This window comes from Chlamydotis macqueenii, chromosome Z, assembly GCF_036417535.1.
Source record: "Chlamydotis macqueenii isolate bChlMac1 chromosome Z, bChlMac1.mat, whole genome shotgun sequence".
Taxonomy (NCBI): domain Eukaryota; kingdom Metazoa; phylum Chordata; class Aves; order Otidiformes; family Otididae; genus Chlamydotis; species Chlamydotis macqueenii.
The window spans coordinates 25,522,379-25,666,557 of NC_141593.1; the positions used below are offsets into that span (position 1 = coordinate 25,522,379).

General features: G+C 40.3%; 3 protein-coding genes across 6 annotated transcripts; 2 read left to right on the forward strand and 1 right to left on the reverse strand.

Annotated features, from left to right (window-relative positions):
• Window positions 1-1,823: 1,823 nt before the first annotated feature.
• HMGCR (3-hydroxy-3-methylglutaryl-CoA reductase) lies at window positions 1,824-22,277 on the reverse strand. 3 transcript variants are annotated; one of them, XM_086769993.1, is made up of 20 exons: window positions 22,153-22,277; window positions 18,815-19,010; window positions 18,303-18,414; window positions 17,664-17,751; window positions 17,487-17,571; window positions 15,913-16,018; window positions 14,540-14,646; window positions 14,016-14,132; window positions 13,356-13,507; window positions 11,102-11,346; window positions 10,793-10,962; window positions 10,131-10,325; window positions 9,386-9,544; window positions 9,086-9,243; window positions 7,950-8,055; window positions 6,871-7,041; window positions 4,663-4,803; window positions 4,400-4,558; window positions 3,938-4,092; window positions 1,824-3,786 (listed from the first exon to the last, which is right to left on the reverse strand). In XM_086769993.1, exons 2-20 carry the CDS (start codon window positions 18,977-18,979, stop codon window positions 3,732-3,734), a joined length of 2,646 nt encoding a protein of 881 aa, XP_086626119.1. In that variant the 5' UTR covers window positions 18,980-19,010; window positions 22,153-22,277; the 3' UTR covers window positions 1,824-3,731. The 3 variants fall into 3 exon arrangements, with proteins under 3 accessions (XP_086626119.1, XP_086626120.1, XP_086626121.1); XM_086769994.1 differs by lacking the exon at window positions 22,153-22,277 and adding an exon at window positions 19,793-19,855; XM_086769995.1 differs by lacking the exons at window positions 1,824-3,786; window positions 3,938-4,092; window positions 4,400-4,558; window positions 4,663-4,803 and adding an exon at window positions 4,822-5,081.
• Window positions 22,278-24,355: 2,078 nt separating this feature from the next.
• ANKRD31 (ankyrin repeat domain 31) lies at window positions 24,356-95,545 on the forward strand. The gene is given in 25 exon segments (XM_086770618.1): window positions 24,356-24,564; window positions 25,463-25,518; window positions 27,244-27,323; window positions 30,395-30,441; window positions 31,096-31,190; window positions 32,190-32,230; window positions 40,678-41,340; window positions 43,395-43,546; window positions 43,966-44,108; window positions 46,741-46,920; window positions 50,038-50,180; window positions 52,586-52,730; window positions 56,640-56,701; window positions 59,006-59,522; window positions 60,083-60,328; window positions 65,158-65,352; window positions 66,205-66,347; window positions 68,317-68,476; window positions 68,928-69,031; window positions 69,792-69,873; window positions 73,967-74,063; window positions 76,570-77,623; window positions 79,796-79,936; window positions 81,782-81,878; window positions 94,044-95,545. Coding segments are annotated over 25 exon segments (5,007 nt in total). The 3' UTR covers window positions 94,199-95,545.
• Window positions 95,546-98,393: 2,848 nt separating this feature from the next.
• GCNT4 (glucosaminyl (N-acetyl) transferase 4) lies at window positions 98,394-119,488 on the forward strand. Of its 2 annotated transcripts, XM_086770473.1 has the most exons (4): window positions 98,394-98,487; window positions 99,125-99,308; window positions 102,573-102,780; window positions 116,313-119,488. In XM_086770473.1, exon 4 carries the CDS (start codon window positions 116,314-116,316, stop codon window positions 117,679-117,681), a length of 1,368 nt encoding a protein of 455 aa, XP_086626599.1. In that variant the 5' UTR covers window positions 98,394-98,487; window positions 99,125-99,308; window positions 102,573-102,780; window position 116,313; the 3' UTR covers window positions 117,682-119,488. The 2 variants fall into 2 exon arrangements, with proteins under 2 accessions (XP_086626599.1, XP_086626600.1); XM_086770474.1 differs by lacking the exon at window positions 102,573-102,780.
• Window positions 119,489-144,179: the final 24,691 nt, after the last annotated feature.

A 144,179-nucleotide genomic window follows, 5' to 3' on the forward strand; every position in this document is an offset into this window, starting at 1 on the left:
ACAGGAGCTTCCCCTGAGACAACAGAAAGGATCTATGGAGCAGAGAAACTGTTGCTGTAACACAGACACCACCTGAAGACCAAAGCATTGTCTCCTTGTTTCAGCAGGTGTCATCATGCATTGTAAACTTTCACTAATGAAAGCCAAACGGAGAGCAGGAAGAGGACACAACCTCAGAAATGGTAAGCCGTATCTCAAAAGCGATGGAGATGATGTTATATCTTTAAAGCATCGTGAGTAGTAAGAGCTCACTCCACCCCAAAAGGCAACTGAAAGGAGTGGGAGGATGGACCATCTACCACAGCTTTTCTCAGAGCTGTATTCGACTTAGGAGCAGGGTTGATGCCAAGGATGAAAATCGTCCAAACAGTGCTGTGTATAGACATACTCAGAGCCCAGATACACTTGAATGCTCCTCTGAGAAAGCAAGTGGGCTTACAGCTGTGCTTCTTTAGTGGGTACTGGTGCGCCTGCTCAGCAACACCAGTGCGGGGCCCTTGCTGACACACCCCTGTCCCATCACCAAGGAGCATCCACTACAGCCTGCTGGTGTAACTACGTTTGGCATGAACATGGTTTGCATCCCTGCACTGCATCAGTGAAAACTGCTGCTCCCAGGAGGAAGATTGGGTGAGGCACACTGCACTGATAATGTCTTATGCTGGCTGAGAGAAATCAAAGTGGACAGCAATTCAGTAATTAGAGAGAGCTGGAGGTGCAGAGCTCTCCAGGTCTCACAACTCTGAAACTTTCACGTCACACAGACTGGTGTGTGGCTGGTGTAAAGTAGATTCAGGACACAGGTAAGAAAGGAAGTAATCTAGGCAAAGAGAGAAGCAAACTAGTTACCAGAGTCAAATACTTTTTTTTTTTTTTTGGTAGGGTTTAAAAATATCTGGAAAACTGTATCAGTTGCAGTAGTATAGCATTTAAGTTGCACAGCTTTAGAAACTTTATTACAGAGAGGTAGTTGGGTTTTGCTAAGGACTCAAAACAAACAAGCAATCTTGCTACACTATATTTTCAGTGTGTATGCAGCGAAACAAGAGCCCTTCAGTTCTCTAAATGTTCTAACACATATGAAATGGTACCCTCTGCTTCTGGTATAAAACCTGTGTTTCTGAGGAGACTGAGACAGAATGCAGATGGCATTGTATGTCCGATTATGGACTGATGAACATTATCAAGACCAAACATGGGAGCTGGACTACAAGGGGGGAGAGGGAAATTTTTAATAACTTTCCAGGATCTGCGGTGGTGTACTGACTAAAACATAACCACTTTGCTGTTAACATGGACTACGATAGTAAAAGCTCTGATAAGAATTTCAGATAGTTCTTGATGGGGTAGTGATGGGTTCTTTCACTCTTCCAGCCTAACCTGTCTTGCAAAAAAATATATAGTACTGTATATTTTGATAAAATTACATTTTCCTGATGAAAGTAGTGTTTAAAATTCAGGTGACAAATTAACAGATTAAAAAGCACCTTTAAAACTTTGGTTTTGGTGGGCATGTGGGAAACTGCCACAAGTATAATTCAACAGTTTTCTGGAAGATAGAAGAAATGCCTAATTAGGCCCCAGCAGAAGGTATTGCTGCAGCGGATTAGTTCTCCCCACATGGGCAAATGGTGTAGTTCAGCTTCGAGGAGAATAAATGAGTACAGGCTTCTGCTAAAAAGGTGAGAAGTTCCAGTGTCATAGCCCAACCGTGTTTAGTACTGTATGCCAGTTTTATTTTCATTAACCCTCTCAGTTTATGTTGTCTACTAAGGTAGGTGACTAAGTCATGAAGTAAGCTTAAAATATCACAATTAAGCCAGTAGGTTTTCCATTCTTTTACTGAAACTGAAAAAGTAGTTCTGTACCAAAATGTACACAATTTAGTAATAATACAAAATGTTAATTCTGCAAGACAGAATGTCAGGTAAATCCACCAAAATGAACACTGAACCACCATTTATTGCCAGAACAGTGTTACTTTAAATAAGATCACTGAATGAACACAGAAACAAAGTAGTTCCAACCTTCCTTAAATAAAATGGTAGCTATTAGCAACAATACTGCAGGAAGAAAAACATTTGTGGTATTTACATGCTATCATAACATATCTAGCATGTAGTATGTCTTCATGCTTGCACATTAGCTTTATGAGCTCATTACAATGGTGTTAATGTGTTGGTGTACTACAAAACAAACCATCACGATTTATATCAAATTTGCACATCAGAAGAGCACCTCTGCTAGTTACCCCTTTAGGAATGCCACTGTGTTGCTGCAAGAAACTCAGTCCAATCCACTGATTCGCACCCCCCGTGCCCCCAACAAACAAAAACCCCAAACCAAACAAAAAAATCCCCATCATCAAGCATATTAACAAATTTCCTCCTGTGATTTACTAGACAGGGCGATATGTTTTGCAGTATTCCCAAAGGTGAATCAAACCGGAACAAACCTGGGTTTTCTGTATTACATGAAGAACACCTGAGACTGCTTCACTGGTCCAAGTACAGTATTTTAATACAAAAACTGCTTGTTGCATTAACATGTCATTTCACTGAATCCCCTTAATTAGTACTTCTCATTGGAAAAAGGGTAAGATTTCTTCTTAAAATAAATACTCCCCCCTCAGAAAGAAAGTCTTAAAGAAATTAAAACATAAAAAACCCTAGTGTTAAAGAACAGTGTGATTTTCTGGCTTCATTTTATCTCAGCTTAAGCAGTGGATGCACACCTATTCCTGGGGAATAAGTGTCAAACCCCTAAAAAAATAAAATAATAATTAGGAATATACAAACACACTGTACCTCAAGAGACTTCCTTTAGAAGAAGTGTAAACATCTGTTCTTGACTCCTGTTGTTTGAATGCACCCCTGTCAAAGAAAGTTTTGAGAAACTGCATTTGCTTAAATTACTAACCTGTCTTGACACGTTAACCGTTTTTGGATTTTACCAGTTTCAAAATCTATTTTTTCTACCTGAATAAAATAACAAAACAGTTGAAGACACTGTTTTTCTCTACTTCAGTACAGATTACATTTAACAGTTCAGAACTTTATAGATTCCAAGTTTTCCATAAAGAAATAGCCTAAATTGTGGAGCTAAAACATTGAATGCTGCTTAGCTGAGGGAGCAGCAAATTAAGTACTATACAGAGATGAAGGTTTCTATAAAACTAATATGATTCAATGAAATTGTCTTATCCCCTAGTACCTAAGTTTTACACGTGAACAAAATTAAAACTGGGAGTCCAGTTCTAGGACTGCTTGCCATCACTTTAAAAAAGCATGCTTGTCTAACCAGAAGGTAAAGATGGCAAGGACCAGTGCATTCAAGCCAAGTTTAGACCAACTATTATTTTTTTTTAAATGTACAAAGTACATTACATCACTTTTCAGCTTGGTATTTACCAGGAGTTTACTAGTAAATATAATCTCAGCCTGTAAAAACATAAGACTGACCCTTTAGAACATGATGTGTAAGAGTAAGAATTCCAAAGCCATTTTCCAGACGCCTGACAAGACTTCTTTCATGAAGTCATCTCTAACCACTGAAGAAGGTCAAAGGTGTAAGAAGTCTTTCAGAAGTCCATTGATCTCTCAGTTTATCTTACACAGACGTCATTGAGTTGAAGGTGAATTTTCATTCTAAAATTCAGTTTTTTTGTTTTTTTCCCCTGTGCATCTGGTCAGTTGCTAGAACAATTCTTCATTTCAAAGCCATTGTAGTATTCAAGCTGCCTTCTTAGTGCAGGTTCCTTGAAGATCTTGTAGATTTATTTTTGACCTAATAAAACCAGTAAGATAACTACATTAGATAGTTAAAATGTTACTCTGCTATTATAAGTCGCAATTATTCAAGTAATTATTACTGAATCTTGTGTACTTAGAAGAAGGGCAAAAGAGTAGAGAAAGATAAAAAGTTTTCCATTTCTTACCTGTTGTGGATCATGTGGCTTTTCACTAGATGCCCAGCTGCAAGAGCTGCCATTAGTGATAATTCCCCTGCCATCACTGTAGCACAAACGATTTTAGCAAGCTGACGGGCATTTTCACCGGGGTTATCTTGGCTTGCACCTTGAACCCCTAACATCTGGAGAGAAAAATATGCAATATTACGCTATGAAACCTACATAAATTTATGCTAAATTTAGTATTAAAGTAAATATTTCCAAATTATATCCAAGCAACTAGCTTTAAGACTCCTTAGTATTAAACATCTTAAGCTGTAGAAACTAGTTACGTGAAAACAATTTATTAGATAATTCAAAATTTTCATGTCAAATCCACCAAGTTTCAAGAGGCTCTATTCCCACAACACTACTCAGACACAAAATGAAGAACATGAAAGCAAACTTTGATTTAAGAAGCTAAGTTGCTTTAAATATTCTGATTTATACCTGCAAACAGGCCTGCTGTGGGAGCAAGTTGGTGCCTCCACCAACAGTTCCTATTTCTATAGAAGGCATTGTGCAGCTGATGTACAGGTCTTCATTGGTGGAACCAGTTCGCTCCATCAAAGTGATGCAATTAGAGCTGCCCACATTCTGTGCAGCATCCTTCAGATCAGGAAGGAGAAAACAAAACCAAAACACTCAATTAACTGTTTTGTTATGAATTACTGAAACTGAAGAAAACCTGAACTAGTATAAAACAAACCTACCTGACCACAGGCAATGTAGATAGCTGTCACAATGTTTGCTGCATGTGCATTGTAGCCACCTATGCTACCAGCCATTGCAGAACCCACCAAGTTTTTGTTTATATTGACTTCAACTATATCTTCTGTAGTTGTCTTCAATACCTAGACAAAATGATATGCTTTTACTACATCATTCCTTAGGGAGGAGTAGAAATAGACTATTCATAATTAATAAGCCCTTGCCCGTTGTCTGCTTCCAAATGGAGTTTGACTCAATCATTGTCCTAAATACATATTTTCATTTTTGTTCAAAAGGAGCCCTTTCAAATGCAGGCTGCATTGTCCAAGTAACAATGGAAGTCAGTGCAAAGGGTCTGGACTTGCACAGGCCTTTAAGAGAGGCTCACCAGCTACCCTTTCTGTTTCAAGTTACCATTTATCTTCAGAAAGAAAAAACCAAAATCAATTTGGCAGAAATATCCCATTAATTCACTTGGACATGATAACAATATGCCTCCCAAGTTGCTCCAGACACTAAACCCCGCACCTAGTTTTTGCTGCATAAGAGTACAGAGCTAAACTGAGGAGTCCAAAGACAAATCACTGTGCTACATTGGTAAATACACATTGTGCACAGTAATAACAAATTAAGTGGCACACCTATATATACTACACTGACTATATTTTGAAACTTTCAGATAAGAGATTTACTCTGAATTTAGTATAAAAATGATCAAAGAGAATTAAAAATACAGCACTGTGAGCAAAACTTAAGATATCCCGGTGTAGCAGGAATAGCAACTGATGACAGATCTGCACAAAGTCTACAACACCGACAAAAATACACATTTTATGTATTAAGAGTTCACTGTAAGTAAATGTAGCAATGTACATGGCTGGCGATTGGGGAACAACATCCCAAATCTACCTTAAAACTATCCATGCCCATTACCAAAGGATTTGCTCCCCATTATTACTCTGGAATGAAATCTTGGGGTTACAATAGATACTGCCACTGAAACAGCTGGAAAAATGCAAAATTTGAAAATTAGGAGACTACTAGGAAGCAAGCCCAAAAGACATGAATTATGTCAATGTATAATCCAGTCTGCATACACACTTTGAATAGTGTGTACAACTCTGCACCCAGAATTTTAGATATTTTAGAACTGTAAAAGATACAGAGATAAGGATATTCAAAGACATGCCAGGATAGTCTTTTTACTCATTCCTCATAGAGAAACTAGTCCCTTCCAATCTGAAAATGACAACAGGTGGGAAGATGGAAGGGCTCTATTGGAACTATAAAATCTTGAGCAGTAAAGACATATGTGTTAAGTGTCTCTACCAGTAGGAAACTAGGGCATCATCAAGGAGGAGGTAGTTCTTATAAAAGGTGTAGCTGCACTGTGGAATTCTGTCTGGAATACTAGTGCTAAAAGTTCACATAGTTTCACGAGAGGGACTGGACAAATTATTGGGGGAAAACAAACAAACACAAAAACCATCAGATACAGAAGCACCAATTCAGACAATCTTGAACAAACTGATGGAAGACTACGCTAAGTATGGTGTAGTAAACTCCTCCCTGGATATTGTCTGTCGTGGCCAGTACTGGTGACCAGGTAAGAGGCAATGGATTTAGTCTAACACACATGGCCAGTCTTCTGAGCTCAGATGGAAGAGAATCTAAGATGGCTCTTATAATGTAGGAAAAGTTTGCCAGGGGCCAGGACTGGCACTGGGTATAAAGGTTATCCTCCATCATAAAAGATGGTAAGGCAGCTTTGCAATTAAGTGAAGCACCTGATTATCTGTTTTCATTGTAGAAGGTATATAAACTTTGACGAGAATGCCAGGTTTGTGCAAGAGACAAAAAATGAGTGAAATAGTCAAAATGACTGGGTTTAATGACAGGCAAAATCCCATGTGTAAAAACTTGTTAAACTATGGCATCATTTTTCAAAGGTAAAAAGGGAAAACCCTAATGCCTTCAAGTAGATATGCATCATTAAATATATACACATTATGTCAGAAGAGACAATGAAAGGAAAGAATGTTTATTGTCTCAGGAAAACTGGCTTATCCTACAACAGTATCTGAAAATACATGTAGCAGTTATCCTTACCTGGAAAACAACTTACAGTTCATATTTGTGATGTAAGATAGGTATCAGTTTTGTAAGATGTATGCATTTTTATAAACAAGTAAAAGAAAGCAGACACTTACTTCTCTAACAACCTTGGCTGGAATGACTGCTTCACAGACAACAGACTTCCCTCTTCCTTCTATCCAGTTTATAGCAGCAGGTTTTTTGTCTGTACAGTAGTTACCACTAATAGCTATAACCTGGAGATCAGGAAACTCTTCATTCAACCTTGCCAGTGCTTTTTCAGTACCCTGTTAGAAAAGAAACAGATAAAGGCTAGTGTATCATTATGTTTGCAAAACAAGCTACTCAAGGACAGTGGAACAGCAAGATTAGTTGAAGGAACTTGAAACAGGAAGGACAAAACCCAATTATCACTATCTTTTTTTCTAACCACTTTAGGAACTATATGGGGAATAACTGGTTCTTCCCAGTACATATGGACTCTCTGGATATATTCTAGGTGCATGGGTATATGCCTACCATTCTAAGGTAGAAGATGAACCAAGTCAAACACTACAGGCATGAAATGAATTCATTTTGGATGCAGTGGAGAGAACTTCTCTACACTAGGAAATCAGACAAAAGGTCTGCTATATGTTGTTCCAGTCTATGACCAGACCCATTTATGTAATGGTTCTGATACACAAATTTTATATAGAATAGGCAATCATTAATCTCAAACAGCACAAGGCATCTTCCCATTTATGTCTCAGGTTCTTCCACATGTTTGCATAAAACCAGAACCAAACAAACAATATTGGAGAACACCCCTCTGCTGCCATTCACCAGATTCCTAATCCTTTATTTACAAGGACGTGATAAACACAGTTAACAGATTAATTACTGCTGGATAAAATCTTTGGCCCAAAGCAACAGAGCAACCAGCTTAACTTCTATATTATCAAGAATACTTTCTTTAAATAATAAGAAAAAAATTAAAATACAAAGTTACTTTTTTTCTTTCATCATTCTCATCCTGTTCTTGTTTACATTTGACAAGGTCAAACGCTTTTATTACTTTATAGCACAGTAACAGTGCCAAGTCTTATCTTTCTGTCTTCACATGCCAGGTAGTCACAGATTGGTAGACTATAATTTATTTATTTTTAAAAGATATACAGATTTATTAAAAAGACTTAAGCGGACTGGTCCTTACTTTTGAAATCATATTCATTCCCATAGCATCCCCTGTTCCAGACTGAAAACGGACATAAAGGTTACGACCAGCCAAACTGATGAGAAGTTTTTGTAAGCGGGCAAACCTGCAAGAAAATTTAACTATTACTTAAAATACTCAAGGGAAAAGATTAAGTTATTTTTAAGTGGGAAAATGACAGTAAATCATTGCAGACAGAACTGTTACCTACACTGTGTTCCTCCTCCCTCAGTGCAGAAAAAAACCTTTAGCTACCATACAGATAATTCTCTACAGTAAATACTTAAAAAATGTTTACTGTTTTATGTTTTCTGTCCCTGGACTTTATGAAATATGATATCTCAAAGTGTTAAGATAAATTTAATTCATTTGTATTCCTTACATCTGACTACCAGGTATAAATTCCAAAGGCCTCACTTTTAGTTTCTTATGTCAGTTTTACAGCAAGGCAAAACAGTGCAAGTTCCACAAGTCAAACAAAAACCAGGAAATACTGCGTTTCAACAGCAGCATGAGTTCATTCTGGCCAAAATCCATATCTCCTTGACTGACGCTTGTAAGATTGGTAAGAAACAAAACTGGTAAGGAAATGTCTCTCTGAATCTTCCTAAAGAAAGCAGGTAATCATAAATCTTAGAAAAAATGTTAGGGCTTGAAATAGACTTATTCTTAGTACTGTTTTGCATTTTTTAGCATTTCAGTTCTAGCATTAGTTTATACTGTATTCTCTGAAATCTCTCAAAGTAATTATTAACATTAGTAATACAATCTGAAAGGCTAGATTCCAAACTTTGAATTACTTTTTGCATCGTAACTACTAAAAATCCAAGTAAGCTTTTACGTTTATTTCTAAATGCTTAGACAAAATAAATAAAGCATTAAGTATTATGCAATGTGAATGTATTCGTTGCCAAGATACAATTGTGTACCACCTATCTTTGGAAAATGTTTATTACTAGCCTTGGTACATAGCCAAAGCGACTTTTGTTCTCTTAGATGCAGACTACATGGGATAGCCAAAATGAATATGTAGTTTCCCATACTGCAGTACACACACAAAAAAAAAATTAGGAGCTTTCTACCATCCATAGAAGTCTTATGTCAGGAAATAAGGCTAGAATAGCCATTGTACTAACCTACTTGTGCTGTCAAACGCTTCCTTCATTATCTTAAAGCCTTCAGGACTTTCAAGCCAAACTTTCACTTCTGCAGCCTGGCAAGCAGTAGGCAGCCTTACAACAGGCCCTCGAGTCATCCCATCTGCCAGAATGCGGCTGCTTGCTCCTCCTCCAAGCTAAATACCAAAGCAGAAGGGAAACAAAGAAAGATTACTGAAAGTGAATTTTAATTTTTAGGAAGTAAAAAACATGCCTTATATCACCCCAAATATGTCTTATAATGTAGAAAGTTTTTCAAACTAGTCAGACAATACTTACACATATTGCTCTACATCCTCTGTTTGTGCTTGCTACAAGACATCCTTCTGTTGTTGCCATTGGCACCTGAAACTCTTTGTTATCCAAAAACAGTGGTCCTGCTACGCCTACAGGAATAGGCATATACCCAATCACATTTTCACAGCAAGCTCCCATAACCTTACAAAAATAACACAAAAGGTATCATTAAGGTTACACATACAGCAGTATAACACAACATATTACCTTCTTATAGTCACAGGCATAATAAGTATCTTAGCAGAAAACCCACAACCCTACCCACAAAACAACCCATCTCAAAAAATTAACACCTACAGCTATCAATAGTTAATACTGTTCAAGTCCAGTATTTGCCAGACGTATTTAATCTTATTAGGTCTTAAATATGATTTTTTTTAAAAAACGAATACTGCTAAATAAACTTCCATTTTCAATCGAGCTCAAAGTAATGTTATCATTCAGCTGAACTCCAGCTCAGTATTAGTAGAATTCTGCATTTCTGAGATAAGGCAGCTGCATACTTTGGTAGAAAATATTTTTGTAAGCTACAAAACTTACTGACCTCCCTAGGTTTAAAAACATCAATAGCAATAAAAGGTAGTGCCTTATGTTTGCCTTTTTTTTTTCCTTCTACATAAGTTTTGACCAAGCTCATTGTTAATTCATATACATCACTATGAAAATGTATTTAATGCATTTGAAAAATGGTTTTCCAGTGAGTTTTGCTTGTCTGCCTTTTACTTACCAAAGAATAATTATAATTCCTGTAAGGAAGATATTGCAAAGATGAAGGTTCAGGGAGTTTCTTAGATAAGATCTGTCTGCGAATGGACACGCCTCGCTCCTGAGTTTCCATCAGGGTTTCCAGTTTGTATGCAGGAATATGCTTAGCATTAACTAAGCTGATAACCTCAGCATCAGTAAGGAATTTTGCTCCTTTCTGGAAATGTAAAGGGTAGGGAGAGAAAGGGAAGATTCTCTCAATGAAAATTCTTTTAAATGTTTCCAAACGAAAAAGAGTAACAACTTTACTTTGATATTATCAGAGTACGTATAAAGTAACCACCTGCCAATATCAGGTTTTATAGTGGGCCAGGATATAATAAAAAATTTTTTACTCATGCACCCATTTATAGACAGACATGATGACGCTTCAGTAACTCTGTATGTCATGAATGATGAAGCTGCTTTCCCCTTGCCCCTACCCTGACTGACTGGAGGAGAAGTGACTTATGAAAGGGGTTTGTTTTAGTCATGACCCTTCACCCAACTTATAAAGCCATATAATTTTCTCAGGAATGACATTACAATCAACAGGATCATTTAAAAGCTGGGAAATGAACTGTAAAAATTCCTAAATCAGATGTTGCAGTAAAAGTAAAAAAAAAACAAGTTATTTTTCTGTACCTCTGCATTTCCAAGGATACGAACACATTCCTCAACAGAACGTGGTTCTTTAGGTAACTCTATTTCTTCCTCTTTTCCATTAAGAAATGAAGTTTCAACAGGATTGCAACTGCCAACTACAAATGTAGCCTTGGTGGATGACTCTGCTAATACAGGTTTTATAACTTCAGCTGCATAAAGATAATTAAAATGGACTTTGTTTTACAAAATTCTTATGTTTTGATTCCAAATACAACATGCTAACACAGATTTCACTGTTTTTTCCAAATACTCAGGAATAGGCTCAGACTTTAAAATGCTAAAAATTACCATTTCCATCTTTGGGAACTGAAGCTTCTTCTCCTCTGTTAGATTTCTGATTGTTTTTCAGAGGTCCAGATTGCTTCCTGCAACAATTCTCAGGGACCTTTTTCTGGGCCATCACTGGAGATGTTATGGGATTTTTCAGTGAGAGTGTGGATTCAGTCTCTGCTTGCTCAAAGAAAATGTATTTGACAGCAAGGAGCAGGGCTAATCCAAGAGTGATTACTTGTTCAATATCCATACTGACCATTCTAAAACAGATAAATCAAAAAGTAAATACATGGTATATACAATTTATTGTTTATAACAGCGTTCTGACATCCTTTTGCTTTAGAAAGGGTAATAGGTTCATCATAGTTTATACAGTTAGAGGCATTCCATTCAAAAGACATTTTCTATCAGGACATTCAAGTGTGCTAGGATAGAGTAGAGAAATCATTCTTTGTATTAACAATGTAAGAATTTTCATGTCATTAAGTATTTACTAAATCTTATCTAAAAAGCAATCCCAGTACAATATGTGACTCTGAAATATTCACTCACAGCTACATCAAATTGATTTAACACCCATCTCCCAACGATTAAGTAGAAAGTTTCAATTCTCATCCTCTGCCAACGACTACTAAGATGCAAGCTAAACTGTAAGGAGGGGGTAAAAAAAGCTTCTAAAATAGGTAGTTCTGAGTTCTCAGAAGTAATATGGAACCATAGGTGCTGCTAACTTCAGTTGAGCTGAAGGAAAAGCAATAGTGACATGGCGTTTGCACTTTTTGCACTAGTATGTAAATGGTCAGAAGATCTGCACAAAAAATAAAAAATACTCCAGTGCAGTCAGAAAACTTATTTTCCAGTGTGCTCTGAAAGTTGTCAGTGCTAGTGGGAAAAGGTGGTGTTTTGATGCACACAGACAGTTGGCTCTTGAAGTAATGTTCTTGATTACTTCAAGGAGATTGGACAAATGGCATAATATTGAAATATTTCTTATGAAATGTCATCTCTGGTTCCAAGAGATCCTACGTTTGTCAGATCTGCAAGCTCACAAGTTTTGTACCCTAGTACTATAGCTTAGCAGCACTGGAGAATACACCCTAATCAAGGAAATGCTATCTCCCACGACATCCTTCTCTCTAAATGGGAGAGATGTGGATTTGATGGACAGATCACTCGGTGGATAAGGAATTGGCTGCATGGCTGCACTCAAAAAAGTTGCGGTCAACAGCTCAATGTCCAAGTGGAGACTGGTGACGAGTGGCGTCCCTTAGGGGTCCGTGTTGGGACCAGCGCTGTTTAACATCTTTGTGGGCAACATGGACAGTGGGACAGAGTGCACCCTCAGCAAGTTCGCCGACAATACCAAGCTGTATGGTGCCGTCGACATGCTGGAAGGGAGGGATGCCATCCAGAGGGACCTTGACAGGCTGGAGAGGTGCGCCCATGCAAACCTCATGAAGTGCAATCAAGCCAGGTACAAGGTCCTGCACATGGGCTGTGGCAATCCCAAGCACAAATAAAGGCTGGGCAGAGAATGGATTGAGAGCAGCCCTGAGGAGGACTTTGGAGTCCTAGTGGACAAGAAGCTCAGCATAAGCCAGCAATATATGCTGGCAGCCCAGAAAGCCAACTGCATCCTGGGCTGCATCAAAAGAAGCATGGCCACGAGGTCAAGGGAGGTGAGTCTTCCCCTCTACTCTGCTCTCCTGAGGCCCCACCGGGAGTATTGCATCCAGTTCTGGAGCCCCAGCATAAGAAAGATGTGGACCAGTTGGAGCGAGTCCGGAGGAGGGCCACAAAGATGACCAGAGGGCTGCAGCACCTCTCCTATGAGGACAGGCTGAGAGAGCCGGAGCTGTTCAGCCTGGAGAAGAGAAGGCTCCAGGGAGACCTTATAGCGGCCTTCCAGTACCTCAAGTGGGCCTACAGGAAAGATGGGGAGAGACTCTTCAGCAGGGCCTGTTGTGATAGGACAAAGGGTAATGGTTTTAAAACAGAGGGATGTAGATTCAGACTAGGCATAAGGAAGAAATTTTTTTACAACAAGGGTGGTGAGACACTGGCACAGGTTGCCCAGAAAGGTGGTGGATGCCCCACCCATGGAAACATTCAAGGCCAGGTTGGGCGGGCTTCTGAGCAACCTGATCTGGTTGGAGATGTTCCTGCTTCTTGAAGGGGGGTTGAACCATATGACCTTTAAAGGTCCCTTCAAACCCAAACTATTCTATGATTCTAAGAAATACACTTCTCTTTGCCTGAAGTCACCTACCGAGAAAGGTAGAACTGCCATAATGACACATTAGGTTCAATTCTCTTTGGTGCATTCTCATCCAATCCCACTGAATTTTCTGCAGTACTGTTTTGAGCAGCTGGTTCCGCTATCCAACGACTGTGGGCGTGAACAAGAACCAAACCCAGTGACTGTATTAAAAACACAAAACAAATATTAATTTTTCAATGGTAACTAGGTATCTAACCTACTAAAATTAAAAATATTTTTGTTTGTTTGTTTGTTTGTTTGGGCTTTTTTGGGTTCTTATTTGTTTCTCATGCCTCTGAAGTCTAAAGCTAAGGGCTGATTTTCCACATCCCTCATCAACATCCTTTTTGGCCTATTGTAACACACATAGCTTTGAACCTGTCCCACCACATCCTTCCTCTTGCTCAAGTAATAAGCAAAGGAAGCTGAGCATACTGTAGGCACGAGAGGGAGGGAATTAGTACACCTGAAAAAGCCTTTAGTATCTGGCACAAAAATGCAATACATAGCAAGACTTTAGGTGTAAATATAGGGGACATTATTAAACATTACCCTGGTAAACCAGACTAATGGGATGCAGAATACAAGTCTATAGAAAACAAAAGCTTTATTAATTGCAACAAGATACCTTACTCATTGCATAACTACAGGTGAAAAAGAGCCACAAACCATAATCATTTTGACCCTCTGTGTTACAGGATTTGGTTTATTTTCTTCTTCTTCCAGAACACGAGCAAAATGGCTAAGCTGCCATATAGGGCGTCCTTCACGACTCTCTCTTGAAAGCTGCAGAAGTAACAAAATTTAAAAATAGGTGCCTATTTGTACATATTAGAAGAAAACTGTATTTTTATTTAATCATTACAAAATTTTCAACAAAGGTGTTAGCCTACAATCTACTGTTTAGCCTACATTAGACTTTAAATAGAATCCTGGACAGCCAATAATTTATGATATAATTTGTTTACTCTGTTTTAGAACGGAATTCATACTACTGAGTGAGACTCAACTGTGGCATTAACAAGTTACTGTTACTGTCAGCTAAGCCACCATACCTCTTTTTGCACATTCTCTCTGTTCACTTTCAAAGGAAGACAAACATGCTGGTGTATAACTCCATGAAGAAATGTATAGCCTACAAGAAGCACAGGGTCTGAATACTAAGCTTGATATTGTCTTGAAGTTGGTCTTACCTCTAATACCAACGACACACAAGCTGGAAAGAAGGTCATGAAGACAAAGTAATTGGCAAGAACAGACATACACCCAAAGCAGCACATAATTTCAAGTTGTCGTACACCTACATAAAAAAAAAGAAGGCATTTTTAAATTTGAATATGCAATGGGCTTTCTAATATACTTGAAGAAGTGTTGCAAAAGAAAGAAACCACTAAACTGCCACTCCAGATTATAGAAGGAATTGTCTAGATTAATTAAAAAAAAGCACGTTAAACCCCTAGTCATTGTGTATTAATTTATTCTAAGCACAATATGTATTTATGGTATAGTATTTACAGAAAACTTTTAAAGTGTAATTCTAAGTAAATACAAATAATTACAGTTCACCAAGATTTTAAAGCTTCACAATGAAAGTTTGAAAATCCTCACTTATCTAAGCAAAGAACAATTAGTGTTCAGGCAATTAGAAACAGTATATATCCCATCTACTCTTTCACAAGCCTGTTATCCAGAAAAAGTCAATTAGCCATGTTGCACATGCACAGAAATGCCTTAGTCAAGAGCTAATAGCGTAAATCATTAAAAAAATCTACTAGATGCTAGATTTAAACATGGAAACACAATACCCTGGAAAGATCTAAAACAATTTAAAAAGAAAGTGCTTTGAAAGATGCCTTTAAGGTATGCAAGATAGTTTAAAAATAACCCCACACATAAAAACCAACAGAAAAAACAAACATGCAAACAAAAACCCACTTCAGTCCTAACTATGGAACTTTAATTTCTTTGTAAAATAAATCAGTTATTTACATATGAACATCCTTTGCTTATTACTGTCATTATATTTACCTGTTCTGCTTTTAAGGGAAAATAACTGCTACTGCACACAGAACTGATGAAGATCAAAACATGAGGTGGGGAAAAATATTAAGAGACCGGATATTTTTAACTGAACTAGAATAACTTTCCTCACCTGGTGTAATTTTAAGAAATACTAGGTTTTTGCAAGAATATTAAATAGGTGTGCTTGTACTGAAAGTGTAACACATTTTTAAGAATGCCTGATAGAAAATTTTAGCAGCTACATTAAGATGTTAACAGGGATGATAAGAATGATAGAAAGTCTTCATTTTATAAAAGCAGCTGTACAGAAGTCCATTCCTACTGCACAATGCTCAAGGAAAGCTGTTACCTGTATTTCAAACTTCTCTTCAACATGTACATATTATTCCTATATCCAAGAAACTAGTAATATAAGCTAGTTAGGAAGGTAAATAAATAGGTTAAGTCACTCCACTCTCATGGAGCTGGGAAACCTCAATATCCCAATATCTTTCAAATAGTCTTTTTTAACTGGAAAGATTTAGACCCCTAAACTATCACTCACCTGACATAGTACCAACACCGATCACAAGACACTCCACAAGTGCATCCAGCGTAAACGTAGGGCCTAAAATTGCCATTCCACGTGAAATATTTTCTCTTACTTCATCCTAAAAATAAAAATTTATGTACATTAACATAAAGACAAAAATCAAATCAAGGGAGAACACATAACATAATTAGTACATTTAAGTAGTATTACTATGATAAGGCCTTATAAAACATACATTTAAAATGAACTATCATGAGAGGATACATTCTTTAATTGCTTTACTTCTCATAAGTTATTATACTTCGACAGTCTTTATTTACACCTTATTTAATTTTGATTAATTTCTCTACCTTCGGCTCATCACTATTCTAAGCTCTTACAACACTGATGAGCAGACTTTAATTAAAGTACCTTTAGAAGAACAGGACTTCTACACTGTAAGTCATAAAATAGAAGCCACTTATGTCACAGCATTTCAAAGTTCTTACAACCATGTATCTGTACCCTAACTTTTATTATTTTTTAAATTTTATTATTTAACTCTCTGGATACAGCTGACAGAGAAGAGAACATAAAAGACACTAAAACTTTACCCTAGAGGGAAATGGAGTTCCTCCAGAAGCCAGGCATGGCAAAGTCTATTTCACCTATTTGTCAAATACTTTCTTGAAAATGAATAAAAATTCTGTACTTGCAATTATTATAAAATAATAGACAACACACTATAATAATATTGCATATACAGAGAATGTGCAATATACTCTAATATGCAATATATTTAAACATAATATACAACATTTTTGTTACAGTGAGTACACTCAATTACCATGTACAGTATTTTGCAGGTATAAATTAATTTCACTAAATATACTTTTATTTCAGAACTTAGAATATTTGGAAAACACCATTACAATGTGTGACAAGCAGTATGTTCTGTCAGTGCTTCCTGTTGTTATTTGCATTGTCCTGTGTGTTATTTGCATCAGATCATGAATGTTTCTGTCCACACATATGCTATGTTTGTTCTGCTAAGATTTTGTCTAGAGATATCCTTTTTCCAGTATCAGCATTGTAACACTATATGTTTCTTTATGTATTGTTCCTGAGCTCTAAAAATTAACCTTTTCCTATCAATAACTATTCTAGGTAAGACTTTGGTCTAGGAACTCTAGCCTCCTTAACAGAGCTATACGCATTGCTGGTTTAAAGTTCTGAACCTATAAAGTACTCATACAATACAATTAACTTAGCTCACATGATTATGCAGACTCATTTTACAGTGCTGTTATTCACTTGAACAGTGATACGGATTCAAGACAAGAGAACACAGAATCTGGATACAATCTGATCATTTTTATGCATCACCAATACGGTATTCACCTGTATGTCTCTCCATCTGGATTATTCATAGAATCATGCAACAGTTTGGCTTGGAAGGGACCTTAAAGACCATGTAGTTCCAACCCCCCGCCATGGGATATTGTTCATATTTGAACATTAAAGTCAAAAGCTCAATTGAAAAACAAACAAACAAACACCAAAATCAAAAAACAATGAAACAAACAAAAAAAACCAAACCCACTAACCTGTGAGTTGGAACTGAGCGCAAATTTGGCTAATGCACTTGCTCTTGACAGATCAATCAGAAGCAGGAAGAATGGTAAGGCTTCACTGAAAAAAAGAGGCATATGTTAAACCTGAAGGTTTATTGTTCAGGAAAAAAAATTCAAGCAAGTAATCTAGAATAACAATTCCTTACTTACTTTAAACCTGTCAGTTCTTTATCCAAAAAGTGAATTACCACTGTACTAAAAACAAAACTTGAGAAGATTGTGAAGAGGCCAGCAATACCTTTTAAAAAAAAAAGAAAAAAAGAAAAAAAAAAAGAAAATTTGATTTTTTTTTAATGTATATTGTGAGAAAAAAAAAAAAGAAAAACTATACTTTTAGATCAATCCTGAAGCAAACAACTGACCACTCTCATCTCTCAGAGTACATTAACAGCAGCTGAGATACAAACTGAACTAGATGTTATTTTTATATAGATATTTAAATCTAAAATTTGTACTGCATTCAAAGTAAGACTCTAACAAATAAAATACATAAATCTTCTCATTATCAGCAAAAATGAAAAGTGGCTTAAACAGCCTTCTATTTTTAAGTGTTTCACACAAGAAACACCTATTTCAAGAATTACCTTTACAGTGTTTATAGAATTGTACACAATCTCTCTTAAAAAAAATTTGCACTTTGTATCTATGCAAAACATTTATTCTGCTATCTAGCAAACAATTAAAATAACCCTGTTCTGTACATAAGTATTAGAATTCTAGTATATATTACCAATTTATATTAAAAAAAATTTAAATGCATACAGCAAATACAAAAATCAGATACAGTACCTAAAATGTACTTTGAGCCAAGCTGCCTTAGGTTCTGAAACTGGAAATATATATAAAGGATTGCTATACAACGTGTGATTGTCAAGATGATGATGTCACTGCTCAGAACATCCTGTTTGAAATACAAAACAAATTAGTTAGCTTTTACATTAAATAGTAACTTGTTGTTAAGTTTCAGTAATAAAAAAATCCATTGTGGAGCTGCAGTAAAAATTTCACAAAATAAGTATCACTTCTAGTCTGTCTTAAAAAATTGAAATATTGCGAACAATATTAATATAAAATCCTTGTTCTGTAGATACTGTGCAACTGAAAGTTAGATTTAATGAAACCCTTCTGTAGTGCATCACTGCTTGCATACAGCTTTAATATCCACAATGAGAAAAGGAGGCAATAAGAAGTTTCTGCACAGCTACTTTCCTCCTGATACATCATGACCTGATCTTATTCTACAGAAAACCCTGGATCTACTGATTAACAGTAAGTACTAGAACATAAATTTAAATCCTTACTTCTTCAAGTTTGGGGCACTCATAATTCCAGCCACAGATCTTATCATTCCCAGTGAACATCTTCATGGACATCATACAGATGGTGAGAGTCACTGTTCCCACAATGACTTCCCATGGATGAGAGGCTACAAAAAGGCCATGCATTCGAAACAGTCTGGACAACATCTTCAAAACTGTTTTTATATACTTAGCAAACCTGTAACAAAAGAATAACTCATATAAGCAACTACAAGATTCAGGGAAAAAAAAAGATACAGCTTGATAAATTTCTGCAAGTCTGAAAAAAAGACCCCAAACAGACGAGTAAGGAAACTAATCTTCATCTTTCATCCTTCCATGTAAAACACATTTCTTTCTCATCTTCTGAAACAGAACATGATCTGCTCCTGCATTTTTTAAAATACACATCTCCCTTGTTTCTTCAAGGTCTTACTAATAAGTCTCCACCACTCTTATAACATCTTTTAGTATCTTCCTGTCACACAATTTTGATACCACTAATTCCAACTTCTTTTTACCACCTGTTTAAGTACTCACTAAATTCTGCTACTTCTTTCTACTCACTCTTCCTATTAAAAATGTTGGTTAACTTTACTGTAACTGTATAAATTACCATCTAACCCTTGTTGGTAGCACTGAACTTCACACATCTCTTTCACTAACTGAGAACGTGGATGTTCTGTATGTCCCTCAGTTACAAAAACTGCATCCTAGTCTATTTGCTCCATATTGTACCTTTAGACAAGTTCATCAAGAATGTTTACTTAAGTTTTATAGCACAGAAATAAAACGCCATGGAATTTTCTCTTAAATACACTAGTACTGGGACTTTGCTTTTCTCATTGCACAAAATCAACAGCTTAGAAAACTCTCTAATGAATGTTAACTATTTAATTTTATCATAAGGTTCAAAAAGAGGCTTAAATAGTAGCCTGGCTAACAGAGACAATCTGTAATTCAGTATTTACATGTACAAACCTAGCACCGTAATGATTTCCAAAGAAGACTAAGGGCTCTACACGTCACTTCAAAGCAGATTATAAAAACTCTTCACGTTGCTTTAAAAGTAACAATGCATCCATCAAGCTTCTGGGAAGACAGTCTTTCTAGTATTATTTCTTTTGCTTGGACATCAAAAATGAAGTTGTTGTTCAATGGAGATAATAACAGAGCAAATCTATCTGCTTAAGTGTTCCTGAAGATACTAGAATCACCTTGGCCTCCTACCAATGCCAATCTCGATCAGATAACCACCAACGGCACCAATTTGTTTTTCTTTAACCTTCAACAGTGAAAACGTGACAGGATTTTCAGGGCTTATAGAACCAAATGGTGAAAATCATTGAGAGGACTGCTTTCCTTAAGAAGAAATTATTTAATTTCCTGACAGAAAGCTTTTTTTAAAAAAAAAAGAAAAAAAATCACAAACCATAACAAAACCACTCCTTTTAAAGTCAACATTTTCCTCTGTTTTTACCTATGTAATACGAACTACATACTGTTTTGTACATTTATGTCCTTGCAGTACTGTTCCAAAGTGGTATTACAGTTTTTCCTCACCAGAATGGAAGATATCTTTTAATTAGGAAAACTAAAATAAGACATATGCAGAGGAATATCTTAGTGCCAAAGATTTTGAAATAATGAAAAAAAAAAAAAAAAAAAAACCAAAACCAGAAAAGGCATAGCAACATCCTATGAAAATATGAATGCTTTTGAATACCACACTGTTTCAGGAAAATCAGAATTAGTAATTACTACATGACTATCTAGAGTCCTACAAGTCCTTCCTAAATCTAGTAATACAACTCCTGAATTCTGACAGTTGGAATTATTATCTAGGCAATTAACAAATTGTTAGTAGAACAGAAATATTTCAAAATATTTCTTCAGACATTATTTTTCACATTTTTCAGCAAAACAAGTAAATGTAAAATGGCTTCACATAGATCAATTGGGGAAAACACATTAATTTTATTATGAAAATAATTAAACATCTATTATTAGACAATATTTTACAATTAACTGCTGCTATGAAATACAGGATGCCTCACTGCTGATCTTGAGCTTAACTGCATGGCAGTAATTCCTAACCTAAAAGGATTCTTTACAGCCTTCACGTTTATTTAACCTGCCTGAAATGCATGGGTTGTTTGCTATGCAGTTGGCATTTCTATAAAATATTGATGAAGATTTCTACACTGATTCTGCATTACTAAGTGCTGTAAAGAAATATTTCAATGCGTATGATCAGCTTATATTTCTAATTCTGTTTAAAATATTTGTATAGCTACATTGACTCATAGTTTGAAATTAGCAAGACATAAAGTTAAATATAAAGCTGACATTTATAATTTATATAAAATTATGTTAAATTTCTAAATGGTGGTTCAACAGGGATACTTTATAACTCCTATCTATCTCCTGCTCACCTTTGTTTTCAATCAAAATTTTCCAGGACACTATTAAGCAAGGCAATCCACTCTGGCAATCAAAACAAAACACAAACAACTGTAAGCCCTTCAAAAATTTAACCAGCGTGTAAAAAGCAAACTAGACTGATTGTATATAATGTTTCAGAGCATTAATCTGCCACGTAACTGCCTGACTATTCACTTTAAATACCTATGGTTTGTCACACAGCTCTCACTAACCTCAGAGCAATCATCTGCAACACCATCAGCACAAATTTCCCACCTCCTGCTGTCTGACTCAGCAACAGCTACGGCATTATAAAGGACCCGAGCGGCAGAAATCGCTGAGCGAAAACCTGTGCCAAGCTCACCTGAAAACCAGATGACACGACACAGGCCCTGTCACACTGCCAGGCGGCGTTCTCTGCTCTCAGACAGGGCACCACCCTCACACCGGCCCAGCGCTGCAGCCCCTCAAACCCCCTGCGACAGGCGGGGAGCACAGCCCTCTTCGTGACCGAGGCTGGGCCGCCCCGCAGCCCGCTGGAAGCCGGCACGGGGAAGCCCGAGTTTCTCCCTGCAGCCGCAGAGGCCCCGCGCTGCAGGTGGGGCGGGCGCGGCCTACCTACCCCACGCGGCCGCCTCCTCCGACGTCAAAGGCGGCACCGGCACAGCGGCTCTGACCTCCCCCGCCTGCCACCCGGGGCAGCGGGTAAGGCGGGCCGGGGCGCGGGCCAACCGCCGCCTCCCCAGGGGCAGCGATGGCGGCGGTGCCCTCCCCCGCGCCGCCGCGACCCGGCCTGTCTCCGAGAAACCGCTCGAGGCCCGGAGCCGCAGCCCGTTCCCCGATCCCGCCTGTACCGCGCCCCGAGGAAACGCGGCTCTCTGGCGCGGCCCTCCCATACCCTCCCAGCCCCCGCTCACCGCCCCGGCGCTGCTCTCCCGCACTGCAGGCGACACCCTCCTCCTTCTCCTCCCCACCGCTGCGGACTGCGCCGGCCGCTCCTCTCCGAGCAAGGACACCCGGGGCACGACACGCCAGCCGCCGCCATCGCCCGATCGCGCAGCCAATGGCGAGGGCCCGCCACGCCCAGCCCGCGGCACGTCAGTTGCTGCGTCGCCGGGGCAACCGCCCGGCGAACGCCGTACAGCTCAGGTCTCGATCAGGAGCGGGGAACACGCCATCTCGCCACGGGCCGCCCGCCAATCGGACGCCGCGCTCCCCTCGCTGTATTTCCTGATTGGGCAGCAGCATGCGGCTTATTTACATACACCGATGGACCGACCGGTCCGCCACTGCCCCCTCCGGCCCCCCCGCCTTTTGTGGGCAGGCAGGGCCGCGGCCTTCAGGGCAGGGCGGCAGCACCGCTGCTGACCCACGGCCTGGATGCGCTTTACCAGGGCGTGAAGGAACAGCGTGGTGATCCACAGCCCGCCTGTTTGTGGAAAGCTGTGGTGCTCCCGACATTCAGAGCAACAACAACAACAACAAAAGCGAAATATATTTAGATTTGTGGCTTTCGCCCAAAAAGGAAATCCTTTCTTTTGCTCACGAAGCATGGGAGGCTCCGTGTTTTCTTTGGCCACTGGGTCAGGTGTGACACCTTGTTCATGGCTGCATGACATCGTTCCAGCTTTGCATGGCCGTTTTTTGTTTCTGGGCCTGAGCAACTGCGGGCTAACATGTCTAAAAACAAATAGAATGCACTCTGCAAAGGTTTTGCTGGGGATGATCTACACTCTGGCTTCTCCTAAACTGCTTTTCACAGGTGCCATTTCATTTAGAAATAACTTGTAGCAGCTCCACATGGCACTGTGCTGTCAAGCGTTACTGTGATACTCAAAAAAGGATTTCCTCATGAAAAGGTTTCCTAAGAACTCCACCTCAAGTGGTTGTCGTCAGTGACGTAATCATTCATGCCAGCTCAGTCTTTTAACATGTAAATACACTTCTCTTTCTAATCTTCAATGTGATGCTTATAAGCCTTAATAACTTACTACGTATGGTGTATCCATCTGCCCTGAGTGCTTCTTTCTTAACACTCACGTTCTCTTGAGTATCTCACCTTCATTACCCGAAAACAGATTATTAGTGATATTTCTGGAATAATTTGATAATAAGCACAGCAATTGCTATAATTGCATACGGATATGACTAAGTCAAAGCAAAACAGCAATTTGTACACAGTTGTAACAATTATGTATAATTGATACATAATTTAAGATGACCTTTAGTATCTTGCTCTGGTTTCCACACTTTTCCCATAGCACTGGGTTTTTAAATATTCTGTGATGAATGTGATTTGGCAAGTAAGAAAAACGTTAATTTTAACCCCAAGTTCACTGGGAGCAGGAGTCGCTACCATGATGTGGAATTTGACACCTGTGCAAGTCCATGACCTAATGCTTTCTGCCGCCAACAGCTGTGAGACCTACTGCTGCCGGGGTGGCCGGCCCATGGCCCAGCTTCACACTGAGCAAGGGCAGGGGGAGCCATGCTGTCCCCGTTGCGGTGGAGGCAGAAGGCAAGGCTGAGGCCTTCAGGGTCTTCAGGGTCTGCCTGAAGATAAAACGTTGTTGTCATTAACAGATAGCCACCCAGTGACGCAGAGCAGTGCTACTGCAAATACTGTGAACATACTGGCAATGAATAATTTTATTATCTCAAACACATTCCTGCTCTTGAACATGTGAACATGTGAACATTGTGGTCAGGACAGACCAAATTAGCTCCTTAAATGTGGCCATGGAAGTACATAAATTAGGAAAAAGGAGCAATTTTAGATAACGCCCAGGTCTGTAGGAGTATGTTAAATGCTTTGTGGCTCTGCCAAATGTTTTGCACAGCAGGGCCAGAACCAGAAGCCTAACCCTAACAAGGAGGCACAAACCCCTCCCGAAGGTGTGGAGATGGCATTGCCATCCCAAGCAGGCTGAGGCAGGTTGTGCTGAGGGAGACTAATCTCAATGGCGCCAAAGAGCTGCCTTTAACTTCTACCACCAGCCACTCCAATCCGACTGGTGCTCGAGGGGCTGCGCTTATTGAGGCCGGGCTCTCCTCTCCCGCTTGGCCGCTCCTTAAGCCCCGAACGGGAGAGACGCGCCGCTGGGTTCAGGCCTCCACAAAATGGCCGCCGCCGCCGAGGGGAACGGAGCGGCACGCCGCGGGGAGACGCGGCCGCCGGCGGGGCTAAGGGGCGGGGAGGGGAGCGGTGGCGCCATGGAGGAGCGGGGAGGAGGCGGCGGCGGCGAAAGCAGCGATAGCGACGAGACCGTTGTGGAAGGCTCTGTGACGGAGAGTGAAGTGGAGGAAGAGGACGAGTTCCGCAGGATGAGGTGGTAAGGCGGTGTTGCTTCTCTGTACGAGCGCGGGGCAGCTGCACAGCCGCGAGAAGCCAGGGGCCGCCGGCGGCCGTCTGAGGGGCCCTCGCCCGGGCCGCCCTGAGGAGAGGCGGGCCGCTGCCCCCGGCCTGCCCAGCCGTGGGCGTCATCGCGGGAAAACACTGCCCGCTCGCAGGAGCGGTGTTATGCTGCGTCTGGCGGCTGTAGTGCCAGGCAGCTCTTCTCCATTATTTCATAAAGGAGTCTTTTTATTTTTTTTTTTTTCGTTTAAAAAAAAATCTTTTTTTTTTTTTTTTCATCTATTCAGACCGGTTTTATATGCCCTCAGACTCAGAACAGTAGTTTTCAGCTCTGCAAATGGCCCCATTGATTTTACAGACACCCCTTGGGTCTCCGAGTTTGTGCATCTGGACCCTCCTAAATAACATTTGAATCAATGGAAGTGAAAGGTCCCAGAAGCCAGCTCAGAGAAAATAAGAAAACGCTATTCAGTAGGATTGCTGGTGATGTTGTTTCTCTGCAGTTTTAACTTGATACCATTTTCATGACGTTATCGCTTATCCTTTAAGACATGGCAAATAACTGAAACTACTGAGCAGCTGCACTTCTTTGTACTGGCTTTGTGGCCCCAGATTGCTTGGAAATACGTGACACATGCCTTGCTGCCTAAGGTTTGCCATGCAGAGTATCAGATATATCCTCACAGTTTGGGGGTCCTTTACGGTTGTTGTTAGTTTTAGAGGTGCGCCCGCTCAGCTTGTAGTGTCCCAGCAGCAGAGGCCGAGATGGGTGCCCTTGGCCGCCCTCAACTGTTCCTTGAGTTTAAAGGAATGAAAAGCAGAGCATGCAACTGTTTAACAGCCTTTCATTTTTTTTTTCTAATCTTGGAAAGGTTGCCTTTTCTTACGAAGGACATCACTTTAACAACTGAAATAAGAATTAGTGAAGGTAGGACAGATTCTTTTTTCAGTCGTTTTTTTTTTTCTATGATCTGTTGCTGTGGATGTTATCTGAGGCAGTTACTTAAGTGTTGCATGAAGTTCATTCTTATAAACTTTATGTACTCTCTTATTATATCCATACTTTTAGTTCTTATTCTAGAAAAACGTTCGGCATCTTTTTAATATTTGAAAAAAAGCTATTAATTTCTCCATTTTTCCTGTGTGCTATAACTGAGAATGCGTGGCTTAGGAATTGTTTGGGCTATATATAGGGATATCTTTTTTACTTAGATACATGTATTGTGTTTGATCAGAATAAAATAAATGGAATCTAAGCACATAATAGTCATATAAATGGAAGCTGTACACTTTAATAATATGTAACTGTAGTTGCATATATTTTTAGAAACCTTTAATGTTGCTACTATATCCATTGTCTTTAACGTACAAAATTTGGGTAGGCATATTTAAGTGCATTATCTTAAGCGTTTTATTAAATTACTTAGAACATAAATGCATGCACACTCATTTAAAGCTTAAAATCTTCCTTAATAAGTCCCTTAGAGCAGGTTCTGTGAGCAAGCATGTTGTAGTCACCTAATAGTTTTACTGGTATCTCCTTGTCATTTTTATATAGTCCATTTGACTTGCATCCTGTACCTTTTATTCCAGCCATGCAGAGACTAACAATTCTTTGAGTTACACAAGGTGTTCATAGTGTTCTTCCAGACTTTTTTTTTTTTTGTTTTTGTTTCTCTTTTGGCCAATGTGAAGACCTGAGTGGATCATCATTTTTTTATCAACCTACTCTTGAGTTAATGTAAATCTTATCTACAGCCTACTGAAATTCGCATAAACTTTTCCTATAGCTGTCCTGATGCTGAACCTTTCATAGTTGCTCAGTAGTTTTGCCTGAGGAAAGAAGTGTCTTCCCATTTAGAACTTGCCTGTGGTTATCCACTGGAATTAAAACCTGGCAACATTGAACATAACATGGTTTAAGGGATGTTTATTTGGCTCATTGCTCAGTTTGTAGAGTGGTGATTTATCTGAGAGTTAGGTAGGTTTTTCTAGTCTCTGTAAATGAATAGTTATGATATTTTTAGCATTCTGCCTGCGACATTTTATATTCAGTAAGTTGGCAGTAGTATTTTATTATTCATGTATTTGTGCAATCCTGTATAGTAGCAATTTGGTGATGAGATACATAACCCAAAGATTAATTTGATGGGTATTTTATTTATGTCAGTAGGAACATTTTAGTTTTGAAACCTAAGGGTCAAACCTTGAGGGTTTCTCTCTCTCCCCCCTGCCGAGAGAAGTTCTTACTTTCTTTAAAGACCATGCAAAGGCTTCCGTACAGGAGTACAAATATTTTTAGTCAACTGGATCAGGCAGCTTAGCAAAATTGCAGTTGTTAGTTAAAAATATAAGAGGAAAGTGTTAATCTCCAGTACAAACACAGGGAGGGTTCCAGAACACTAATTGAAATAAATTTTCTCCCCAGCTGATTTTATTAATTTCTGACCTTTTCTGTGTTGTAGTTTCAAAATCTAGTTAGATAGCTTGTTCAGCCACTTAAGTCCATTGCATATCAGAAGCTCTGATGCATTTACCTCAGTTACTGACTTGTGTAGAAATTTGTGAAGTTATGGAAAGTTACGTAGAAATTAAGGCATTTGAAACTTCCTTTAATTACTATATTTTTCTTCTGTTTTTCTTTTTTTCCTAGGACCTCCCTCTCCAGAAATCCATTTTGTACAGAAATTTAATGATCACACATATAGTCGAAAGGAAAAACACATAAATCCAGTAGGTATAGAAATGATACATCTCCTGCTACATGTATCTAACTATTAATTATTAATAAACTCGCTGGGCTTCCCATTCTTTATGTGCAAAAGACTCTGCTGGCTTGCAGCAGAAATGAATTTTATGGCAAGACAGTTACCATGTGTGCAGTACATTTTCTCCAGGAATGTATCAAAGTCTCTTCCCTGGTATTTCATGAGGGTGTAACCTCTCAACTTTGAGGAACAAGCCCATGATGAACATGAAGAAATCATGGAGCGTGGACTTTTTAGTATGCTCCCTTCAGAGCTGAAGGATAACCAATCTGGGTTAACCGTGCCAGAATACACTCTTGTTTTCTCATTGTGAGATTAGCTGTGGTCCAACGACTGGACAATTGTTTCTTTAAAAAAGAAATAATAATCTGAAATTCAGAACAAAGTGTCTACTTGTGTGATGATGGGGTAATTTTTCTACTCTGTGGACAATTCTGCATTCCCTAGTCTACTGGTTAGCCTACCTGTTAATACATTTGCCACAGTTGATAGCTAGCCCATAAACTTCTGTTCTTTTGAGCAGCCAGCTTTCAACCTGCATGTGACATGCTCGTGAAACAATTAGAGACAAGCGGGTTTCTACTCTTTGACTGAGATTGTTTTAAAACCTGTGACTGTAAAATTCCTTAGTGCTGTGGACTCACCAGTCCATAGACTCTATCTGTGTTTCTTTATTCCAGTATAGAGGGTTTCTTAGAAGAATGAAACAGTTTCCTAGATGACCAAAACTAGATTGAAAAAAAGATGCTGCTTCTACTGTATCATTCTACCGGACCATTACAGGATTTCTACTAAGTCAATATTTTTACACAGTATTACAGAATTGCAAATAAATTTGTCTCAACTGATAGCATGGGAAATGGTGAACAGAACTGGAAAGTTGCTGGATTTCAAAGGCTTTTCTCTATAAGTTTATTTTCCTGCTTGCATGGCCCACGGTTGTCCTGACTGAAGTTTGTCACAGTTTTCTAAGGGCAGAGGGAATGAGGGAAGTGCCCATTTACTCTCTCCCTTTCTCCTCTGATCTGACTGTCTGCTGCCTAATCTAAGTCTTTGGCTTCCTGACCCTCACCAGAGTAGCCAGTCTGCAATCCCAGTAAGGGATTCTTCCAAGTATAAGAACAAATTCTCTGTCCACAAAAGGAAAAGTCAGAAAACCAAGGAAACCTGGTACTTTTCACCAAATGGTGTGGGTAACTCTCACTATTACCTTTTTTGTGAGACCTGTATAACATGCCACTGGCCACTTGGTCATGCACAGCATGGGGACAGTGTAAAACTTAAATCTTTACTGAATGCTGCAAGGAACACTGTTGGCCTGTCATCCTTGATACCTGCATGTGTGGATTGCACCAGTGTGGCCCTTCAGCCACTCTGAGAGCCAACACAGAATGTGCTTACATAGAAGCTTTTGTTCTCCTGTGTCCTCAGAAATTATCTTAAGTGAATACTGCATTGTGATGTGATGTGATATGAGGGACATGCAACCTGGAGTGGCTGTGAATATTTTCAGGAAATGTAACATCTGTTCCAGTTGTTCCAAAGAGTCTTGGCTTTCTTTGTACTTCAGGTGGTTTGGGGGAGGCTTTGGATACAGAGTCCTGTCTTTGATTCTATCATGTAAGAGATTTAAGTAAGAATTTTCTTCCGCCAGAGATGCAATAGATATACAGGCAGATTTTGTAGGATTCAGGTTCTTTCCAACTGACAAGTTGTTTGCATTAATACTCTATTCCATGCCTTGTTCAGCAGGCCTCAAGATTGTAAGTTTGTGCTTTCACTTTCTTCAGGCTTTTCTTTTTCTTGCCCAGTTTGGTGAAGTGCGCCTAAAGGTGTTATTCTGTAGTAGTTATTCTGCTATCCTGCTGACCTCCCTTGGTCTCTGGATGATGTTCTATGTAAATACCTAAGCTGATTCCTACAAAGAGTATATTTAGCAAAGTAAATAACTTTCTGCCAACTATCCCATTGCTGTGCTTTGGAACTGTATCAGTCAGTAATTTTTGCACAAACTGTTTCTAAGATTCTCTTCTGTTCCAGGGAGCCTTTTAGCAGTCCATGGTACTGGGTGATCTCCACCTGTTGCTTTTCAGGTCATTGCTAAAACAATTGTTCTTACTGTGTTGCTAATACCTTGTGCAAGCCAAGTAAGTAATCACATTGTGTCCACTCTAAGATATTCTTTCTTGGAGTTTTCCTAGTGCTGTGCATTTTCTCCACTGTATGCCAATGATTTGTTTAAAATTGCAGCCAGTATGCTGATTGTCCAGTAGTAATCTCCGGTCTTCAACTCCTCTGGAAGAGACCCACTCTGCAGTTCCCTTGTCTGTCTTAATAATTCTTGAGTTGCCTTAGGCTTTACCTAAAGATTCCTGTTTCCATGCTAGAGGAGATCATTCCCTTATACACAATCAGAGGCACAAAAGGTGGATCTAAGCTCCTTTTACTAAAGAATTTGAATTTGACTCCTGCTCTGACATGGGCTCTGTCGTTGTCCTCATGCTCTTTCCTGTGTCTGCATGTGGCAGCCCTGCCACGTAGAGCTTGCTGATGTGCAAGTCTTGTCAGCTAAGTTCCTTAATTCTGTCCTTTCCAGGGATATAGAGAGTTGTGTACTAAACTCCACATTCTCTGCAGCAAAACCCTGTCTTATTTAATTAAAAGAAAGAATTGTTACAAAGATTAAAACTGGGAGTTTAAATAAAAATACCTCTTGTTTTGGTCTTCTGATGTGTAAAACATCTGAAGTTTAAAGCAATCATATCTTACTTGCATAGGTATGTTTTCCTTCTGGGTGAGTGTTGTCGTTCATGGTCTTGATTTATTATTCAACATTTTTCTGAAATAGCACAAATTAAAAAAAGAAGTTTAAGTGAAATGGCTTTTGTATCTTACTAGCAATGTATGTAAAGATTTGATCTAAAAATTCCATTTCCCAACTCAGTTACAGAAGGAAGAAGATAAGCATGTAGCAAAGCTGAGAAAACAAATAATGAAGTTGTTTACTAACTTGTTCGTTCTTTTTTTTCCATTCAGGTACCTCAAGAGGCATACACATCTGACCAGTCTCAGTCTCTACTGCAGTGAGTATAATACATCACACAGGAATTCCAGTCAGACATACTGTAATTAATTCCATTACACCCCCATTTGTATATTATTTTATTCTCAGTGTTCTGTTGTGAAGCAGTTTTCTTATTTGTTTGGCGGAGAATCTAGGTTTATGTTAGAGGTAATTCTGTGTCCGGTATAGGTCAAACTGTACTTGTATTTGGTTTTATTGATGATACTACCTTTAACAGTATAAGGGCATAAGCGACAGGAATGGCAGTAAAGTATTCAGGGAAAACCATTAGACAAATAAACAAAAATATGAAATAAATATTATTAGACCTTTTGTCCTCAAACGCTATGGAAGAATTTAAGTAGAAGATGGAATTATAATAGAAATACAGAAAAAAGTACTAAAAAATAGGAAGGGCTGTTTCTTCACTTAGAGAATGAAGGTACACATATAACTAGCTCCACTTAGGAAATCTGGAAGTCTTAGTATGTCCTTAGCATGTCCTTGTAAAAAGAAGTATGTTTCTAAAGTAACTAGATGTTTTTTCCTCAAGTAATTGTAAGTACAAAACTACATATGTAAATTCAAAAGTACTGTAGACATTTTCTTAAGCTGAGCAGATTACAATTTTCTCTGCATAAAAAAAAAAATTAATTTTATTATTTAATTCTAGGGATTGGAATAACTGTCCATCACTTACTGAAAATATTTCTAAGCCTGGTTTTTCACCAAATGCTGCAGTAGAGGGACAGGAAAATAGTTCTGTAGGTATGTTATATTTTGTACAAAACTGGAAGTTTTTCTAGCTGTGGCAAATCATTTGAGAGGCTAAAGATGAGTAATCCATTTAGGTTTATTTAGAGTCTGACTATATGTGGCCTTTACAACAGTTGTTTAGTTTTTATAGTTGCTTGGACTACAAGTTATGTTTTTGTGAGTATTCTGTTAGCATTGTTTGAAGAAATAACTGCTTTCCCAAACCAGTGGTATATTTCCAGCTTAAAAAAATTTAATTGCTGTGGAATTTTCTGTTGAAAGTTACAGGCCACGTGATGCTCAAGTGCTTTTATGCATATGTAAGGTAAGCATGGATGTAACAGTCACTGAGAGTTCCTACGTAATTCTTACTAGCATATCCAAGAATCAAAGGCATCTGTAAGAAAGGAGAAATAAAAAAGCTACTAGTCATTCCCCGTATCTGTCTATCACCTGCTGGCTACATCAGTTGTACTTCCGTTCCTCTGTGCTCCCAGCAGTGCAGGACTGCCCCATCTGTTCTGCTGTCTCCCTGTTTTGAGCTATTTTTTGCTAACTCAATAGAAAACCATTCACTTTACTTCTGATTAGGAAGTTGCCAGGCAGTCACATGAATGTCAGAACACAGGGATGGGAGCAGGGGGTTTGGGACCGGCCCTTTTCAGAGACAGCAAATTATTGGGTTTTTTTAGCTGTATTGTCTAATTGCAGTATTACTACAGAGGACAGGAGATGGGTCTCATCCTGTGGAATGGGTGGCAGTTCCATCTGCTGATAGTTTTTGGAAGCGCAGGCCTGTAAACCACAATGAAGAAATATGACAAAATAGTCCTTGAGTATAATTTGGTGACTAACAGAGCCTAACTGGAACATGACTATAGTAATTTTCCAGGTTTGAAACTTCAGCCTTAATCAGAAAGTGGGACCATTTTATTAGAGATAATGGGAACATTTCGAAGTGGAGTTTGATGATAGTACAACTGAAATATGTCTTTACTCTCCTAAATTTAGATGTCAAATTGAATGGATTTCAGAAAGATTCTGAAGAAAAGGTTAGTGTATTTTTACAACTGAATGTATATTAAGTATTATTTAATTCAATTAGCATTAGAGAATATTTTACTGAAAAATACCTAGTTATTTAATTTTTAAAAGCAGGCATATAGCTATTGAAACTGACACTAAGCACATTAAGTGAAAACGGCTTAAGAGCTAACCTTTATTTTCTGCTTTTTGGGTAGGAACTGCAGTTATTAAGCTTGCAGGGAACAAGGGTAGAAGCATACCAGTGACAGTGAAGTAGGAAAGACATCACTATGACACAGAATCTATAAGGGCTGTTACTTAAGCTAAAGTAATTAAACCTTTCAGTAGCTTAGAACATGTTTTCTACTGATGAAAGTTATGGGAGGGCATTAGAAAGGTCTTTGAGGAGGAAAAGAGTATCTGTAACTCTTCTGTTTGGGAGTAAAGACTTACTTGTGGCCAAAAATAGGTGGTAATGGTCTCTTTAATACATCTCTTTGGTAATCTCAAAGCTGCTCCTGAGTGATAGGTGTCACTACTGATGAGGTAAGAATCAGAGAATAGCTTTGGAGCTAGCTTTTCCCCCATTTGTCAGGTCCTTTTTCAGTGATACTGATTTGAGGATGATTCCACTCCACTGTGAGCCTGTCTGCTTAGGTGTTGCAAGGTACTGCCCGTTTTCTTTGCCATGCGTTTCTGCTGCTTCCTTTGGGCCAACACTGATGCTTGTTTGACCCTCAACATGAAGCACGTTTGAGGAACAACTGTCAGAGGCTGTTCAGTTTTTTTTAGTTGGCTTAGTTTTCAGCCAGATAATGTTTTCAGTTCAGCTCCCCAGAAGATTAGATAAGTGCCAATGCAGCACAAAAGGACATGTGGAAGTGCACAGCTGAAGGCAAGTGAACTGTACCCATGCTGATTTAGATCAGCTTTGTGCAATCTGAATGTTACAAGTGTAACTCACAAATAATACTGATAATTTTAGTAGTTATCTGCTTGCAAGCACTGCTTTTGCACGTAAAAGAAAGAAAACCCTGGAGGGAATAAGGAATTCCCTGACAGCTTCCAGAAAATACAGTAGCAACAACTCAACAATATATCTGTGTGAACTGTCCAACCCAGAAATATCTTGAGCAAGAGTTGAAGGTTCTGCAACCACTGACGTAAACATTTAGTGGTCAAGTGCTTCCTTTTTTTCTTCTCTACTTCCTTTCTCCCCTTTCCCCTTCCTGTACTCCCTCCATTCTTGGTTTGCAGTCACTGAAGTCTGAGCAGCAGTGAAAGACTGGAACAGATTTCTCTCCAGTTAGCAGAGGAAGTGCTGGCAGCATTTAACAAAGGAGTTCTTGACCTTTGCCTCTATATCCTCTGTCTGTATGTTATCATCTGCAACCGCGATGTTACTTTTGTCTGCTCTGCTACCTCTGCCTTGCTATCTCTTTGCACCTTTGAGGCACAATTCCCTGTTTAAGCTTTTTGATTTCCAGCCTCAGTTCATCCCTGACCAGTTCATTATTTTCAAGTCAATGTATGCTGGACAAAGAAACTGTCATTGAAACTTGCTCTGTTGCTGTTTCTGCTGCTAAGAGTAACTGCTTTTACAAGCTTCTGTTGCAATGTCATGGACACTTTTGAGTATTTCTACAGCACTAGTAACCTCAACTGCAGAGGTCCTAGAGAAATGGGAGGATCTCACTGGATGCATGTAATGCTTGCTGCCCTCTGCAGCTTCTTAGTAAACCTCACATTAGCTTATAGCAAGAGACAAGTTCCAGTATTTCTTCTCTGATGTTCCAGTGTGGAGTGATGTACAGCAATATGCAGTGTAATTATCTGCTGAAATAACCTGCTAAATGTAGAGACCATGGCATTATGACTGTTCCATCTAGTGCCATAAATTTGTACCTAAAAATAAAAAGTTAGAATGCTGTATAAATCAAATTTACTTTCTTTTTTTTTTTCAGGGAACCTGATTAAGGTTAATGTTGGAGAAAAAACAGTGCTTGCTAAAATTCACCAAAGACAAATTCGAGACCAGTATGGCAAATTATTCATGTCATGTAGCAAATATGTTTGATTATATAGTGAAGTATCTCTTGTTTCAGAACAAAGGAAAAAAAAAAGAGATTCCCTAGGCTTTTCCTTTTTGAAAAATACACAACTACCAATATACGTCTGTAATACCAACTTTATTAAATGAAAGATTCTCATTGTACAGATTTAGTTAAATAGAACAAAATCAAAATACCTTGAAACAAAGATTAACTATTATTAGTAGCCTCTGGAGAAAAGGCATATTGAGTGCATTGATAATATCTCCAAGGAGGACATTTTTGCAGCCTGGAGTAAGAAGGTTGGAATTAATCACTCAGTGAATTATACTTTTTGCACGTTGGCCGATGTTGGCACTGGCAAGATCCGAGTGCTGCAAGAAGACCTCTTGTGAGAGAAACCAACAGCCATCACAGGCTTCCATGTACTGATTTTAACAAAGGACAGGACAGACATCTTAGCAACCAGCAGTGAGTCACTGGGCATGTTAGTTTTGTGTATCTGTTCCTGAAAATATGAGAAAAAGTTATTAGTTAACATAATCTCTGCATAGAAGTCCTGACACTGTAAAATGGATCTTGCTGGATTTTCTTAATTTTGACAGTGTAGCAGCTCGGATGTCTGTTATGGTTAGTCTGTCAGTAGTGGGGCCAATACTGTTCAACATCTTAATTAATGGCCTGGAAAATGGAGCAGAATGCACCCTCAGCACTTTCCGATCTGGTAACAGATGAACCACGTAGTTGTGTTGCCATTCAGAGGTATCTGAACAGGTTGGAAAACTAGGCAGGGAGGAATCTCATGAAGTTTAACAAAGGGAAATGCAGAGTCTTGCATCTGGGAAGGAATAACGTGAAGCACCAGTATATGCCTGATTTCCAACCTGGCCTTGAATGTTTCCATCCGTGGAAACATTCAAGGCCAGGTTGGATGAGGCTCTGAGCAACCTGATCTAGTCAGGGATGTCCCTGCTCCTTGCAGGGGGTTTGGACTAGATGACGCTTGAGGGTCTCTTCCAACCCCAACCATTCTATGGTTCTATGCTGGGGACCAACTGACTGGAAAATACCTCTGCAGAGAAGGACGTGGTGATCCTGGTGGACAATAAACTGGCCACAAGCCAGCAATACACCTTGTGGCAAAGAAGGCAAACAGTATCCTGGACTGCATTAGGAAGAATGTTGCCAGCAAGTTGAGGCAGGTGATTCTCTACTCAGAACTGGTAAGGCCACCTCTAGAATGCTGTGTCCAGTTCTGTGTCCTCAGTACAAGAAAGATATGGGCACATTGGGGTGAATCCAGCACAGGGCCACAAAGATTATTGAAGAACTATTGCATATGGTTCTGTAAGGCTTTTGACATGGTCCCCCATAACATCCTTCCCTCTGAATTTGAGAGATCTGAATTTGATGGATGGACTGTTTGGTGGATAAGGAATTGATTGGATGGTCATATGCGGATGGTAGTGGTCAATGGCTCAGTGTCCAGGTGGACATCAGTGATAAGTGATAAGATATGCCCCTCAGGGGTCCGTACTGGAACAAGTACTGTTTAATATCTTCCTCGGTGGCATAGACAGTGGGATCAAGTGGACTGTCAGGAAATTTGCAGATGACACCAGTCTGCATGATGTAGTGGACATGCCTGAGGGATGGAATGCTTTCCGGAAGGATCTGGACAAGCTTGAGAAGTGGGCCCATGTGAACCTCATGAGGTTCAACAAGGCCAAGTGCAAGGTTCTGCACTTGGGTTGGGGCAACCCTCACTCTCAATACAGGCTGGAGGATGAAGGGACTGAGAGCATCCCTGCAGAGAAGGACTTGGGGGTACTGATGCATGAAAAACTGGACATGAGCCAGCAATGAGCTCACAGCCCAGAAAGCCACTCCTGGTCTTCATCAAAAGAAGTGTGGCCAACAGGTTGGCGTAGGTGGTCCTTCCCCTCTACTCCACTCTGGTGAGATGCCACCTGGAGTACTGTGTCCAGCTCTGGAGTCCTCAGTACAGGAAAGATGTGTACCTGTTGGAGTGGATCCAGAGGAGGGCCACGACGATGATCGGAGGGCTGGAACACCTCTTTTATGAGGACAGGCTGAAAGAGTTGGAGTTTTTTAGCCTGGAGAATAGAAGGCTTCAGGGAGTGTTGGACTAGATGACCTTTAAAGGTCCCTCTCAACCCAAAGTATCCTATGATTATGATCTTCGTATGAGAACAGACCGAGAGACCTAGAACTGTTCAACTTGAGGAGACAGAAGAGAAGGATTGGGGTGATCTTACCAATGTGTATCAACACCTGACAGGAAAGAATGAAGATGAGAGTGGCAGACTTCTCAATAGTTCCCGCTGATATGACAGGAGGCAATGGGCACAAATTAAAAAGAAATAATTCTCATCTGAGCACAAAAAAAACCCCAACTTTTTAGTTGTGAGGATGGTCAGACACTGCAACAGATTACCCAGAGCGGTTGTGCATTCTCCACCTCTGGAGATACTCAGAACCTGAGTGGACATGGTCCTGGGCAACCTGGTGCAGGTGACACTGCTTGAGCAGCAAGGTTGGACTAGTTGGTCCCAAGAGATCCCTTCCACCCTCAACTGTTCTGTAATTCTCTGTGCATCTCTCATGTCCCAGTATATTGCAGTAATCTTCAGCTCAGCGTTCTCACAAAAGCCGGTAATGTTAATCCTTCTGAAGCCTTAACTCTTTTATAGTGATTCTCTCATATCCGTGTATTGAAAGGCTGAACTTCTCTGCTGTTGTGTGGCTTGGAGCTAGCAGATGTAGGAGTCCACTTAACATTTCCATTCCACCCTTATTATTTATGCTTCAGTATTAGTCAGTCCAGTTTTATCTTCTAACATTTGTAAGCCAGTCTGTGACACCAAATAGCCACCAATTCCTCAATAAATTTTTATTTGTTCTTGAACACATGGGAAAAATTCTTGCATGTGAAGATTCAACCAGGTGATGTGAATGCACTGCCATCTGCTGGAATTGACAGTCCAGATTTAAGCTTGCTCATGTAGTGCACAGGGAGAGGGGAACATCTAAGGCTTGGATGAGCCTGGCTTGCTCACTGGCTTTTGGTGCAGTGAGTTTATTAATGCACAGTCTTTATGTACACGGTCAAGTAAGTTGTTTTTCTTAGATGAGACCTTTGCTTGACTTCGTGGTCCACCTACTTCCTCTAGTGTGAGGTTCTGAATCAGCTGAGGCTGGAGGTGAGTCTGGTCATGCTCAGCTGTTACCCAGTGTGTGAAGGGAGACCAAGATTCTGGGCTGATATCAGAAGGTCAGCAGGATTTGTGCCTGGATTAAGGTGCACCTTGAATTTAGTTTGTACTGAGAATAGTTGAGACATGAGGATCGTAGAATCATAGAATGGTTAGGGTTGGAAGGGACCTTCAAAGATCATCTAGTCCAACCCCCCTGCAAGGAGCAGGGACATCCCCGACTAGATCAGGTTGCTCAGAGCCTCATCCAGCCTGGCCTTCAACATTTCCAGGGATGGGGCATTCTCCACCTCTCTGGGCAACCTGTTCCCGTGTTCTACCACCCTCAGTGTAAAAATTTTTTTCCTAATATCCAATCTAAATCTACCTCCCTCTGTTTTAAAACCATTACCCCTCATCCTGTCACAACAGGCCCTACTGAACAGCCTCTCCCCATCTTTCCTGTAGGCTCCCTTGAGGTACTGGAAGACCACTATAAGGTCTCCCCAGAGCCTTCTCTTCTCCAGGCTGAACAGCCCCAACTCTCTCAGCCTGTCCTCATAGGACAGGTGCTCCAGCCCTCTGATCATCTTCGTAGCCCTCCTCTGGGCTCACTCCAACTGGTCCACATCCTTCTTATCTTGGGGGCTCCAGAACTAGACACAGTACTCCAGGTGGGGTCTCACCAGGGCAGAGTAGAGAGGGAGAATCACCTCCCTTGACCTGCTGGCCATGCTCCTTTTGATGCAGCCCAGGATGTGGTTGGCCTTCTGGGCTGCAAGGACACATTGCCAGCTCATGTTGAGCTTCTCATCCACCATCACTCCCAAACGCCTCTCCTCAGGGCTGCTCTCAATCCATTCTCTGCCCAGCCTGTGTTTGTGCCTGAGGTTGCCACGACCCATGTGCAGGACCTTGCACTTGGCCTTGTTGCACTTCATGCAGTTCTCATGGGCCCACCTCTCCAGCCTGTCCCGGTCCCTCTGGATGGCATCCCTCCCTTGCAGCGTGTTGATGGCACCACACAGCTTGGTATTGTTGGTGAACTTGCTGCGGGTGCACTCTGTCCCACTGTCCATGACGCTGACAAAGATGTTGAACAGGGCTGGTCCCAACATGGACTCCTGAGGGATGTTACTTGTGACTGGTCTCCACTTGAACTTTGAGCTGTTGACCGCCACTCTTTGAGTGCAGCCATCCAGCCAATTCCTTGTCCACCGAGTGGTCCATGGATAGTGGGATTCAAATCAAGGCTTTCAAAGTAGTGTGCTTGTGCTCGGTGGGAGAGATTCACAGATGCCATGAGATGGTTGGCATTCAAACCCTAAAAAGAATTAACAGCTTTATGCCAAAGAGATACCTTTTTCTCTTTGGTATTCTTACATAGGAACCCCTTTTTTAAAATGAAGCAGCATTCTTCTGGTGGAGGATGGACCTGAACCTGCATTTACCATGGTGTAAATTTACACAGAGAATCCTACTCCTCCTCTGAGTGAAACTTAGGTGTGTTCAGACCATGTTTACCAGACTGGGGTCCACAGGAGAGAGAATTCCCTGTTTTAGTTCAATTCCCAGCTGGCTCAACCCTGCTCCCTTAACAGCTCATCTGTTCCCTTTCGACAGACAGTTGAAGGCATAGGGAAGGCCTTAGGCACTGGGGCTTTTAGTGTCTTTATGGGTAAGAGGCAGCTGAGAACGAGTTTTCGGGAGGGAAAATTTTTACTTTTATTGTGTTCTGCAGCTTTTAATTACTTATAGAGCAAGCCTCACAAGATTTTGCCAATAGAAATGAGTGCTGAAGGAATTTAGGCACCTATATTTGGATGGGGGGTTTGTGAACACCAGTCACATTTAAGTGTTGGATTTCAGTTGGCATTTGAGTTTTTCAGATCTTGCAAAATAAGTCATTTATGCCTACCTGATCCTTCTGCATTGATGTAAGTGTAAGTTTCACCTGTCCTTCAACAAATGGACCAAGCCTTTTTCTTATTAAATTTATAATATATGTGCATGCTGTTTATACCACAGTTCTTCAAGTACAGACATTTATGACAGTGGTTTTTCTTCACAATTTTTTAAAGTCTGCAGAAATAAGAGAAGTGGTCTGAAAAGAAAGTGTAATTCCATATGGCAAAGTAAAAAGTAGTCAGTACTTCAAAAGGAACAATTAGCTGCACAGGTACGAAATAGGAAGCAGCACACTGGGGAATAATTTTTCAAGAAAGAATCAGGGATTTATAATGGCTTGCAAACTGAACAAGAGTCAGTACTTTCAGATTTCTGCCCTTTTTGTTTTATTGTGTATGAGCTTGATCAAAATTATGTTACCAGTGGTTAAAGGATTCTTGCACTGCCCAGTATTGCCACTTGCTGGCAGCAAGAGTCTAAAAATGTACTGAGAGCGATTATGTTAAGGTCTTGTACTACTAAGCTACACTGATGTTGTGTACAAACACTATATAGAAAAAAAAATATGGTTTAGATCTATTGAGGCATCTGATTTTTTTTTCCTGCAGAAGCATTTGAAACAGAGATAGGAAAGAAAAAAAGAAAAAGCTATATTAGCTGGTATAAAAATTGATGTGTCTGTTAAATGTGCCTTAAAGTGATTAGAAAAACAGTAGCAGTGTTACAAGAGCAGTTATGGTTTTGTGGTTCAGGGCTCAGTGTGTAAACTCAAACGTGCAGCCTCCAGACATATTCCTAAGGTTTTGAACTGGATCTTGTGAGGCACAAATACTCCATACCTATTTGGGATCCACATAAACACATAATCAAAACTTGTATATTCTGTTTTACTAACTTATGCTTTCTGTATTACTGTGAATGTGTTCACTTTCACTGTTTCTGAGTGTCAGAAATTTTTAATGCCTTTCTTTTAGAGCCCTTTAACACCCTCAGGTCATTGTCAATGGCATAATATCTTTGACTTTATAGCAGATTCAGCCTTTCTTACTCTGAATTTTCATTGCTAGGGAAGTCAACAGCTGAAGTGCTCTACTTTTGAAACTGAGACCTTAGTCTAACCCTTATTAAGAAATTGTATGAATTCTTAGGGGAGGCTTCAAGTCTTGTAGCTTTTGCAAAAATTGCAAATAAAGAAATATATATAGATATAAATTACTTCTAAAATGAATATTAATTACGTGCTTTTGAGACAGAATTGTTCCATTCCTTTTTGTAAACATTTTTTTTTTTAATGTTTAGATTTCACAGAAATTAAGTAATGAAGATCTGTTTCCAGAAATAAGCCTCTGTCTAGATGCCCTTCTGGAGGATATAATAACAGTTCCAAAGGAACAGACACCACAAGATATATTTCCACGTATTTTAGAAGATTGTGAGAGAACCTGCATGACCGTTATTAACACAGATAACATTGTAAAAGACCAGTCCCCTAATAATGATACAGATCTTTCACTGACATCCCTAGGGAAGATTTTCAAGGAAGCATTCACTGAAAAGAGTGTGCAGACTGATGAATTTGAAATCAGTGATTTGTTGAGATCCCTCAGTGATTCTGAGAATGTTAAAATGATAAACCCATGGCCTGACAAGTTAGAGTGTAAGGGTCATGCCTTTTCCATCGATCCATCAGCAGATGAGAGCAGTGATGTCCTGCCAGTAGATCTTGTGACAGCTCTGAATGCCTTGTCAGGATCTGTAGTACAACCTGTCACTCCTGTAGTGCCAAATGAGAGACAGCTTAACACCAAGGGAGAGCAGTTAAATTCAGAACCCAGTATTCCCCACTTGGATGATGACTGTACACAAATAACAAACATGATTGAGCCTCGACTTGCTACAGTTCAGGTGGAAGAAATAAAAGCCTTAACAGGATCTAACTTGCAGAGGACAACAATTGAGCAAGTGTGTACACAGTTTAATTAATATTTGAAAATTTGTTTGTCATAAAATATTTTATACAATAGTGTAATTACTCAGAGATCTGAATCCTAGTAAGGAATAAACTGGCATAAATAATTTACATGTTTAATACATTTCCATTGTTTTTGTTTTAAAAGTCCAGTGGTGTTTTTCTGTTTTGATATATCCATACAATGAGAATGGCTGAACTTGCTGGGATGGGAAATCCTAGTAAAGTTAATTCAGCGACTGATCTGGAAATCTAGAATCAGCATGGGAGTTTCAAAAACTCCTGGTTGCCCAGCTCTCCTGGAGCTGGAAGTTAACGATCACCCACATACAAATAGCTACTTAAGATGATTTTACAGCCACTTTGCTTCCCCACAATGCCATAAGGCATCCAAAGATGATGAGTTAATTCCATCTTTTGCTGGTAGTATTAACTGAATATAACACAGTACATAGTAAAATATGCCACAAAGGTAGCTGATTTCAAGGTACTGAAAGGTCTCTAGGCTAATTGTCTCAGTACCATAGCAACTTACAATGCTCTTTCAGTGAAGTGTTGATTTCTGAAATTTGTAGCACGGCTAAGTGAAACTTAATGTATAGATTTACTCAATATTACAATTAGGATTGTGAAGCAAGGTCCTGTGGGAATGGAGATCTCTACCTCTTGTTGATTAGTAATTATTTTAGCTTTTTTTTTGTGCCTCCATCTGCTGTTCTGAAAGGCAGAAAGTAGGGAGGTGATTTAATGAGGAAAAAATCCCTGTTAATTTTCTAGTAACTGTTGCATTCTGACAGTATATTGTTCACGTTGGTCTTTTCTCATCCTTGTTTCTTTGGAGTATTGTTCTTGTGGTGAAACAAGTATCCAGAAGAGGAGAGCTTATACTGTACTGCAGATGCAATCAGGATGTTTGATAGCCCATTTATTTTAATATATTCTCCCTTATAAAACAAGTGGCTTTTTTTTCTCGTTGAAATGTCTCTCTTCTTCTCCAACCTTCCTCCAATGGCAGATGTGATGCAATGGAAAGTACTGCATAGATAGTTTTATAAACTGAAATACTTGGTTTTTCCCAACTGCCATGCCAGCATGCATCATCTGCTTACCTAGAGTGACTGCTTCTAGGAATGCACTTCACCTCTTCCATAGCCTCTCTACTGAATATCTCGATTAAAAAAATTAATCAGTGAATCCTCCATTTCCATCTATGTCACAAGAAAGGGCTAACAAGTTCTCTAACATCACTGTGAAAGAGTTTGTATGCATGTGTGGTGAGGTTGTGTCCTAAGAGCTTTTAGCATTACACAAGTGTGCAATAAACTAATGAGTACCCTGGTTTCAGCAGCTCGAGCAATAATCAGCAGCACATCACACTCACTTGACTAAAACAGTGAATAAACTCAAGTGACTCAAAATAACTGCCACGTGATGACTTATCTTTAGTATGGGATTTCTATCCCTTACTGTTAGAGATAAGCCTCCGGTATACACTAATTATTTAGGTTCCCCTTTGCCCAATTTGGAATGAGGTGCATCACCATAATCTCTGAAAGTAGCTCCTCCCCTTCACCAATGATTGGGGTAACCAGGGATGCCTAGTGTCTTCTAGATGCCTGGCTTTTAGAAGGCTGAAGGTAAGTGAAGTGAATCTCATTTGTGGTGGCTGTAGCTCAGGGGTGGTATGCCTTTAGAAATAACTTCTCAGCTGGGAGTTACTGAACCTCTGGTGAAACATGGCTCTTGATCTTGTGCACATTTCTAGGCTTGTGCAAGAGTGGGGTAAGATGGCTTACCTTAAGACAGTTTAAGCGTCACTTTATATTTCGGGACAGGAGCTCATGTCCATAGGAAACTGAAATGAGTCTGTTATATCATATATCCAACCAAACATACAGTTAGTCACTTAAGTGACGTCTCCATTGTCTGTGAGCACAGATACAATTTATTAGACAATGTTCTTGGAGCTCTTCTATGTACAGCCCTTGTTTTAACTGCATGCTTACCAGTTGCTTGTAATACTTCTTTTTTTTTTCTTTTGTCACAGCCTTTGGGTGGTCTGCAGAGAGAGAAAGAAGTAATTTCAGATTACTGGAGTGACACCTCTAGTGAAAAGCAAACTGAGCGGGGGATTTCACATTCAGTGAAGGTTGCAGCATGTGCAGAAACAGCCCAAGCAACATCAAGGAAAGCGATGCAGTTAACAGAGACCTCCTCAAGACAGAGCAGAGATCATGTTTCCAGTCATTGCCAGATAATAGAAGAGACTCAGCAGAGGATATCTCACAGTGACAGTGCAACACAAAACAAAGCTAAGGATTTTAAGTATGACAAAATAATGCATCGTATTATTAATTTTTTTTAAATGATGTAATAAGTACAATGCATACAGAGTACTAATTCTTTATGTGAATGACTTCAAAAGATAAAGATTTTACTTTTTACTGAAAGATCTGAAAGGTAGTTTCCCTCCTAGTTAACTCTTTATTTGCTACTAAGTTAGCCTGTATAATTGCATGCTATTACAGACTTCCTTTTAAAATCAAATATATTCACATTCTTAGCTCTACTATAACCATTGATTTATATAGAGAAGAGAATATTTTTTTAATTCTAAGCTAATCTCTTGTCAGTAAAATTCAGAAATCCGCTTCTGAAGACAAGCAGGATCTAGAAACCAACATATGCCAAGAAATAAATTTGAATGAGGATAGAAAAGCTGAGCAGAGAAGAAGGAGCAAGAGAATCAAAAACAAACTGAGTAAGATACTCTCTGATGTTACCAGACATTATTTTTTATTTGAACAACTGTACTGAATCAAATATAATTAATAACCCTTCCAATGTATTGTGGCATAGATTTCTTTTTAAAAGATGGTATAAACTTCATTTTAATAATTAACATTACTGATAATTTCACTTACTTGTTTAAACCTACATATTAGCAACCTAACAGTTGACTTGTTTACATAAGCTCCTTAAGAATCATCAGAATTTTTTCAGGATGCAATTTTTATCACAGTGTTCTATATGAAAAAAAATATGGGGTGTTCTGAAAAGTGGAAGAAAAATGTTTTCATGTGGAGTAAAAATGTAGATCCTGATACACATTTATATATCCTTTTATGATCTATTATTCTGTGTGCAACATCGTTCTGAGGGTGGTACCATTCCCAAGAATTGACCTACACAAAACAGTCAAACAGTCTATTCTATTTTCAATGCCTGCCGCTATTATTCTGTCTGTTTTAAATATAGAATTAAAGGGTCTTCACTACCGCAGTCACAGAGCACTCTTTGAAGTATTTTTCCTCACAGTGCTCTTTGTCAGAGAAGGATTGCTATTTTTCGTTCTTTGAAGATAGATACAGAGAAATTCTTTGCCTTACAGAGGAAGTATATAAAAGAATACAGTGCTCACTCCAGCACCTTTAAGAGGTCTTAAAAGTGTTTTTTTTTCTTTTTGTTTAAGCCCACTCAGTCTGGATTTACCTGTGCACCTACAGTCATTTAAACAGCTTACAGAATTTGGAGGTATTTGAACTCTAACAGCTACATTATAGACCTTACAAAATATGAATAATTCTACCTCCAATTAACAACCCTTCTCTTTTGAGGGGTTTTAAGTATACCCAGTGGAAGCACCGTTTTTATTAGATTTAAAATTGTGTGAGTAACTACTCATGAATTTCCAGTTAACTTACTAGTTTCCACTCAAAAAACAAGCGATTGTCTTTTTAGCGTGATTTCTGTAGGAGGATTTGTGCTGCCTATAGAATTAACTTTCTGTTAATCCGGTGTAGCAAGTTTGACTCCTTTTGCACCAGACCTAGCAATCAAGAGTCTGTGAGTCATCTTAGTTTGCTAATTCACTGAAAAAACAGCCCCACAAAAAGTTTCGGTTTGGGTCAGGAAGCATCAGTTGTTTTGCACAAGGTCAGACACCAGGAAGGCGCTAAGGGAAGGTAAAGTACAAGTGATGGGAAATAGGTCCTCTTGAAATAACAAGTTTGATTGGGTTAAGTGTAGCATAAAACTGCACCTTGTGCTGCGTGTGTCTGTTCAGTTTGATCCTTCCTGAACTGCTTGGCTAGTTTAGAGCAGCTTTGACTAGATACTGCAGTGTCTTAAATGATTAAGATCTTGCGGTGCTGGACAGGCAGAGGAGAGGGACTGCCTATGTGCTCAGCTGGGGAAAGGTCCTGGGTGAACCCGTATCTATTAGATTCTAAAAATCTACACAAAGTCAAGAACTTAAGAAGACTGGGAATTATTCTGAGCTCACAGTGTATCACCATGCACAAAACAGCAGAGACATCAGACTTTGTGAGTTACAGCTCTAGGAGAACTCTGTCATTTAAGATAATACTTGAAATGTCTATTCCTGACACCCAGGTGGAGTTGTAGCGCCAGTGAGTCACACCTGCTACAGCTTCTGAAGAAGAGCAGTGTGTGTAGCCTGCTGTTCCAAGGTTTTTCATTAGCAGATAAATTAATGGCCTAGGCCATGCATGGTGCTTTCCTACAGGCAATCCTCCTGTTCTTTCCTTCCTGCCTTCTTTCTTCCCCCCCTGTGTTTCAGAAGAGGCAGTAACTAGAATGCTCTTCTCCATAGCATGAAGGGATGCTGGGATGGCACTGCTGGTGAAGTACAGAACAGCTCATCTGTGTATTGGAAATCATTTCACCCAAGCTGAAAACTGTAATGAGCGCATAATGGGAGATAGCATTTGTTCTGTAAAATAATAAAATAAAAATTTAAAATATTACCTTTTACATTTTATTTTTTACATTTAGGCCTCGTATTCCCAAGCAACTGTTCACCTTTTGTTCCTTGCAGAAATGGCTACGCTGGTTGTGAAGCAATGTGGAAAAGTAATCTGAGGGAGCTAATCTCAATCGCTATTCTAGTGTAAATACTCTTTGCCCACAAAGCGGAGGTTTTAATACAGAAATGAGTACAAAAGAAATGCTGATAAATTTGAGTTTTAAGAAAAGAGAAATTACTGAGTAACTGAGTAGCTATTGAAATACTCATCTTGTAATGAATTGTAACCTAGAATAGCAGTTTTATCACCCAGTGGGAAATAAAGCATTTTGCAAAAATGTCATTAAAAAGGAAAAAGTCTAAACTTAACACACTTTTACAAAGTCATATTCTTATATGTTCAATTTCGATTATTGTTCTGTTCTGGAATTCACTATAGCATCTTTTATTGAATGGTATTATTATTATTTAATTGGTAATGTGTTTTTTGAGATACTAATTCCTGCTAGATTGAGTGAGCATTTTTTTCTCCAGAAAGCTTATTCATTAATTGTAATGCAAAGTGAAGTCAAAATAAGAGAGGAAAGATTTTCCTGTTCAGCAGATTTTTTACATTATTTTTCAGGACAAGAAGCCTTTGTTAGGAATTCTGTAAATCCTATTCGCTCCATTTCACTTTCAACCATCAATAGGAGAAATATTTATGGTGAAACCTTACTCCATAAAGCTGTTGCTCATCAAGATGTAAACCTTGTACGTAACATAATAAAAGCCAATGGAAGTGTAAATGTTCAGGATTATGCTGGTAAGTTTCAGTGGTATTAAAATACTATTTTCAGAACGATTATCTGCCTATAATAAAAGTGCATGTTATGAGTTTGTGCAGTGGACAGGACTGTAGGTTAGTAGATTATTCATTTTTTATTGGTTTAACTTTGTAATTGTTCATGAGAAAATGTATGGACCTATGCATAAAATTATATTAGAAAAGAATATTTTTTAAAAAATGTGAGCACTTTAAAAATTACGAAGTGATGCAATGAAGTTTACTTAGCCTTAATTCAACAATCCTGTGCATGCTTATCACAAAACAGTCCCTTAATTAAAAATTCAAGGTAACTTTTTTTTTTTTTTTTTTTTTTTGGTTCATTTCAGTGGCCAACTTGAGATGCCAAGATTTAGATTTTCCAGTTTAATTTTTCAGGGATTCTGATTTTGCCCCTTGCATCTTAAAGAAAGTTGTAGCTTCATAGTTTAGCCCTGCTTTGATTTTGTGAAGTTGTGAGTGCTTGGTATTTTGCATGTTTAATTCATCTTGGGCACCAAAAAAAAAAAAGTCTGACAAATAGTGGCCAACTATGAACTTTTTGGTTGAAGCAGTTCGTCTTATCCATCTTCATGTGTGATACTCTGTGTCAAAGACATTGCTGCACCCTGAAGTATCAATTGGTTAGTTCAAATGTAAGACTATTACCACTTATTTTGCAGTTCCCTGTCTCATCCATTAGGCTATAATAAACTTCCATAACAAAAGAAAATGGTTTCGCAGACAGCTGGCTCATTTGGTAGAAAACTTTGATTCATTCTTAAAGTGTTTCGATCCTGTGCAGTGTCTAGGATTTCACAACAGTTCTGTGGGAAGAAAAAAAAAAAGGTGTTCTGCAGTTAAAGGCTATTGCATAATGCAGGTATATAACAGACAAAAATTGCGGTAGAAATGCTCTGTCTTCTGGAATATACTGACAGTAGATTGGGTCAGCAGCACATTTCAGACTGTTACAGCATAGGACTCTGGCATTTGAGCTAACAGAGTGATTCGTAATATGTGTTAATTTGTGCTAGAGGTAGATGAGAAACTGTTTTGTTGGTGGGTTTCAAAGCCACCTGCTGACAGCAAAGCAACGTTGATAGTGTGTATTCAGCTGCAGCCTCTGTGAGCAAGTGTTCTGAAGTGCACTCGTTCCAGTTTTTGGCCTTACAGCTGCTTCCTTTTTTTGCCTTTGCATGTTTTGCCAGGCCACTGTTTCTTCATCCCCGAGACTCTGGCTGCTATTTTTTTTTTTTTTTTTGTGCAAAAGGAGCACAACTGCACAAAATATGTTTTAGTTTAACTCCTTGAAGAAATGAGAGGCCGACCTGGCCCTACTTCTTTCTTTTTTAGTGAGGGAGGTGTAATCAGAAAGAAGTCGGATTGCCAGATCTGTGCCATTTTGAAATGCACTTTCATCTCACTCTCTTTGGGAATCGTTCTGATTATTATATTCTCACTCTTTAAAGCACTCCACCAGTGATTATCCATATCTTAACCTAGTGTTTTTCCTTATTCCTGTGCTACACTACTCTGCTTCAGTACCTTGCTGAGTTCTTAGGTTCTTTTTTGTGGGGTTTTTTTTTTTCCTTTCCTTTTTATTTCCTGGATATCAGCATGTAGGATATGGACAGCATCTTAGAGATACTGTCTGTGCTCTCAATTTTAGTCTTGATTCACAGTGCCTTGAGGGTGCTGAAAAATAGTTCTCCTTGGAGAATCATGTTGCTAAACTCTAATGATTATCAATTGAACATGTTGCAAGTTTGTTTTTTGAGGGGCTTATTAGAGTATCAGATCAGGGAAAGTACCTATTTCTCCCACAGTAAAACATATCCTCTAAGTTAACCTTTTTTTAATCCCTACCTTAACAGATTTCAAGCTTTTGCTCTGCAATAAGGAGTTACTAGAGTTTCTTAATGAGATAGGCTCTATGAAATGCAAGTAAATTATTTTACAAGTGATACTGTTAAAAACCATTCATCTTGAAGCACTGTCAGCATTAGTCAATGTAGTTAAAACCTAGTTGAGTTTCAAGCATTCAGGAGCAAAGGCTAATTGCACAAAATTTTTTGACAACCTGGTTTATTCTGTCCCCATAATAAACCCAATTCTATACAAATATACAATATTCTGGGTTGAGTGGTGTATTAGAGAGGCTCAAGATTTCCTCTTTCCAATGAAGTCAAGATAATTTTGCTTAATGGCAGCAGAACAGTTTTAATAAGAGTAATTCACATATTAATTCACATATATAGTATGTGAATTACACCCAGACAACCTTATGATAAAGGGAAATAGTTGAAAAGTAAGGCTGTCCACCAAAGTGGTCTTCTGAAAGGCATGCTGGTTTGAGGGCTGGAAAATAAGAAGTGGAAGATTCTGTCTTTTTCCCTTACTTTTCTCACCCTACAAAAAACTGTCACGTTGTGAATGTTTAAGGAGCTGATGAGAGGATATGCTAAACCCAATTCAAAGATGTACCTTCCATCTTTTATTTTTCTTCAACACCACCTTCATGGAGTAGAGTTATTCTGTGGGTCATGATGCTCGTGTCTTTGTTTATAACGTATAACTGGGAATGGATATGGAATTTCAATAGGGATTTTTCGTTGCTTTCTTTGGAAACTTGAACCATTCTTGGATAGTCTTAAAAAACACTTTTGTTTTATAATAAAAACTCCAGGTCTTTATTTTGTCTCTTCTTTCTCAGTTACTCTCGTCAGCATGGTTATGTAAATAAGAGTGCTATGAAAAAATGATTTTGTTCTTAAAATAACACATATATATTTTATTCGGGGGGGAATTACTAAGATATGGGTGGGATAATTTTTATTCTCTTTTTTCATAACAGAACTATTAAATCTAAAACTAATATTGTTAGAGGAGCCCCTGGTTCTTCAGTAAGTGCAAATTTTGACAAAAGAACGCTATTTCCCCACCCTTGTGACTTTTTCATAAACGTTTTTTCATATAACTTATTGTAAAATGCATCAATTTTTACTTTTTCAGTATACTCTCTGAAATATTTATCAAATGGACAACCTGAAACTGACATAAGTCTTTCTACATTATTTCACCCAAATGTGAAATACAGGTTTTTCTTTTTTGTAGGCTGGACTCCACTACATACAGCAAGTGTGGAAGGCTTTTATGGGATAGCAAATGAACTTTTGAAAGCAGGAGCTGATGTTAATGCTAGAGGAATTGAGCAAATAACACCATTGCAAGATGCAGTTAAAGAAGGCCATTATGAGGTATATTGCAAATTGAACACAAATTGTAGTTCAGGAATAGAAATTATTGTTGTTGGGTGCAGAATGTCACATAATCTTTTTACATGTGGCTGGTCTTTTCAGATTATGGGTAAATTCAGGAGCTCGCAAGTCCTTTCTGCCCAGTTTCTGTTGAAACCATTCCATGCTTTACAAGTTTTGTCCAAAAGCAGAAATTCATTGTTTTTCTAACTGTCTGAGACAATGGCTGAAGTACTGAGGAATAGATTGCTACTGTTTAATGCTACTTGTTTCCCTTGTTTTTTGATCACCTTGCAGAATAATTTCTGACCTGAGCTGTCTTCTGGAGTTTTAATGGCCTTTAAAAATTGTTTAGTAAGCATGCATGTATGGTGTGAGCCACAGTCATGCACAAACATTTTTTGTCTATTAGCACATAACATGGAGAATTATGAAGACGTCTTTATATATTGTATGGCCTTAAGCGGAAAGTCAACTGAATAGTCAATGTGAATTCATTATAAGTTTTGTTGACAAATGCTCTTGTTTCATAAGCCTGCGTCTGAATTGCGGATCAGTCTGGAAGTGACTGCCTCCATCTGTCTATTCGAGCATGTGCCCAGGGTGGCCCAGAGTTATGTAGGAGTTCTGCATGTCCCTTTTACCTGCTTGCTGCTTCTTTCTCTAGGACACATATGCTACCTAATAATTACTGATTTCCAAGATTTTTAGTTTTTTTTTTTTTGTGGGATGTAATAAGTTTTGTACCTGAACATTTCCTCTCTTTCTGTTTCACAACTGAGATAAGACTTAATCTGTTTCTCCGCAAGTCTTTCTGAAGCAAAGAGGAAGGATGGGCTCTTGGTTAATAATTTTCTCTGAGACTTTAGAGCCCCAAGCTTGATTTTCAGCTTGTGGATCACAGACTCTTGCGTGTTCATGAAATATTTCTGACTTCTGTGAAAGTACCTAAGACACCATGTCCATGGTTACGCATGAAGGATACTGCATCTCCACAAGTAATTCTTAGGGGTCAGCAACTTGAATTATATTGGAAGAACGTGAGTCTCAGATAGGTCTCTTGGGACACACCAAAATCATTCAACACAGACCTGTGTGAGGGTTATGTGAACTATTATATCCACAGGTGTTACATAGGGGCACTGTATTGACTCAGGAGCAGTATAGTTGTATCAGTGGTCTGTCACACTTCATTTTTGTGGCTTCTGGCTAGCCACAAAATAGTGATAGTGATTCAGCAATATGACTTTTGTTAATGTTGTATTTGGAGCTGCTTCTTTCAAAGCTACCTTCTCTGCATGAAGTTATTACTGAAGGTTGGAAACACACCTTTTGACTCCTTTATGCCATTCTGCTCCTGCAATATGGCAAAATTAGCTTATTACTTCAGAAAAATAGTAAGTATATGAAAGACTGTCTACTACTACAATTAGGGGGGAGAGCATGCATGTATAATGTGTAGCTAAAGATCTCATTAAGGAAGAAAGTTCTCAACATTACTTGTTGAAAAAGTCCATAGATTTGGGACAACTTGTGAAGCCGAAGGGGTTTTTGCTGTAAATTGAAGCCTTTTTTATTTGCTTTGCTGTTAAGAGAGTGTATGAATTGAGAAAACTTCACTACCAATTTTCTCAATAGCAATCTGATTAGAAGTAATGAGAGACTTTAAACACATGGGTCAAGGATATGAGTCAAGCTCAATCTGAAATGATAACAGATGCTGAAGAGAGAAAGGCAGAGGTACAAGTAAAAACCACAGTAGTTCTGAAATAAGGTCACAGGGTTACACACAGAAAGGAGATAATCAGATTGTAGATTTCCCATGTTTTAAAAGGTATTCTGCAAAGGTAAATGGAATATTTGCTCAAGTGATAATTTCTTGAATAACAACAGAATCAGACTTTACAGAAGTCGTAATGTTGGTAAAACCATCTGCGTGGGTTTGACTAGATGTGTGTTGTACATCTGAAATAGCTGTCAAAAATTCCCTTTGCAGACACAGAAGTCACAACAGACACACCTAGAGCGCAATTTATTTTCTCCTAAAGTAGATATCCTAAATAGGTAAGCTGACCCATGCTCTAAAATCACCTGTTATTTTCCACAGGTTAAGAGCTATGAGGTGATGAATCCTACTCTGTATTTTGGGAGACCTTAGCTTAATGGCTTCAGGTTAATAACTGGAGTGAATTTATAAATATGAAAATAATAAGACTATAGGATAATTATGCGTCTAGGGGAATGCTTGGAGTATATTAACTAGCATGGAGAGGGATTGTTTGACATAGGCCTCAGGTTTAGTTTTAGTTGCTCGTGTTGTTGAGTACAAGAGAGAGAAGCCTGTATAAGGAAGGAGTATGGAAAACACTGTCAGAAAAGAAAGCCTGAAAAACTTTTTTTTCCAGATGGCAAGGTTACTACTTTGGTATGGAGCTGATCCCTTATTAAAAAATGAGATGGGAACGTGTGCATTAGAAGAAGCTTCTAACTCGACTATGAGGAAACTGCTTGAAAGCTATGTAGCAAAATCCAGAAGAGGTTCAGTATCAGGTAGGAGAGAATTATTCTGACATATCATCCCCATTAAATGAAGAAATTCAGAACATCTGTTTCACTAAGTTTCCTTAATTGTTGCTAGTAATGCCATGGGCTTTGCTGTCTGATTCCAGAGTAACAGTGAGCACTCGTTATCCAGCAGAGCTGGTGTATGTTGCCAAAGTATAAAAGAAAGTGATGTCTGGCTTTTTCTTGGGCTGGAGGTACCTTTAAATTTGAAATGAAGATGTGAAGCACAATAGTTGTTGCCTATCTAAATGTAAGATGGAGCATGGCTGGACTTGCTGATGGTTGAGGTATGGCTTAGAGCAAGGGATAAAATTTGGTTCTAAACTGGCGTAGAGGCTGAATTTTGAAGGATGGATAAGATTATGGATGGATAAGATAATGGAGGATTTAGGATTAGATCTAAATCTTAGGGATTGCCAAACCTTAACTGCCAGTGTTATGGTTGGGACTAGGGTAATATTACTGTAGATAATAGCTAGTGAATTTCAAGGGGTTGGTAGGTGAACATTTTGGCTAAGGCAAGAGTTGGATCTTGTACAGTCTTAGGAACTAAGTTGAGCAGAAGATTCAGAAAAGGTTGCTTGGCCAGGGGTAGGTACAAAGAAGTGACACAAAATAAGCCTTAGTTAGGGTTAGAATTAGGACTGTTGGACAACAATGGGCCAGTGTGGGCTGTGGCATGTTTACATCTGTAAGGAGTCCCCAGCCCCTGAACTATTACCCGTTATTGCTGTTCCATGTGGATGGCAATGAAGCCTCAATGCATAGTCTAAGGGCAATCAGAAGAGTCTTCAGGGCCTTGGGACAGTTGGTGTGGGAATCTGGCCACAGGTAATTTTTTCCTCTATCCTTCCAGTTGCAGGCAGTGACATTGGAAGAAACAGACCCAGTCTGTTAATACATGGCTCTGTGGCTGGTGTCACTGCCACAGTTTTGGGTTTTTCAATAATGAGATGGTCTGCACGGAACCAGGCCTGCTGGTGTCAGATAAGATTCACCTTTCTTAAAAGGGGAAAAGGATCTTTGCTCATGAGCTAGCGAGGGTCATTGACAGAGCTTTAAACTAGACTTGAAGAGGGAGGGGGTTAATATGAGGCTTGCCAGTGACAACCTGTGGGACAATATGCCAAGGTTAGAGGGACAGGGTGCTAGCGAGGGCCCTCAGCCTGTTACTCTGAGGTGTGCTGGGTACACTGGAGCACACTTGAAGCCTCATGGACGTGAGACGGGGGCACATGAAGTGATAGGAGCCAACAGGGAAACATCAGGGAAATACTTCAAAGGAATTAAGATGTATTCCTCAAAAAGGTGACATGGCCAACAGCCCAGCTGTAGTGCCTCTACACCAATGCACACAGCATTGGCAACAAACAAGAGGAGCTGGAAGCCCCCGTGCTGCTATAAAGCTGTGATCTAGTTGCCATGACTGAAACTTGGTGGGATTAATCCTGTGACTGGAGTGTGGTGTTGATAGCTGCAGGCTGTTCAGAAGGGACAGATGAGGAAGGAGGGGCAGAAGGGTTGCCCTCTACATTAAGATGTGGATAAATTGTTAAGAGCTGTCTCTGAAGAATAGCAATGAGCAGGTTGAAACCTGAAGGGTAAGAAATAGAGACTGAGGCAGCAAAGGGAGCCTTGTGGCTGGTGTTTACTACAGGCTGCTCAGTCAAGGGGAGCCTGTTGACAAAGACTTGTTACTCCAGCTACAGGAGGCGTCGCACTCGCAGGCTCTCGTCCTGATGGGGGACTTCAACCACCCCAAAATCTGCTGGAAAATTAGCACAGCAAGCTGTAGGCAATCCAGGAGACCCCTGGAGTACATTGAGAATAACTTTTTAGACCAGATAATAGACAACCCTACCAGAGGGGATGCAGTACTGGACCTGATGGCCACCAATGCAAGTGAGCTAATCGGTGATGTGAAGGTTGGAGGCAGCCTGGGCTGCAGCGATCATGCATTGGTGGAGTTCACAGTTCAGAGGGGTATGGTGAAGTGAAGAGTGAGTCAGGACTCTGAGTTCTAGGAAAGCAAAATTCCAGCTGTTCAAAGAGTTAGTCAGTAGGAATCCCTGGGAAACTGCCCTCAGGGGCAAGGGAGGACAACAGAGCAGGCAGATCTTTAAGGATGCTTTCCATAGAGCACAAGAGCTGTCGATCCTCAGGTGTAAGAAATCAGGAGAGGAAGGCAAGAGAAAAGCATGGACGAGTGGAGACCTGCTCATCAAACTAAAGGGCAAGAAGGAAATGCACAGGCAGTGGAAGCAGGGACAGGTATCGTGGGAAGGTCAAGGCACAACTGGAGCTGAACTTCGCAAGGGATGCAAAGAATAATAAGGGCTTCTATAGGTATGTCAGTCCTATGAATATGACTGGCAAACTCGTAACAGCAGATGAGGAGAAGGCTGAGGTACTCATCAACTTTTTTTTGCCACAGACTTCACTAACAACCTCTCTTCTCACACCTGTCAAGTGGATGGACCACTGGTGGAGCAAAGTCCCTCCCACCATGAGAGAACATCACGTTCGTGACCACCTTACTTGAACATACGTACGTCTATGAGACATGACAAGATGCGTCCCAGAGTCCTGAGGGAATTGGCTGACATAGTTGCCAAGCCACTCTTCATGATATTTGAAATGTTGTGGCAGTCAGGTGAAGTCCTGGAACACTGGAAAAAGGGAAACATCGCATTTTTAAAAAGAGTAAAAAGAAGGACTGTGGGAACTACAGAACTGTCAACCTCACCTCTGTGCCTGGGAAGATCATGGAACAGATCCTCCTAGAAGCTGTACTAAGGCACATGGAGGACAGGGAGGTGATTTAAGACAGCCAGCATAGCTTCACCAAGGGCAAGTCCTGCCTGACCAACCACTTGGCCTTCTATGGTGGAGTGACTACCTCAGTGGATGAGGGAAGAGTGACAGATACCGTCTATCTGGACTTCTGTAAGGCCTTTAACATGGTCCCCCATAACATACTTCCCTCTAAATTGGATATGCATTTGATGGATGGACTGTTCAGTGAATAAGGAATTCTTGGATGGTTGCATCCAGAGAATAGTGGGCGATCGGTGATGAGTGGTGTCCCTCAGGGGTCTGTACTGGAACCGGTACAGTTTAATATCTTCATCAATGGTATAAGTAGTGGAATCAAGTGCACTCTCAGCAAGTTTGTAGTTGGCACACCTGAGGGATGGGATGCCATCCAGAGGGATCTGGACAAGCTTGAGAAGTGGGCCCATGTGAACCTCATGAGAGCTGGGGTTGGGGTTTATGTTGCAGTAAAAAATAACAAAGGGTGATGAGATAGATTTTTTTCAATACAGTATTACTGGTCTAGGTTTAAGAACATACTGGCCAGAAATGAATCCATAGAGTTGCGTGGATTAAGTAAGTGTCTTAATATCTAGGGTAAGATCTTGTTAGCTGCTGTACTCCTTTTGTGCCATTTTGTCAAGCAGACCACCAGCAAGGCACTGAATTGGTGCTGGGAAATATTCCTGCCTGTTTTTACAGTAATGACTTGACTTTAGCTACTCCCATCTGTTTCCCTGCCTAAATAGGCTATGCAAGGAAAGATGTAAGCTAGGCTACCATCCCACCATCGCTGGCTTCAGAAAAGTCTTGTAGGGATCAAGGAAGCCTGTTAGAAATTAGGGAAATGTAGTAGCTCCCTTAAGTTTCAAAAAGAATTGCTCGGGTCACTAATCTTCAAAAAAATGCGGAAGCATAATGTACTTTGCTCTCACCTGTCCTGGTTTGTACCAGATGCCATCTGCAACAAAGATCAGACTCCAAGATTTTAATACATATTTGATATATTGATATGGTTTAGATTCTAATAATGGTCCCTTTTCAGTTCTGGTTTCTTTCAGTCTTTAATTTTCATTTCAGGTGGAGATTATTCAAAGACCATATTAAGTACTCAAAGTGTAGAGGATACAAATCTGCACCAGGTACGTCTTTGCAAAGAATCCTGATGTTAATTTTATGCTGAACTGTTAAAGGCTTGCTAGGAGTTTATGGTAAATTAAAGCAGATTACGATTTCAAAGCCCACACAGAGCGTACTAGGTGCTTCATACCCAGCAGAGACTGAAACAGAATTGTAGTCAATTCTGATCTTTACTGGTACTGCATCCTCATGAAGATGCAAGACAGAAGCAATCAGCTGCCTTTCACAGACAGTGGTTCTTGCTGAGTTTTTTTGAGTGCTGCAGATGTAATTTACAACAAGCATGGTACGTCAGTGTCTCTTTGTACTTGCAGAAACCTGATTGAAACTGCAAGATGTTACCTGGCTTGTAGCAAGTGGTAACTGCTTCTTGCCTCTAGTAGGTTATGTTGGATTTTGATAGAAAAGGGTTAGGAAGCTGCTGTCTTGCACAGGTTTTGCACAGTTGTACCATGAGACCTCAGTAAGATGCAGGAGGTAGTGCCTCACATGAAGGCAAGACACCGTAATCAGTCACTTGGGTCATAGTTTGTTTGCATATAGCACAATAGCTTTTGGCATTAAAAGCTTCACTCTCCCCCTCATTTTTTCCCCTTTCAGCAATGATAACTGATAATTTCTGGAGCGTATAATGCAGCATGCACAGACACTTTGTGCTTGCTTCCTGAAGTTCTATGTGGTTATGATAACTCTCCTTGTTACTCATAGTAGTGCAACCTATGGTGTCCTTAGAAATATTATACTATAAGAGCATCCATGGTCTGTAGTCTTAGATTACACTTAATTGAAGGATATTCTCCAAGTAGAAGATGTAAACATTTAATTGGGAAAACCTATTACTGTGGCTGTGTAACTGGTCATTTCAGTAGTGGTTTGAGTGGTTTGAGGCTGTGTTTGTGTTCTGTCTCCAGACACGAAGTAATCAACAGGATAATTCTGGTTAGTCATTGGCTTTTGGAGCAGTTTTGTTGTGAGATTGCCATGAGTTAATTCTACCTGTTTTTGCTATGTTATCTGCCTTTCTTTATAATTTTCTAGAACCATTGCAGACAGGTTTGCCAGAAATGTGAAACTGTAGCTCTAGTATATGTATATTGCTCCTATATGACCACAGGAGCAATGTAGTTTTAATTCTTTGAAAGCAGAGCGCTAATTCAAAACCAGTTCAATTTTCAGAAATAAGTAAAAGTGTGTACAGCACTTCAGTAATGTTTGTCATTGTAGTTCACCCATTAATTTTTACACATTTATACACTTATTTCTTAGTTCCTTAATTTCTTTGTCCTGCTGTCTTAAAAAGCTGCACAGGCAGAGGAAATCTCTTAATTTCACAATAGCGCGGTTTTCTTTTACCATATAATAAAGCAATTTATTAGAAAATGAAATCAAATATATAGCCTGTTTTGTAGGTAGAATTCAGTGCAGATGATAATTTAGTATTATCGACATGATAATGCTAAAGCATCAAAGGAAGTTTTGTTAAAAGTGAGCAAAGCAGAAAAACAACTTTGGTGAAATATATGAAACTGAAGTTATTCAGGATTCTGAAGGTAGAAAAACGAATAAAAAAAAACCAAGTTCAAAAAAGACAAGTAGATCTGCTGTTCTTATAGCACAGGCTACAGCCAAGAGTAAAACTATTCAGAAATAATGTCTTATGTTAGGTGAATCTCATACTTAGGTCCACTTACAAACCAAGGAACAGTTAAATTACAGAAAATGTATTTCCCTGATACTGGACTTAATGAAATGGGCCACACTGTTGCTGTTTGTAATCATAATTGTTGCCTCTCAGTTCGTGTAGGAAAACTGAGCTAAGGCAGACAGAATTGCAACAGGAACATGAGTTCAACAGTGGTAACCGTGTAAATCCATTTGCAGAAAAGAACAGAACTGGTGGAAGCTCAGCAACTTCTGTTGTAATGAAGGGGAGATCACCAGTATGCGTTGCCCCACATCAGTGGTTTCTGGAGAAAAAGTGTCTGCAGAGCATTCTCAGACTACTGATTTAACAGAACTTGCTTCTCAGTCAGTACTTACTTGCTTTGACTTCCTCTCACAATATATCTGCTTTAAATTTAACCGGAAGAAGTCAAGAGTTATGACAATGATCAACATAGTCTCAAGCAGAGTAACGGTAGTAGTCTGAGTGACAGAAATCTAAATACTGATATGAGAATACCTCAGAACTAATTATTTCTTTGCAAAACTTGACAAATCAAGTTAATGTTGATGGAAACAAAATTAATGGGGAGGCTCTAAGTTTAAAACTCTCTTTACCTTTGTTTGAACGGATTTCCTTACAGACAGGTGCAAATCTTACGGATTCAGACAGCACAGACATATTGCAACAGGCTATTGTAAATGAGGTGCAAAACATTTATTCTAATATATCTGAAGATGGAACCAGCTGCACTGAACAGACACTTGAAGCAAATGCAGAAACACTGTTAGCACATGAGCTTTTAGCAGCTACTAATGGAGAAAGTGTTTCTGGAAGTCCTTATAATTCTACCAGTGGTGTACTAAGCACCATTGAACAAAAGCCTTCACAGCCAGAGGAAGGAGGGAGCATCCTGCTTAATGCAGAAGAAGATGTTGAGGGATGTCACATGGAAACTGAAAATGCTAGTAGTTTAGAGATCGAGCCTATAACTTTACAACTCCATGAAAAGGATAAACTTGGAATTGGACGAAAGAGAGTGGATCTTCAGGAAACCAACTTAAAAGCCGATTTGCATGTTGGTGTTCATACAGACAGCAAGTCCCCTTACTCGTTTCAGATTGTGGAAAATATGCAGAAAGAAACCTCCCAGAGAAGAGGTGCCATGTTTTGTTTGAAAATAATTATTTTATGAGTTTGTTTTAAGCATCCTGTGTATTTTATTGAAAAAAAATCTGTGGATCTCCAGAGAATGTATTTTGCCATAAATAAATAGCAGATACATGGAATGTGTTGTGGTACAATCCACTATGCCAGATTAACTATTTAGTCATTTTTGCATTCTGTTTCTGGGGACTGTTTTGATACAAGTTCCCATTGTATTTACCAAAATGTAACCACTATGGTAATTACAATAATTAGAATTAAATTCCTAAGTACCTTATTTGTTTTTAATACCTAAGGATCAGTAAAAGTCATATTTTCACAAAAGAATCTTTGAATTGTGTTTAATTCAATCTCAGTATGTTAACATACAGTGAATAGTGGATAAAGGATTTATTATGTTAAAGTACTTTCAAAAATAGAGTGAGTTACTGCAGGCATTTTTTAACCTAGACTAGGTTGTCATTTTGATATTCCTTTTAATATCGGTTATAATTTCTGAAATTACTGAGTATTATGCCATAGATACTCTTAAGTTCTTTTGTTAAACCAACAGATGAAGGAGTGTTTGCTGGAGTAAGTGGAACAGAAGGCAAGGAAAAAAATAGAGAAGGAAATGCAAAGACCAGCATGCTTTCACAGTTTGCTGAAACAGAAGAAGTCCGTACTAAAAGAGTAAGATTAGACCCTCAGGAGACAAACCAAAAGGCAGCCTCATATTCCAGTAACAGCAAAACCAAGCTTTCATCTAATCAATCACAAGCCAGTCAAGCATCAGAAAAGCAAACATCCAAGAAATCAGGTGGACAGTTAATAGTATTTTATAAAAACATTGGAGTTTTTTTCCAGACATATAAGAAGAAGGCTTTTTGTAATATATGAGGGAAAGTTTGGAAAAAATATATATAGCATGTTGAGCAAATACTCTAGTGACTTCCAAATACTTGAAATATTTCCAGAACTACTGTACACCACTTTATAGAATGCATGTAGTTACTCTGGTTTGTTCATTTTACATTCATCAGTCTTTCAGCATTGTGGTTGAGGGGATGCAGAATCATAATGGAGAGCTTAAAATAACATTAAATTGATTCTTAGTTAAATACGTTACATTACTGATAGTTTAAAATAACACTAAATTTGTCTTCCATTAACTATTTTACATATTACAGGTCACAGAGGAAAACCTGGCTCTTTGTATATTTGTCATACGTATATCAACTTATATTTTATAGACTATATCTTCATCAAGCACGTATCAGCATAGGGTCTGATTTTACTGGTACATTTGGGCTTAGCTATAGTGTAGAAACAGATCTACTTACATGAGGATAAGGGTGTAGCATCCTCTGATAATTATATTCTCTTCTGCCTGGACATACAGCTTCCTGTTTAACAGTTTCACCCCATGTCTAAGACTTGCATTTAGATTGTTACCTTACTGTCATAATAATGCTGTGGTCCAACTGATTACTCATCATAACTCTGAAGTATTTTATGGTTATTGCTTTTTTGGTAAAGCTGGCAGTCATCTTGTGTACTCTGTTTCTTTCTGGAACTGGAGAACTGTAGTCCTCAAGACTTACTAAAACCAAAACCTGTAGTTCAGATGAGATCTCTGCTCTCTTAAAAACTTTTAAATGTAATGTATTTGGACTGCTGATGCAAAAATGTTTATCCTCATATCATTTGGCATTCTTCTTAACTTGTGTTGAAATGAAAAGAACTATGTCATTAGATGGTAGGAATTTCTTATGTATCTTTGCCTTCATACAGAATAGAGTATTTGTCTTTTCTGATTACCTTAAGCAATTCTGTCATTTCTCTCTAGTAATTAAGAGTTCGGGATTTTTTTTTTCTGATTTCAATAGATTTTAAAATATTGCCGTCTTAGGACCTTAGCTGTCTGTAACTATCTCCTTGTATTCTTTTGTTTTCCACAGCAGTTTTCTACTATTCCTTGTTTATACTTGCTGCCATTCACTCCCCATTTTTTCATTTCTCATTTACTATTGCTCTGTAATTCCCTTCCTAAGCCCAGTTAGATATGAATCAGTGCAGCTTTTCATCTTGAGTGTGGGCTGTGTTGTGAAATACCTCCTGGGTATTATTCCTGTTTTTCTGCTGACATTTTTTTTCTTCAAACTGTTTTTTATTATTTATAGTTGTTTCCAGCTCTGTCAAACTTTCCTTTCCTTATTTGATAACTACTGTGTCAGTGTGAATGTATGCTGTGTATATACATAACTAGGAAAAGGTGGGTTTTATATGTTTAGGTTTGTAGAAGTATGTGTGAATGCATGTATGTTTCTGTGTGGATATAACATTTGTTTTATTTTCTCCAAGTGTGTGCAGCAAAAAAAAAATTAGTTTCTTCCTTGGACTGCAGTTATGTGTTCCTGGCGTCTGTTGATCAAACTTTGGTTGTCTTTGAGTTGGGATGTAAATGAATGCTAGCATTAAGTATATTGTATATATTTTGAAGATCAGCGGGCTTCATGCTCCTGCATCCATTAAATGCTTTTAAAACCAGTGTACATAACAGCATGTATACTTAAAATATTATGACCTTTAAAGGTCCCTTCCAACCCAAACTATTCTATCTCTGACAAATACACATGCTCACTCGTACACACACAAATTATGGACAAATACATCTGCACACGTACTATCAACATACTCAGTTGTTTACCCGTTTTTGTGGTTCACTTAGTAACTTCTTTCTCTTTGGAGACTTTCCTATCTCCAAATTGGTTTCTCCTGTTACAGGAATCCCTTTTTAGGTCATTCTGGAAAAAAAAAAATCTGTGGCATGTCTGATACATGTCATCATCCACTGCTAATTATTGGAAGAATATACACTGAACATAGAAATGATACCTTTTGCTACAGATGTCCTTTTATGTAGTTCCTGTATTCCTGTTCAATCTTTATAACAAGGTCTGTGTGCATTAATACGTTTTTTTTTTTTTCCTTTATGTTTTTTGCCTTCTGTATAAACAGTTGTGATTTAAAAAAAAAAAAATTATCCCTAACATGTGTCTTACATTTTGTTCTCCTCTGGAATAGCATTTCACTGATTACTTTTCCCTTCAGAAGAGATTCTTCAGGTAATATTTTATTCAGATAAAATTTAATTATTTCCTTCTTCCCAGGAGAATGTTGCTGTTTGAGGCGTGATCTGAGAAAGTATATAGCCCTTTGTACAGTTGAAGGCATTAATAGCTTTTGAGACTGGGACAATGGCATTCAGACTGCAGCAGAAAAAAAGTGGAAGATGGCATAATGTCTTGTGACTTGTGAGGTTTTCAGATCTTTTGCTGTCTCATGCCTCTTCTTGATTAACTGGCTTCTACATCTCATCAGATTGTTCCTGTGTCCCAGTGGTCTTCCTAACATTATTCTATTCTTGAATAAAAATCTTTTCTTCCTAAATGACGCAGTGTCACTTTCATCTACAGTCAGTCGCTTAGTAGACTCTCAACATTTCTATTCTGCTTATACAAAAGGAAGGTACAAACAGCCTGCTTCTTTTTCTGTAGTTCTGTCTGTGGAAAGAATTAGTCATAAACCAATGTTGAAATATTCAAATGTCTTCCTGAAGGAGAATATCCTTGAAGTTGTTGAGGTATGGCAGCCTAATCTAGTCTGTTTGCTGGTTATTGTAATCTCTCCATCTTATCTTTGTACCTGCGCTGACTGGGTTTTGTATTTGCAAAGTTCCTGATCTTTCCTGCTCATGACCCACCTGGCAATGCATTCCACCGGGAACCAGTATTTTGTGATTCACATACCAATGTGCCATTATGCTTTTGCAAATATTTTCTAAGAACCATGAACAAAACTGTTGTGCGTGACAACTTAACTGGAAAACTTTGCAATTATTTCTGTTCACTTGCAGCCAATATTACTAAGGGTCGTTAGCTTAATGGGCTGTTGTGCACCTTCTTTTTTTTCTCCCACATCTCTAAAGAGTCCCTAGGACATTCTCGCATGAATCGAAGGGGAAGAAAACAAAGAACCAGAAAATGAGTGATTGCTTTGAGAGTTCAGACCCAGAGGTTTTAGACAAAACACAATACATGATCTTGCAGAAAAGCAGGTCTTAGATTGGAGCAGTATTTCAATAACATAACCTCTCTGTGTGCTTTAGAATCTTAAGTTTTCATTTTTAAAAAGAAACGTTGTAGCTCTTCTAGTTGCCAATACGGCTTAGGCCAAGCACCCCCAATTTAAAGAGGGCTGCCTGAATGCTTTCTGACAGGTTAGGTTAGCCTACAGTGAGCTCCATGCTGCCATAGTCTGGCTAAAACAGTGCCCGAACAAGCTAGTTTAAAATGAGTGTGGATATATTCTCACTATGTGTCTCTCTTTAATATAGTTGCAGTATGTTTTTCGTGTTTTTCCAAACAGTCTTGAGCGACAAGGTCAGTAGTTTACCTTAAAGGAAACCTTGGAAAAGCAAATTTTCCGGAAGGCAGGAGGAGCCTGAAGAAAGGCAGCTGTCAAATCATGGAACATGTTTGATAGCAATGGATACTGATAACTGAAAATATTTAAGAAGACAGCTTTTCTGATGAGAAGAGGAAATGCTTTGGATGCAGCAACTAATTGTTCATAGAAATAACTAAAAAAGCATGAATAGGAGTTGCAAAACACTTATTTAAAACCTTACACTTTCCTTTTATTTTCAACAAATTACGTATTTTCAAGAAATCAGAGAAAGACCACAGCGAACTTTAAAAACATCTGCAACAGCAGGAACAGGAGTTTTAAAAAAAGCTAGCATGCGTGGTAGACCTTTTGAAGATTTAGACACCCTGTCTTTTTGGTAGCAGTGTAGGGGAGGGGGTTGTCCTTACACAGATATATGGAGATTCAGTACTTTTTAAATCTATTTTTTTCTTTATGTCTCTTGCAATTTCATAGAACTGTTACCTGAAGGCTCAGAATTAGGATCTGTCTGATGATCACATGATAAAATTTAAAGTGGATGTTTTTTGCTTTGTGAACCAGTAAGAGAAGGATTAAATGAAGTTTATTTACAATTATTGGTTCATTCCTGCACAATTTTGATTAAAAGGCAGTTCAGCTGTGTCGCTAGACATTAATCATAGATTTGTAATCAGTCTACAGGACTTTTTCACATCACAGCTGTAAATGTAGAAACCGATCTCTTCCCTGATACTAAATTAGAAATGGAAAACAGATGACGGTCAAGTCTTCACTTCTATATAGTTTCTTAAATACCTTTATATGTGTACTTAATATATTTAGCAGGCATGTCTGGTAGCTTGAAAGCAGTCCATGGAGAAACGTTACATACTCCCTGCCTCTGTACAGTGTAAAACTTCAACCTTGCTACCTTCTTTTTTGATCCCTGATCCATTGTACCCTTGTTAAGTCATCTACATTTGAACTGTAAATTCTTTTGTATAGGATTTGTTTGTTATTTGAGCTGTTATGCAGTACCTTCTAACCTTTTGATGTAGTCAGTTAATGTTGTTGAATAACTAAAGCAACAGTATTACACGCATTTACATTAATTCAAATGAGTTGTGAAGCTTAATTCTTTGTTTATAAGGGAACATTTTTTTTGTGGTTCCTAATGAACACCCAATATGTGTTTAGAATCCTCCCTGTCTACCATAAAAGAAGCTGAAATTTTACGTGGTGCCTGTAATTCAAGACCTGGGAGACAGACTAAAATGAAGAGAAATGCAAAAGGGGAAACTCAGCTGCATATTGCTGCTAGGAGAGGAGATTTGTCTTTGGTGAAAACTCTGATATCATCTGGAATTTGTGTCAATGAACAGGACTATGCAGGTTTGAAAATTACTCTCTTACGGGCTTGTTTTATGATATAATTTTGTATAATTTACAGTATAGATAGTTTTATATCATTTGTGTAATTTTAATATAATTATAGATTCTTGATTTATAATATAGTTGTGAGGAGGAAAGGAGGTCATTCAACAAGTGCAACCACAGTCAGTCAGTCCCTGGATTTTGTGTGTCTGCATGGAACAATGCAGCCTTTTTCTCAGCAGGGACGTTAATGGGGTCTTGCTCCTCTGTTGAAGAGCACGTTTTCAGAGATATGTATGGAAAGTAGAATTGAAAGTTAGGCAGGAGAATGAATACTTAGGCATATGAATATATACACCTGTGGAGCACATTCACACAAATCTTATTTCATGAGGAAACGAGGAAAAAAATCAGATGATAAGATTATTTTTTCTTTTTACTACGTAAATGTATAATGCATTTCTGGTTCTGTAGTCTTAGAATGGATGTTACTGTATTCTGGATGCCTGGCAGACTTGATATTATAAAATGCCGCAGGGATTAGAAACCAGACTATTAATATTATGCCTCTGAGTTTGTAGAGTCTTTCTACTCTGTTGTTTTGTTTCTTTTATTATTTTTAGTGGTGTATTAGAAAAGTAAACAATCTTTTTCTGGTTAATATTGCATACATTTTTCTCTGAAGTAAGTTGAATTACACAGTAAATAATTTACCTTGGCATTTCAGGATGATTGCTTGTATAACTTAAAGAGAGTAGTCCATTGCTTATAGTACAGCAAGCGCAGCAATATGTATAATCCCTAATTAGTGATCTGTGTGGATCTTTCCAAATCAGATGCGTGCTGTATGTGTCGTTTTGCTTTTTTTAGGTTGGACAGCAATTCATGAAGCTTCCAACAGGGGATTTACTGAAGTGATCTTAGAATTACTGAAAGCTGGTGCTAATGTTAACAGCAGAAGTCTGGATGGTATTTTGCCAATACATGATGCTGTTTCTGGCAATTATTTGGAGGTACATTTTGCTTTTACATTGTTTTTCCTGAGCCTGATTTCCAGCAGAGCGTCAGCAAAGCAAAATCCTGGTTTCAATAAGGAAAGTCAAAGTGACTAATACAATTTTAGTGTAGATTTGCATTTAGGAAGTAAACCAATATTCTATAAACTTATCAAAATTAGAGAAAGAAATATTTTTCAGTAATGACAGTTGAAATTGTACAGTTAGTTGATTTTTTCAGTCCAGTGGACAAATCAGAAAAATTCAGAAGCTCCTCGTGGTTCTCTCTGATGTATTAGGCTTTTTAAAAATAATACTGAAATTGAGCATTCTCAATTTGATCATCTAGTTGACCCCCCCTACTGTGGGCAGGGACATCTTTCACTAGACCAGCTTGCCCAAAGCCCTGGCTAACCTAACTTTGAACACTTCCAGTGATGGGGCATCCACAGCTTCTCTGAGCAACCCGTTGCAGTGTCTCACCACCCTTGCTGTAAAAAAAAATATTTTTTGCAAAGAAAAAAAACCTAGGCCTGCTGTTTAAAAATCAACCTTTTTTTTTTTCATTAACTATTCCTTTCCAACCCAAGCCATTCTGTGATTCTATAGAATACAATAGACTATTTTAGTTGGAAGGGACCCACAGCAATCATGTAGTCCAACTGCCTGATCGCTTGAGGGCTGACCAGAAGTTAAAGCATGTTATTAAGGGCATCATCCAAATGCCTCTTAAACACTGACAGGGTTGGGGCATTGACCACCTCTCTAGGAAGCCTGTTCCAGTATTTGACCACTCTCTTGGTAAAGAATTGTTTCCTAACGTGAAGTCTGAATCTGCCCTAAAACAGTTTTGAACCATTTCCAAGCATCCTGTCACAGGATACTAGGGAGAAGAGATGAGCAGCACCTCCGTCTCCACTTCCCCTTCTCAGGAAGCTGTAGAGAACAGTGAGGTTGCCCCTCCGCCTACTTTCCTCCAAACTAGACAAACCCAGAGTCCTCAGTTGCTCCTCACAGGACATGCATTCCAGCCCTTTCACCAGCATTGTGGTCCTCCTCTGGACACATTCAAGGACCTTGACATCCATCTTAAATTGCAGGGCCCCTAAAAATGTTATTTTGGCACAGTGAGTTCCAGGGAGCTGAGCATAAAAAGGTGATGCTAGATTGGCTCAAACATACCACTTCTTGTCCTGTCAGAAGACCTAATATTTTACCATATTTATCTGTTCTGTGAGCAAAGATAAAATGAAAGGCATGATTTCATAGGCCTGGTGCCAAATTATCAGTAGTGTTCTTGAAAGCATGTAAGCTATTATTCAGTATCATTGAGGAAAAAGATGGAGAAGATTCTGAACTTCTATAGAGTATTCTCTTTCTGATACTTAACAGCACTCTGGATGTAAAAAAGAAGGAGAAGTGCTAGAGATGAGAAGTCGTATGTATGAAAATTCTTTACCATCCAAGCTCTGGCCACATCAACAATTTCATATGATTTAGGGGGTAGATGATTCCATTGATGCCACTAATCTCATTTTCACATTTTACAGTTAAGCAGACTTGCAAGTGATTTGGAATTAGGAAAAAAATAATCAGTGCACGTAACCAAAAAAAAAACCCCACTATTAAATACTTTTTAAAAATCCACTTATTTTCTGCACTTTGGTCTTAATACAATTGACCAGTTCCTTTTAATTTAGATAAAAGGAGTTTTGTAATTGCTCTCTATAACAATACCATAAAGATGGTAGGTTTAATGAGAAGTTGTGAATTGTTTGTGTATTTTAATGGAGAAATTAGAAGTGTAAGATACAAGTCTGTGTTTATGATAGCAAATTAAACTTGTTTAATTGGGATTGCGAGTGTAACAGGTTTTAGAGTATCTTATTTGTACCTTTATTATTTGTGATTTATGATAGATATAACACATATAGTTGTACAAGTCCACAACAAGAATTATCACAATACAAATAATAATGTATAATAGGCAGTCAGGATTCTACTACAGCATGGAGCAAATCCATGTGAGAAAGATGGTGCAGGGAAAAGTGCTTTGGATGAAGCTTCTGATGATGAAATGAAAGAACTGCTGAAGTCTTACAGCACTATGGACTCTGTACTTCCGGTTGAGACTATTGAAGTTGTAGGTATGTTGGTTTTGTAACGTAAATCATAGGATTACACTGTAGTCTTAAGGTAAAACTATATTAAAATGCTGCTGATTTATGGAACTGCATATTGCCTGGCAATGATATTTTAATCTCTATTAACTACAGAATTTTTTTTTAAATTTATTTTCAGAAAATAGGATACATGATTTTTTTTTTTTTTCCTGAAAGAATGAAGTATAAGGACCTATTTGGCTGTTCAAATTTTTGTTGTTATCCCTATTTCCCTCTACAGGAACCTTGTATTTTTGAAAGTAGTAGCTTTAAAAACCTATTTCCTTATGCTACCTAAATTTGATCTTATTTGCATATATAACATATTTTTTTATTATGTCATCTGCCATTGTATCTATGTAACCTATATTAGCTAATCTAACCTATTATGCTCCTGCAAATTAATTTTAAATTCTATTTATTCTTAATTGTGGAGAGAGGAAATATACTTCTACATCAAGAAGACCAAAACATCGTTGCTGCACATGCTGTAAAAATGATGATGCAGCTTTGGAGCTGCAGCATGAGAAATACAGTGTAGTAAGTATAGATAGCGGAATTTTGTTAAACTGCTTCATAACATACTACTGCATAGGGTCATTTACTGACTGAATAACATAAAAATGTCATTTAATTAATTAACCCTTTAGAATGTATGTAAAAAACAGCATCATGCCGAGGCTTACAGTATATAGTAGGTGTGTATATTATCACTTCTCTCAGTTCCTGATTCCTATGCACTTACATTTATTGTGCAAACAGTATTTAATACTTAAATACATTTCTTATTGCCTATATGAATAGAAAAAAGGTCAGAAATCCTAAGGCTCTTCATCACATTTCCAAAACAGCTCTTTGAAAGAGTAATGACTTTTCTTCATGATCGTGAAGGTGTTTAGAAATTGTCATGAAGAAATCTTCATTGCCATGAAGATTTTTGCACAAGTTTTATGTTAGCAGAACTCTTGCTGATGTCTGTAGACTCTGTCTGCATTGTCTAGGTGGTGCTGTCATGGTGAAATTCACTGTCTAGTCCCTGCAGTGCACTCACGGGTGAGACTCTGAGCATGGACTAGTTTGAATGCCTGGGCAAAACCAGGCTGTGACAGCCCCTTGCTGGGCATACCCTTGGCACTATGTACACCTATCCTGCCAGTACCCCCATTGCCTATACACAGCAATTCCCTGCCTGGAATGAATTGAGTCTTCCAGTACTTATCCTGTAGGCCATGCATCGTGGCCTGTGTTTTATATGGTGCACTTGGCTCTACTTCTTACTGTCATTTGTGTTTGTTAACAGAAGTCTGTAGCTGCCATACAAGATGCAGAAGAGAAGCAAAAAGAACTGTTGCTGCTTGAATTGAGAACTTCTAAAGATGCAGGTAGACGTAAATTCAAGTTGTTTCACTTTTTTTGTGGGGGTAAATATCTTTGGTAATATAATTTTTTTTAAAAAAAATAATATTGCCCGTAATGTATTTGAACATCTACTTTGGAAAATACAGCTTCAGAGAATAAGATTTTAGTAACAGCTCCCAGGTAAGTGCACTTCCTGAAATACTTCCAGTTTATATAGGAATGAATATGATGACAAAAAAGGGAAGCATGCTGCTTGCAGGCATGTGTTTCAAGTCAACCTAATCATATAAAAAGAGGTAAGAATGCATACTATTAGCAGCATTATTCAGTGACAAGTACAGAAGCCCCTCCATAATCAAAACCAGCCATGTATGTATGTAAAATAACAGATGCAGAATTTTCGTTTTAGTGCGGTTGGACCTTCGGGAGTCTAAAATAATTTATGAGGGAAGAAAGAGAAATCTTTAAGGCAGACACTGGATGATGGGCAGTTTCAGAAATTCTGATGCCTGGAGGTGTAATTTGTGTTAGGCTATCAAGCCTCAGTTCAGATTAATCTCAAGAGCCTACTAAGTGACGCTGACTTCCTAGGAGATCATGATGCTGATGCTGTGCAGTTTGAGTCTATTGTGTCTGTGCCATGACTGTTCAAGTGGCAATGCTTGCTGCAGGAACACCTTTGACCAAAATCTCTCTCCCCAGTTGCCCTTCCCATCTAGGCAGGGCTGTTTACTTTGGAGCAGCTCATACCCATGAAACAGTTTTGCTTCCTGACAGAAAATAAGGCGTTTTTAAAAATTTGGTTTCCTGAATATAGGATGGAGCTTTAAAATTGTTTTTAAAATAGTCAATTTATCCCTTTCAAAATAGATGTGAAATATAAAATTATGCAGTTTTATAGCTTCTAATTCAAACCTATGGGTTATGAACTGTTAATTAAAATTCATGTGTTTTCTTGAAAAATGTTTGACAGGTACATGATACAATAGGCAAAAACCTATAGGCAGAGATAGGTGCAATTTCATAAATGAGCAAAATAAAACTATCAGACTATTCCTGTTTAAGAGTATGAGAGAAGTGAACATGGTGATCTGTTACCACTACTGACAAAAGCATTAATAATCTAGCACCTCTTAAACTAAATCATAATTATTACTTGTGAAGAGGCACAAGATTGAACAAGAACATAGAAGTACATTGATAATAACATAGAATAGAATAGAATAGAATAGAATAGAATAGAATAGAATAGAATAGAATAGAATAGAATAGAATAGAATAGAATAGAATAGAATAGAATAGAATAGAATAGAATAGAATAGAATAGAATAGAATAGAATAGAATAGAATAGAATAGAAGAATATTGTGAAAGACCACAATAAGGTGTCCGCGGAGCCTTCTCTTCCCCGGGCTGAACAGCACCAACTCTCTCAGCCTGTCATAGAATCATAGAATGGTTTGGGTTGGAAAGGACCTTCAAAGGTCATCTAGTCCAACCCCCTGCAAGGACCAAGGACATCCCCAACTAGATCAAGTTGCTCAGAGCCTCATCCAGCCTGGCCTTGAACGTTTCCAGGGATGAGATATGCACAGCTTCTCTGGGCAACCTGTTCCAGTGCCTCACCACTCTCACAGAGAAGAATTTCTTCCTTATATGGAATCTAAAAACCCTCTTCCAGTTTAAAGCTATTACCCCTTGTCCTATCACTACATGCCCTTATCAAAAGTTTCTCCCCATCTTTCCTGTAGGGGCCTTTCAGGTACTGGAAGGCCACTATCAGGTCTCCCTGGAGCCTTCTCTTCTCCAGGCTGAACAGCCCCAACTCTCTCAGCCTGTCTTCATAGGAAAGGTGCTCCAGCCCTCTTATCATCTTCATGGCCCTCCTCTGGGCTCACTTCAACAGGTCCACATCCCTCTTATGTTGTGGGCTCCAGAACTGGACACAGTACTCCAGGTGGGTTCTCACAAGAGTGGAATAGGGGCAGAATCACTTCCCTCAGCGTGTTGGCCATGCTTCTTTCAATGCAGCCCAATGCAGTTGGCCTTCTGGGCTGCAAGCGTGCATTGTCGGCTCGTGTTGAGCTTCTCATCCACCATCACTCCCAAGTCCTTCTCCTCAGGGCTGCTCTCAATCCATTGCCCAGCCTGTATTTGTGCTTGGGATTGCCCTGACCCATGTGCAGGACCTTGCTCTTTGCCTAGTTAAACTTCATGCAAGTCTCATGGGCCCACCTCTGAAACCTGTCAAGGTCCTTATGGATGGCATTCCTTCCCTCCAGCCTGTTAACTGCACCACACAGCTTGGTGTTCTCAGTGAACTTGCTGAGGGGTAGACTCCATCCCACTGTCCAACAATGATGTTGAGCAGGGCTGGTTCTAATACAGATCCCTGAGGAACGTGACTCGTCACCGTTCTCCGCTTGAACTTTGAGCTGTTGACCACCACTCTTTGAGTGCAGCCATCCAGCCAATTCCTTATCCACTGAGTGATCCGTCCATCAAATTCATTTAGAGACAAAGACATCATGCGGCACAGTGTCATATACTTTTCACAAGTCTAGGCAGATGAAGTCAGTTGGTTGCTTCTTGTCCACCAATGCTGTAACCTCATCATAGAAGGCCACCAAATTTGGTCAGGCACAATTTGCCCTTACTGAAGCGTTACTGGCGGTCACCAATCACCTCCTTATTTTCCATGTGCCTTAGCATAGTTTCCAGGAGGAACTGCTCCATGACCTTGACAGCCACAAAGGTGAGACTGACCAGCCTGTAGTTCCCCAGGTCTCCCTTGCTTCCCTTCTTAAAAATGGTGGTTATCTTTCCCTTTTTCCTATCAGTGGGAAGCTCACCGCACTGCCACAACTTCTCAAATATGATGGCAGTGGCTTGACCACTTCATCTGCCAGTTCCACCAGGACCTGTGAATGCATCTCATCAGGTCCCATGGACTTGGGCAACTTCAGGTTCCTGAGATGGTCCTAAACCTGCTCTTCTGCTACAATGGGCGGTTCTTCATGCTCCCAGTGCCTGCCTTTGCCTTCCATAACTTGGATGACGTGGCTAGAGCCCTTGCTGGTGAAGACTGAGGCAAAAAAGTCATTAAGCACCACAGCCTTCTTCATATCCCATGTAACCAGGTCACCTGTTTCCTTTCAGAAAGGGCCCACATTCTCTCTGGTCTTGCTTTTATCCCTGAGATACCTATAGAAGCTTTTCTGGTTACCTTTGATGTCCCTGGACAGATTTAATTCTATCAGGGCCTTCCTCAGCTCATCCCTGACTGCTCGGATAATCTCTCTGCATTTTTCTCAGGCTATCTGTCCTTGCTTCTTCCCTCTGTAGGCTTCCTTTTTGTTTTTCAGTTGGTCTAGGAGCTCCTTGTTCATCCATGCAGACTGCCTGGTGTTTTTGCCAGACTTCCTCTTTGTTGGGATGTATTGCTCCTGAGCTTTGAGGAGGCAATCCTTGAATATTAACAAGCTTTTATGTTATATGGCTATAATTGTTCTTCTTATTTTAGATAAAGATAGCTAACAAAAAGGGACAACTTGTAATTCATTTTATATTACAATATGGGTTTTAAACTCTGTAAAACTATGATACGTATATTTTTACCCTTATATGTAACTTGGAACAGTCTGAGCTCATTAAACTATCCATAATATTTCCAACATAAAGGTTTTAGCCACCTTCTTAACATTGTGTAACTTCTGCAGGTAGCCTCACATATAATTGTCATGTTATCTAGCTCCTTGCAACACAAAAGAACTTCAAAAGTTTCAGTGCTTATCATCCGTAGGACAGTTCTTTAATCTATCCTGTTCTCTTAGTAATTTCCTAGACAAGGCACTTGCACTTCCAAATTTTCCAGTACTTGGGCTATTTCCTTTTAAGTTAAGCTTGTATATAATTCTTTCTATGAGGAATTTCATTAGAAGTACTCTACTTGTAAAGAGCTATCAGTATTTATGACAGTATAAGGTACTACTGTAACGATATTTTCATACTTTGGCTGTGTGTTTGCTACGTTTAAATTATAATTTATACTATAATTATAATTATTTTCAACTGCTTACCACCATCATCACTTTGATTATGTCAAAATATTGGACAGATGTGTATATCCAAAGGCTGTCTCAGATGCAAGATACTTTGAATGAACTGCTTGCAAAACAGAAAACAGAACGGGATACCCTTGCTAAAAAATACAGGTAAGTAGAATACAAGGACTGTACTTACATGAAGCTTTTCTACATAGGTATAGTGATAGTGGTTGTTAGAAGGTCAGCATACAGCAGCATGGAACTTCAGAGTTTAGCTAATACATACTAATCAGTTACTGTACACACAGTGAGCATTGAAATTAGGTAGTGAACATAGAAAAGCTGTGGAAAAATACCTAAGCAGAAAGTAGGAAATGGAGGTACTGAGCAATTAGATTACTTTTGCAGCATCATGCAGGAAAGCAGTAGCAACTCAGACACTACTTTTAGTGTCCCTGCCTCTGGTTTTGTTTCTTTAGCATCCTTAGATTGAGAATGTTCCACCAACAGCTTACAAGAGCCAGTTAGAGCAATGGCTTCGAGCATGCTTGCAGGCATTCCTTTTTTTTTTTTTGTGAGGACATCTCAAATGTGAGCTAGGAGTGCTAGCTAGCTAGTGTGTGAATTGTCAGCTTCCCGCTGCTAGCTCTGACAAGGCCTCTTTTTACCCTCTTCTGAGAGGGACAGCCTGAGTGCTAGTGTGGTGAGTGCTCAGCTAACAATGTAGCATCTTATTCAATGGATGCTTCTAGGCTAGCTGATGAGGACGTCTATGTATTACTTGTGTGACTAGTATTCCTTTGGTCACGTAAAAGCAACAGTGTACAGCTTTCAGGTAGTTTAATGGCAAAACATATAGACTGATTGAGCAAAGAGACTAAAACATTTCTGTCACAGACCATTTTGCCAGCTATAAAATGTAAGATACATAGATCACACAAATAATTAAAAAAAAAAAAAAAAAGAGAGGGTTTTGTGTGAAGAGAAGTTAGGGTTCCAGATCATCTTTGTGAACAAACTAGTGACTGAACTAAGAAACAGAAACAATAAAATTAACGTCTACACAATCTTATCTGCCTTCTAATATTGAGAATGAAACTGTGTTCCAGAGTGAAGTGATAAATATTTCTGGGTATTGCAGATACCCTGCAGTTAATGCAAAAGCTATCCATCATTAATAATGAGCTACATGCCAAATTACCTTAAATTTCTTTTTTATTATTTATATGATGAACATTTTATTTTTAACTAATTAGCATATAAGCTTTTGTTACATGATAGACAAATGTACAGAAGATCAGGAGGCATCATCACGTTTTCCATCTTTCTGTTATTCAGTTAGTTGGCCCAGGGAGAGATAGTACTAACACTTTCCCATTTCTCTCTGTTCCTTTGAAGATAGTAAGATGTATCTCTCACCTAAGAAAAACGAGAAAAAAAGCATTGTATTTGTCAGTGGCTGTAAATTACTTTGCCTGTGTCATTGTAGTCATGCTATCTTTGTCTCTTCAGTTGCAGCTTTTTCTGTATCCCTATAGCAAAAAAGCAACAAAATGTCCTTGAAGAAACATTATTAGAAAAGTGTGTGGAACCTCACTGCCCTCTGTAGGAGTCCATAGTTGTCAAGGCTTACTCAGCTCAATGATCAGCTGTATGCTGATACGTTGATTGTATCATGGATTCTGAACACATGTGATAGCAAGCAATATTGCAGTACAGAAAACCATACTGTCGTGCTGTGATTTGGCTGTCTTTATTCTGCACGAACTAGTCTTGCTGTACCTCTGTCCTGATCTCCTCAACAGTCTCTCTCTTCTGAGACTGGGGTGGTGTTACTTGCACGGCACCTCTGCTGTGGAGGGAGTTGAAAGCAAACCGTGCTGCTATTCCTTTTGCCGTGCCTTGTGGTACTCCCTTGTCTTCCCAGCACGATGCCAGTGTCATAGTGCAGTCACTTGTCCCATGAGGAGGAATTAGGAGAGATTAGTATTATGCTGGCCTAGTGGCTCCTGTGCCAAAGGAATTGGGGAAAATAAGGCATTCCTTTCTAGCAGGAAGGAGGTGAAGTCCCCCAGGGAAGGAGTCTCACCGGGAGACCAGCATATCTAGGGAGCATGGTCTGATGAAGGGAGAGACATTCCCAAACTAGTATACAGCATCCTAAATTGTTCTGTCCTCTTTTTTAATGGTCATATGGTATTATCACAGTTACGACTTCACAAAATGTTTTGTTGTGTACACCATAAAAAAGTTCTGATAGTATCATCCTTCAGTAGCTTATCATGAGCTCATTTTAAAAGGCTTCAAATTAGAGCTGCAAAGGCATTTAATTGAGTGAACTATTGTAATTTGTGGTGATAAAAAAGCAACCAATTATAACACAGACCCAGTTTCAATTTTATGAATTAAGGGTGGTTTAGGAGGACAAGGCTATTACTGAGGTTTTGATGCTTTACGTCTCACTTCTAGAGGGAATTCTGCAGTTTGTTGTACGTAAGCCTGGGATTTGAACTATAAACTTTATACATTATAAAAAAGATTGTTCAAATTTTAGGTGTCGGCAGAGTCATTTGAAACATATTCCTGTTCTTAGTGGGTTACGTCTATTAAATTGTTTTTATTTTGTGTTTACAGTAACTATGTTGTCCTTATTACTTTTTTTTATTTTCTGTAGAGCTTCAGTGGAATCTTTTAAAAAAGGAACGCTGAGGAAACAGTTAGTTAACCTTGCTTCTAAGCAAAAGAGTCTGTTGACTCTTGCCCAAAACCAGGAAGAATTAGTCCAGAAAATACAAAGTTACAGGAAAACAAAGCAAGTGTTCAGTGCATCAAGTTCAGAGAAGCGAATCTCAAATTTAGTTATTTCCTGTGGAAATTATAAAAGACAAAGTTTAACTGCTGGTGAAATCATGTGTCCTGATGTAGTAGCATTTAGTATGGGGCTTGGTGCCAACATGCCTAATGGAAACAGAGCAGAAGCACATCTCTCTTTAGAAAATACATTTTCAGCTCAGGAATGCAGCCAACATCCACACATCTGCTTGGATGACACAGGAGCAAATAAAAAAGCAATTAGAAGCAAAGAGGCTTCTGATCATGCTTTGGCATACGAAAACAGAGTAAGAGAATATCCCTTCGACAACACGTCAAAGCTGACAAGTGCTGTAGAAGTGGTGACATTGCCTTCAGAACCTACTGTTTCCACTGCTAAAACAAAGCGCTCACAGCAAAAAGACATTGATTGCATAGCAATTACAGAACAAGGAAACAAGTCTCTAAATCCCACTTCAGTGACCAACGCATTACATATTGTAGAACCCCGAAGCACTGTTGTCAATAACAATGTCTGTCAGACAGGCAGGGACTGCCAGCAGGTTCTTACAGATGAGGATCTACACAGATATGTAAATAAGAAAGACGTTTTCCAGCAGCAGCACCAAGTAACTTTGTCAACATCTACAAAGAACTTCTCTAATACTCCGCAGCAAATGATCTTTCAAAGTAGTGAGAACTCACTTAATGCCGATTTGGTGCTTACAAATCTTACCTCAAATACAGATTATCTACTAAACCTCAGTGAGAAATCTTCCCAGAGCTATAGTTATCAGGAATGTGAACAAAAGCAAGTGAGGTACGGAAGAAAAAATAGGAAACGGCTTCAGCTGATAGATCTACTTGAACTGGGAAGGATTAAGCCAGGAGAAAATGTTTTAGAATTCAGACTGCAGGTAATTGTTGAGATATATTAATGTTAATATTAGCATATAATTAAAAAAACCCAACACTAAAATGGGGAAACAGCAGTTCTCATTGTTTAGTCTGCATCTTTAGCACTTTTTATTGAAAGTTTTTATTCATTGGTTACAGATAGTCTTCTTTGAGTTTTAAAGTAAAATGCTATGGATTTTGTCTTCTATCAGCCCGTAATTTTAACACCGAGAATACTGCATATGTAAAATTTGTGTTTAACTTTGCATTGTCAGTTTGTTAACATTTCCTGTTGCTAGAATCAGAGTGGAATCGTTTGTTGGTCTACATTGTGCAGTACCTGATTTTCATGTTGGAAGGAGGGCGAATGTTAAGGGTTTTGTGCCTTAATGTGATTCCTGGAAACAACTATCAAGTCCTTTAAATAAAGAAATATGACATCAAGGGTTTGACAGTGCTCTGATAGTCATGAATATATGCAAAATTACTTGCTTACTTGCCAGCTGGATCTATAGTTTACAATCTAGTGTGAACGATATTTGCAAAAAAAAAATTAAAAAAAAGAAAAGAAACCTTTTTAAAAAATACAAAAACATGTGCCTGTGCAGATTTGCAAGGCAGCTGCCAGGGGACTGGCTTGATATTGAGCAAATTATGGAATTATTGACTGAATTCCCAGCTGCAAGCTGGTTAATTTCCAGGGCAGCATATTGATTAGAACATAAAAGGTTCTTTTCAGCCAACTCACCAGGTGTAGTTAATGTAGAAGAGACTCCTTTTTCTGTACCTATGATCTGCTCAGGAATGTTTTTCTGCTCAGAGAGGCCATTTCCTGTGGTGTTGTGTTTTGTAACATAAGGCAGCATGAGTAAGTGACAAGCCTCTATGTTGGGCCACGTCATAGGTATATATGCATGCTTCTTTTCATTAAAGGACATGTAATACTCTTCTGAACCTGCAGATGACTAAATGGAAGGAAGAATAGTTCAGTATGCTTACTGTCATTTCTGAAGACTGTTATCTGTGATACCAGCTTGATGCATGTGGATCTTAAGAAATGATAACCCTTTATTGAAATGTTGATGTTGGAGTGTAGAAAAGTCAGTCATTTTTACTAGAATGAAAATTACATTCACTTATATCTTGGAAGACAGTGCTATAGAGATTGAAGTTTAGAAGCCAGTCTGTTGCGTTGCAAAGAGGAGATTATCCTTGAAGTTTCCTTCTTTATCATTATAGAGATGTACTTGATAACAACGTACATACAGCTAGTACATAGTCCTTACTTATGGTTAGATTTGGGCAGGTAGAATGCAGTTTTTTAATGCTGTAGACCTAAGCTACTGTGAACTGGATTGAGTGTTCATAAAAATATTTGCGTTAAACATCTTAATTTAAGTTCTTACAGACACCCTAAGCCAGTGGTTGTGGTAGGAGGTGGTCAAATATTTACTGGTGGATCATTCTCGTATTCTGATTGTTTAACTCACACATGCTAAGCAACCTTACAAAGTTCTAACATAATTTATCAACAGCTAATTTTTTTAGCTATGTTAGTCTAACTGAGACCAGTATAACAAAGCCATAGTTTACTGAACTATAAACAACTATAAGCCATCCTTCTGGAGATGCTTATATGTTTGCAAAACTGGGCTGTATGAGCATTATCAAAGAGGCAGTAACAACACTTTCTTTTATACTTAATTTTGCATAAGATAAGGCTGTCAGGTTCCTCCTAAAACATGTAAGTGATGTCCCTTGACATAAGTAAAGTTTCTATGCAAATAAGTTTCATCTTTGTGCAGGAATTTCACTGTGACATGCGTTTGTTCCACACGTGTAAGGCAGATTGCATAAGAGTAACAGTTTCTTGTTACACAGATTTGCCTCCTGTGAATTCCTGAGTTCACTGTTGCAAATTAATTTATTCACAGACTTGTTATGTCTAAGAGGAACTAAGATGCAAGTAAAGGTCTGATACAAACACACATAGGGAGATGGAATAAATCTTATTTTACATACCACAGTTCGCAATAGTGGCATTAAGTTCTTTAACTTTTTCAGAGAAAAGCAGAATTATCTGGAATTTTTCAGCTATATTGCTCTTCAGCATTTTTTCAGGTTTTAAGGTTGTTAATACAGATTTGCTAGTTTATAAGTTGAAAATTATTTCTTCATTTTTCTTTTTTTAGGAATTTAGTCATAAAGCCACACTCTTAAACAACGGCAAGATCAGAACTAGTAAGAGACAAGTACTGCAGAATCCAGTTCAGTGGGTTAAAGACCTACTGGGAAGTGATATTTCTGTGACATATAACTATGTGTGGAATAAGGTAGGCCTGATTTTACTGCCCAAAATAGCAGTTAAAAATGGCAATAACAAATTAATTTGTTAATAAATTTGAAACCAACATGGCTTCAGTAAGGGCAAATCATGCCTGACCAATTTGCTGCCCTTCTATGATGAGGTCACAGCATCGGTGGACAAGGGATGACCAAGATGACGTAATCTACCTGGACTTGTGAAAAGTATTTGACACTGTGCCGCGTGACATCCCTGTCTCTAAACTGGAGACAGGGATTTGACGGATGGACCACTTGGTGGATAAGGAATTGGCTGGATGGCTGTACTCGGAAGAGTTGTGGTCAACAGCTCAATGTCCGGGTGGAGAACGGTGATGAGTGCCATTCCTCAGGGATCCATACTGGGACCAGCCCTGTTTAAAATCTTTGTCGGTAACATGGACAGTGGGATAGATTGCACCCTCAGCAAGTTCACTGAGAACACCAAGCTGTGTGGTGCAGTTGACAGGCTGGAGGGAAGGGATGCCATCCATAAGGACCCTGACAGGTTTCAGAGGTGGGCCCATGAGACTTGCATGAAGTTCAGCCAGGCCAAGAGCAGGGTCCTGTTCGTGGGTCAGGGCAATCCTAAGCACAAACACAGGTGGGCAGAGAATGGATTGAGAACAGACCTGAGGAGAAGGACTTGGGAGTGCTGGTGGATGAGAAGCTCAACACGAGCCAACAATGCACGCTTGCAGCCCAGAAGGCCAACTGCATCCTGCGCTGCATCGAAAGAAGCATGGCCAACAGGCTGAGGGAAGTGATTCTCCCCTTCTACTCTGCTCTCGTACCCCACCTGGAGTACTATGTCCAGCTCTGGAGCCCTCAGCGTAAGAAGGACATTAACCTGTTGGAGCAAGTCCAAAGGAGGGCCATCACAAAGATGATAAGAGGGCTGGAGCACCTTTCCTATGAAGACAGGCTGAGAGAGTTGGGGCTGTTCAGCCTGGGGAAGAGAAGGCTCTGGGGAGTCCTTAGAGTGGTCTTCCAGTACCTCAAGGGGGCCAACAGGAAAGACGGGGAGAAACTCTTCAGCACAGCCTGTTATGATAGGACAAAGGGTAATGATTCTAAAATAGAGGGAGTTAGATTCAGAGTTGATATAAGGAAGAATTTTTTTTCCAGTGAGGGTGGTGAAATACTGGCACAGGTTGCCCAGAGAGGTGGTGGATGCCCCATCCATGGAAACATTCAAGACGAAGTTGGACGGGGCTCTGAGCAACCTGATGTGGTTGGAGATGTCCCTGCTCCTTGCAGGGGGGTTGGACTAGATGACCTTTAAAGGTCCCTTCCAACCCAAACTATTCTGTGATTCTAGATTTCACTGATCTAGATCTCCTTACTCTTCTTAAAAGAGAGTACAAGCCTAGATTTTTTAAAAGTCTTCTTACTCTTAATGAATAAGCAGCAAAGAAAGAGCCACACAGCTGTAGCTGTGCTGATCTCAGTCAGAGATACTGAGACAATGTGGAATGCCCACTCTGTAAGCTGTCAGTGCTTTGAGAGAGTAGTTTTAAAGGTGATTAAGAGATTGACAGAAAAAGCTGAAAGCTAGTTAGAATAAAAAGGAGCGAGCTTATTGAAATGTTAGGATGTCAGGGACAAATGTTGTAGAAATATTGACAGGACTTAGTGGGCTTTTCAGATGGGTTGTATTATGCATTTTTCATTTAGAATTCAGCTTAGCAGAATTTTGCTTGATCTTGACAGACACAGATTAGACTGTTAACTGCAAAAACTCAGTTTTATAAGGAGAGTGAAATTTTTACATGTCAGAAAAAAAACCCCACTAATTAAAAAGACCAATTACCCATTTAGATTTGTTTTTACAGGTTACATATCTTGGGACACAGTTGTCAAAATTTCTTATTGAGGAAGTGTCAGTTTCTAGTGACCTGGAATTACCATCACAAGAAAGAGAGCCTTTGGGTATGTACCACTTAAAATCTAATATTCACCATTACTGAAAGCAGCAGAAAGGAATTTTTAAAGAGCTTAAATTCCAAAATTCCTCTGTTGCTTTCTGATTGTTTTTTGGGGGGGCTTCATGCTTATCACAGATCTTGGACTTGAAAAATTAACAGTGCCAGAATTTACATGTGATCTCTAAAGAGCTACATTTCTTTTCTTCCATAAATTGGTTGTATGAAGAGAATAATTACTAATGACTTTGTTGCTCTGTAAAAAATATTTCTGTAGCACTTTACATTAAAAATATTTAATATATAAAGTGAAGTTTTTAGTAAGCTAATCCAATGCTTTTTTATTCTGTTGGAAACTCAGATACGTTAGCACAAGTTTTAATTCCATATACGTCTTAAAATCAATTTAAATAATCTGTGTTGGTGGAAATCCCAGTATGCCCAAGCAACAGTAATAACTAGGGAGATACTTTGTTTTCTAAAAATAAACAGCCATAAGAAACAGAGTGCATTGGTATGACAAAATGACATTGAACACCTTTTTTAGAACTACCTGGCAGACTTAAGAATTTCAGCCTAATTTTGATAAGTAATGTGTTCCCAGGGAAATCGAAGTCCCTTTGACAGCCAGTTGCACTTGGAGTCCAAAAGGCTTTTGGGCTTTTGTGATTGGTTCTGTTAATTTGATGAGACACAGCACCTCACATGAACTGGGATACCAGGCTTGGTCTGTTCTTAACATACTAAAAGTAAATTGAAAGATAATAGTTTAAAATAACTAATTTGATATTCAGACTGCCATATTCTACTGGTAGTTGCCTCAGGCTAATAGCGTCCAGATGATGAGTTTACATTGCCTTGCTTCAGTAACTTAAGTTTGTATCAGGTCTAAGTGACTTAAAAATGAATTTAATTTCCTAACTTTTTAATAGGCTTTTGAATATTTCACTAGTTCTTGGAAATTATTCCTCTTGTGGAAAATTTGTGATAAGCATTGTAACTTCTAAACCAGAGAAATCTATTTATTAAAAAAATACTCTTGATAAACAGAAATCAGCCTGAAGATCAGTAAATGGGGTTTTTCCCCTGTTTTTCACAAATAGCCCAGGGTAATCTGGGAAGAAGTATTTAAATAAGTTGGTTTTTTTTTGTCACATGTAATTTAAGAACATGGTAATGCCTAACCTTTAGCCCTAGGTGAGAAATTGAGGAAGGGGAAGCCAAAGTATTCTCAGTTTCAGTTCTGTTTCAGACACTGTATATGGCCAGATATAAAGTAGGAAATTAAACAATGCCTTAAATCATTCATTAAATCATCCTTAAGTCACTAACCTGCACTGTTGTATTGTGAGAACAGCTGTGGGCACTGGGCAGCTCCCAAATGGTTTCCAGGCCCTGTTCAGGAGTTAGCTTGTTCAGGAGTTAGCTAGTTCAACGGCTGTTCCCAACTGGCACTTTGCCTGCAGCCTGCTCGAAAGCACAGGAAAGTTTGCTAGTATGGATGTGAGCTATTCTGTGCCCCTTGCCTGGGGACATTCCCAGGCACTCTTTTATCTTTCTAATATATCTACAGTCTGTGTGCATTTTGTAGTAGAAGTTTATCCTGCTTTTGTAAATAATCAATATTATTTTTGTCTTTCTGCATTAATGAATTAATTTTTTTTTTCTGTGCATCTCAGAGCATAATTAAAAAAGAAGCTGGGGCCTGATGATTTGAGTGTTTTTGGAGGAGCATACATATTTGGAGGAGCCCATATCTTAGCTCAGTGTTCCTTAAGCTACTGTGTGAAGGGGATAGGGAAGTGCAAAAAAAAATTATACAGGTGGTGACTGTATCGAGCCATCTTTTACCAGAAAGAAGCAGCTACTGCTAAAATTTGCAGAGATCCTAATTTAGGAAGCATGTCCCAAGAACCTCGACCAAATTAAGGTCCCTAGGCAAGACAGGTGAAGGAATTGCTGTTCTTGGGCTGCCTGCATAAAGAATGTCCCAGCTTTTCGGCTTGGTTGAGATTAAGGTGCTTCCAGGTTTATACAGTAGCAGATTTTAGGTACCTGAGGAATATTGATGCAAAGACTTGAAGAGCCCATGAAGTAAAGCAGTCCCAGGCCAATGCAGGTATTTAACAGAAGCTTTCAAGATTGCAATTTTGGAATTAGTAATCTAAATCCTGACTAAATACCACTTTATGTCCCTTCTCTGTGTCTGAGCCTTTAGTCTCTTCTAGGATCACATTAGGAAAAAGCAGGAAATACTTACTAAGTCTGAGTGAGAACTGAACATTAAGAAAATAAACAGCACTTTTAGACTATCTGTATGTAGGAAAGAAGAAGAAATAGTGATTATATGGCTTGGAATTTATTCCTCTGTGCTTTCTGATACACGTAATGATGACATAATGTTTGCTAAAAATGACAAAGAATAACAAGGATTCAGAAGCAGATGTCAGCTGAAGAGCAGATGTCAGTTGCAGAGCAGATGTTGGTGTTAGATATTTCACATTGAAATTCCAGCAAAGTGGCTTAAAATAAAAGCATATCCAGTTGTTAGCGTGATACCTACATTCATTTTGCAAATTGCTGTTTCAGGAAGATGGTCTTTGGAAAATGGCATGACTAGTGCAGTTCTTGTGCTCTGGCAGTCCCTTACAGCCTTTAGTAACCATTAGCCATCCACCTGTAGAGGTTAGAAAAACTCTTGCTCACCTTTAATTTATGGAAGACCCCAAAGTTGTGTGGAATAAAGAGTGTTTTCAAAGGAATCCAGATGATTTCTTAATAACTGAACCATGGGAGCTATTTTAGAAGGTTTATGTTAGTGTTGCTTCAGGTATGTAGCATCAAATGAGCAGCTGAGCTCAACAAGGTTGCGTGAAAGTAAATGAGAATAGTTTTGCTGTGATCATATGTGGTATTGTATGTGTCTGTTTCCATTGAGGCAAGTAGTGAAACACACATGTATTTTGTAGGCTACTTTTCAAGTTACATTTGTGTGGTATCTAATGTAATTTTGTCAATGAAGACATATTTTTAAAAAAGAGAATGCCTCAGTCATCTTAGAGCAGCTACTGCTGGGCTGGTAAAGGAGCAGAGGAAAGTCTGCCTTGACACGCATTTGGTGGTGTAAGGCTAAGTGAAAATTTTAGCATTTACCCTTAAGAAAAATAAGAAGCGTAACTGCTCTGTGCATTAAACCATTAAACTACCAGTGTTAAAAGGTAGTTTGTTCTTAGAACAAAGTTGTCCTCGTCTTTTTATGCTCTCAAGAAATAATTCAATCACGAAAGACCCCAGCAACCACAACCAGCACCATCAGAGTCCTGGTACTGTCTCTGTTGCTCAGCCTCTTGGGAGCTTTAACCTGAGCAATACACAGCCAAAATCCCCATCCTTGCCACAAATGGAAGTTGTGAAAACATTGCCGTGTGCTGAAAGAGAAGCAGCTGTTACTAGGGAATTTAAGCGTAAGATTTTCTTTTTAACTTCCTAAAAAACCTAATGGTGGATGCAAAGGCTATACAGCAGAGACAAAAGGGAAAAGAAAATAGGTGGCATGGAACTGATTTGTGTGGGGGACAGAAAGAGTGCTGGTGAAAAATGATGGCTCTGCTGATGGGCTACATTCATCTAAATGACCCAAAAATTGAAGTTTTTCAGAGCTCAGTATCTTCAACTCTCCTGTGTCGAGATTAGAAAAAAAAAATTGTTATTTTTATGTAGTTAACAAAATAACTCAGTATCATTTGAAGTACTCAGTTAAATGTCTCCACAAAATAATAGCATAGACAGATGTCTTCTGGATTTAGATGGAGAAGTATGATATAAAAGCATTGCTGAATAATCTCATGTAATCTAATTTAAGGGAAAAGTGGAAATGTTCCTGAAGATGCTCTGATCTTTGTGGAGTTTACTGTTCTTGTAGCTTTGTGTTTTCAGTATTACATTTTTGTGTTGATTGCACATTAAACCCTATCTGTAATACTCATACAATTTAAACAGTGCTTACTGCACTTGGACCTAGTATTTTTGCCTCTACCACCTTTGATTGCACTGTAGAGGAATGACCCTGATCGACCACAGTGCAAAGTTAGAGTGGTCAGCTCAAATTGTGACTGTGCCCAATGTCAGGTAGCACTTTGCACTGAAGCGGGTAACACTGCTAAGTCAGGTCTGCTGTGGGAGACAATAAGAAGCAAGTCAGATGTGAAGTGCCTAATCAGTGTCAGTTGTTGTAAACTGGAAGTGTATCCGCACTAAAAAGCAATTCTTTATGCTTCTGCAAGTCTGTGCATAGGCCCTGCAGCTACAGTGCAAAGGATTAAGTAAATCCCAGAGCTGAGAATCCTCTGCAGAAAATGCTTTGTTATCCCATTTCTTCTTTTTTTTTTTTTTAAAGAAGCAAATAAACTTCATATCTTAAATGCCACGACAGAATATTTGGAGGGAGGTGGTCTTTAAAGTTACAAAAAATAGATTGTGCAGTAGATTGTATTCACATTGATTTATCAAAAAACCCAGCTTGAACTGCCCTTTGATATGAATTGAAAAGTTACACAGGTTATGACTTACAGGCATTGGGTTTCTCTGCTGAACAGATGAACAGCCACGTTCATGTTTTCTCAAACACAGTTACTAGTTGTATTTCTGCTTGCCAAGCTTGTGGCGTTTGTGGTCCTTGCTACCTTATTATCTGAGTGCTCAGTCCTGTCTGGAAACTGTTACAGCAAGAGTGAGGAGTCATTTTGTAGCCAAAGGTAACCGATAACAAACAGTGGGGATTATCCAAAATTAAAGATTCATAATACAATAAAAATTAATAAATTAGAAATTTACAGAAATGTTGTTCCATGTATACATTTTTGTTTATATCTACTACAGTTACCCTGTTAATTGAAGGACAAATCTACTTAACATGCTGTATAATTTTTTAAAATTTACTACCAGCCCTGCTTCTACATCTCTACATTACAGAACCCAAACCTTTTTCATCCAGTTCTGAGGAGAAGTTTTCAGGTCCAGTCTGACCAAAAATATTTTTGAAAGCAAACTGTGAAAAGCAAACTTCTACTTAAGAAGGAAGTTCCTTTAAAAATAAATGTCTCAGAGTGAGTATTTCATTGAGTCTCTTAAATGAAGCTTTGGAAGTGCCATGAGAAGCCTTATAGCCCACAGAGGGATTTGCTGTTTTTGTTTGCCCTCTACATTTGTTTCCAAAGAACTGGTCAGATACACAATGCTGTTGCCACTTTACTTCGCACTAAATAAATTATGAAAATAAAGCTCAGCTGTATAAATTGTTTTTTTAACTAGTTTACTTTCTGGGCATTGCTAGTCTGGAAATGATAGAAGAGTAATTAATTTCAGTTTTCTTGTTAGTCAGTCTTATCTTCTTGTCTGCAACTGCTGAATTAGCAGGAGAATATTTAAAATCAAATTAATTGCTCCAGTAGAATGAAACTAAGCTATTAAGTACTTCAGTACCTCCTGGAGAGGTGTAAAATTGGACTACTAGTAAACATCCCGTGTGCGTTTTTGCAAGAGTCTCGCATTAGACTTTAAATTGTAAACTCCTCAGAAGAGGATCTCATATGTGTCTTTGAATTGATTGAAGATATTACTTGGGTATTAGTCCAAACAAAAAATCTAGCCCATTGTTGTATGGTTTTTTTTCTGCATGTAATTATAGGCAAAGAAATGTTACCCATTCTTGAAAGCTTGCAGTATATTTTGTGCTGTGTAAGTAAGCTGCTCCAGTAAGTTATGTCAGAAACTACTTTCACTGCAAAACTCTACTATTCTTATCTTCATGTTTTTGGAGCAAAGCTGGAAAAGATGATGAATGTCTTTAGTAATTGAAAAGTCCAGATGTAAACTGAGAACCCCAAGTTTTAATTTTTATTTTTTTTAACAAAATGGCATGACTTAAAGGAGCTTGGTTCTGTATATCTAATTTTTTTTTGATAGTGTATTATTGAAGTGGTGGCTTATCATCACCATCAATAGTGGCAAGAATAATATGTAAGAGGAGAAGTACTTAGGAGTATTTTAAAAAAAAAAAACAAGCAAACCACAGACACTCACCCTCCAAACAACCCCCTCCCCCTCCAAAAAACCCTCTAGCATATGTGTTTTCCTTTTGGCATATAGCATGTCCCCATTTAAGTGACTGTGAAAGGCAGGGAGATGAACTGTATATTCTTTGTGGTTTGTGCTTTGGAAGCAAAGTGGGATTGTAGACAAATACTTCTATCCATAATCTTTTTCCATCTCAGATGTTTCTCAAGGTACAGCTGTTATACTGTTTTCTCTTCTTTATGGCTTGCAGACAAAATGTTTTAAAGTATTTTCCAGTACTTTAAAGTTTCAGGAATTTGCTTTAGGTATGTACATACTTTACAAAGAAGAACATAGTTCTGTCGGCAGAATTTACAAAGTTACATTTTCCAGTAACTTTGCGTACCATGAAGTATAGGCTTCCTCCCTCTGCACGCTCTTCCTTCCCATAATCCTCTACCTGTTTTTATTTGACTCTCAGCAAGTGAGAAGGTAGAACGTCGTGTGACTGACTCAGAATTGAGCTATGTGGCCAACAAAAGCCAAACAAAATTAACTTTTTAGGAGGCCAAAAAGGGGAAAAAAAGCAGCAGCTCTCAAGGACTACATGTGATGGAAGCCAATTCTAAGAATTTAATGTTTGTATTTCTTATCTGTTAGTCCAGTTTTTCTGTAACTGGCAAATGACTTCAAAAGTAACTAGATGACAGTGTGATTGCACAGAATCAGAGACTAATGTAGGTTAGATGGAGCCTCTGGAGGTCTTTAGTCCAACCTCCTGTTTGAAGTAGGACTAACTTCCATGTTAGACAAGGTTGCTCAGTGCCTTCTCCAGTCAAATTCTGGATATCATCAAGGATGGACATTCCACAACATGTCTGCACAACGTAACTCATGTGCTCAACCATGCTCATGGTGAATTTTTTTCCCCATATATCTAGTTGGAGTCTTGCTTGTTAAAACTTGTGACCATTGCCTCTTTTTGTTGGATACAAAAACCTTGTTTCCTTAAGAAGCCTGGCTAAAAGTAAGTGAACTGGCTCCTAGTCAAGAGCTTTAAACACTGGCTTTCTGGCCTTTTCATTTTGTGAAACAAGTTGTAAAAGAAATCCTTTGAAAACTGACGCTTCTTCTTAGTTTATCAGTTGCACTATAACATTTTCATCTGCTTTGGTGGTCCCATGGAGACTGAGAGAAGGCTAAGATAAACAGAACTGTTGTAGATAATCTTTGTAGAACACATCTGTCTTTTCGTATCTTACTTACAAAAGCAGTAAATGAAAGGCAATGTGATAAACAGCAAGCTTCAAGAGGCAGTGGCTTCAGCTACTGTGCTGCTTGAAGCAGACAGGGTTTTTTGACACCACAGTCTGGTAATATCAAATGGAAGCATTTAAGAGACTACCTGATGGTCTTACCATGGTGAGATTATATCCCACTTCTATCTGTTTTTTTTTTCAGGAGTGACTTTTAACAAAATTGGGACAATACTTATAAACAAAACAATTCAGTCTTTAAATCACCACATGATAATAGCCTAGGATAAGGCTCTAGAAGCTGTTCTGAGGCTGTACATAAAACCCACTGAAGGAGTCGCAGCTTCTGTAGATTTTGTCAGTGCATGAAACATATGAGCTATTGTTTCTTTTTCTGTCGAATAGCTGTTCTCACCTGAGCTGAAACTTGGTTTATACTTCGTCTTCTGTTTCTTCCAGTCTGCATCTCAGTGTGCTGCAAACTGCAAGAATTTTAAAATGTTCTGATTTTAATTACCCAAGGTTGGACCTGGAACTGCTTCTTATCCACTATCTTGGCACATCAAATTCAGGTTTTCTAAAATGGTTAGAAATAATTTTAGAGAACCATGTATTCTCCTTCCAAATGAGTGTGCAAGTGAATCATTATATAATCAAATATACAATAATAACTCAGTAAGTTTAAATAAATATATAGTGGGAACCTGCACCCTGCTGTCATGCTAATAAATAGTCTCCTATGAATAACTTGAAAGCAATCTTAGTGCCTTTTAATAAAGGATACTAGTGTATGCATTTGTTGTTGTTGAACTCGAGCTTGGTAATTTGATATTTAGATAGAGTGATTGACTTAATCCAGAAACTCAAAGGCTGTCTGGACAGCTGTATAAAAATATTTGTGTGAGAAAAATTGAATCAGCCATGATGTTTTATTTTTAAAGTATTTACTTTATTATATTTTATTCCTTCATAAATTCAATCTTGAATATAGATTCTTTTATGAGAGGCTGTATACATTTCCCAGTTGGTATTTGCATGTATGTCAATCATACCTCTCTTGCTTTTTGAGGAGAAAGTCGTATTACAGCTGTGCCAAAGAAGGAAGAGCCACTGGGATTTAAATTGTTCTCCTTTCCCTGATAAGTTATTGTAACATTGATGGATTTCTGCAATATATTGGAGGTTCTGAGTTCTCCACATTGCTAAATAAAAAACTTAACAATATCTTAATAAACCAACCAAGGACCCTGAAGAATAATAATTCAGAGTGTATCATATCACATAAAGTATTTGTTACTGGCTAACAAGCACCTGGGAACCCAAGCGACCTGGGAGAAGAGAAAAAAAAAAACAGTTACTGTATAAGGTTATGATGTAGGCAGAACTTTTAATGGGGAATAATATATTGTGTTTATATCACTTATCTAGGCAATGCTTGCAAGAAAGCTATAAAATGTTACTAATTATTGTATGTTTGTCAGACATTTAGAAGCAGAAAGATTTGTAAATTCTGCTGACAGAACTATGTTCTTCTTCGTAAAGTATGTACATACCTAAAGCAAATTCCTGAAACTTTAAAGTACTGGAAAATACTTTAAAACATTTTGTCTGCAAGCCATAAAGAAGAGAAAACAGTATAACAGCTGTACCTTGAGAAACATCTGAGATGGAAAAAGATTATGGATAGAAGTATTTGTCTACAATCCCACTTTGCTTCCAAAGCACAAACCACGAAGAATATACAGTTCATCTCCCTGCCTTTCACAGTCACTATTAACTATATCTCAAAAAAGTATGACATCTTCAGGTCCTTGTTGTGGGAACAATACTTACTGCCACATGAAATATAAAATAATTAAAGAGATTTCAGCATAAACCTTGAAAACTGATGCTTTAGAATAAAAGGCATGAACTCTTGATCTTTAATCGTACTTGCAAGTCCTTTTTCCATGAAGATACAGTGTGTAACAAAAAAAAGACCACTGTTATGAAGTACTTTCAGAGAAGAATGATTCTATATACCTAATCTTTTTTTCTGGTTTATGATATTGCTTTTGCCAATCTCACTACTGGACAAAAAGAAAGAATTAACTTCTGAGGAATACTATTCTTTATTGAGCGGAGGAGGAGATCTTACTTTCTCAAATCTAGTGTTTTATCTAGAAGCAACAGAGTAGAACAATGAATTGTGAAAGTATGAATTAAGTTCCACATTATTGCTATGCAAATTCTAGTTACAGGCAAATTATGAACTGAACCTACAGATCATCCGTGGTGAGTTGTGTTGGGTATGTGAAGGAAAGAACTGTAGGCTAAGGGACTATCAGAAGGTGCTCTAAGTCCTTCTGGCACTGTTACAGCTGTGCTATGAAGTATCTGGTCTTTATAGTCCGTTAGGTAGCTTCCAAACTGAAAGATGTTATAAATAACCCTTGATTTTTTTCAAAGCATTGTAACTACCAATGCAAAAAATGTAGCATGCATAATTTAGGATCACTTGATAAATTAATTCTTGGGGAAAAAGTACTTTCAAAATTGGGATGGTGGTGGACACAGAGGATTACAAAGCAATTAGCCAAAATCCTTGCTGGCCTGTGTATTTTAGGAGCTCGACACCTTAACTTCAAGTGTCTGACTGGCATGGTGTGTCTCATTGTTAGAAAAAAAGATCACTCCTTACTCTGTCAAGGCAGAGACCTTGGAATCTAGCATTCACAGAAGCGAAAGAGAATTAAGATCTGTATCATTTGAACTGAATCAAGAACTGTGGATAAGCTTGGAGAAAAGCAAAGACATTTTTAAGGGGAAAAAAAAAATTAAAATAAATTACCAGGAAAGCATTGTATTTTGTCAGAGAAAGATCTAGTCTTACAATGACAATCAGTCCACATACATCTCTCTTTCCAAGATACTAGGTCTTGATCAGCTGAAAAAAAAAAGTTATTTCCAAAATTACCACTAGCGTGGTCAGAATTCATGTCCCTCAATTCAGTAGCAGCCTTTTAAAGAGTCAGAAGATCCAAAAATGTTTATGCAAGGCGCTGGTTATCATTTCCAAGTTGTTGCTTGTTCCGAATGGACAATGCCCCTTGGGACTCCTGGATTGTGACTGGTCTTCTCTATTTCTAAGTTCTTAAGAAGAATATGGATAAGGCCCAAGAAACTTGAAAGCTTTTAAGACAGATTTTTGTTTTAAATACGCCCTTGTGGCAATCTAGATCAAATGCTGTCACCTTTAAGTGTGTTGTTCTTAGATCTTCTCTTTGTTTATGTGTCTGTAGCCCATGTCTTGACTAACTGCACTGAACCAGATCCATTTGAGTCAGAAGAATAACATCTCCTCTGACTTTGACCCAGATACTGCAAATCAATTTGACTTTCCCTCAGATGTGATCTTTACCTGTTCTACAAAAGTATTGAAACTGGATTTACTGACACCTCTAAATCAACTCAAATATGTTTCTTAAACTGCAAGAGCATTTAAGTTCCTTTTACAAATAATTTACACAAGTAAAATAGTTACAACTGCTCAACTGTATCTCTGGATAGTCCCAGCACTTTCTTACTTGGAAAAAAATAAGGAGGATGCTGGTGGGATAGCCATTTTTAAAAACTGATCTTTCAGGGGCTAGTTTAAAATAATCAGAGAATGGTGGCTGCACAGAAGTGCCAGCCTTTAGTGACTAACCTTTGTGCAACTGGAGATTCTGGTCTGACATTTGTATAGTTGCGCCACTAACAGGAATTCTCCTTAAATACAATTTTCAGATTCTTAGCAGCCACAGAGACAAGGTCTTGTAAAGCTGTCTACAAAATGGAAACACAAGCTGAAACACATGTAGAATGGTTTCAGTACTGTAAGGCTAAAATAGATACCAACAAAGACAAAAGCTGTTGGCAAGCAGAATGGAAAAAGTACCAAGAGATAACTTGTATTTCCCCCAGATTTGTGACAAAAAAAAAAAAAGTTCATTCTGATAGTGATTGATACTTCATCTTGTAGTTCATGAAGATGGCAGAAAACTGAGAGCACCTAACAAGAGAGTGAGGGTAGGAAAGCAGAGAAAGATCCTGCCCTGTATGCGTCTTACCCTTCTAAGCTTTCTTCTGTAGCCAAGGCACTAAGATGAGTTTTTCACAGCAGTATAGGAACCTTTGAACAAAAGCAAGTAACTCTGAAAACTACAGTTCCACGTGCCTTTTGGAGTCTGTGCTGTGACAGAGAAAATGCCTTGTGACATTTCTTACTGCTATTTCCAGTGTTACTTTGTTATTGAGTTTAACGGTAAAAACTAAAACTTCAGCTTCTGCTCTGACACAAGTGCCTTAAGTTTATACATTGCAATAGTTGCTTCAGTCCAGCAGGTATTCAAATATTGCAAATACCTGTTGTTCAGTCCTGCAATTTCTTATGTGCAGATGTACACCTTCCTTTTTATATAGTCCTTTCAGGACTGTAGGAAGGCCATTCCCTGTGAGAGGGATTCCTTAATTTTGAGGAAGTACACTAAACTTACCCCTTCGTGGACATAATATGTGAAATTCAAGCAATGCTGAGGAACATCTGCATTTTCCTATTACATATTTGGAAATGGCCAGGACGGTTGACATTTCGCCCTGAGCACCACAAAGTGTAGTACTGCCTTTTTTTGTCTCAGTGAAGTCTGGGTGCAAGTGAGAGACACTGATAAAATGGCTGTGGTCTTACACTACAGGATTTCTAGGACACATTACAGATTCCTAGTCGTTGCTAGTGCTTATGTGGTTCTAACGAGCAGTTAACACCTCTCTAGATAATAGTGCCAGTGATTGCTTTACATTACTCTTATATACACTCTGTAACCATTTGTGTTCATTTTCAGCAGGCTCTTCTGTCCAGTTCAACTCGGTGGAAAGTCTGACACATTGTCTTCAATTCAGTGAGATAATAATGGTATGTAAAGACGAGTTTCTACCATGCCCTGTAATGGAAAAGTACTGGAATTTCTACAGAGGATGTGAAGATTTTGGATTCTAAAGACTTCTTGTGTGCTAGCGTTTTTTTTCTGCATCACTTAAAAGTAAACATTTGAGCTTTTAGAACTAAGTACTTTGTTACTGCCATTTTGATAAATCATTGGCCCAGCACTTGGAATGGATTGAAAGATTGTTTGGGTAAATGAGGAACAGGGTAGTGCTTTGTAGCAGGTGAGGATAACTAAATATTGAATTTTGCGCTTAAGATTAAGAAATGGGGAAGTAGACAAGGACTGCTGTACACTGATGCTCATTGTGAGTTATATTCCAGGTTGATAAGTTTGTATGAATTTCACTTATTTCAGTGGCTGCCTATGCTTGGTGGAGCCGCACAACACCAGTAGTCACTTCGTGCACCTAAACCTGGAACCACTCTGCCTGAGCATGTGCTATCAGAAATGGCTGCACATGTTTGTGTAATAACATAAGCTGTTAGATTAGGCAAAAAGTCAAGATGAGTGCTTTGAAAATCACCAGCAGCTTTGCTTTACATGGTGTGAATATATGCAAACATTTGAGAAGGGGGCAGGTGCTGGGAGAGGTTAAAAGAGTTATTTTAGTCATTGGAAATGTTCAGGGAAATTCCATTCATGTTCCAGCCAAGTCTTTCTGATAGGCAGAAAGTGTGCTGGCCTATAGCAGGAAATGCAGTCAGCCTGTTTGTGGAACACAAATTTTTCCATCTAACATCATCTTAGATACTGACCCCGATCTCTGGAGGGTTTCTATTTGTTTTAATTTTACAAGTGTGGATCTGCCTCAGTAGCGTATTTATAACACTTTTGACTGTCATGACAGTTATCTGCATTCAGACGGCATTCTTGCTCTTTTGTTCACTGCATTATAAGAAGAGATGAAATAATAACACCTGCTACTCCTAACTGTAGTGAATGGGATGAGAAATATCTCCTGTCAATGTATAACAAGCTCAGCTAGCTATTTGGAGTGCGAAGAGCTGTTCTGCAGAGGTTTGATTAGTGTCTTAAACAGAAGGTGGTTTAGGGAAGAGAAAGGGGTCTGGTGTGCAGAAAGCTAATCCTGTGCCCTAGGATGCATGAGCAATTGTAGCCTGATGGACTGTAAGGATGAAGAAATGCAACCTGCCTGGAAGTCAAAGAAGTTAAAGGCTACTGAGTGACAGGTATTTCATAAAGGTCACTTTCCACACAGAAAGGAAATGGAGCGGTCTCACAGCTGCAGCAGCAAAACAAACCTGAAAGCATATTGGTTTAAAGGAAATGTTCATTTAAATACTACACTTTCACTAAAAAGACTTTTGACTGTTAAAATGACTATTGAATTACCTACTTGTGCGTTTGACATTTTTTATTTGTTACTCGATATTTAATAAAATTGATGTATAAAAACTGGGAGGATTTGACAGTAATTATTTTAATCCATTACATAAATGTCATTACATGACCTAAGGCAATCCTAAGATACAGTGACAAAAGAATCTGATTGATTCAAGCTGGGTAAAGAGGTAAAAATGCAAAGTGTTGCATGAAAACCACTGTCTCTTACTGATGCTGTATGTAAAAATAAGCTACTGGGTTTTTTTTTTTAATATTTCAATTGTATATAAGCATCTTGAGAAAGGTGTTAGCTTGACAATACATGTTTTAATATGACTAGCGAATGTAGGATTCTGCTTCCCAAATCTTCTTACAACTGAATTTTCCCTATTCTCCCTACTGGAAACTTTTTCATAATGTAAAGATCCATGAAGAGATGGCAAAAAGTTATCCTGTTATGAATAGGGCATTTTGTTTTCTCTGTTTAAATTTATGCTTTCTAAGTGTACTTTTGCCTAGAAACCTAAGTTGTTATGACAGGTGAAAGACAGGCAGCTATTAGTGATTCTAACTACAGCAGAGTAACAAAGCTTCTGCTCGCAAGTGGCAAGCAGCAGTGCTTAGTCCTCCCAGCTCCTCCTGCTCCTTTCATGATTCAGTTCTTTTATTTAGTAAACCCCTTCTCCCCTCCTGGGCTGTGAGTTAGCACATATGTTGTGTGGTGCAGGCTAAAGTAAAAAGGACATAAAATGCAAAAAAAAATACAACCCCCGCAGCATTCTGCCTGCTGTTAATATTCAGGTGTGGAATAAGAGGAGAAAGATTATGCAGTGAACAAAAGCCACGAATTCAGATTCGTATTCCATAGATTTATTTATTTTTTGACAAGACGGAGTTAAAAATATCAGTGAGAAGATTAATACTGGTGAGGAAGAATGCGAGGCACAAAAAAGAATGAGAGTGAGAGGGAAGATAAGCAGCTAGGAGGCAGACAATATGGCACAAGATTCATAGGTTTTAAGGCCAGCAGGGACCAGTGTGATAAGCTGACCTCCTGAATAACACAAGGCCAGAGGTTATGAAGAGGTATAAGCAAGGGAGACACAGGGAGAACAGAAAAGAAATAAAGACAAATATGTGGATAGAGCTAAATTCACTCTAGGCAGAGGATAAACACAAAACATTGCACCTTCCTGCCAGGCAAAGCTGAACTATAGCCGGTAAGAGAACCGTGGGAATGAAGGCGGCCTTTGGAAAGGTGTTTAACGTGCCGTAAGGCGCAAATACATCTTGGGTTTTGGTGGTGGAAGTGCAACTGAGAAGGCGGGGAGGCAAAAACAATACCAGAATAATGTTGCTATAGGAATTCGGATAAGTTCTTGGTGCAGTTGCAATTGGCAAATACGTTTTTTCTGGTTTTCAAACTTTAATGTTAATTGTGGAAAAACACCCTGTTTATTGAGAGAACACAGCTACATACATGAGATTCAGGCCCCTTTTCTGGTCACCAGTAGTCAAGTAACCGGTCAGTAGGAAATCATACAGATGATTCAGTTAGAATTAGTAAGTTTCTGGCCATAACAAGAAAAAAAAAGCTTAAACATGACACGGGAAGGGAGTAAAACATTTCAAAGATGGAAAAGATCAAAGAACTCTTTAAGTTTTTCATATATATATATATATATATGTTTTTTGGGGTTGGTTTTTCTGTTGTTATTTGTTGGGGGAGTGATGCTTCTTGCTAAGGCTTTGGCTTCACATCCAGGAAAAAGTTTTACCGCTTGCACCAACATTATTCTAGCAGAGTAACGCACAGGTGAGTTCTCCAGCAGCTGCCTCCTGTGGATTTCACCCGACGTTTTTGTGGAAGGAGCTCGGGCGTGCGGTTACGCGTAACTCGGTTACGGTGGCTTAAGCAATTAGCAGCCTTCAGCCGAGCTGCCTCAGCCGTGCCCAGTCGCAAGGTCTGCGCTACGGCAGATGCTCCCGGCGGCCTCTGCCAAATTTCCCACCGACCCCGTGCAGCAGGCATGCAGGTCCTCGGAGAGCAGAGCTGACGAGCTCAGCCTGACCCTGAAGCACCCGCTTTGGCCTGGAAATCGTCGGGGAACTGCAATATTCGGGTGCAAGGGCGGCACTTATTTCACTCTTAGCAGAGGTTTAAAGACAGATGGGTTCCGCGGAGCGGCCACCGCGGCCCCGAGGGGGAGGGCAAGGAGTCCTGCCCGGCCCCGTCTTGTCACCACCCTCACCTCACCTCCCAACCCCGAGGGGCTCCCCCCCGCCCCAGCGTTCGCGAAGCCACGCGACAGACCCGCGCTCCCCGCCCCTAGGCCGCCCCGCATCCTCGGGGGCAGCGGCGGGACCGGTCCGCGCCGCGTTTGCGGGGGAGAGGGGTGGGGGGGGCAACGATGGGGAGGCTCCAGGGTCCTTCCGAGCCCAGCTGCCAGCTCCTGGGAAGCGGCAGCCGCGCCCGCTCCTCTGCCGGGGACCTCGCCGCTGCTTCCCCCGCCTCCTCCTCCGCCTCCTGCCCACCGGGTTGCGGGGCGGCGGCCCGTCTTTCCCTGCGCACCATGGAGCGCCGCGCCGCACACGTGTCCGTGCACACACATCACACGCACGCACTTGCACACCGCCGCTCCTCTGCCGGCCCGGGACGGCCGCGCTCCGCTCCGGTGAGTGCCCGGCGGCGGCGGAGCCGGGCCCGGCCGGCGGAGCAGGGCCGGAACTTTCTGCGCGGAGCAGCGCGCTGGGGTCGGGGCGGAGGCTCCCGCCTCCTCCCGGCGGCGAGAACTTAGAGGTTCGGCCGCGGCGGTGGAGTTTGGGGCGCAGGAGGCAGGAGGAGGCAGGAGGAGGAAGAGGAAGGGAGCGGCAGCGGCAGCTGCCTGGCTCCGCGGGGGCGCAGCGGCGCCGGGCGCGGCGCTGGTGGCGGCGGCGGCGGCGGCCGGAGAAGAAGAAGGAGGCTCGGTGTCGGTGGTGCTGCCGGGGAGCTCCGGTAAGAAAGCGTCTTAAAAGTTGATTACGGGGAGATTTTTACGTCTGGTGAACAGAAGGAGGCAGCGGCTGCCAGGCTGCGGGCGATCCCAGTCGGGGCACACACCTGCCGGCAGCAGGTCCGCCCGGCTGCTGCTGCTCTTGAGGAGCAACAGTTACAGCAGCCCAACGTGTGGTTTGGTAACAGGAACTGGGTCTGTGGTGATGTTGGCTGAAGTCTCTCGTGGCTTTTTTTTTTTTTTTTCCAATGTGTCTCAGTAAATTGCTCAAAACGTACGTGTTAGTCTGTAGCTGTGTTTCTTAGTTATTTATTTAGCATGGAAAGAGGCTATTTTTCCTCGTGAGGAAACAAAACCGAACAGAACAGCAAGGAACTGTCAGAAAAAAAAATCACTGTATCTGCTCTATTCAATATCCTCTGACTTGTTCCAAAAATCTGGTCCATAAAGCGGCCTGTTTTGTTTTGAGTTATGCAAATTTCCTTAATAGTAACCTTTTAAAATAAATAAACTTCCTTAATAGTTATCTTTTTGCATTTGATAACCTGGGAGGAAAGCAGCTGAGGGGCAGAAATGGTAGATAAACTCTTAACTGGAGTGGAGGCGGTGAACAGGAAAGATCTGCTTGCTCTCTTTCAGACCAAGAACCACAACACTTGAGTGACGCTGAAAGGCAAAAGATTGAAAACAAGTAAGAAAAAGGGGATTTTTACGCAACATTCAGATCAGCTGTGGAGTGTTTTGTTCCCCCTCAATTCTACTGGATGTCAGAAAACTTATGTGGGTTCAAAAGCAACTGGATGGAAGAAATCAAAGTTTCATGGTAAGTAGAAAGTTGTGACCCCTGGCTTTGGAAACTGCTGAGCTGTAAGGGAAGAGAAACCGAAAGAACATGTGGAGAAGATGTTGGAGAGTACTTGTTCTCCTGCTCTTTCTCCTCTTTCCAAGCATCTGCTTTTGGGTACTCTGAGACAACATCCTGGGCTGGATGTGCCCTATGGATGTGATGTGATCTGATGCCTGTTCTTCCATGCATGTAGCTTTTTTGAGATGGTCCTATAAAGGGAAGTTAAATGCTACCGTATTTGTGGGTTTTGGTCTTATATAGAATAGAACCATAGAATGGTTTGGGTTGAAAGGGACCTTTAAAGGTCACCTAGTCCAACCCCCCTGCAAGGAGCAGGGACATCTTCAACTAGCTATGACTGATATCGATATCTGATTTGGTCTTATATACCTGATACTGATAAGTTTAGGTCCAGTTCTTGTGTATTTTTCTGTACGCTGCCCAGCTGTAAAGTCACTTCAAGATCACTAACAAGCCTGGCTAATGTGTTTTGGCACATGATTCATATAAATGAGCAATTCTTAAGGACTGCAACTTTCTGAAAAGTAGTAATGGTGATAAGGGGTATATTCCGGTTTGAATTGCTTGTGTTGGCACAATGCTTCTGCTGGGATTACACTGGGGGTGTAGGAAAGGGGACCAGACACTGAAAACTGCTTGTGTACTGAGTTCTGTAGATTTTGGGGATGTTAACCTGTACTGTGCAAGCTATTTTCTGGCCTGGTATGTGCAAATTATTCTAGTCAGCCAACAGGCTATCCGTGATCATCTTAAAAATGCCTTGGTGGCTGAGACTAGATCTCTGAAATTCTTCAAAAGTAGTCCAGGTGAGCTGGAAAGAATTAAGCAAAGGTAAAATTCAAAAAGCACAAGTGGTCAAAGCTGTGTGCTATCATTAGGTATAAAGAAACTAGTGAGTGGTGATGTGTAGGATTCAGTGAAGCCCAGAAAATGTTGAAACGTTGTTTGATAACAAGCAGGTAAGTCCAGAGGTTGTTGATCATGCGGATCTGTCAGCTGGGCAGCTGTTTAGCCTGGCCAGATATGTCTGAGGGTCTCAGCAGGTGTCCACAAGGTACAGTAGGATTTCAAGAAGATTTATGCCCACTAACAGGATGGAAGCAGAGCGTTTTCAGACTTCAGCAGAAAAATTTTAGGAAATTGCAGGTATTTCAGAAATGCATTAGCTGTTGGTCAGAGCTAGGAGCAGAGCACCAGAGAGGTGCTGAGGTGCTCAGCCATTAGTCCTCGCGGTTACTGTGTACATAGGCAACAAAGTGACTTCAGGTAGGAAGTGAGTGAAGAGCGTGGGCTGTCCTGATGTGTGCTTATGAGGTGAATTTGGTCCCCCTAACAGATGATGCTTAAGAGAACTCTAGCAGGATCTTCTGGTGTTTGCATAGCTATTACAGCTACAGAAGGACATCAGGAGTCATACGATGACTCCAGCTTTTGAGGTCTCCCAGGAAATATCAATAAAGAAACTAAGAGACACAGCAGATGAGTCACAAAGAGCTCTGTCTGCAGCATCAACTGCAGGGTGCTGAATCCAGCAAGGGAGGTGAGTTCTGTGTAACTGTCAACAAATCAAGCCTCGTCAGACCTCTTGCTGAAAAAGTTAAAAATGAAGAAGGCTTCCACAGGATTTGCAATGTGACCAAGCGTGACATGCAGGTCCGTCTGCTTTGAGAACAAGAGGGTCAATTGTGAAGAAGGAGGAGTTCTCTACTCAGGTCATGCCCAGACAGATGCATCATTAGGCAGAGGACAGGGGACCTACCACCCCCTCTGAGACCCACACATCCTTACCCTCTGTTGTATTGTCCAACCGCAATGTGGCTTGCATGGTGCATCAGGAAGCTAGCTGCTGCCCTGAGCAGGATTCCCTGGTGCGAATCAAAGACCTTTTCCTTTTGGATTGATGTTGCGGAGTGCAGTTGGCCTGTATGCATTTTTGTGGTGCATTGTTGTTTGATGGGAGGGTCTTTCTGCATACTTGCTTTCCAGGCAAGGACAAGTCAACACCCTAAACCTTATGCAAAAGATGCACAGCCGTCTGCAGACCTTTTCCAGTTTCACATGTGCTGGGACCTTTTATCTCACAGGAGATTCCCATAATGTCTGCATTTCTGTGTTCTTAATTTTTTAATCTATTAATAACATTTGAAGCCATTGCCCGCTGTACCCCCCGCCCCCATCACACTGAAAACGGGTAAAGTTGACCTAGCTACTGTCAGGCCACATTGTGTCTTAGGCACACAGGGAGTGCCAAATACTAATCAGGGAATTTGGGAACTGTTCTGACTGTATGAATTTGCCGTGGTAAGTCCATCAAGCTAAGGCAGGACCACAGGCTTTGGTGGGTCTGCAGCACCCAGGCTTCCTTTGGAGCTTATGAAATTCAGCCTGCTCCTGCCACACTGGAGATCAGCATGCAAATAATAAGCTCTGTCGTACAGAGATGTGCAGTGTATAAATCTGTATGAGCTGGAAGGCTGCTGATGCAGAGGAGGTTGGGGTGCACAATACTTCGGTGGAAATGTGGATGGAGAGGAGGAGAATGCTACATATGCCTTAGGAGTACTGCTGCTGTGCTTTCCTTGAGGAAAATGCTGTGGTATTTGCTTGTGGTACACACAAAGAGTACAATGTTTAGTTCCTCAAATTTCTTTGTAACCATTACACACACAAAGCTTGGTATAATGCACAAAAATATATTTCTTGCCGCATAAAAGACATTGTATATCATATGAGGTACTTATGTATGGGTAAACTCGCAATGCAGATCATCAAGTCTAAACAGAGTTTCAGAAAGTAACACCAGGACTCGGGGGGGTCATACCAGTAGCCCAAATTTCTGGTGTTGGCTCGATGGTGGAGCTATTTTACCTGTGGGGGGAGCAAGGCCTCTAAAACCTTAAGTCTCAGTACCTGAAGTACCATGCGAGTCTTGAACTCGATGAGGCTTTTGACAGAGACTCGTCACTTCCGGACGCTTTCCTGCTGCTTCCCAAGTCCTCTTCACTCTGCCGCAGAAGGAAATTAGGTTGCTTTGATGTGATCACTTCTTTTTATGGTGTTTTCTTTCCCCGTCTTCTTGGTCCTTAGAAATGCTATGTGAGTAAACAAAAATATATGCTTATTATACAGATAATGGCTTCCACAGTGTGTCACACAAAGCCTCCATACTCACCGTTTTTCAGCTAACATTTTACGCTTTTCTTTCTTAATCTTTGCAAGCAATAATGTTATCCCTGCTACTTCTGTACATCCGACTTCACACGCGCTTGAAACACCGATAAAACTTGAAGGCTGCAGGCACCGGCAGGATGGAGCAGACACTGAGCCTTTGTTTAACCACTGAGCCAGCAGTGCCCGTGTCGATCTTCTGGGACAGAGCATCCTAAAGAGCTCTGCAAGGGAAAGAGACCGCAGCAAAGTCCAGGAGGTAGGTGTACAGCTCTCCTTAAAATGATCTTGCTGATGTGGCAAGCTGTGACTTTGGCGGTGAAGACCTCAACACGGGGGCAGTTGCCTCCAAGGGGTGATTTTCAGGAGGGGCTCCTCGCAGACAAGAGCCTGCAAGCAGCTTGGTGGAGAGGCAAAGGAAATGGAGAAATATTTTGCGGTGTTAATGGGAGCTTTTCTGCAGCGCAGTGCAGTTTCTCCTGCCTCCCTGTCTGACAGGAAACTTCCACCCTCTTTTACCATGCTGCTCCTTGCCAATGTACACAAGTTCTGGCCCTTTGGGTCTGATTTTTATGTTATGCAGTAGTTTGGGGGTAAAGGTTAACCCTCTCTCCACCATGGTAGTAGTGGTATTTTAAACTCTGGTATGAGTTGGAGCGAAGCTGTTAAACTCAAATTTGAAGTGAGTAAACTCTATTTACTGGGGTTTGGGTTTTTAAAAAATAATTCATTAATATTTTTTAAAATTTTTATCTTGACTCTTGCCTTTATGGTGCATTAAGTCCTTGGCAAATGTGGATACTCCCATCTCTTAAAGTCAGAGAATTTAAATACTCAATGTATAAGCAATCAGGCTTGAGAATTTCCACAGCTGACTATCCCTGGGCTTTCTAAAGACTTCCTTGCTTTAACAGGGCTGCAGATCCTCTGACTGGCAGGACAGAATAGTTTGGGATGTACCAAGGGATTTGATGAGAGATTTTTCTTTTCAGGCCGCTACCAGAACAGCTTCCATCAAAAGTTATGGCAAAGCAGTTCAGATTAGTTGGGGGTGCAGAGGAGCCAGGTTCACTTTTCTTTTGTGCTTCTGCCTTCTTGCATGACCCTGCAGAAGCTTCTTGCCTCTTTTCCTGGCCAGACAGCAGAGATGCAGACCTCTCTTACCTCCACATGTCTCTGGGATGTGGACTCACAGGAATTAATGTTAGATGTTTTACTGCGATTATGAGGATCACTGATGTACTGGAGGCAACCAGAAAAGAGCATCCAGACTTTTCTAAGGAATACAAAGAGAGTTGGGACTGAGTGTCAGGCAGACAAGCAGAACCACTTGGCTGTCAGCACAGCAGGTTCTGTTAGGAAACACAGACCTGTGTATCCCACGCAATAAAGAGTCCTTGTGTTTAGCACAAGGACAAAGTCCTACGTGATACCCATAACAGCCAAATCTTTGCTGAACCTGCGTTTCCCGTGTATTTGGTGAGAAGCTTTCTTTCCTCTTCCAGAAACACAAATCAGGCTGTGGTAAACTGTAGATTTTTGTTGTTGTTGTTCCTTGAGGCACTGTGTTGTTTTAAGTCTCCAGGGTCTTAAAATTGGCAGGCTTATTTTATTTAATTAGGCTTGGGTCTAAAAGTAACAGCGTATTTTTCCACATCTCAAACCTTGCAATTTGAGGTCCATAAGCCAGCATGTAAGTAATTGCCATTACTTAGCTCTTTAGCTGTCCATCTTTTAGAGGAAATCTAATTTTTTAATCGGGCAGGCCAAAACAAGGGCGTGAGCTGTGTGGAACGAAGGTGATAGTGGGTGCTGCTGTGTTACAGGGGCATAGGCTGAAGTCTGAGGCTGCAGGGCAGGGAAAGTGGGTGGAAAACTGACAAACTTTATATAATCAACAGGTCTAGATTTAATGCTAATAAAAAGTATGCCCACAGAAGCTCCATGATCCCTATGAATAGATAATTTTGTGATAGAAATAACCAGCTAGCAGCAGGAAATACTAGCTCATTAATAAATTAACTTTCCCAGCTAGCAGCATTAAATAATCAAGTAGAGTTAAAAGTTTAATTCAGACAGTTTACTAAAAAAAAATTAATAAATTAATTGCTTAGCAAAGCACATCATTACTTTTCTCCTTCCCCAGCTTCCCAGAGCATCATCCCCTCTACTTTCCTGAGAGACTCATCAAGTGACTTGATTTGCATAGAGTAGAGGGGAGACCAGAAGGAACTGACTGCATCTTTCTGCAACACTGGGCATGCAAACAACTTGACAAAGTTTGCATTGCTGTGCCAGCGGGTGTGTATTAAGCAAACAGAGATATTTTATCAGGGAAAACTCTTCCCAAAGTGTTTTTGCCTGGAGGAGAGGGAATTGTTCCCATAGTTCCTGCTATTATATGGTAATGGCATTGGTTGCTGAAACACAGTGTGACCTGGTTTCCAAGGAAAGGTGTAAACAGCGGTTTTGCCTCAGAAGCCTTTGAGGTATGGGGGTGTAGCAAGTCAGAGAAAACACCTGTTTTGCTGCTCTGTTTGATTTTGTTGTTGTTCTTATTATGCTACCTACATGAAAGCACTTGCCCTGACTGATCCTTCTCTCCATTTTCCTCTTTCATCATTTCCCAACCTCTGTCTGCTGCTCCTTCTCTATTCCCCCTCCGCACCTATTCCCTTTTTATTTTTTCAACCGAAGTGATAAGCAAGGATCCTGGTTTGCGCTGTGCGTCGGCAGAAGGGCAGAGAGAGAGAACAACATGGTGGAATAGGAGCACTCCTGGTACTCTGCATCCACTTTCTCCATTTCCTCTCCTTCCACAGACTTGCATTCAGACTTGACCTTTTCACTTAGCTCTTGCTCTGTAGCAAACACGAAACCAGGTTGCCTCACAACAGCAAGCACTATGTATTTCACATCCTCTGAGGAGAGAGCACTGCATGCTCACCACCAAATTTTCCACAAATCCTTATTCTGGTAGCAGCTAATGTGTCTTGCCACTCCATGGCCTAGTCAGCTACTCCCAAGCTGACATGACAGCAGATAAGGAGACAGTTACCACCAGCTGGCTGTCAGACATGACATCAAAAATAATTTGTGGCATCTGTAGCCAACAGTAGAGAGTCACAGACCACTCTGATGGGTAATGCTGAAGTAGAAAAGTAGTGGTGTAAATTCGATAGGGCTACACGTTAAGGGAGATCATGGCTTTTCTTTTTCTGTAGCTCAGTGTAGGTGATGGTTGAGCTTGGACTTTCACTTACTCACTGCACAGGTCCTTCAGGAAGGACTGACAGAGGGCAGAGCAGAGGGGCTGGTGGGCATTGTCTGATACGTACCTTGTGTTCCTCAGGAGGGTTGCGATGCGTTGGTTGTTGCAGGCAAACAGGTTACAGGCTTCCTCAGATAGACCTGCCTGCGTGTCCTGCTGCTGACCCTGTCGGTTTCAGTGCTGTCCGGAGCACCTTTCCCCCTCCATGGGGCCAGCCTGCTCTGAGCAGAGATCTCTCCAGCTTCCCTGGACAAAACCCAACCTTCAAAGCAGGGTTTCTGTACTCCTGGGAGGAGACTTTTGGTGCATCTTGGCCCCACCAGGGGCTTCTTGTGGTGGACTTGGGCAGTTTGTGACAGCTCTACCCATCAGGCAGCATCCAGGGAGCTTGCAGGCTCTGTAGATACACCTGGCAGCTTCTGCCCTTAACCAATGAAGCGGTGGCATTTAGTGGATCACAGGCTACATCAGAAAAGACACAATGAGGAAAGGGAATGAAGTGCTGGGGAGTTGCAGAATTCCTTCTAGTCCCAAACAAAGTGGTCAACGAGCTGTTAATAAAGCAGAGTGATCTGAAGACAGACAAACTGGGAGCACCTCTGCAGTGCACAGGAAAGGTTGGAAGAAGACCATAGATTTTGATGAGACCAATGACACATTTGCCCTTTATGGATCCATTAAAGCAAACTCTTAATTGGGTACTTTTTAGTTACAAATGGTTATCAAATAGTTATCAAAAGTAGCTTGTGTGAACCTTCACTGTTTTTCGTCGTTGAGTTTGGCCCACGGGAGATTTTTCTAGATGGGGAGAAGGAGAAAAGAGATGTTAAAATGTTTAAGATGTTAAAAAAGATGTTAAAATGTAAATACCGACAGGTCTTTGACTTTTAACTGAAAGAAAAATTACCTTGAATAATGCAGCTGTTACTTTAAAGGAACAGTCTTTTGGAAACTGCTTTATTCCCAAGAAGGATGTTTCCAATAGTCATAGACGAGTCATTTGTGAAATAGGAACAGAGGCTTCTGGAGTGGCTAGGGCTGAGGGTCCGCTATCTTTTTTTTTTTTTTTTTTTTTTGCCACGAGACAGTCAGTTTTCGTGTTTTCTGAACTGTACTGCTGATTCAGGGATGCAGGAGGCGGTTGACTGTGAGGACTGCAGGTGAAACTTGCTCTGCAGAGCAAGAGGAGCGTGAGAGTCAGTCGTTTGTTCCTGCTCAGGGTGAAGGGAGTTGCAGACTCCTCCTGTGCGAGAATGACATTGGCATTGCTGAGTTGCACAGGCTGGGAGTTGCTGTTGCTCTGGGTGCATAGGGTTTATGGAAACAGCAGAAATAATAGTGTGAGGAGCAGCAGGAAAGCCCTGGGCTCTCTCAGGAACCACAGCTCTCCATATGTAAATCATTAGGATCTTAATGAAGTGGAAACAGGCCTTCAGAGAGGCAGTTCGAGTTCAAAGCCTGCTAGTTTCACTGCTGAAGGGAACCTGCCCATTTCTCTGGATTGTTCGAATTCCTCCTTAACCCTTTCTAGAGGGGCAGCCTCAAAGAGAACTGAAGCTGTTGTAACTCTGGTGGATATGAGCCATTGGAGGTCAATCAGAGCAGGAGCTTGGTTCTCCGGGTTGGCTCAGGCTTGTGCCTGCTGGGGCAGCTTCCAGGCTGGCTTTCCTCCGTCACTCCCAAGCACTGCTCTAGGGCGGAGGAGTTGCTGGCGTGTTGCTGATAGAGGATCAGGGTCACGTGCAATGCCGTCAACCCCCAGAATGCTTCCCATGGGAGGTGCACCAAGGCTGTGCCCTTGCAAGTGGAGCTAGCGAAGCTTGCAGTGCTGGCACAGAAGCTGGGATTTTGTCCTGGCTCCTGTTTGTTGGGGCAGTGACTTCCCTGCGGATACTTCATCCAGCCCTCTCACAGCCCATGCTCTGGGACAAACCAATGGTCCTTGGCAGTTCCCTCTATCTTTCTACCACCTGTGGAGGGACCTCAGATTTGACAAACATTGAGCAAAGTGGGTTTCACATGTGTGGTACACCAGCCAGGATACAGAAGAAGTTCTCTGCTGGTTTTCTTCAAGGCCAAATCCAGAAGTACTCTGAGTAATTCAATCACATTAAGTACTGCTCCCTTGTGTAAAATTTTCCTAGATGTTTTGGGACAACCAGACACAGTCCAGTGGAAATGCTGGACTAGATAACCCTTGAAGGTCCCTTCCAATCCAAACCATTCTGTGATTCTATGAAATAATGCATGACAGTGTGGTTATATGGTTTCTCAGTAGGAATGGTGCTTTAAACTTTCTTTTACTCTGAAGGAATGGGTGTACACATTTTAAAAAATGTCATTAATTTGCATGCTCACGGGAGGCTTTTCAGAGCAGAAATTCGAACCACCACATCTCATACAATATACAGGCTTAGCCTGTTAATATCTGACTGTTCTGTTCCTCCAACAGACAGCATCAGCAGCTCTTATTTTTTTTTCCAGGGCCATGAGCTTACAGAAAGGTGGACACGACTTCTCCCCACTTCTCTTTGTGTATGCATGGTCTACTTCCTCCAGGGAAGAGATGCTGGGCTGGTAGGAGGTATCCTATGCTACCTCAGATATGCAGGTCACCAGCTGAACTGTGATGATTTGTATGTCTGTGTAGCACCAAGAAGATGCAATTTTGCAGTGATTTGGTTAATACAGTGAAACTTCAGGCAGGCACACTCAAAGCTAATTTAAATCAGGCTTACACTGACTGGTGTTGTTTCTGCAGCATCCTACCTGTTTGATGTTATGCAGCTATAAATAATACAAATTAAATAATATAGGTGTTAAAGTAGTTCACCTGTCTGGGTGTCTGGTATTATCCCCACAGTTCAAACCCTAGGTTTCCCATAGCAGAGTCTCAAGCACTGAATCTGCTTGAAAAAAAAAATGTATCCAGATAGTACAACTGGGAAAAAGCAGTTTGAGCTGGGTGCCTCTGGAGAGGGACCTCAAACAAAGAAATCCCTGGGCAATTATACCCTTACAGTCTGTGCACCTATCCCTCACGTGCTCTTCACACATCTTTCATGTGCTTTTTGGTCCAGTGGTGGTTCCTGGTCTGGGAGCTTCTCACACCTGATCGGATTACTTCTCTGTCTCTGTTGATTGTTCTTGTCTCGTCAAGTTGCAGCTTCTGCGATTGTAGCTGCCTTGTATTCTGGTTTGCACTGGTTTCAGGGTCTTCTTTCTTTTTGTAACACAGTAAAAGTTCAGCATTATTTTAGTGTATGGAGGTGAGAGTTGACAGCTTCCAGCCTAAGGCTTTGGTGAGCCTGGTAACTAATGCTAAGCGGTTGCAAAGACAGCAACCAATGCTAAGCAGTTGTAAATAATATTCTTTAGCGTTGGAGACTTACAAGCTTCACTTGCAATGACCTTGCTACCTCTGTGACAGTGCACAGTGGCCTTAGCCGGTGCGTTTAGAGCAGAATGTGACAAAAATTCCACAGTATTCAGGTGAAACTGTGGAAAAGCTTTTTAGGCAGGCAGATCATCACTCTTAGGCTCTGCTTTGGAGGCCGGAATTGCCACTCTTTACAAATTCTTACAGAAGAGAATGGTGCAACAGCTTTTTTTATTATGAAAAATGCAAATGAAGAAGCAAATGTTGGTCTAATTCTGCTTAATTTTGATGAAACAAAAAAGCTAAACTATGAAACAAGCCAACATGGATTATTGGCATGTCTGATATTTTGTTCCCATTCAAAATTGGATTTCTTTTGGAACTTTTTTCAGTTCAGTTTAAAGAAAAAATCCTGAAACAGGAAATGTTTATTTTGAGTTAGAAAGAAATACATTGCCTTGAGGCAACGGAGTTGTTTTTTGGGAGTACCGGTGAAATGCAAAAGCACATGTTTGTTCGCATGGCTTACAGAGCAGGATGTTCAGGGTTTCCAGCCAGGTTGTATCTGGTGTTAGCAGCACAGTTGTAATTAGTGCCTGCGGTTCATGAGTGGAAGCTTTTAGCTGGACTGGTCCTCAGCTACCGTGCTTGCGCTCCCACTGAAGCCCGAACACCTGGGGAGAGGATTTCCTCCTCCTCCCAACGACTTCACCCATTTTTGTTTTGTGATTGAATCCTGAGCAGTGTGTCAGGCTTTATGAATAAAAAAAAACCTTCAACACAGCAATCTTTGCAGCTGAGGCTGTGCTTTTTGAGAGGCTAAGAGCTGCACCTGGCACTTGGGGAATAGATGCTTGCCCTCCAAATGGGAGCAGCAGCTGTGAAGGGAAAGCCACTTTCCACATTTAAAAAAATTTTTTTTGCGTCTTGCATTACGGTGCTAGCCACAAAGGAAACACAGTTTTATCCAATGGAAATCTTCAGATGAATTACCGTGGATTAAATTTTGATGTAACAAACTGATAATGGGTCTGTTAATAAGACTGACACAAATGTAGGTGTTTGTTCTTGGCCAGCATGGAGAGGATAAAATCTGGGAGGCTGAGCAAAAGAGTGGTGCAGAGAGAGGAGAGGAGGATTTCCCTGGAAGCCAGGGTTTGTGAAAGGGCTGTATGACTCGGGGAGGACCTGTACAGAAGTGCTATGGCCCAGAGCAGAGTCCTGGAGCCCAGGCTGCGCTGGGGTCGGCATGGGGAGCAGTGGGGTGCTGCTGGGGTCGCTTCTTTCTGACAGAGAGGTGCCTGGTCAAGTTCGTGTGTGATGTGCTGCAGTCTTTGCTCACAATGGATCTGGACTAGGCACACCCTGAAGGCATGCTTAGAAAAGTCCACACAGCAAGTGCCTGGTGGTGTGTAGAAATGTTATGAGTCAGCGGAGCTAGAATTAGAATTGTTTTAATACTTTTTTTTTTTCTCTCAAAAGAATCCTAAAAGCAGGCTTTCATTTACCTTTAATTAGCCTTTCCTTTGGTTTCACCTTGCAAGCATTTAACATTTCAAGCAATTATAGTCTTTCAGTAGAAATTCAACATTTCTCTGTTGTTATAGTAATCTGTATTGTAAAAGCCAAGAGAAATAGCCACTGGTTCAATTTGTTTCTCTGGTCCTTGCAGGTGCACTTCACTTTCACCTCTGTAACAGTGCTCCAGTGTGAGCTTGGGTGATATACCCAAGCAGGTTGCCTGTGGATGGTGTACAGGAGCAAACCCTGCTTTTCACATTTGTGATGTGCTCGCTGTAGGGGTTTGCACACTTTTGGGTACTCTGCAGCTTCACTGGCTGTTCATTTCTGTTTAGAGTTTGCCAGAATAAGATTCAGTAGTTTGCAAGCAGGAACAACAATTTTTTCTCAGGAAGGTAAACTTGTGCACATCTGGCTTACAGCAGCTGGAATTGACTATTGAGGCAACAGACCTTTACAGATATTCCCCTGTGATCAGATCAAATCTTTGCTGTGTTACCCAAAATATATATACATGATTGTCTATAAACAAATACATGTTACTTCCTGCTTCCTCTGTTCTTATTTTCATGTTCTCTCTGTCTTCCTCAGTTGCTGCAAGTCAATAGAAAATAAGTTCTAATTTTAGTGTATGTCCTTATGTGCCTTTTCTAGCATGTTTTTTCCTTCAGCTTGGCCTTCCTTCCAGCACTTCTAGCTGGCCGTAGTTCGGTTCATAACTTTCAACACTTTCAGCACACAGGGGAGAAAGCTTATCCTCTGCTTTTATGGGTTTTATAGGGTTTTATGAGTGTTGTGTGAGCCACAGAATTCTTCTGCAGCCTCCCAACAGACACGATGTGCACACTGGATTGAAGCACGGAGGAAGGAACAGAGCTCCACTTCCCACTTGAAGAGTGCTGTGTATTTTCTTGTCCTTCTGCAGGCCCAGCATCACTGCCTCAGGTGGACACAGACAGCTGAGCCTGACTGGAGAGCGCTTTGGAGGCGAGGACTGGGCGTTTCAATTTGAGAGTGGCATGGCTCAGCCTTTGCCCAGTCCTCTTGGGAGGGTTTATTCTGCTGACTAAGGCCAACGCAGTTCAGTGAGCAGAAGTACTTGATCTGCTGAACTTTTTCAGGAGGGTGTGAAATTCTTGCACCACCTTTTTCTTCCTTTTGTGTCATTGCACAGCTTGTGCGGTCGCAGAAAGCAAATTATTTTAAGTGTTTGAAAGTGTAAAGCTGCCCAAACCAGTTTCTTGCAGGGAGGAAAATAAAAAAAAACAAAAAACAAAAAACCAAAAACGCAGTGGAAATACACTAGGGAAAAACCCAGCCATTTTCTGGGTGGGATACAAATGTTGCCATCGTGGATCTAACTAGCAATCTCTCTTCTGGTCCAGGAGCAGATGAAAGCAGATTCTGAGAACAGAGGGATGGTCACAAGAAACATTTTTATTAGTAAAAATTTCCCGTCAGCAGTCTTGGCAGCTGGTAATTGCCTGATGTCGTGGTTCCACGGAATTTATCTTTCCATTCTTATTTATGTATTGGCAATGGTAACTCTGGAAACTCTCAATAGCCAGCTGATTGCCTAATTCCTTCCTGAATCCTGCTGAGCTCATGATCTTTCAGGTACCTCACGACAGGCTATAATTACGTGTTTTGTTACAGAACACGAATGTGTTTCCCTTGTATTTTTTGTATGTCTGTTTTCTTTGAACAACCCTTCCTTTACAGATGCAAAGGATAAATCAAAACACCAGTTTACCTTCTCTGAATCATTCAGTACTTTGCATTCCAGACAATAAGTGCCCTGACCAGGTTAGGTGCTGTGTATATGTGTATATAGACCAGCTCCTACACATGCGTTGGCCACAAGATGAGATCAGTATCCATTAGTTTCCTCAGGAGTCGTCTTGTATGTAGAAGAGAAAGTGCAAACGTTTTGTGAAACAAGGCAGATGGCAATGGCAAGCTCCCTTCCTAGTATAAAAAAAAGATGGAAAGTTGGTCCTGCATATAGTATGGTAGCACCTGAGAGAAAAAAAACTACTCATGAGCAAGATAACCAGAGGTAGCACCTGGTCAGTGCTACCCCAAGTAGGTGCTTCACGTAGCTCTAGGTGCCTGTTCCTGTCTTCCGGGTGTTGTTTGTTCCCTCCTCCTCCAGCGAGGACTGCGTGTGCAGGGCACTGCTGTGTCTGAGTGGGGCTTTCAGTGCTGCCTGTGGTAAGGAATAGGAGTCTTTCACTTGAATTAAAACGTGATGAGATTTGTGATGGCCCTTTAGCCCCAATGGATTTTGTTCCCTGATCTCACACTGTTCCTCAAGAAATCCCAGTGTTTTGCAGAAAATGACTTCATCCTGGTTAGAGGCAAATGATATGTGCCTAAAGAGCAAAGCTGTTGTTCTCGTACTGACATACCGAGTTTGGCCGTGGAGTACATCTGAGACAACAAGAGAGTAGGAATTTAATGTGATATGGATGGAGCAGGAGGGACAGTGGGATACTGGTAGTGGTGTACTGCACTGCTGGAGAGATGTTAAGAGTGCTTAGATGTTAGAGTGATGGGGATCACACATGGCCTGATTTTGTCTGGACCACTGTGGTCATGGTAATATAGTGTGTGTTGTAAAAAACAAAACCAAAAAAAAACAGAAAAAAAAAAAAACAAAACCAAAAACAAACCCCAAACCCAAAACCACAAAAAAACCAAAACACAGTTCAAAAAAAACAACAAACAGATGGGGCTGTGTATGTAATTGCTGACTCCTGATGCTCTCCTCTGACCAGATGCTGGCCAGGATTGGGGGAGATCCTCCGTAAACAAGGATTTGGTGCAGGAGCTGAGATTTCTCACCAGTACTCCTTAATTCCTTCTTCCACAGGGAATTTGAATCATGTCACTATGGTATTCTGAATTTCTATGACGTCTTTATATGTCACAATAGTGTTTTGTGGTTGGCAGTGCTGAAAACCATAGGAATGTTCAGAGAGCTAAATGTGGATAATGTAGATCCTCTCCTTGTCAGCTGCCAAGAGGGAGTCCTCACTGCTGTCCAGGTGATTTCTTGCACGCCCTGGTCTAACTCCATACCCACCATGCTCCAGTGGTCTAGATTGGTAGTTTCAGGCAGAGAAGCGTGGCACGATGTTTTTTTTTCATTACTTTGCCTAGAAACAGAATGTTTGGCCCTGGATGGAAGCTAGCCAGGGCTACCATAGATACAAAGCTTCTGGAGTAGTGGAGGATATGCTTTTTTCCCCCCCTCCTTTTTCTTTGTCCAGTCTCTCTTTTGACTTTTTGAAGGAGGTAGAGAGGAAAGAAAGACTCAGTCCCTGGATAAGGCAATCCCTGTTTAGGGGATCCTGTGGTAGAGGTTTTCCTTGGTAGCCAGGGAGACCACTGGCAGAGGCACAGGGTGGGCTTCACAGAGAGGAACTTTTCTCCAGGAATGCAGATACAGTAATGAAGTAGGTAAGGAGGAGACCTGTATTAGACATTGAGCTGGGATTACTTTGGAGAAGAAGTGAAGGAAAGCATAGTTTGGAAAAGAAGTGAAGGAAAGCACCTGTTGGCTAAGGAGGAAGGTGGGATTTTTTTGTCTTTGTGAGGAGATAGATCTCTTTTTTTTTTTTTTTTCTCCTGCTTTGTTAGCATACCTGGAGGCTGTAAAACTTGCAGAGAGCTGCTGAGCTCTGGTTTCTACAAAACAGGTACGTGTTGGCTTACCTGGCTGCCTTTCCCAGTCTACACCCGGCACAACCAGGTGAAACAAGGAGGTGGCATTTCCTTCTCCTTTCTGTTGCCCCTGTCCTGCTTCTGGCTAGAATAGAGTTACTTTTCACCTGTGCTGGGAGGGGAACTGGAGGTGGTGGCCCCTACGGCTGGGGTACACAGCTGGGATAGGCTACTAATAGCCAACAGCTGGAATAAGTTTACCCAAATTGTCCTACTGGCTACTCCATCTCATGTGACATCACACCCAGTGTATAGTGAGGAGGGTGCTGAAGGGAGCCTCCTGCTATTCGGGAGGAAACCAGGCTTCAGGATTTGCTGTGAGCTCTTGTACTGTAATTGTTTTCCATCTCTGTTTTGTTTTCTTCTGTTAATTATCTTTTTTTTTTTTTTCCCACCTCAACCCATAACTTCCCTGTCCCAATGGAGGGTTGGAGGGGAGTGAGCAAGAGACTGCATGGCTTGGTCCTGAGCAGGGCTAAACTACGACACCCTCAAAAGAGAAATATGAAGGAGAAAGACACAAGGAAAGGGAAGGTGAGGGAGAACAGACTAATGAAGAAGGTCTGCCTTGACAAGCTGAATCTTAACTGAAGTTACAGTTTGCAAGACCTGACATTGGTGGGAATGCTAAAGATGCCCAAGTTAGTCTTGCAGTAAGTGTTGCATGCGCACCTCAATATCCAATTTTACATGCATACATGGGACCTGCAGACATCTGAGCCACTTCTGGTGGCCCCACCATTTTGTTCACTCTGAAGCATTCTGGAACAGCATCTTCTCAAAAGAAAATATTGGGAGCTGTTTAATTGAGAGACAAAGCAGAGCTTAGTTTAAGCTAAGTAGAGCTAAGTTTAATGCTGCACCTGGAAGTGGACTCTGGTCTAATTTTAATTCAGAGGTAGCAACAATGCTGTTTGCGCTCAGCTGGTGAAGTGAAGTGGAAAGAGGATCGCTGTATTTATCTTTCATTGTGGTAATACCTCAGTTGCTAAGTGGCTACACAGGACTGTTATTAAATACCCTGCTGCATAAAACAAGGCCATCTGTATGTTTTTGCAGTTGCATCCCAGGTTGTGTCACATGGCAGAGAACAGGATAGATGCGCTATTGCTCACTACTACCCCTCCTGCCTTCACAGGGTTACACTATATACTCATTCCAGTGGATGGAAGTGCTATGTTTTCATCCATCTCTTTTTTTTCAGGGCAGGTTAGCAGTGTTTTCCAGAAGAAATCGACACAAGGAGGGCTTTGGGCTTGCCAGACCCTGTTGGGAGAGAACGGGAAGGAAATTAATTTCCCCTTGGACATCTTCATGGGCCAGCCCCAGTGTTAGAGACAATGAGGATGCTTTGACGGAATTCTAAAGCTTTCAGTTTAGTGCTTTTTTTTTTTTTAATACTAATATCTACCATTAAGTATACATTCTTTGCAGACTCACAAGACATCCCCTTGCTGATCCCATTGAATCCCCTGGAGTTACTCGGGGAAAATAAACAATCCTTCCTACTCACTTAGAGGACAGTCATGTTTCTGCCAATGCAGGGGTTGCTGTACTTCAGTTTGTGACTCATAAGAAATTAAAAAAAGATTTGGAAAATAAACAGTGGGAGTCTTGTTCCAGCACTCTTATTTAGCTGAAAGTCGTCTGAAATTCGAGTTGGTTTATTGCCTTCAGGAAAATGAAATCTTTGCCTATTATTGTGGTAAAATCTGTCTCTGGATTAACATGATGGTTAAGAAGAAACTTCATATTTCCAGTGCCCTGTCCTGCTGAAGTGGTGGTTATGCTCTAGACAGACCAGTGTGCACATGTCTTTGTTAGAACCTGGAATTGTCTCTTATGCTTTGTTCCTGATTTAAAATACCATCATCTCTTTATGGTCTTGCAGAATGAAGAGGCGCAAGTGTCCCTACACGTGTCCTGCACGAAGGAAGATCCTGATTCTGTGTGTTACAGGGTGGCTGATTGCACTGCTGAAGCTCCTCCATGTTGAAAGACACATTTTTCCCTCTAAGGGCATTTATTTGGTTGAGCGCTTCTTGAGCACTTCTTCTTATGTTAGAAACAGGTATTCCTACCTTAGAAATGAGTTCCAGTATGAAATTAATTGTTCATCTATATATGAACAAGATCCCCATGAAATTGGCAAGAGTTTAGAGATAAGAAGAAAAGAGATAATTGATTTAGCTGATGAAGATGTTGTAGCAGTGACAAGTGATTGCCACAGGTATCGCTCACTTAGGAAATACCACCTAAAACCTGTTTCTCCAGAAGAGGAGAGTTTTCCAATTGCCTATTCTTTGGTTGTCCACAAAGATGCAGTAATGGTAGAAAGGCTCATACATTCACTGTACAGTCATCAAAATATTTACTGCATCCATTATGACCAAAAAGCACCAAAACATTTCAAATCTGCTATGAACAATCTAGCTAAATGTTTCCCCAATATTTTCATTGCATCAAAATTGGAGACAGTGGACTATGCACACATTTCACGCCTGCAAGCCGATTTAAATTGTTTGTCTGATTTGATGGGCTCTTCAGTTCCCTGGAAATATGCTATTAATTTGTGTGGCCAAGATTTCCCTTTGAAGTCAAATTTTGAGTTGGTCGCTGAACTGAAGAAACTCCGTGGAGGAAACATGCTGGAAACTATAAAGCCAAGCAGTAGCAAAAGAGAACGATTTACTTATCACTATGAACTTATGAAAGTGCCTTATGAATACATGCAGATGCCTGTAAAAACAAACATTTCCAAGAATCCGCCACCTCATAATATTGAGATATTTGTAGGCAGTGCCTACTTTGTTTTAAGCCGAGCGTTTATTCAATATACCCTTGAAAGCTCTCTTGTAAAAGATTTTTTCGAGTGGTCAAGGGATACATACTCTCCGGATGAACATTTCTGGGCCACTCTTGTGCGTGTTCCTGGGGTCCCTGGGGAAGTTCCAAGGTTGGCCCAGGATATAACAGACCTGCAAAGCAAAACTCGTCTGGTGAAATGGAATTATCTTGAAGACCATTTGTATCCTCCCTGCACTGGTACTCACCTTCGCAGTGTCTGCATCTATGGGGCCGCAGAATTAAGATGGCTTCTAAACTACGGGCACTGGTTCGCCAACAAGTTTGACTCCAAAGTGGACCCTGTCCTCGTAAAATGTTTGGCAGAAAAACTAGCAGAACAACAGAAAGAGTGGGTATATTTGTCCTCTGATAAATACTTTCTGCACATAAATTCTATTAATGCCTCGCTGTAGCAGCACTGTCTTACCTACTGTCTAACCTACTGTTACAGCACAGCGCCAGCAGTTTCTTGGCCTTGACCTGCTGCAGGATGTTAGTGAGCAAAACGTCCGTTCTGCATAAAGTTTGGGGCCCTGTTGGGCCAGGTGCCTGGCCATTTATTTATGAAAAGTCATGCCTCTCTGATGAACTGTTTTGCAATTTGCCAGAATAATCCTGTAATTGTTCTTCAGGGTGATTCCAAGGTTTGCTTTTGGAGGCTCTGGCGCTGTGTGTCCCAACGGAGTATTTCGGAAATGTGTTTTACATCAAGTGTGTTTGCGTCTTTCCTAAGAGACTCCGATGCATCTGTCTCCCTATCCCATTTCCTTCACTTTTGTTTTTCTTAAAGGTTTGAAACAAAGACCTCTGTATCTGCTACCTCAGGAAAACTGGAAGTGCCCAGCTCATGGACAAAACCAAGAGATCATCATGACACCAAATGAGCCGTGTGGCCTCAGCTGTAGTACCAAACTTCCCATCTGTGGGAGCTAACAAAGATCTTTGCAATATTAATATGACTGGGTGATATGAAGGAAAGAAGACACTTAGATACCGCATGGTCCGTAGCATTGTTCTGTTCTCCCAGCTCATCTGTGTGTTGCTTTTCCTTCTGTGAAGCGTGTGCTCAGGCGCTGTGCCATGCCTGTGAAATTGGTGGTGGTTGATTAAAACAGAATTATGCACTGCTGTTCTGCAAAGGCAGCACATGAGCATGCCCTAAGGGCAGACTCTGCAGCCCCTTACAGTAGATATCCATGCCAAAAGAAGTCGATCTTCATTTCTATCTCTGCTCATAGAAATATCCTCCTGTGAAATACCAGTCCTTTTGAAACAGTATCTCTACACACAGCGGATAACAAGTGCTATTTCTAATTAGTGTTCAGCAATGTGGTGCTATATTGAAATGCAAGACATAGGAAGTGGAGTGATAATCATAAGAATAACCATATTGCAGAAATGAAATCCCTGTGTAGAAGTGTCTTTCTGTGCAAGTCTCGTGGCCTTGTGCCACCAAGATCCCTGACTGACAGGTGCCTGAGCAAGCCCTGGTTCAGCTGTAGAGCAACTGTTCTCCAACAGCCTCTGCTTCCGGTGGCCCTGCCAGGCCCCCTGGCAGCGAAGCGGCCCGGGAGCCTCCTCGCAGCTGGGCTCCCCATGCTACAGCATGGGGGAAGTGTTTGTTACTGCAGGGGCCTCTGCAGAAACTCTCGCAACTCAAACATGCCCCTTGGCGTTTTGGGAGCTTCTCTGGAATGTTTCTCTGCCACAAGTTTGGTTTTGCTGGTTCCAGTGGATCCTGGGGTCTAGCTTGCTCCATGCTGCTGTCCTCTTTCTACCCATCTCGCTTTTAATAAGGAGCCTTTTCCCATGAGTGACTTGGGGATATCTGGTCTTAATGATCCACAAATTGCTGCAATAATGACCATGTCTCATACCCATGATAAATCTTTGGGGTTTATTTGAGTTAAAAGAACCAGATCATTTTTTGGTCTCAGTTTTTATTTATAAATTTAGTCATGGTCAAGTCATTTGTGGCTTAAGATTGGGTTTGAGAGTCAGAAGTCACAAGCCTTTTTGGCCACTTGTGATACTGATTTCCTGTGAGACCTCAGACAAGTTGTCTGAGTTTCCTGTTTCAGCTGTTCCAGCTGTAAAATGGGAACAACAATGTTCTATCATCTTGCTAAGCACTTTGAGACCTATGGGTGTTGTGGTTTGGTCGCACAGTACTAATTGCTTATCAGACTATTTATGGAGTCTGAGGACACATAGGTCAAGTATTTCTTTGATGTACTGTTTCTGAAATAAATGAGGATTATTTTTAAAGTGTGTGTTGCCTTACTTCAGTGGCTTGTCAGGTCTGCCCAGGTCTGTCCTGTCTTTGATTTGTAGACACTTTGTAGATTTTTTATTTATAGTGACTTATAGAGACACTTTGTAGAAAATGAAATATTGACAGATTATATTTACAGATTCAAACATTAGTACTTATATATAAAATAGAGAGTTCCCATGTGGAAAAAGGTTAATAAAAAAGGATGTTAGGATCCCAAAGGGCCAAGGCACAGCCTTCTGTACATGTAAATTGATGTTTAATGATACATTTAAATTTTTATTTAGTTAAACTGGCTTTATATATGTATATACACACATCTCCATTTGTTTTTAGTTTGACTGGTTTGCTCTACCATATATTTCAATAACCCACCAGCATGTTAAACTTAACTGAAGTACATAATTTTAATCAACGTGCAACTTTGTGGTACTTTAACTGAATTGGGTTGAATGATACCTGTAATTTAACTAGTTTGAAGTAAGGGAACTCATGCTTCCTAGGTAGTGAAGAAGTGGATGTGGAGATGGCAGTGTGAGGCAGCGTCATCCATTACAGCGGTAGGTTTGCTACCTGAGGAAGTACAAGTTGTACAGACATAGCTGCAACTTTATGAAGTACAGATTTTTTTAAGGAATTTAAGGTGGTTTTGGTTTTTTTGAAGGTAACTTTAAAGGCTATTAAAGCTTGGAGAAAGGCAGCTCACACAAACCATAGGATCACTCAGGCTGGAAGATGATCTAGCTTAGCTTCCTTCTCACGACAAGATCGACACTAAATTTGTCCCAGGGTGTCTTGCAGATCTCTAAGGAAGATTTTGCAGCGTTCTGGGGCAACATTTTCCAGTGTTTCCAGGAAAAAGAACACCCAAAGTAGAAGTTCCTTAACTTTTCAATAATTTTCTCTCTGTGTTTGACTTTGCATTCAGCAATGTAGATGCCGTACCAGTGCCTGTGTCATGGTTAAGTGATTAGAATACAGGGATGGGAAACAACTTCGTTATTTACCTTTGATATAATCACCTTATGTGTTCTTTACACATGTGGGTCTTTCTTTGCTGAAAACAGACCAGAAGCATGATCCACAAACAACTTTCTCTCTGTGAGAAAAGTGGCTGAACATAGTTTATGGCAAAGCAAATATGAAATTTTATTTGTGCTGAAATTTAGATTATAGGCAGTTATCTGCCATTCTGCTCTCTTACATGGTTTGCTCTGTCTTTGTTCTGCTGAAGAAACCCCATGCTGGCTTTCTTCCACGCACCATGCCCCTGTGCTAGCTGCATGGAGCATCTGGACTATCAGTTAACCTGACTTTACCTTTCAGGAAGGACATGTAGGCAGGATGCTCGTGCTGCCCCTGGCTGTCAGTGCTGGTGTATGGGTCCAGCCCACTGTTTTGTTAGTGGCTGGAAACAGCAAAAATGCTGTGTGTGTTCTAACAGGGAAAAAGTTAAGTGAGGAACAAAAGGAAAGAATGAGTTTTAACAAAAGAGATCCAGAGACAAAACTTGCACAACTTGTCTCACTAATGAATTTATTAGGCTGGACACAGAGCCAGGAGGATAGTATATACAAACATAAATGCCTCACTATGTATTTTCTTTGACATTGGAATAAAAGGATGTGAAAGGAAAGACTAGAAATTAGACATCTGATCTGTAATTGCAATTAATCCGAACTTGGCCTGTTGAGCATTTCTACGACTGATACGTCATTACTGTGGTGTTTTAATCGGAATGTATAAACATGAGAAAAACAGTATTTGGGCAGCAGATGTGGAGTATATGTGGCATACTAGTGCGTGTTTACAGCGTGACCTTGATTTTTAGTTCAGGTATAATCTGTTTCCATTTGGTGTTTTTACAGAATTTCCGTTACTCTTGGTGGTCATAATTTCCACTCACATAGAAATGACACTTCAGAACAATGTGTTTGGTTAGTAAGATGTAGTAAATCTGTACCGAAAGTACCCCAGCACTGTTTGGTACTTCAAGCTGATAGTTGAACACTCTTTCCTGGTCCTGCTTTTTCAGAACTACTGGGCTCTTTTGTTTTCTATGGCTAAAGTATACTCATCTTTATAGTACCAATTCTTCTTAGCAAGGGAGGAAGCAAAAGCCATGAAACTTTGGGTGAGGCATTTTCTCAAGTGAGGCAGAAAGGAGCCAGATGGTGTATTGTAAAGAGAGAGAGAGGTAATACATTTTCTTGCTACAGAGCTGCCACATATGTGTCCTAGCAGAGATTTGCTTAAGTGGAAATACTTGCACATAGCATGGTTGCTGTTGCCATCTCTGATCAATGTAAGCTAGACTTGAGTTAGTACATCCTGAAAATGAAGATCATTTAGGAAAAAATGCCTGGAGTATCAGTTTCTCTTCTTGTAAAAGATAGGTGCTCTGAAAAATCTTGAAAATTTACTGCAGCTTGACTAGGGAGTTACAAAAAGACTCAGGAGACTGTGATAGTTGCATCAAAAAGAGCAGAAGGAGCTCTGATTTTTTTTTCTCAAGGCAGGTCAGTGGTTTTTAATGATGCTTTCTGTGTTATTTGTAGAAACCATTTTAAAGATGTGCTAATTTGAAAAACTAGTGACTGACTTCCACCTTGCATCTCAAGTGTTTGCTATAACACATGAGTTTATTTAAAAGACTCTTCCCTGGGCTACAATGAATTAGAGACTTCATTGTGATTTAATTAACAGCAGCAGATTTTCTATTGCTGAGCCTCTTTTTGATGCCTGAGTTTGTTTCCTGAGATGGAAAGGACGGCAAGTCTAAGCTTACCTGGGGCAATGAAAAGATTAGAGAGTATACAGAGATGCTGCAGGTGGCATTATTACCATCATAGCCTAACAGCTGGGAAATAAGAATAACTGCATCTTATACTGTAGAGGTTCAAGTCACCATTTATTCATAAATGCAATAGGAAGTGGAAGTCATACAGCTGGATATAACTACATGCAAGTATTTTGGTGCTAACTTGCCAGGGGCCATAGAAAGTAAGATGAAAACACAGGTAGTATGTCATTTTTATCTGACACATGGAAAAACTAGGTGTAGATGAACTGCAAGACCTTTCAGTTAGCAGAAATGTATAAATCCTTCTCCTGCAGAATTGAAGGCATTAGTTTATTTTCTCCAAGAAATATTATGCTTGCTTTTACTACAGCAGTCCCAGCTCCTGTATTGCCTTAAGATACTGGTATCAATTAAATTTTATCACTTACGTCTCATTTACTCTAAGCTGCTTTGGAGTCCAGAACTTGCTTGCTGTCCTGTAGCAGGTCTAGGGGCTCTTAATACAATCAGCATGTGGCATGGCTGAATTTCCCTTTAGTTGGCTTTAGTAGGACATGCGCATGTGCTCAGCTACCCTGAACCTGAATCGATACAAGTGTTATGAGGTTCCATCACTAGATTACCGTATTTCACTCTGCTTGTATTTCAAGGAAAAATTATCAAAGGTATCCTTTGTTCCTATGCCAAACTTAAGTTCTTCCTCTTGTCTTGAATTCTGCTTGGTACAGGTTATATATAAAAAAGCTGTGTCAAGAAGATACATCCAAAGGAGTAAAATTACGTGTGCCACCAAAAAAGGAAAAAAAAATGTTGGTTGGAAAAGTCATTTGAAGTAATTGAAAAAACAGATGATGCTGGGACTGAACAGGGATAATATACATGCAGCTTTTACCACAGCCAGTTGGAGAGTCACTTCTCTCACTTTTGTATTGCTAATAATGTTCTTCAAAATGCATTCATTTCCAAGCTTTTGCTTAACTGGAGTGTGAATACCTGCAACTGGTAAAGCTTCATAACTCTTCTTTGCAGAACAGAATTGTACCCTGTGAAACCATGAGCAGGTTTAGATGGTTTATTTCTTTGACAGGCCTCAGATTCCAGACTTCCTGTAAGGTAGAGCAGAACCAAAAAAGCATCTGGCTGTCAGCATGCAAATGATTGGACAACATCCTCCCAAGGATGGAGCTGCCTCCAGAAATGGAGGTGGAGCAGGAGTCGGCCTGCTCAGCTGGCAGAGCAAATACTGCCTCTGCTTCATTTCATTAGAGCACATCAGCATCATAATTTTCAAGACCAGCCAGCTAATTGTATTATCTGTGCTGCTTTCATTGGCTGAAGAATCTTGGAATTCTCTCTTAAGGCTGTCTTAAATGAAGATTTATTTAAAATCTCTGTACATATATTTTGGGAACAGACACAGTATGTCTTCTTGTACTTCATGCCTTGCCCTCATTTGAAACCAAGGCAACCAAATCAGGTTTTGAAGTCATAAAGCCATAGAGAGCCGAAGACATGAAGAACTGACTCATCCTAAAATTAAGTAGCTGTGGCATTTTGCTTCTCTATGGTGATTAAGTGGATAGTTTTATATTCAGTTTCAGAAAGCTGAGGCATTTCATAAATCAGAATAGCAAGAGGTGGAGATATTAAAGAAAAATTTACCTGGACCGCTTACCTGAAAGTTTTTTTTTTCACTCTGCATGAAGTGAGCTGCTTTCATTTCAGTTGCTGGACAGATGTGGACACCACAGAACTGCTGCTGGCACCATGACACTGTTGCCACCTTCCCCAGTGCCTCAGAGGCTGCGGTCTCACCTCGGTGAGGCACTTGCTCCCTGCAGTCATCAAGGAAGTGGAGCAGAAGAGATGGCCTCTGTCCCACCACTCTAGAAACAACCCTTTGTGCAGGGATCCTACCCAGCAGCATTTAAAAGCTGTTGGATGTCTGCTGACAGACATGAGCTTCAATATTGCAGCCTTAGAAAAGAGTGGAGACAAGGGCTGGGCTGCAGTGGATCCCAACAAGAAAACACACTTGGGCTCGGGCATGCAGACATGTTCCCTTCAGATGACCAGATGCAGAAACTGGAGATTTGTATTAAGGAAATGCATGGCACTCTGTGAGCTAGTTTAACATGCTGCAAGAGCTCACTTGCTTAGTCCAAGAGTATTTGGCCAAGATTTCATCAAAATAGAGTTTTCTGTGCTACCATAATTCTACTGGTTTTGTTTGGTTGGTTTTTTTTAACAGAATTTTTTTTTTTTCAAATCTACCTCAAATTTCTTAACAATTGAACTGCTGAGTTCTACACGGTGTTCAAGTCCAGCTGAGGGGTAGAGTGACATGAACTTGATTCAAGTCAAGGGTTTCAGCTGCCTAAGAGCCTTTCCACAATTGCCAAGTTAGCTGATAGTAGCATGAAATTTGGGTGTTGCTTACAGACAGTTTAAAATTAAACTGAAATGTTTCCTGTTAAAACATGGCATTTTGCATAGCATCTGAGAGAGATGGCTCTGAATATCTCTTCTGGTGGCTGGTGCCTTCTCCTCCAATGGAGGCATAAGGCAGAAAATCTTTGTGCTCCAGGAAGTGCACTGATTCCCCTTATAGAGGGGAGAGGATTCACATCCTCTTTTGGGTGCTGTTAATTGAGCTCAATGTCCAAGGCTGGGTTAGCTGGCAAGACTAGTCAGAAGATTACATTTGTCCACCCAGTCAAGGCATAGGAATGAGGGAAATGCCGGCTGAGATAGTTCAGTTAAGATTTGGTTGGTTTTGCATAGAGTCAGAAAGTGATGTTGTCCCGGAATGCTACCGGTCGAAGAGTAGGGACCCAGCAGCTTCTCTTGTCTCCAAGTTTGAGATGGGAATGTGTTTGAAGACCAGAATGCCAAACCTTTGGGGGTAAGGGGGGGGGAGGGGGGCTGTGTAGCTGCTGAATCCACCCCCAGGTGATTACAGTGCTTGACAACAAACTGGTCCCAAAGACTGGATCCATTCTCCTTTCCTCTGCCTGCTAGGTAAATGCTCCTGCAAAATCCTTCTATTTATGTTTTCTATTGAGTCTGTTGTTGTGATCAACCATTTGATCATGTTCTTCATTTGTGATGTGTACAGAAAAGCAAATCCATATGTGTCTCCTTGCTGAGGAGTCCTAGAAGGCACAACCAGGCCATTGTTTATCACTGCAGTTGACCCCACTGATGCGAATGAACCATGTGCTGAATGTTTAATGGAAACTGAGTTATGGGTGAGTGACTTGATGAGATAAAAGTAAAATAACACCCAGAGGGAAGGGAAAGCAGCCAAGAAGAAGTTATGTCAGTGCTTCTGATAAATGGAGATACCTACCTTTTGTTCCCCCAAGCAAAAAAGCAACTTGATCTTGGGCCATAAATGCAGAAAATGAACAAATCAGCTACTAGGGTATTGCTTAATCTACCAGACAGAAATATAATGGAGGTCTGGTGGCTGGAACATGATGCCAGATATTAGCAATAAAATTCAAATTATAACTCTCTTTCAGCAAAGGAATTTGCTTTTGGAACAAACTGCCAAGGAGTATGATCCTGTGTCACTTGAAGATATTGGTAGTTTAGCTGTAACTTCAAGGCTTGATGTGGGAATTACTCTGATTTTTCATGGTCTGTACTATGCAGAAGGCAGGCTGCATTTGATCAAGGCTGCAGATAAAATCATATAAACATCTTAGGAATAAATACAGCTAAATTCAAGTGGGAGTTGCTCATATTGACCATTGCAAACATAAAGGGCCCTTGCATTAATTAGCACCAGTGATGGTGGTTTACACATAAAAGTAGCTAGCTTTAATTTTTCTGCTCTTGTTGAAACACCTGAAGCCCTGCTAGTAGGAGAAGTTACACCTGTTTAACAGTACTTATCCTTATGTAGTTTATTCTTGTTAGGAAGGAGAAGAGCAGTAAGGGGAAGATCATGTGTACAGCACATGAACAAGCAGCTACATCAGTAACAAGTCGTAAGCCTACTCTGGTGTGGGCCCAGCAATCCAAACTGGTAACCATGGGCCCTGGGACTCAAAGTGTTGGGGCTTAGGTGTCAGCCACAGCTAATGATGTTCCTGGCTTGTGTAGGTGGGAAAGGTCTCCAGCTGTCACTTGTTATTGCTGGTCCTGCAGCAAGAGCATGCTGTACGTGAGCTTTCATGCTACAGCCTCCTGTACCAATACACCTACTCAAAGCCTTGGTTTACAAGATAAAGGAAGGTCAACAGCCAGTCATGCAAACTTGGTCTAAAAGCCAAGCTGAACTTTTCAGCTGGTCATATGCTGCTGAAAAGCAACATCTGTAACTGAAGTTAATGAAGAGGTGCTGCTGCTGCACAGTCACACCTCAAATGCTCCTTGGTGTAAGGTGACAGCTTTCTCTCCCAGCACAATCTCACTTCAGCCTTCGACGTGTTTCTCCCTGCTTTTCCTTGCCTCCACAGGAATCCCACTCCTGCCACCAGGTTGCTTTAAAAATTATAGACAGAGCTTGCTCAAAGGCTTTGAGAAGCCTAATTCTTGACAGTCGCAAAGCAACTTTTCCTGTTCCAGAAACTTTTTTTTCCATTTCCTCAAACAGTTTTAAACTCCAGTTTGCCAGGCTGCATGGGCGCCCCCTCAGAGAAAGATTAAAGTTTAATTAAATATTAGGAGGAAAGAGAAATCATTGAAGAATGAATGAGCCATGGAAGCAAAACGTAATTTCTGCCGGTAATTCTGGCTGTTGCCTCAGCAGCATGCGCCTGTGCTCCCGGTGTCGAGGGACTGATCCCTTCCTGCTACAGCTGCAGTGACTCAGCTTGGTTTTTCGCTTGTTTTCCAGTGTCAGGAATGGCCTCTATGGCAAATCAGCTTTACGCTTCTGCTGGCAAATATCTTAAATATTTAATGACTCTGAAATAGGTTTGATGTGTTAGGGCAACAGGAGTGTTAAGTGGACCATGGTCCTGCAGCTGCACGGGACTGGTCAATTGGTTTGTCCCCATGGACAGTCAGCATTACCCTACATTTATGAAATGTTTGTTTCATAGTTACATTGACTAAAAAAAAAAATATTCTCTTTGTAGATACTGCTCTGGGGGCAGGGCTGCTTTATGAAGACAATGGTGTCTTCTGGAGCCAGTGGCAGAGCTGGAAGACTTGCTGCTGCAGGGGGTTCGTGGGAGGGTGGCAGGGAGGGACGTTCCCCTGGGTACAGCGCCCAAGCAGAGGGAGCGGAGAGGTCTGCATCCCTCCCTTACTGCTGGGAGGGCAGGGAGGTCTGTGAGGCCAGCTGGGGAGGCTGGGGTTTGCAAGGGATGTGCGGGATCACTGGTGCCAAGGGGAGGAAAGTGAGGGCTGGGGAGAGGCAGGGAAGAGAGCACCTGTGTAAAGGCTGTGGGGAGCTCCTTCCAGAATATATATAAGATCTGGGTGGCCTGAAGGCTTTTTTCCCCTTTTTTTTTGTTCAATATACATTTTGTTGGTTTAGCTTTTGTCAGTATTTTTCCATTATTACTTTTATTGCATTGAAAAATGCAGGCTATCTAAGATGATCTCCAATGTAAGATCTGGGCCAACGCCTTAATCACATGCCTGGGGCCTTACCTTCTTCCTGGATCCATATGTAAAGAAATAGCAATTTCTGAGGGCCTCAATATAGCAAAATAGTGCAAAATAGTATGCTAGCTTTATTGTGCTCAAGTGAGCCGTTGTTTAAGTCCTATTGTTTTTATCTCTGTCTCCCATTTCTGTACAAAGGTGTAAATTCAGGCAGCCCCTGAATTTGGTGGGTGTGATATTGGAAGTAACCAGGTGTGAGAGCAAAGCATGAGTGATACTATGATGAAGAAGGGACAAGACATCAGAAGTGCAGAATATCTCTGGAAAAAAAAAAGTTTAAAAGCACAAATAAATTAGGTTTGCTTGGGTTCTGCTACAACAAAGCCATTTAAATAATGTCAGTTGGATGCTAATTATATTTTCATCTGAAGCCAAGCTCTGTGCTTAATATTAAATTACTACGAGGCTTTGAGGAAGTTGCCAGTAAACTTGACAGAAAATATCTGCTGAAACTGCTGTTCTACAGAGTACTGGACTTTTGATTAAGTTATTTCTTCTGCAACTATATTGACTTTCCTTTGAAAAAAAAGTTAAGTTTTAAAGATTCCCCTTGGTTTTGTTGTTGCTTGAATATGAAAACCTCAAGTTTTCAGGTGAATTTTCTCCCCAGTTTCTCAGTGAAAACATGTCACTGTGAGGTTGTAATAAGTAGCATGCTATTGGAAGTGAATAGTTTCTGTTTGCAAAATGTGTTGAAGAATAGAAATGCTAATGAAAGTTATGCAAACAAATCTCATGGAGAGCTTCACCAAATACTAATAACTTAATGGCATGTATATACTCTTCATATCCTCTCCAAAATAAATTTATCCTTCTGCTGGGTCCTTTTGTCATCTTTCCTTTCTGGCTTGTCCTACTCGGCACTCTTTTCTGCATTTGTGGCTGAGTAGAATCTACCCTGCAGCCTGTCTGCCATACCACTTGTCCTGATAAACCAAAGAAGAATGAATTACCAAGCTGTATACTGCCTTTGACTGGGGCAAAGGAAAATGTCTTTGTCTTATTCTTCAAATCTGTGGTCTAAAATAAACAAGAAAGCAATATGAGCAGGAGCTAAGACTTTGGACTTGGCCACCCACCCAGCACACACAGAATTGGAGCATTCACAATACATACTGAAATTCTGAGACTTTATGTCACCTTTTGTATTAAAATGGTAAATGATTCTTGGAATGCAAGCTAGTAGTAAATAACAAACAGGTGTGTTACCTCTATTAGGAAGTAAGCCTCCTGCAAGTGCTCTGTGGCTCTGTGTGTATGTGTGTATGTCCTTGTTACCTCTCTGCCATGAATAAAGGTTTGACTCACTGCTTGGCACATAGATTTTCAATCAGACCATGTATGGTGAATAATGCAACAGTTACCAATGTGATATTTGTTTCTAGAGGCAGAAAGTTGGTTTTGGGTCAATAATTTATGAAAATTAATCATGCTGTCTCCATCAGCTTTGGGAACGTCTGCAGCATGCATCAGTCCAGAAGGTCACTCTCAGTATTCTGTTCCGATTGCTTTGTATCAGCTTCCTTCCACAGTATTAAAGAAAAAACTTCCACTCATTATATTCTGCCAGTTCGTATAGACAGGTATAAATAGATGAATGTGTGTATGTATGAGTGTGTGTTTTCACTGTGATCATAGATACTGATTAGGGGCTTTATGTCCTTATTTGACCAGTCTATTGTTTACCTCATGCTTCTTTCCTTTCTAGCCTACATAATTGTCTTGCAATGACCAAGAAACCCACAGAGAAGTTCTTGTGCTACTTGTGAGGACAGAGCAGCTGAGCAGCAGCCTTTAATAAAGCTGAGCTTGGCTAGAATAAACATGATTTTATGCTTCAGAATCTGGGGCCAGCAGAACTCATGAGCATGAGGTCTGTCAGGAAATGCAAGTAAGAGAGAAAATGGATTAAATCCTGCTACAACTGCACTGCACAGGCAGATCCTAGAGACCATCCTTAGAGAACTAATGAAGTTATGGCCAAAGCAATTTCCTAATAGCAATTTGCTAATTATCTCTCTGTATTAGCTTACTTTCAGCTTACTTATATGCACTTCTTATGAAAGTTATCTGTGGTTTTATAGGCTAGAATGTACGACTTCTCCTCTCCCCAAGGATGTGCTCATTGACTGAGGAACCCATTCTGTTCCCCTGCAGACATGCGTTGTAATGATGGGGGGCTGTCACCCTTCTGTCTATAAGCTAAGTGTGCTTTATGTGTCTTTAGACTTTCCCTCCCTTGGCAGCCAGTAGTAAGAATGAAACTTAGGCGTTACAAAAAAGAAGAGGGAGGAGACCTATGAAATTCCTGCATTTGTCCAGCATACTTGGAGGAGGAGGAACATTATGTTTCCTAAGGGCTGTAATGGACAGTGGTTGTAACTGGAGCACACTCTTCTTCCAGAGTAGAGGAGGAGGGATGCTTTATAGTCCATTGAAACAGTGAGGAGCAATTCAGGATAGATAATAGAGAAATAACAAGGCTGGAAATAACAAGGCTGTGGTTTAGAATTCATTGAAAAAAAGGAGTGCCTGAAGAAACGCAATGCTAGTGTCGTAGCACCAAAAAAGTAATGAGCTTTTTACAGAGCAAGGGATGCTGAGCCATCCTGATTCACAACGCCAAATTAATCCCTTCGGACCAAAGCTCTCTCTTCCTTTTCAGTACAGGATATGAGTCTAGTTGCTAACAGCATCAGAACCTCTCATTTTGGGAATAACATGACTGTGGGGCTCTGGAGTAAGAGCTATCATTTAATCCTGGCCCTTTTATGATGCCTAGACATAGTAGTTACTGTAAGACAATATAGAGATTAATACATGCTAACCATTAGAGGTAGAACAGCAGAGTAGTTTAGCACGTATGAATAAACCTTACAGGGAGCCTAGATCAATTTAATGTTAGGCTAACAAATGACAACCAGAAAATGTCAGAGGTGAATGACAGATCTGAACCTGGGCTTCCCACACATCATAGGAAGCAGCAGCCTGAGTACCAGGTTCTCAGCAAACACAACTTTTCTCTTACTAAGATGATGTGATCATATGCAGTTACCTGATATCAAGTAATACATATTATTAATTGAGATGATAAATAACTGGTCTGGCACCAAGATTGTATTCCTCTGTCTGAATTTAAAAGTTCATACCTGCACATAAGCAAACCCTTGTTGAAGCTTACATAAATTTAGTAAAATTTCTACCCCAGAAGAGGACTTCCCTAGTGTTCATTATAATCTTTCCTCTTAATTTTAACGATCTGTTTTCCTTCTTTTTACATTTCCTGGTATTTTCATTCTGTTTTGACATAGCCATCGTTTGCATATGTTTCCTACCCCTGTAGCAAATCAGTTTGTCATGTTGCATCCATATTGGTGTAGGTTCCTTGAGCTCTTGTGATTTCCCAGCTAACGTCTGTGGGCAGTACTGCTTTTTATCATGTAAGAAACAACGTGCCTAGAAATCTTGAACAGGAATATAGTGCTGTCTTTCAAGTTAATATAACTTGTATCTTATTGAAGGGATTTTTTAACGTTTAACAAAATATGTGCTTTGTGTTTGCTGATAACAAGTGCTTTGTCATGCTGCAAAATTAGCTGCTGCAAAGTATGCAGCTGTGTAGTTCAGGCAGTGACACCGATCGCGGGGCCACGAAGCAGTGCAATGGGGCTGAAAACGAATCTTGGAAAAATCACTGTGCCGAATGCAGACAAAGTGATACGGATAAACAGTAAGGAGAAGTGAAAAATATCAGAAAGTTTTAATTCCTGAAAATGGCTGACTTGAGTTTTGTGTATAATGCTCCTGCAAATTTCACACGTGGGGGCAGCTGTGACACACAGCATTCTGGGCAGTTTGCATAACCACAAGCTGCAAATAGTAGAATTTGCAGTAAGGAAAAAAAACTATATAATTCAGTTAGTTTACTGGCTTCTGTACTAGCAGTAGGATAAATGCATCCTTTACTGACTTACCAAGTCTAATGCTCCACTTCACTTTTCATCTTAGACAGCCTTGATATGAAAAGCTATTAGGAATACTTCCTGAAAAACAATGTGTCACATTTTGTACAGAACCACTTGAGGAAAAGGTACTTAGCGTGCCTTCCTGTAACGCCTGGTAGTGACCTGAAAGACCTGCTGAAATATTATTCTAGGCTCGTCCTTACTGCAAAGGAGACAAATAGTGTACTCTGTGTCATAGGGATGATTCTATTCTTTGCTGACGGTTCGTGAGAGCTCTAGGAGGAGCTTTGATACCTAAATCTCATCTAGTCATCTCTTCAGACAGTGACCTTCAAAGCAGTGAGTCAGTCAGTGATGGAAGCAATGCAGAGACACAGCCTTCCTTTTAACAAAATTGCTGCCTTTGCTTTTGTGAGTGGCAGTGTTTCATAAAGGGTGAAAAAAACATGGGATTGGACACCGGAGGCTCCGCTTCTGAGTGGTGAGAGTGTGACTTGCACAAAGCACCCGCACAGTTTTCATGATGATTTCTGAAGAGGGTTTGTAACTGCAAAGTCTGTGATACAGGGGAAAAGAGTTCTTGTAGCAGCTTCCCTGCAAGATTAGGGGGCGGGGTGAGGGTGGTCTTGTGCATGTCAGTCACCTTGGTGATTCACATGGGGTGGTCCTTTTGGTGTTTTGAAGCAAAATTGAACTTCTGCCATTTAGACTGTGGTTTCCCTGCACAGTACCTGACCTAGCCACTCAGATTGGTCATCAGGGCTGCTTTGAGGAAAACTTTATGGCTCACCTGAAATATCAATGTATATATCCACCAGCTACTCAGAGCTGCATTTACGGGTGTTGTCAAATGGAAGAAAGGGTGGCTGTGCTTGGCCAGGCTGCTTAAATTTCAAGAGACTTCTTGTGCGAGGTCCTGTGCCATGCTGCCATGGGTCTGGCTCACTGCAAGTTTGCTGTGGCCAGGCCAGGCCCTGGGAGAGCTCAGTCTGCTGCCCTGGCAGATCTCCTTGGCTCTGATGAAAAGCCTCTTCCCTCCTCTGCCTCCATGGACTTGAGCCTTTGCACTTTTGCTGCCTACAGAAGTTGAGAGTAACCCACTCACTCCACAGCAGATCCCCTCAACCACAATAGTAATGTGTCATCCCCTAAGCAAGTGTAAAAATTATAACCACAGGGACAAAAGTATAATTCATATAATGTTTGTTTTCTCCTTTTCCAGCACAGTTAGAGCATTGAGCTCAACCTCTGTTAATGTTCTGGTCTCTAGGGCTTACTTTAGGGCTTACCACACACTCCCATGTGAAAAAGATATGGGATCCTTCATGAGCACAAGTGCTAATGTCTTTGATTTTCTCACCTGAACAGCTCTGCTGCTGCTTCATTAGTAGGAGAGATGTGCAACATCTCATGGGAAAGAAGTGCAACCCACTGAGGTCCCAATCACTATTGCTGTGGCATTTGGTTATTCCTAGGACACATTTGGTTCAAATAGTGATACAGTACAAGAGTGACAGTCTAGGGTGCAATGATTTCAGGAGAGTGAGACTTGTGCAGTCTGCCTTAGTCAGCAGGAAAATCACTGTGCTAGTGGCCATTTTGTGTAAGCAAGCCCTGGAAACTGGGAGCGAGATGTGATCCCATTTGCATTAGCCCTTGCATAAACAAACATTAAGCTGCAGCTTTTAATATCCATTTGTTTCACACAAAAGCTATTAAGATTTTGCATAGATTGTTTTCAGGACACTTTTATTTGCAGAGATAACTAGTGATCTAGGAAAATCTTCCCATTCTGCGTAATCCAATCCACAGTAATTAGAACTCCTAACAAATGAACCAGAAAGATATTTTTAATTTCATGAAAAATTACATTAAAATTAGAACAGGGTGCTGTAATATGGGCCAGCTAGTCATACACATTTATAATCACTAAGAAGATTTATGTCAAATGACATGAGAATTTAATTCCATGCATTTGAAACAACTCCCCTCCTCTTTCCCAACACAGAAACCCGGTCACTGGTGGAGGGTGGATGATAAGTTTTTCACAGAGATACCTCTTAAAAGCAATCTGGTGTCCTGTTGCCAGTGATTGTCTGGTAGTGACAGTAAGTGATACGCTGTGTAATGCACTAAACAGAAAGTGTGATAACTGGTGACCGTCAAAATGCCAGGAAGGTGCTGCCTGGATCAACTAACCCATTAACACTGGCCCACTAACAGCAACTCAAATGATGGGAAATAAGGCTGTGCTTAACTGGATTGCCGGGGGAATATGAAGAATAATTTATAGTTAGGAGAGATGAGTGACATTCAAGCAAGCCACTATTTGCATGAAAACGACTGGAAGCTTAGAAAGGAGTTGTTCTGGGAAGGACCAGGACAGTCAAAGGTAGCAAAGTAATAGCAAAACTGGTAACAGAAATGGGTAGGGGTTGGATAATGCTGAAGAAAAATGCAATGCTATCTAAGTTGCATGCACACGAGGAACTTGTCAGAGAATGATTGATGCCTCTGTAGAAATTGAGGAAGCCCAATTTTCCACTCTACAGTTGAGTTAATCTGGATTTTCATAAATAAATTCGTGTCCAGCAGCCTGTGGTTTTGTCTCTTTTAAGCCTTAGCAATGAGTCATGTTTGCTGCTACCCAGAAACCTGATTTGCTGGCAAGGGTTTCCTCCCTTGCCCTGAAAACCGTTGTGTTTGCTTCTGGAAAGTGGAACAGAAGATCATGTTTCAATGGGCACTCATTCGTTGCTTCCTGGTGAAAGTGGCTGAGGCTTTGCAAGGTGCCTGAGACCATAATGGGAGCAGAACTACTACGGGCAACTCCATACAGAAAAATCTCTGAGGGTTTGGCAGGAAGGGGCCTTTCTAACAGGTAGCTGAAAAAATCCTGTAGAATAAGTAGAAGATTATTCTACTGTAAAATTTAAAGGCAGGAGTTTTTTTCCTAATAGTCACAGAAATGTTAGCATTGTCTGGGATAGAACATTCGCTCTGGAAAGAAAAAAAAAAACAACCGCTCAGTGTGTTTGTTTTGTCAGTGATCAAAGCACTTCTTATTTGGGTGTGTTTTATACCTCCTTCACGTGTCAAATTTGGCTCTAAATAGAAATCACATTCTGTAGGAGCCACAGCAGGGAAAACAGGCAGGGTGATGTTAATGTTAAGGATGCAGGGATGGCGGGACCTATCTGCTTCTAGCAGTGAATTCTCAAGCAAGTGCCACTGTGGTGTTGCTCCTCTGAGGAGGACAAGGGGGATGGCTTAGGCACTGCAAACCTGCAGAGTGAAGGGTATGCTTCTGCATATTTTCCTTGAGATCTCAGGTTGCTCAACTTATTTTACAGGTTCCTGATTGCTCACAGATTCAAATACTGCCTTTTTAGTTCTCTAAATAGATGAAGGTGCTCAAAAGCACACCAGCTGTAGCTGCAATACCACTGGTTGCAGTTTTCTGCGCCCAGCTAGTGTTTGTACTTCCAGTTGAGTGCTGCTGTGACAGCAGCACTGGGCAAGGGACTAAACTGGGTTTTACAGGGTGGAGAATGCTTTTTAAGACAATAGAAAAAAATAGAAAAGAGGAAGCAAAAGGGCTTTGATTTGAACTTTGTGAGTTAATTTTATTGCAGGCATGTAAGTGTTATGCACATGAGAAGATGATTAAAAAAAACCTAGAAGCTGGGCAGCAAAATCACAGAAAAACCTGAACCTGTGTTGCTAGGAATCCTCTCTCCTGTCAGCTGTGAGCATAGCACTGAAGAGACTTCAGGAGGGTGAAGAGACGCTGTCTTGACAGGCAAAAATGTTTTATTTTGAAACCATGTTCAGGTGGACACATGTGATTGAAAACTGTCTCCTTTGATCTGTGAAAGCAGCAGGGTTGCTCCTGAGCTGTAAGTGACAGGGTCACAGGCTGCATGCTGAGAAATGGAAGGCTGCTCAAGCCCCTGGACAAGCCCAGGGATGCTGCAAGCTCAAAGGCTAAAATCTGAGAAAAGAGGTAAAGACAGGAGTTTGCAATGCAGCCTGAGAGGAAAGAATTAATATAAATGTCAGGTACATTTTCTAAGAAATCCCCCAATGGAAAACTTCTTTGTGCTTTCAGAATTAGCAGCCTCCAGGCTAAAAAAGGAAGTTTGCAAAGGCTGGCCTTTTTGAAGGAACTCCCTCAAACGTCACAGCAAGTCTGATATGCTCTGGGTGGAGAAAATGAGGGAGGCTGCAAGGACTGCCCTCCATGACCAGCTGCCTCTCCCATTTCCTTCTAGTTATTTATTTTTAATAGTATTGCTTCTGTATTACTCTCCAAGGAAGCCTACTAGGAAGGGAGCTCTAACAGTTTTGGGGAAAACAGGAAACTTTCTTTCAGTGACATGCTTTTTCACACAGCAAAGTTCTGCTGCTCCTCTGGGCCTGGTGGCCTTTGCCATTTGGCAAGCTGTCACGGGTGCACAGTGTGCAGGGCATCAGAGGCTCTTCTGTGCTACCTACTTTAAGGAGATTTTCAGATTTCTGCTCCAGCTGACACCGAGTTCAAAGCAAGTTATGCTTCTGCAGCAGGACTTTTGCATCCGGTCACTCACCAGGGGTGGAATTGAATGAGGCTGCCTCTGGTCAGCTGTGCCAGAGACAGCAAACGCGGCGTCCCAGTGCAAGCATGTGTGCGTGCATGAAGAGAGAGCAATATATATATTTCTGTGTATATTTAGGTAGGTGTACATGTATAAATATACACTTTTTTGCAACTACTGACATAAAATACATATTCTATATGTCTTTGTATTTTCTTTCCTGATTCACAGGTGATTATGCTGTTGTACCTTTCAAAAAGAAAGTACTGCAAACAACACATACAATCTGTGTCTTTCTCTTTGTCCTCTGCTTAAGGCCTGTCTTGTTGGTCTCTGTAATTAGGTAGATGCATTCATGAATACAAAGTGTACATTAATGACTTTGGCCAATTTCTTCACATTTATTGGTGTGGCCATGGGAGTATTTTATGTTAGTTTGCTGAGATACGAATGAACTTGCCCATTCTACTTTTTCCCTTACTCCTACGGGCTTTATTTGGACATTGCTTAGATTTGATCTTTGGGATCTCCCTTTGATGCTTCTCAGAGCTTTCCCTGGGAATTTTGAAAGCAGAGAAGAATGAGGAATGTGGATTTGATCACATTACCCTGACTGTGACAGCAATATTTGGCCCTGTCACTAGGCAGAGCATCACTTCATGTCTTTCATGTCATGGCCCAGTAGGGAGAGCACAAGATTTTTGCTGCTCTTCCATCCATCCTTTCAGAATTCAAAAATATACCCATACCAGGGCTAGGGCATGGAAATAATATAGACTTCAGCTCCCAGAGGCTTGTTGGGAGCTGAAGATCAGCATTCAGAATCTTCTCTCTTGTGCTTTTGCTAGTCCTGCACAACCCATATCAACAGTACTTTGCCCCTGCTCCTTTTTGCTTTGCTCTGCTCTAGGATGTCAAAACCACTCAATTATTTCTTCCCCCTCTTCACATCTGCTTTCACCATGTCCCAGATAGCAGAGACCTCCTTCCTCATGTCTTTAAAAAAACATTTCTTCCATGAAGTCCTAATCGTCTCCTCAGATGATAAAAGTAAATCTCCCAGAACCTTCAAAAGGTTGCCATTACCTATTACAACATCTATCAGCTCTTGTTGCTGACTATATCCTCTTTTCCTAGCAAATGCTTTCCTGCCACAGTGTTTGTTCCTGCCACTCATCCAATAATAGTTTAATGTAAAGTGTTGTGGGTCTTGTGGATGTGAGCAGGCTTTATGTTTGAATTAGCGGAAGAGAAATTGGTGATTCAAATTGTATTTTACAGCAAATAAATCTACAGTAGCTCTTTTCACTCTATTAGATCTGCTGTTTTTATAGTGCTGGAGATAAGAACCTGGCCAAAAGAAGTTAATTATTTGGAGAAGGATTGGAGGAGCACAAAATGCAGCCATTGGATTGTAAGTTCATTGATGAACTTACCTGCAAAATATTCTGGAAAATACATCATGTCTGTATGACGACCAGAAGGTGAAAGATCGCAAAACATTATTTTCAGTGCTTTGAACAGATTTGTTGTTAGGAGCGTGTGCAGGTGTGTATATGGATAGTAGTAATACTAGGAAGTAAGCATAATCAAGAAGAAACTATCTGAGTATAATGCTACTATATATGAGAAAATATAGACGGGGAGAATCAATAGATTAGATTATCACTGAGGCATCTGTAGCTCACGTCCTATTAAAAGCCCAGGCTGTCTATTTGACAGAACATGAAACTTAAGCCTCTATATGAATGTGAGCAGTTCTGTCCACGGAGATGTAACTACAGGTTGCAATTGATCTGCTATGAGTAGGGCAGATAAATGATTTTCCAGGCAAATATTTCACAGGCCTGTCTGTGAATGCTGCATAGGAAACAAGTTTTTCATAGTCCTTTTTGGATCTCTACAGAAAAGAATCACCAGCTATATCAAGGGTTTGGAGCCCCAGTCTCAATGCATTGTTTGATATTAAAGTTTGTGCTGGCTGTTTGCAAGACCCAAGAGAGTACTGGAACAAGGCATGGAAGTAGAAAATCAGGATATATAAATTTTCAGCCTCCAGAACTTGCCTATCTATCTGATTGCATAGTCATAAACTTCCAAAATGTATTTTTTTTTTTTTATCAGGAACAAAGTTCATTATCATACTCACTCTCAGGCAGTTGTCAATGGGGAAAACACTAATTACTTGCGATGCTTGAATATGCCGAGTTTTTTATTAAGGGCTGCGGTTGCAGCGAGCTCTGTGCTCATAGGAGTTCTGCATTTAGCTGCCTCCCCGAGGCCCTGTCTGACTTCTCCTGAAAGCTGTCATACTAACCCTAATTGGTGAAAGGAACAAGTACAACTAAATCTGTCTCGTTCAGTGACTGTATCCAGTGGGAGGCTATTAAAGTGAGCAGATTGCATCTGCTGGATGTGACCCTTTGCAGGCAGACCTCTCCATTTAGTATCACCCTGTTTCATATTTATCATGGTTTTGTAGGAAGCACACAGTGGGTGGAAATCAGACAGAAAGAGGAGAGAGGATTTTCCACACTTTAGCTTGTGGCTCAGGGTAAAAATCACTCATGCAACGAAGTGCTGCAAGACTGGAACCTCATACTGCATAGCATCGCCTGCATCGCTGACCTGGGCATATGAGAAAACAGGGCTAGCTGTAGTGAAGTCAAAGAAAGAAATGGCTCACGGCAGCAAAATGGCAATAACCTCCTTTTAGCCTCTGCCAGATAGTTGGGAAGCTGAGCTGAGGATCCTTCTTCTACCAAGATAAAGGGTTGAGGTGTGCAGAGCTTGCTCCTCCTGCTGGCAGCACACCTCTTCCCAAAATATCTCACAGCTAATGGTAAAGAAGCATCAAGATGAACTGTCCACAATCCCTTTGCTGCTACTGTTTCCCTTCCTGGGTACATCGCAGCATGACCTTGGTTCAGCACTGGCCCTTGTTGCAGGTGAGGCCAAACAAGTATCAAGGCAGCTCTGTGGCACAAATGCACAGCTGAACCTGCAGCGCTGGTTCTCCTACGCATGGTCTGGGGTAAGCTTGTGTTATCTGAAGGAACAGACACAACATGGAGTAATTTTGAGACTCTTCTCTCTATCCAAGTAACTGCTGCTTAGAGGCAGACAGAAAAATCTTCACAGTTCCTAGGCCATTGAGTCAATCAGAAAGGCTGAATCTGCCTATTATTATGAATATTATGTGTTGCTGAAGTGTCCAAAGCACTTGTCAATGCCTTCTGCAATCCAACCCCACTGGCATTAGCACAGCAGGCTCAAAGCAAGCCTGTAGCCAAGGAGATGGCTGCATCTAGGAAAACAGGGCCATATTTGCTCTCAAACTGTTTACAGATCTCCTGTATTACACTGCAGTGCAAAATGAAGCAATCAATCAGCTCTACCACCGCCAACAAATAAAACACACCCACTAAACTGGGACCCATTTGGCTCAGTGGCCAAATAAGCCAAATCAAAACACTTGGGATTACCAGATGCCGTTTAGACAGCTAGGCTGGGGCAGGCTGCTCTGTCCTTGTATCTTGTTGACCTCTCTGTAAGGAATGTAGGCGTTTACTTTATGGATAGGGCTTTCCTATGTACCTAGAATTGAGGTATGACTTAAGCATTTCAGTCAAGCAGAGCAAAGCATCTCCTGGGATGCAATAGAAAGTTGGTCTCTTCTGGCCAGTGGCCAGATGAAACCAAAATGAGTTTGATGGATCTTCTGTACTGACCTGTAGAGAAGACTATGCTCACTAACAACCAAGAACAAAAGGGTATTAGGAGAGACAGCAGTCTGGAATGGTTTGGTTTTGTTGACAGAAATATCCTGAATGCAAATCAGTTTCCTTTTTATATCATTTGCAAGTAACCTTGTTTTACTTGTCCTTAGGTGAGAATTGCAAGCTCTGCAACATGCTGTGGACTGATATCACCACAACTTCCTTTGTGATCTACAAATACCTGTGGTCCCTTCTCATCAGATTATGCATCAGTTTTGTTTTGCCTAAGCCTAATACTCAGTAGGTCTCAAGGTTTCCCCACCTCTTCCTCTTCTCTTTCATTGCTGCTTTTCTTACAGTAGTGCGAGACACAGAAATGTCTGGCTTGGCCTGATTTTCAGTATTTTTTTCACTGATACCAAGGAAGCAGTACTGTTGGTGGTACTGCTTGGTGGTGGTCTTCAGTGAGCAGGGCAGCATCTCCTGTTATGAGTGTTATCACATAGATTCTGGTGAGAAGAATTATGTTAGGGTGATATTTCATTGCTTTTTTTTTTTTTTTTTTTTTAATTTCCTGCTCGCTCCTGATTGAAGTGATAACATATCACGTTACCAAAGTGTGGGCAAATTGGTTCAGGAGAGGTGGAGACAGAAAGCAGTTAGAATATGTGCAGGGCAGAAATTTCAGTTGTTTTTTCTCAGTAATTAGGGAAGCATACTTCTGTGACTCTAGCTACAAAAGCCACAAAGTTAGTTTACATTAAAAAGTTTCACACCATATAAACCACTGAATTGCTTCTGAAGGGACCTCCCTGGACTAACCAGAGAGCCTAATGCTCCTTACTTAGGCAGCAGTGTTTATTGCCAAAAATTAAATGGTGTGGCTCTTCTGCTGGCTTCTACCTCAGTCACATGGGAACCAGTCATACATGCTTTGTGAGACATGGTGCCATGGAGCAGACAAGCAAGCATAGTGGTGCCAGCTCCTTACAAGCCATGTGATTCTCCTGCTGCTTCCACCACTTCTTGTCATCCTTTCTCTGGTTCTCCTGCAAAAGGAGATTACAATTTTGTTGTGGTTTTGCTGAACTACGACAAATTTCTTCACAGATGCATTGACAAAACCAGAAGACACCACATGTCCTAACCTGATCCAGAAGCTCAGGCTCCTCAGCGCATAGATACCAATATCTGTGTCTGATAAACCAGTCTCCAGTAGACCCCGATTAACTGAAACAATGAGCAGAGATGTAATAAATCTAAGTATAGGGCATAGTTCACCCAGGCCTTCATGACCACCCTTGAAAATGATAGAGTGACTGAAGATGTGAGCCCTCAAGACCCCAGTATAAGACACTATACAGGCTAAGAAGAAATGATGGACTTAAAAAGTAAGTGGTGACAGATCCTGCAAGCAAAATGAATCAGAGCCTGCTTCGAGCCACCTTGTGGATGCAGTGCTGGGTCAAACTGGCCTTAAGGGCCAATTGCTAGTTGCAGTTGTGTGAAAGGAGTGGTATGGCACCTGGTGCTTCTCCACACTATCTGCTTCTTTGTGCACCCTTCACATCTGGAGGGTGAGGAGTAGAGCACAAGGAGATGCAGCAGGGCCCCTCTAAACTCCTCCTCCCTGCAGAATCTGAGAGTTCTTTTAGGCATCAGGTCAACCATATGGCCACATGCACAGGGAAAGCATAAAAACGCCCTACATCTTTCCTATGTTACTGCAAAGGCTGTGGGCAAACGTGAGCATTAGACAACATGTAACCTGTTTAAGGAAGCAAGTTTCATGTTTCTGCAGCAATGCAGTCAAAACCAAACCAAAGCAATCCACCCCCCACCCTCACTCTCAGTTTTTGCCTTCCGAAGAAAGCCAGGTGTGTATCTCTCCCTGAAGGCAGCAATGTAAAAAGGATGGAATTTTCATCATTCATCAGATTTCCTCTCCTCAGAAGCTAGTTGCTCCGGTCTCTGCTTCCCCCAGGACTTTCGCACCCCTGGAGGAAAGGCTGCCCAAAAAGCTTGTGAGTTTTATGTGGCGTGCTTTAGGATTGACTAACAAAGCTCTTTGACCCTGCTGTAATCTATAAATCCCAGGCAGCTCAGCAGAACAGAACAAAGCTCGGGACTCTACTGAACTGGAGTCTTTGGCAGGCAAGCAGGGCAGCTGACACCAAGCCTGTTTGGTGTTTTTGTCTCTTACCATCTTGGTCCACTGGGTCTGACAATCTAATCAGACAATCATTTTCATTAACTATTGCTAAAATAAAATACAGGTGCCAAGCTTAATATGGTGAGCAGCCACTGTAGTTTAAGCAGCAGTTTATTTAGTAGTTGAAAGCTTTTCCAGTGGTATTTTTTTTCTAAGGGGGGAAAATACTCAAATATGTTCCCTCTTAATTGATCTTCACTTCTTCTAAAAAGATAGCAAGTCTTTACCCATGTTCTCTTAGCTCTCTTCTTTTTCTCTCCAGTGTCTGTATCCCTTGACTCGAGAAGATGGGTGCAGAATTTTCCCAGTGCTGCCTATCTCTGCAAATTCTGCTTTTCATCTCCTGTCTCTGGGTAGGGATCTGGGAACGAGATCTTGAATTTTAATTAATGTTACTGTATGCATGTTACTTGATCTCTGTGTGCCTCCAGTCTAACTATCTCTATGGCTAAGTGAAATGTAAATAATAGTTTTTATAAAGTACAGCTCCCCTCCTGCTTTTCTAACTTCTTGCCTGCAGTAAAGCACAACAGCTGTGGGAAAAGATCAGCTTGAAAAGGTAGACATCTATCTGAACTAAAAAGGAGACCCATTGCCTGTCAGTAGCAGGGTGCTATAGCTGCTAAGATCAGGCAAGACGGGATTACAAGATCAAATACAAAACCAGGATGTAGCACTTTGCAATCAGAAATTTGGTTGTGGTTGTGAGGATTGTGAAGTGGATCTGTTGAGTTTAGCCACAAGGGTTTCATTGAATTTGATAGAAAAAAGATCTAGACAACAAGGGCAAGAAGCAAACAAGAGTACGAAAGTGGTTAAAATCAGCTTTAAAATATACATGTAAATGGATGAAGTTAAAATTTCCTCTGAAATATTTGCTCCTTGATGACAGGACTGCAAGGTTTTGTGGCTGCATCACGGCAGAGAAGAGCAGCAGTGTTCCCTGCAGCGCCAGCCGATGGTGCCTTGCCCTGACGTGCAGTCAGTGGCAGTGGCACTGCAAGATGCACCACAGCCAAAGCTTGCAAGGCACTCCAGGTACCTGGCTGCAAAGCTCCTCCATCTCCTATGTCATTTCAGGGATCGACATTTACGAAGAGCAGACAGGGACAGAACTGCGTCCATGGGAGCATTCCCTCTGCGTGCGGACATTCAGAGACTCTTCCCTCAGCACTTCACTGCATGAGTTTGGGAAAGGGAAGCTGCTGATGTCAGGCAAGCCAGGGCTTGAGGCAGAATGCCAGGCTAAGGCTGTGCCTCTTGTAGGGCACAGCACAGAGCACAGATGGACAAAGCCATAGATATTTATGGTTTGTGTATAAGGAGTCACTCCTGACTCCTAGAGAAGATTTGGTTTCAACAGTCAATGTTGCCCTTACAAGCAATGTTAATGTTGGTCTGGGACTTTGTCAAAGCATACTTTAAGCTCCAGTGGAAACTTCTGCTTGGCTAAGCTGCCATCAATATGCACAAGTTATTTTAGTATTAGAGCTCAAATGTACTTCTCTTTGAAAGGCATATTTGTATTCAGGTGCTGCAGCTCATTGCAATTGGTTGGAAGATTCTCTCTAGCTTAGACGAAACACCTTTCCACTTTTTCAGTTCATCTGATATTCACCTAGCATTTCTCAGAGCTCCAGGCTGGGAAATTTTAATTTCACATTCCAAATATGAAACCTCAAATGCACATTTTAGGAGGTCCAAGTCAACTGGCTTTTATTTTAAAGCCAAG

What these genes read in the sequence shown, in the direction of transcription:
- GCNT4 (XM_086770473.1), top strand. Translation starts at nt 116,314, where the DNA reads ATGAAGAGGCGCAAGTGTCCCTACACGTGTCCTGCACGAAGGAAGATC.
- HMGCR (XM_086769993.1), bottom strand. Translation starts at nt 18,979, where the DNA reads ATGTTGTCCAGACTGTTTCGAATGCATGGCCTTTTTGTAGCCTCTCAT. An exon ending in CGCTCAGTTCCAACTCACAG is followed by an intron (nt 16,019 to 17,486) that starts GTTAGTGGGTTT and finishes TTTTATTTTTAG; the next exon opens with GATGAAGTAAGAGAAAATAT. An exon ending in AGAGGGTCAAAATGATTATG is followed by an intron (nt 13,508 to 14,015) that starts GTTTGTGGCTCT and finishes TTTTTAATACAG; the next exon opens with TCACTGGGTTTGGTTCTTGT.